Source organism: Chenopodium quinoa, unplaced genomic scaffold, assembly GCF_001683475.1.
Source record: "Chenopodium quinoa cultivar QQ74 unplaced genomic scaffold, ASM168347v1, whole genome shotgun sequence".
Lineage (NCBI taxonomy): Eukaryota > Viridiplantae > Streptophyta > Magnoliopsida > Caryophyllales > Amaranthaceae > Chenopodium > Chenopodium quinoa.
In genome coordinates this window covers 11,242,807-11,386,268 of record NW_018743292.1, presented here as the reverse complement: position 1 = coordinate 11,386,268, position 143,462 = coordinate 11,242,807, and the positions used below count along the sequence as shown (strand labels likewise).

Here is a 143,462-nt window from a genome sequence, read left to right as displayed (position 1 = left end):
ATATAATACACTTAAAAGGGGGTAAAAGGTTGTTAGGAGTATAATCAAGTGAGCCATGAGCTTTAAATAAAGGTAATAGTACAATTTTCACTATAAAACCTTCCTTTTATAGTGTGTTGCAACTATTGTGATATTTTCATTTTAGAAAAGTGTTGCAACTACAAAGAAACGGAGGAAGTATATCTAAAGTCAAACTAGTACATCGGAATGTGTGCCAAATTTGACTGTGTCAATTATTTAGGAACAGAGAGAGTTGTCAAATTAAGCAGATAAGGGATATAAAGTTCCTCCGTTAACACATTTCTGCTTTTGACACTAATACAAACTCTACTTTGACTGATTTTTGTGATTATATAGTTAAGACAAAATATAGTCATGTGAATCGTCTCAATATATATTTTTATAATATTAAATTGTATAATTTATTGAGAATTAGAGTTTTAATCGTTGAACTTGTGTGTTGACACACGTGATAAAAGAAATGTGTCAACTGAAAAAGAATTGAGTTAATATAAATTTACTTCTCAACTAACCATAGTATCTATTTAAATTATAGCCCATATACGGCTTCTTATATTGTTATTATTATGAAATGTATAGCGAATGTATCTTTAACTTCTTAGATATTTATATAGATCAAAGAAATTGCTACGAGAGTTGCGTTGAGTTAAATACAAAAATTAACATAATTGAGATCATATGAAGCATAAAGATCAGATCGAATCAAAGCTATAAAATTAAACTATAGGATATTCAAAGAAAAAAATTAGGCCAAATTTCATTCTTATGTTTCCCACTGAAATGAGTATTAGCATACAAAACAATACAAGAAAGCCATTCTTAAGATTTTCTTTTTTCGCTTAAATTTGACTTAGATTTCCTTTTTTCTTATTAGCTAAGGCCCGAAGATTAAACATCTCTTTTTGGAAATATCATTGAATTTCTTTCTCCCCTGCGTAAATGAAATGCACCGAACACTCAATTTCTTCCAAAGACTTTCTCTTTGAAGCTTCTTAAGCTTCTTTTTCATCAATTCAGTTTCCGTCAGCCTATAAATTTTCTTAATTTTCTCCATTTTCTCTTTGTCATTTTCTGTATCAAAGAAGATCATTAAAAATTGTAACCCATATAGAGTAGATAGTATATCTATTTCTTTGACGATATCGCTAATAACTTTCTTGATGGCCTTTGACATGGTTGGATTCAATTCTTTTTTATTAGAAGATTGGAAATTAAATTAGGGACCATATTAAAAAAATGAAGGTTAGGTATTTATAGACCTGGGGTCAAAGCTAAAAGTTAATGTTTTAAATTGATTTTCTTTTACAATCAACAATGTTAATGTGAAAGAAGCAAACAATAAATGAGAAAATAAATGTGATTTTTTTTTTCTTGATATTGTATATATCTTTCCTAAATTGTTCAGTATAATAATATCTATAATGATCGTTTTTTCACGAAATTCTGATAATGTGGATATCTTTCCTAAATATTTATGAAGTGTTTTTTCACTTGTTTTAATAACAAGAATAATACCAGCAAGCAAATACTAACGTGTAGATTTAATCTATATCTCATCTTTTAATCTTTGCAAATTCAATATGCAATTGTTTATGAAAATAAGGGTTTTTCCCATTGGTAGCAATATCCTTTTGTACATTCTCATTGGTAATAAAATATTTCTAAAAATCTCCTAAATAGCATTAGTTTTTTAATTGTTTTCTAGTCTAGCTTTATTCGACTAATTTTGACTTGATATAATTAATCCTACGTTACTTTCCGTAATAATTAATGTCTTAGCTTGCGTGTCCAAAAATTATCTTGACTTGTGAGCCAAGAAAATTGCTTAGCTTAGTTTAGGTTTTATGGCCACTTTGTTTCTAAATAAAAGAGTCTACTTGAGGTCAAAAATAATTATTAGAAATTCCTTAGCTTGCATGCTAAGAAACGCCTCGAGGGTTTCGTGCCTCTACTTAAAAGCATGGTAAATTGGTCAGTTGAGGTTTTTGGGATCATTTTTGTCATCAAGGTCTTAAGAGTCAAATTTGAGGTCAAAATTGGCAAAAAAAAAAAGTAATTAATGTATTGGTTTCGTGCATGAGAATCGTCTACATTTTCACGCATAAAGTGTCCGATTAATGTTTTGGAGGTTATTTTAGTGCTTTAGGGACCAATTAGAGGTCAACATTGTAAACAATAACCAAAAACGTCTTATTTTGCATTCCATAAGATGCCTCGATTTACGTGTCATGAGTTAAATCAAATATGGGTTAATTAGGGTTAATCAAGGGTTAATTAGTTAGTTAATAAGTTAGAAGTAGTCGAGTAAGCTAGATTAAAGAACATAAATAAACTAATGCTATTTAGGAAATTTTTGAAGAAAAAAATGTTACCAATGAAAATGTGTAAAAGTATATTGGTATCAAAGAATGTAAATGAATAAAGCCATGTTCTTTTGGGTCGGTTTACTCCCACACTCCGTATTATTTCACTCTGCTATGCTATGTATATTAAAAATTAATAATGGGACAATGCATGTGAGTAGTGTTGCTTGAAAGAAGAGAAAGATAGAGAAGAAGATAGAAATAAATTTGGGAGTTGTAGGTTATAAAAAAAGACTAAAAAATTGTCATAAAATGAATAATGTTTTTTTTTTCTTTTTTTGGTGAAAAAGAGGAGCAAGCCCCAAAACAAATAAGCTAAAAACAAAACCAACAAACAAAAAACAAAAACGAAACAAACAAACAAAAACAATTAAAACTAAGGCTTGTGCACAGGAATCAGACGAGCCCTAGCCACTCCACACAAATCCTCTAATAAAACAACACGAAAATTCCTCAGGACCGCTTCAAAAACGACCATCTTCTATTCGGCATGGACCCCATAGTTAGCTAACCAATCAACAACACGATTAGTTTCTCTATAGCAATGACTGATAGTCACCTTCCATCCTTGACGAGACACGATCGACTTGCATTTTCGGATAATGTGAATATAAGGAGAGGTTGAAGGGCTTTCTTCAACCAGTAAACGCACTACAATCTCCGAGTCCATAGATAATTGGACTTGTTTATGCCCTCCACTCCAAGCAAGAGCTAGCCCACGAAGCACACCAATTAACTCAGCTTTAGTATTTGAGCAACTGCCGCACTTGGTAGCAAATAAAGTATGAAGTTCCCCATCTGAACCTCTAAAACTACCTGCTCCGGCTAGCCACGGGTTGCCCTTCGAGGCGCCAGCTGTGTTAAGCGTCACCCACCCCACTCGAGGAAATTCCCATTTAATGTAAATCTCTTGCCTTTTCCTCAAGTTTTCCTCTGCATAAATTATGGAATTATCCATAGCCCTTCGAACATCTCCAATTCGAGCCATTATGAAGGTGATCTGGTCAAATGGAATATCAACATTTGTAGCAAAAGTTTTTTCACTCCTCCACCTCCATAACCACCAAATAATAACTCCAAAAGCAATCCCTTTTTCCTCCTCCATCAAGGTATCAGACTTGATGTTTTGTAGAATCCACTCCAAGCAGTCTACTGGTGAGTAAACTTCACTATCACGCCATCCAAGTTTGCGCCAAATACACCTAGTAGCAGGGCACTTTCGGAGAATATGATCAACATTCTCATCTCCTTCACCACAAATACCACACCTAGGATCATCAGTGAGTTTTCTAACAAAACAAACCTCATTAGTCATCAAGCTGTTGCGAACCGCCGTCCAAATAAACATCCTAATGCACTGTGGCACTTTCGTTCTCCATATATCACGCCACTCTTTCTTTTGATTCCCACTCTCTGCTTCATAATTGCAGATTATGTTGATGGCAGAGCTAATTGTGAAGCCACCCGAGATAGATCCATTCTAGTAAACCTCATCTATAGCCAAGTCATCTTCAAAAACCTCATGAGCCGCAATCACATCTAGCACATCTGCTTGTAGAAAATCAGCAAATAACTCATATTTCCACCCGGTCTCATTACTCCAAAATTCACGCACTGTAAGATCATGTATAGCAGCCGGAGGTAAAGGGTCAGCTAGCTCCAAAAGAGGCTTTTTGGTAGCCCACCTATGTTTCCAAAAGAGCGTCATATCTCCTTTTCCAATAGCCATACTTACCCCCTTCTTCTGGATATCAAAATTTTCAAGAATACCTTTCCACGCATTAGAAGCATCACCTTTATGCTTGAACATATCAATATCACACCGACCATCGCAATACTTGCTACGAAGAACTCTCGACCATAAAGAATTTGGTTCCGTGAGTACTCTCCATCCCAACTTTGACATAAAAGCTGCAGTCGCTTGCCGCATCGATCTAAAGCCTAAACCTCCTTCACTCTTGGGTTTGGTGACTGTTTCCCAAGACACAAGATGAATTTTGCGGTGCTCCTCATCACCACCCCACAAAAACTGCCTCGTCTTCTTGTCAATATCATCACAAGTTGACTTTGGAAGCTTGGTGGTTTGCATTGTGTAGAAAGGAATTGAATGAAGAAAGGCAAGCATGTGCTAACGTATTTCTCCCAGCCAAAGACAATGTTTTAGCCTTCCAACTAGCTAGTTTGGCATTAATCTTATCCATGAGATAAGCGTAGTCTTGCTTTGAGGTTCGACCAAAGATTGTAGGTACACCCAGGTAGCGTCCAAGATCATCAGTGCATTGCATATTCAAAGATTTACAAATAGCTCCTTTAATCTCGGGATTAGTATTATCAGAAAAGAACACACACGACTTGTCGAAGCTTACTTTGCTGCCAGACTCCTTGCAAAACTTATCAAGACAACCCTTCATACACAAAGCTTGATCAACAGAGGCTTCACAAAATAAGATTAGATCGTCCGCAAAGGCTAAGTGAGAAATTCAGGGACCATTATGACTTGCTCGAGCCGCTTTCCACGCACCAAATCTCACCTCATGCTCAATCAAATGAGCTAATCGCTCCATACAAATTACATACAAGTATGGAGACAATGGATCTCCTTGTCTAATTACCCTACTTGGGGAAAAGCTAGAAGTCGGTTCTCCATTCCATAAGATGCTCAGTTTAGTAGAAGTCACACACTTCATCACCACATCCACCATTGCTTGAGGAAGTCGAAGTTTTAGCAGCGATTTCTCGAATAAAAGACCAACGGAGTCGATCATACGCTTTTTCAAAATCAATTTTCACTGCTATAATCCCATACTTGCTTGCTTTCCTTCATTGAATGGAACATCTCTTGAACAATAATTACATTGTCCGTAAATTATCTCTTTGGCACAAAACTACATTGAGTCGGGGAGATGAGAGTAGATAAAAGCGGCTTTGTAACAATCTTATATATGATATTACACAAAACAATTGGTCGAAAGTGATTTGGTTTTTGCGGCACCTCTAATTTTGGAATAAGAACCAAGAATGCATCATTCAAACCGTCAGGAAAAGGTCTTGCCATCTAGTACATCCTTCACCAAAGAAATCAGATTCGGGGCTACTATATCCCAATAATTCTGGTAAAAGACACCGTCCGAACCAAACGCTTGATAGGATTTCATACCCTCTTACTATCACTGGCAGTAAAAGGTCTACTTACAAGGTTCCAATCTTCTGTTGTTAAGTGCCTTTCCCCTGTAGAGGTTTTAGCTTCCTCTTGAAACAAACCCTTCTAGTAATCAAGAACAAGGCCCTTGACTTGCTCCGGACATGTCAGCCACTCACCATGCGAATTTTGAAGCGTTTCAATTCTGTTAAATAAACGTATAAAAACTGAAAACAAGTAACACTTAGGATAACGGAAGAAGTAGAATATTAAAAAATACAAAACTTGCTTATACATAAAATATTTTATTATACCGTATAGCTTTAAGTTGCAACACTTTCCAAATTTATTTATCTATTTTATTTTAAAAAAGATAGAGAAACAAAATCTTTTATAAGATCAAATTTTATGCTTATTAGATTTGGAAATCATGCACGTTGGATTATTTTTAAAGCGTATATAATTTTTTTAAGAGTAATGTTATATGTAGTCCTTAACTGGGCTACAAATAAATATTTAATATCTTTCCTAATTTGGTATTAATTTAAGAATTTATGACAAAATCACATGCAAAGCCGTGTACGTAATTAATGTTTTATTTATTTATTTATTTATTTTTATGTAGCACTAAGGGTTATGTATAATATTTTCCTTTTTTCAATTGAAAAATGGTGCCTAACTAATTTGTTTTTACAGCCCACTTGAAATTCATTAGTACCTAGTCTAAGGCACGTGCCATGCACGTTTATTAATAAAACTCTATTTATTGTTAACCTAACAATATAATTATTATTTTTTGTAAAAGACATCTATCAATAAAATTAATACTTCTCCATTTTGTTAATAATTTTTTTTACAGTAAATCCAATTTATTAATAGAAAAATTTGTCAATTGCAGCCATTTAAAATTTGTATTTGCAAATTGCAGCCATTTAAGTAAAAAAAATTGCACATTGCAGCCCAAAATTACTAATAACTTGTTAATTGCCACCTAAATCAATTTTTTCTTCGATTTGCGTGATAAAAAATGTTTCATAAAAGTTTTAGGGGTCATTTTACCTCTTACGGGTCCGAATTGAGCTTGAAATTGGCAAAAAAAACGTAAGTGCCTCGTTTTGCATATAAATAATGTATCGATTTGTGTGCAACTATTTTTTGCCGTGAAAATGAGGCATTTATGTTAATTTTTTGCCAATTTCAAGCTCAATTGGTCCGTTAAGGTCTACAATGTCCCCTAAAACCTTAAGAGAATGTTTTTCGGTACCCAAATTGATGAAAAAATTGAATTGGGTTGAAATTTACAATTTATTAGTACTTTTGGGTTGCAATTTGCAATTTTTTTTAAATGACTGCAATTTACAAAATACAAACTATAAATGACTGCAATTGGCAAATTTTCTTTATTGATAAACAAAAATTGTAGGTATTAATATTTCTACTAAAAATTGAATAGAAAAGTTTGACTGAAATATATTATTATAATAACATTTAGTAAAAAATATTTAAATTAATAATAAGAATCTGTACTTGCTAATTTACATGTATATTATTGTTTATAAATATTGTCAATAAAAAAGGATATATATATATATATAGAGAAAGAAAATCAAGGAGGAATATTTTTATTTTATTTTATTGGAAAATTTTTTTTGGAGAAAAATGACAGTACCAATAAGTGACACGTGTCATTCGTGGTGTATGTCTTAATATTATGTAATTAATTGATTGATTTAAGGTTTTCATATTTAATGTTTTAAGAATATTAACGCTTTAGTACATGAAATAAAATGAATATATGTAGTACAAGTTTTAACTTGTTCGAGCATAAATTTCTCTTCTCTCCTCTTCTCTCGTCCTCTCTTCCTCTCTTCTAGGGTTTTCTAATTTTTTGGCCATTTAGGTCGGAAATAGACTAATTTTGACTATTTTCGACCCTTTTCCTTTAATTTTCTCTAGTTTTGCATTTTAGATTTCAATAAATCTAAGTGAGTAGTGTAGATCTTCGTCCGTCACCCTGTGGTGGAGTGTCTCCCTATGGTGGAGTCGTTAGTTTATGTTAGTTTAATTGTTTGTTTTTGTTTAGGGTTCTTTTGTATGTTAAGGCTTATAAAAAACGTAATCATCTTTTGCCTTATTATCAATTCGTTGGTAAAGATTTGTTCGGGATCGCAACGATTGTCGAATTTTCAGATGCGTTTAAGTGAATCACATGAAAATCATCCTTACGGCTACAACAAATCGTTAGACCGTTTCTCTGAAAAGACTGTATATTCCAGCGATGTGTGTGAAAGATGCACCACAGTGCAAGATCTATTCAACAATCGTAGCTTTGATGAAGGAAACCCCAATTTGATTCAATTTTATGTATTTGCTAATTTAGATTTCATTTGTAGATGTTGTAAGGCTTTTTATTAATGAATTGATTTGTTTCAAAAAAAAAAAAAAAATTAACTTGTTCAAAATTCAAGTCAATATTTTCACAAGTAAAAAGTTGTATTACAAGTATGTGTTTATGTCCAATTAGAATAACAAATATTTACATGAAATTGATTGAGGTACATATGAAAATTCTGATTAAGCCAAGAAAGATAACACTTGATAATAAGTTCTTAACAATAATATAATTAATAAGGAGTACATGAATATGATATAAGTTAAAAGAAGTGGGGTTAAAAATACGTCGAACCAAAATTAATTTGCATACTTGCATGAAACAAAAGTCAACTCTATTTATTATATTTTGGGTAAAAAATGTCAAAAAATTAAGTGGTTTGATAAAATCGGGTGGGTCAGATTGATTTAAGGTAGAGTTTGAGTTGGGGTGTTAGGCTTAAATCGTGTTTAGATTTAAAATTGTCAGGTCTAAATAGTTCTAGCTAAACTAGGAAGCAACTTTAGGTCGACTTTAAATTGATAATTATCTAAAATGGTTTCAGTTGAAGTTTGGATCTTATAGGTTTCTTATTTCATGTCCAGTTTAGTTTGAGATAGAATTTTTCGAGTTGGATCAATTTTTGACATATACTAGTTAGTAGTTTGATACCGAGTATAAATTTATCGAGTTGGGTCAATTTTTGACATCTATGCGGTTGACATTATACGAGTGTCATTAATCATTTTTCTTCCGATTTTCCTTTTCCTCGTTTGTAGCTTTTTCACGTTTGCGCTGTCTCGCTGCATCCTTCTCTTCTCTCTCCTCCATTGAAGCGTACTCTGAATTTCTCCATTGAAGCAGCTTCTGAGCTTTCTCTCCTCCATTGAAGCAGCTTCTGAGGTAAGGTATTTTATTTTTTTAATCATCGAATATCAATTTCACAATATAGTGTTAATCGTTGATTTATTTGTTAGTATAGTCAATTTAGGGTTCTTCCAAGGTGGATTATTGAACTATTTGTTGAAAAAAAACTGAGGTTATTAAAGATCATAACGAGCTATTTCGTTGATTGAATCATCCAATTCATATTCTAAAGCGAGAAGAATTCAACGTAATTTTGAGCCTACTTTGATAATTGAGTCAAATTTGATTGCTAATTTGTTGCAAGTTTCTGTTTACATAACCCTTTAATGTCAGGAAGAAACTATGAACAATAAACCTTTTATCCCTGGGCACATGGCGACCGCCCCGCCTGCCCTCGCCTCGCTTAGGACGGGCCTGCTTTTTGATTTGATCAACTCAGCCCCGATACGATTATAGGATAAAGTTGTTTTCCTTAAGAATTTGATTTCATCCCCAATGGAATTATAGAATAAAGTCGTTTTCTTTGATTACCATATCAAAAGTTAATTTCTTCAAGTGAGGGAAAAAATAAAACTTGGCTTTTGTGCATCATTGTTGAAGGTTTCTATTTTGCAATTGGTGTGGGTTCTATTAGTTTAGAACAATAGAAAGTTGAATAAGATGCTGATGGCCGTGAATTCGTGATTGACTTTTTTGCTATGAATTATGGTCTATGTTTGTAAGTGAAACTTTACTTTGCCTTAGAGCCGAACTTGCAACAACGTTGCATTTTAGTTTCTAGGAATTAGATGTAGAGAATATGATGCATGATGATGGGAAATTTGGAGTAAACAATGTAGGTTGAAGAGCTGGTTTTTGATAAATTCATAAGGTAGTGGTCATTGTAATTTGTGTTTGATTTATTTATTTATTTATTTTTTAATTCTGTCGTGGGGGATGGGGAAGGGGGTGGGTATTGGCAATGTGCTTTCATATACCTATTTTGATAAAGGTTAGACCAAGTTTATGAACTTATCCATGACTTTTTTTTCTTAGTAGAGAGTTTGATAAGCTTTGACATATACAAGACAGTTTTGTTCATGAGATATATATTCTAGCTCATAACTGCGAAATGTTGTTTAGGGCCTTGCGATGCATCGTGTTGGTAGTGCAGGAAATACATCTGGTTCAAATCGCCCTCGTAAGGAGAAGAGATTAACATATGTCCTCAATGCTTCTGATGACACAAAGGTGTGTACATCACTGTGACTTTTTGAAATGTATTTGTATTTTATACAAGATTTGCATTTCATTTTCGTTGAATTTTTCTATTTGTCCCTTGTTATTCTCGTGCAACTTTAATTGTGTTGGTCATGGAAATGATACTGTCTGGTATAATTGTCTGTTTGTTTACTCTTATACAAATTACATTCTGAAATCTTGTTGGCCAAAATAGTGGAATGCTTACAAGTATGAGATCCTTTGTTGAATCCATATACTAAAATGTGTTGTTCATTAATTCAATTTGCCACAAGGCTCTCTCCAACTACGTAAGATGCCACTTGATATGAATACATCTGTACATGTTCATATACAATTATACATATAAGATCACTCAACCTGACAACCTTTTGGCTGAGATTATGAATACTCAACTTGACAACCTTTTGGCTGTAATCCTTAAACGTCTACCATCAAACCAACTTTAGAGTTGATGATGTTAAGGTGATCAATCAATCAATCAAATCCTTAAGGTGATATAAAATAGAAATTGTTTAGTTTGAACTAAAAAGAATTAAAAAAAAAATGATTACCCTGAACACCATCTCTCCTCTGCCTCACCATCAGTCGTGGTGTAAACTTTTACCATCAAGTGTCTGACTGGCAAATTGGCAATGCCAACTTATTAAAACATTACCTTAGATAGAGTAGGTCTTTACATTTTTAGGATTATGCTGACAATTTATCTTCTGCCGTGCCTGATTTAAATGTGAGATTCATGGTCTTCTCCAGGGCTAAGTCTTTTTTGAATGATTCTTAAGCCTTTAATAAAAAAGGACACTATCATCGCCCAAATGAGAGATGCTCCCCTCTTCCCTGCCTATCAAAAATCCATTAATGAACCCCATATCTTCCCCTTGGTTAAAACTGCTGAATAGAACATTGTTCACCCTTTTGTGGTGGTTTGCCTCACCCATTTGCGAATGATTTGGTTGAGATAGAGCTACCAATATTTTATGACTATCTTCTACCATTGCTGGAAAGGACCTTATTCTTTTAATTATTTTTTTTAAAGCTTTTTAGGTTCATCTACGTGAGGCTTTACTGCTCTTATACCTTTCACAAGCAATATGTGATTGTTTATCATTACTTCTTTTTGCTTGAATTTATATGGACTTATGCTGTCTGTCACCCGTGTGGCCGTGTGTTCTTTTTTTTTTTCCCCCTTCAATGTAGTCTATTTTTATTTTAATAATATGGCTTTTCCCCCAATGTGGTATGTCCTGCTCATGCTTTGCATTTAGTAGAACCCTGTGAATTTTTAAGCTTATTGTATTTTATCATTCTAATTGTGTTCCATTACTTGTTGCCTTTTAGCATTCTGCTGGAGTAAATTGTTTGGCTGTGTTGAAGTCAAATGGCTCTTGTAGGAGTGAGCACCTGTTTACTGGTAGTCGTGATGGAACATTGAAGAGATGGGCTATTGATGAAGAAGCAGGCCAAGCAGCTACCTGCTCTGCTACTTTTGAATCTCATGTGGATTGGGTAATTTCTCTAACCTGTCTTGTTATAGATAATAAATTTCTTTTTGATCACAGGGTCTGTTGGTACCTCATCTCTGATTCATTATATGTTCATGTTTCATCCTGGAGTTTCTCTACACTGTTATTGTGCAAATAACTTTAAAAATGTGTCATACTAGAAAAGTAGAAATGCAAAGAATTAGGATTGTGGTGTTCTCATTTCATCATCCCTTGGGTGTGGATTTTTATAGTTATCTTCCAACATATGTCGGGCTTCCACTAGTATCTAATTCTGATATGTGCAGGTAAATGATGCTGTCCTTGTTGGTGATCATACTCTTGTGTCCTGTTCTTCTGACACTGCTCTTAAGGTTAGGCATACTAAACAAACAATTTTTTTTCTTTTCTTTTCTTTTCTTTTTTTTAATGTTTGTTTTGGTTATCCCTTTTTGAGATGAGGTTTGTGTTTTGAAATCTAATCTTGTGCTTGCAGACATGGAATTGCATGTCCAATGGTGTATGCACGAAGACTTTGCGTCAGCACTCAGACTATGTTACCTGTCTTGCTGCAGCAGGAAAAAATGTAATTTCATCCTCAATTTTTTGGAGTTAATTGAATGCAGGATTGCTTGATGCTATTCTTTTATTATCCTAGGATTCATTAATACTGAATGATGTATAATCTTGTTTGCAATTTTGGCATTAATGATTTCATATTTTAAGGCTATCATTTCCTGATTCTCTAGTAGTGTTCATGCTTTTTAGAGCAATATTGTTTCTTCCGGTGGCCTCGGTGGGGAGGTTTTTGTTTGGGATATCGAAGCTGCTCTTGCTCCAGTTTCTAAGTCAAATGACGGTACAGAGGAAGAAGCTTCGAATGGAATAAGTGGTGGCGCAAGTAATCTACCAATTACAAGTTTACGTACTATCAATTCCAGTAATTCTTTGCATTCTACTCCAAATCATGGTTACATTCCTACTGCTGCCAAAGGCCATAAAGAGTCGGTGTACGCATTAGCAATGAATGATAGTGGGACCATACTTGTTTCTGGTGGAACTGAAAAGGTAAGCTGATGCTTATGTTAGTTCCCTTATTACCATGCCTGTCTTATCAAGCATAATGAGGATAGAAGAATTGTATATGGCGAAGTAATTACCCGCTTTAAGTCTTGTTGGAAGCTTTGTTTGTATGAACATGCTGCAATCTAATGTTCCCTGTGTTGTTTTATTTAGGTATATATTTATCACATTCTCTTTTAATACTTTATTTTTGTACTCAGGTGGTGCGGGTTTGGGACCCAAGATCTGGTTCAAAGACCATGAAGCTGAGGGGACACACTGATAATGTCAGGGCTTTGCTCTTGGATTCTACGGGCAGGTCTGTTGATTGGGAGCTGTAATTTTGCTATAGATATTTCACTTTTGCTTGTAGTTGTGAATGCATTATATGCCTGATTCATTCTGGGTCATGACTCTTTGTTGAAACAAGTTTGATTGATTGCAATGAGAAGTTATGGATTGTCCCACACTTTAAGATGATGCATTTCCAGTATGCTTAGCTTGACGTCTTACCAACATTTTAATTTGATTGGCTTCTAATCTGACAGACTTTAGCTTTAGGAACTGTTCAATTTTTATCCCAATTGTAAGATGTCTCGCCTTTTAAATTTCCCCCCTTCATTAATAAATGAGACCTTTCCCCTCCTTCTGTCAGCGTTTAATTTTGGATGTTAATGCACATTTCTCATCTCAATGTTGTTCATATCATCAATTTCAAAACCTTGGTGGTCAAGTTAAGCCTTGATTTGCACCACCAAAATCTGGCTAAAGTTAGTACTTTTGATGTATATGGTTTGAAAGGTGGTAATCATCCCCTTTTCTTGAACAGGCTGTAAGTCACAGTCACTTGTTAAATATGTGGTAATTAACAAATTTTTTCAATAAGGGATGGCGTCGTTCCCTTTTCCATTAAGAAATGACATCTTTCCCCTTTGCCAAGCTTATATTGATATATTCGTTTCTTTATGCAGGTATTGTTTGTCGGGTTCTTCTGATTCTATGATCAGGTTTGCTTCCCTGCTATGTGTTTTTCCAATTTGCTTGTGTATATAACCGTGCAAGTGTTATTCTAAATGCTTTTATGCACTTAAATTGCGGCAGCTAGGATGCCAAGATTATTTCCCAAATATTGGATCCATCTTCTTTAGTAGCCCTAGCAAGAATGTCAGGACTAGTATGACACACCTTAGATAGCTCTTGCCCCTAAAAGTAAATTCTAACGGTTTCAGGTGAACTGAAATTGGTAATTGGTCACTTCGATGATCTCATAACCTCTCTCCTTATATTTGCTACCCTCCACTACCATTAGTCCATTACATTGTCATACCTTCCCCATTACCGCTATACCACCCACTGTTGCATCCCTCATCAGTCAAAAACTCAATTTTAACAAGATTAGTAACTAAAATGGGTGTATGCTTGAAATACTCTCTCTTTCTCTGTGAGTGTGTGTTGTTGGGGGCAGGCGGGGCGCGGGGGAGGAGATCTTGTATTTTTGGAGTCAAAAGGGCTTCAACATCAGTATTAGCTATCCTTTCATAATTTCTTGATTAAAGGTCTTGCATGTTTTAGAGGCATATTGTATTTTTTCATGCCCTACTATTCAACTTTATATTCAAATACTCCGTTTGTTTCTGAAAGTTTGACTCTATCGTGTATATTCTTGATTGTAGGAAAATTTGTAATAGGTGAGTGGGTGTAAGAAAAAGGTGGATAAAAGGAGTTGTAGTAAAAGGTAGGTGGCTGTAGGAAAAAGGAGATAAAGAGAGAGTGTGTGGAAATGTGTAAAAAGTGTGGGGTAAGAGGGGCAAGGAGGTATTAAAAGGGCTTTGTCAAAAATGGAATAAAATATAAGTGGGCCGAATTTTCTGAAACACGCCAAAATGGAAATTAAGTCGAACTTTCGGGAATGGAGTATCTAAAAAACAGATAAATTGTGAAAGTTGAGACTATTGAGAGTTTTTTTTTATTTTTTTTTTAATACTTGGTCTCAAATTTGGAGCAGTATATGGGGTTACTAATATCCAAGAAAGAGCTTCAAAATTTGAAATTTGTAGAAAACCTAAATGAGTATGCAATTAAATAAGAAACTATTAATAGATTTTAGGTAAATATAACATTCTAAAAATTTCTGGAAGTTAAAAAATAAAACCGCCAATTGTAGTAGGTGGAATGTCTCGTACGAGTATTACCACTATGTTACTATGCCCCTTTAGGTCTTTTACCTGTTATGCCTTCCTCTCATATGGTTTTAGCAGCCAAATTAAAACTTTGTTCGTCAAAAATTTTGCAGTATGCCTATGCCTTAAGTTGTGAACCAAAGATGTTATTTACAATTCAGAAGTTCTTTTTTAGAAATCATTGTTATTAATCTTATTATTTCCTAGTTTTTGTTGATCACTCACTGTCCATGTTGACAGACTATGGGATCTTGGTCAGCAGCGTTGTGTTCATTCATATGCTGTTCATACGGATTCTGTCTGGGCTCTTGCCAGCACAGCATCATTTAGCCATGTCTACAGTGGTGGGAGAGACCAATCTGTGAGTATTTGCTAACCGTGCCGATTGGCAAAGCTTTGGCTATCTCTACATATTCTTTGTTAGGCAGTCTTCTCATATTTTTGACGGGGTTTCTGTTTACAGTTATATTTGACGGATTTGTCCAATAGAGAAAGCATTTTGCTTTGTTCAGAAGATTACCCAATTTTGCAATTGGCACTTGATGATGAAAGCATATGGGTCGCAAGTACAGATTCTTCGGTTCATAGGTGGCCTGCAGAAGGGCACAATCCTCAGAAAATGTTCCAACGAGGAGGCTCCTTCCTGGCTGGAAACTTGTCATTTTCAAGAGCGAGGGCTTCCCTTGAAGGATCTACACCTGTATGCTTTTCGTACTTGTCTTCATTTCTCACATCTATGTTATTACGAACACATGTTTATGAAGCCTTTTACCTTTATTATCACTAGCTAGAATAATGTATTCTAGTCCATGTAAAAATGTTTATTTAATGGGTTTTGATTGACTGGGTTTGCCCGAGGCTAGAAGGATAGAGATCATTATGAGCTGAACCAATTTCACGCCATTTTACTAAGGTTGTTTAGGTAATCTTGAAAATATGAATCAGTAATTAAAGCTGATTGGTAGTTTGACTTTCTGCCTTTCTGAGTTATGATGGATTAGAATAATTAAGAATAGTTCAACCTCAACATCATTAATATGCTAACCTGTGGTAGATTTTTATTAGCTGGTCATCTGAGGTTGACCTTATCAATTAGCAAATTCATTATACCGGTAACTTGAGTAATAATTTTAATTCATTCTAGCTTCTCTGCTTATAGATTTGGTGATGTTTTTCTAGGTTATTTTTTAGAGGTGTTTGAACATATAATAACTTTTGGGTACACTCAATGTACAATAATATTACTGTACATCGCCCAGTTGTAGGGTGACTTTTGACCAATTTGTGGTAACTTTGAACTTTATTTGAGGTAACTATAATCCATTATTAATTTTTAGTATAAAATAGAAAGTAATTTTATAAAGGGTAAAATGGTTTTTTTCCTAATCAATATGCTTTTGATCCTCTTTCTAATGGAACAACCTCTTTTACTTATCTCACTGCTTATATATGCCAGATTCCAGTATATCGGGAGCCAACACTTAAGGTACCTGGAGTTCCAGCAATTGTGCAACATGAGATATTAAATAATCGTAGGCATGTGCTTACCAAGGTATATAAATATGTAATCATACCTCTTATCTTGAGATGGGCATTTACTCAATTACTCATTAAATCATGCCTCAGAGAGCAGGGTAATATCCATCTTTCTTAATGGCAGGATACATCCGGCTCTGTGAAGTTATGGGAGATCACAAGGGGCACTGTGATTGAAGATTATGGCGAGGTTATGCGAGTTAATTTTAATTATGTTATCTGTGATACTTTGATGTGCTTCCTGAGTTACTTTGGTTCTTCCTCCTTTTATTTTTCTTTCTTCTTCTCTCTTTTTTTTTTTTTTTTTTTTTTTTTTTTTTTTTTTTTTTGGCTTTTGTTTTATTGCTAATCATTCTTGGATTACCAACTGTTCTATACTTTGTTTTTGGTTGATTATTAATTCAGGTATCTTTTGACGAGAAAAAGAAGGAGCTATTTGAAATGGTAAGAAATCAAATGTTTCACTAGATCCTTATTCCATTTGTGCTTACTTCTCTCCAAATATAATGTTTTTTGGTTCCTTAGGTGAGCATTCCTGCATGGTTTACTGTGGATACCAGGCTTGGTAGTTTGTCGATTCATTTGGATACACCACAATGCTTTTCAGCAGAGATGTATTCTGCTGATTTACAGATTGCTGGGAAACCCGAGGATGATAAGGTACAGCCACACTTCTGTTTTCCACAATTGATCTGTCTGTATTATATGCTATTATATATTATGGCAAGCTTTCAAAACGTTACGCTTGAAAGTCAAAACGTTGCAACTAAAAGAGAACGGAGCAAGTCATGGAATTCACAGGGTGATTGGAGGTTTATAATTTCCGAATGATTCATTGTTCAAGTAACTGCAAACAAATAATATAAGTCTTATTTGACTCGTTTTTGGTTTATTATTGTATGATTTTTGTCTTTCGTTACTATTTTTTGGGGGTACATTGTCTAGGAATGAAATGTGATTAATATTCTGAAAGAAACAAGTCAAGGTTCCCAATTGTAGCATGATGACAATAGTAATGGCTTGTAAGAGTTGCTCTGCTAATTTACATCCTGTAATAGATGGTGCAGTGATTCAATCAATGCTATGGTGTGGCTTATGAGGAATAGTTTGAAAACACTGTATGTAGTGGCTGTTATGGGCCTATGGCTATTACAGCCAATTACGTGTCACATATTTTGTGATGCTTTAGTCAACTATAGCTACCCTGAGCACTTAGTTGCTGTTCTAACAATGGCAACAGGGTAGAAAATAGATCCTTTCTGTTCTAATAATGGCAACAGGGTAGAAAGTAGATCCTTTCTGTTCTCACAGGGGTTAGATTGTGTAGGTTCAAAACCTTTTATTTTTCTTAGAGACAGATTTTTTAGAAGCATTGAGGGATTGATGTTGTGCGTTGGAAAGCATTATTTACTGATATAAACACTGCTTGTTTGAGGGATGAATAACCAGCTGTTTCATGAAAAAAATATATGGTTACTCACTTATTTAAATATGTTCATCGTATGTCATTGGTGCCGACTACTGAGAATTGGATTTTGGCATTTTGCAGGTCAACCTTGCTCGAGAAACACTTAAGGGCCTGTTAGCTCATTGGTTGGCAAAAAGAAAACAAAGATTAGGATCACAATCGTCAGCAAATGGTGAAGTTCAATCAGTGAAAGATATCTCTGCCAGAAGTATGACCCATTCACGGATTGAGGTTGATGGTAGTGCAGAAAATGATTCAATGATATATCCTCCATTTGAGTTTTCTGCTGTTTATCCTCCATCCATTATTACTGAGGGATCTCAAGGGGGCGTATGGAGGAAAAAGATAACTGATTTGGATGGCACTGAAGATGAAAAGGATCTTCCCTGGTGGGTTATGGATTGTGTTTTGAACAATCGACTACCTCCCAGAGAGAATACCAAGTAAATTCCTGCTACCTTTTTGCTTATTAATGCATATAGTGACAGCTGAATTATTACTTAAAGGCTTAAGCTACTTGGTGATTCACCTATTACAATTTATATGCATCAGAACTCTGGTTACTTTGGCTTTCTCTTATATCAGTTTGACTTTGGCTTGATCAATCTATTGAATGAATTGTAATCACATAATCACAGAATATGACATTATATGATCCATTCTTATTATAAGCTCATCTGCTTTGATAGGTGTTTCCAACCCTAGTAATTTGTATTATAATGAAGATACTTAGAAATAGGATAGTGAGAAAATATGGATTACAATTGGCCTTCCTAGATAGTGACATGGTGTATAATTTTGGAAATCTGTTTAGAGGGATAATTCAAGAAATTTTGTTTTCTTTCTTTCTTTTTTTTTATTTTTTTTTTAAAGATGGAAGTGGTTAATCATTAATTTATTATATCTCACAAAACAGCAGATTAAGCGCTTATTTTATGGTGGAGAGGTTATTTGATATATGCCTTCTGTTAGCAGTACACTTTATTGCTATCCCTTGGATTTGTTCATTGAAATGAGATTTGATTTCCTATATAGCATCACAAAGAGATGTCTATTTACGAAACCATATTTACTATAGCTGGAAGACTACTTTTTTCTTGGTTCTCTTTGGCATTTGCTGTTTGCTTACTTGTCTGAATTAGTCAAAGTGCACTTTGGAGTATTTAGTTGCTAAATGGTTCCATTTGAGCTTACTTATGGAGAGATGGTGATACATTTGGCTATATATCTACAGATGTAGCTTTTACTTGCATCCATATGAAGGCTCTACTATCCAAATTTTGACCCAAGGGAAGTTGAGTGCTCCTCGAATTTTAAGAATACATAAGGTCAGTATTACAGCTTTTTTAGTCAATACCTTTATTGTCAATTGTAGCATGCAGTGCATGTTATGATTTTATGTATGTGTTATATTTAGTGGTAGACCTATGAGTAAGATTAGTTTCTGCTGACTTTTATATTCCGCTAACAATTGCAACTTTTCCGCTACAAATTCTGTGTAAAGGAATGTATTCACTTGTGCAGTGTTGATACTAACAATAGATTATTAGATGAATTCTGAGATTTAAGAAATTTATTTGAGCTCCTTAAATTTATCACTAAATAAAATATTATCGGTGGAGCAAGCTTCTTTTTGCCTTGTTTTGGAAGGGAATACTTTGAATTGTAAAATAGAATGTGAATCATGTATTCTTAATTGAAGTGCTCAATTTTAGTTTTGCTACTTATATTTTATTATGATAGAAGAAATATTTTTCCTCTTCTGGATTGTTTAAGTGTTTCTTCCCTCTTCCTCTCAAAGAGGAGAACAAGCGTTTTTTCCCTCCTACGCTTTCTTTTTGAGACTTCTTCCTCATCTACCATGGTATGAATGCCTTAACTTGTATTTAGGTCTCGAGAAACCACTTTTTGTTTTTCCATCCCCTACCCTTTTCATATGCCGTTTCTGGGTCTCTAAAACCATTATATTATCTATTCTACAACTCTATAATTTACCTTATTTTCTCTCATAGGTTTATAAAAAAATTTCCGTTAATGAACAAAACAGAGAGAAGTAACATTTCCATAGTTTATCATGCGCTTGTGCAATCTCTTTAACTCTCTTTAACTCTTTAGATTTTCACCTTTAAATCAAGGCCAGCTGTGGCCTGTGGTGGTTATGGACTTCACGTGCTGGAGTGATAGGCAATGAACTTTTTGACCATACCATACCCTTGCCTACAGCAGGGTTAGATAGTCGGTAGTCTTATTGTAGACAGTGTTTTCCCTTTTGCTGTGTATATCTTAGAAGATTCCCTATTTGTCCAAGGAAACAGCTGATCCACCAGCCTCGTTTATTTTTATCTTTCCATATTTAACATGTACCAGGATATGGTTTGCTGAATAGTTTTCTGGAAGGTTAAGCAATATGTCTGATGATTTGGATCTGTTTTTATCAATTTTATTTTGTAGGTTATCAATTATGTTGTTGAAAAGATGGTCCTTGACAAGTCAATGGAGGGAGGTGTGACTGGGGATGCTACATTTGCTCCGGCTGGAGGGCCCTTGCAGCATTCAACAAATGTAGTAGATGGGTCTCTCCGCTCAGGGTTGAGACCTTGGCAGCGAATAAAGCCTGCAATTGAAATCTTGTGCAATGATCAGGTATGTTACAACTGAAGTAAATTACAGCTTTACGTGACTGTCCTAAATTTAACCTGTTTCTTTGATCAATTGAACTCTTATTTTGATGTAAGGAAAAGAATCTGTAGGGGTATACTCTTGTGCTGTGTTACTTCGCCATCTACTGTGGCAGGTGTTGTGTGTTGACTCGACACACCTGGAAGTAAGTGTCGAGTTGGGTATCGGAATTGTATTGGAGATCTTTCAGATCTAGGGTTTGTAACAAAGACCTTTGATCTGCAAGAGAGAGAGAGAAAGAGAGAGATTTTCCCAACCACTATATCTCAGATCTATAAGCGTTTGGCAAAACCTGATATGCTATTTAATCTAATCACTTTTTTTATCCTGTGTGTAATTTTCAGGTGTTATCTCCTGAAATGAGTTTGGCGACTGTACGAGCTTATGTCTGGAAAAAATCTGATGATCTGGTACTTAATTATCGTGTAATGCAGGGCAGGTGACTTTACCCAAAGCCAGCCTAGGTGTGTATTTTCAGAAGATTTGCCTCCCTTAATTCAGCTACAAATAAATTGTTAGGTGTCATAGTTGGTGTTGTGTGATTCTCGCCTGTATGCTGTTGCTGCTTCAAGTTTAACGCAGTAGCGCTTGTAGTTGTAGCTGATTCCAATTTTCTTGTCATTTATGATGAGGTCATTTTAAAACATGTTTTGTGTGTTAATTACCTTAGTGTAGAATGGAGAGAATGAATGATCGTAGGTGGCTGTGCTTCCTGATTAGGCCTGAACAAATCATCTGACGAACTGTCTTTTGCTTTTGTTATTCTCAAATTTTTTGTCCTACATTGAGAAAAAAAAATGTCCACAAATTCTACAATTTGATTGCTTTAACTTTCTATTTTTCCCTCGATGTGTTTAATGTGCTTCACTGAAGTCTATTCTATTGGTTCTTTATCACTTTCCTAATCTTGATTAAAATTCAACTTGGGCAAACATTGTGAATGCCCTGAATGGGAGTAGAAAAGATTAACTGAGACTTTCCCTTCACAAGTAGTCATATGCTTGCGATTGGCTACTGTCTGCTTGACTTTCCTGTCATTTGTTATGTTACATGCAGGTTGACTTTCAGATTTAGTGGATTGCAATGGAGCTAGCTGATAGGTCATGGTTGATATTTCATGGGTTCCTTATATTGTTGGGATATATCGATTGCTTCATTGTATATCGGCGAAGGAAATTGATTGCTGATATTAGAAGCATTCTTGGAAGTTTCTTGAAAAGTTCCTGATCAACATTTTCCATTTGTCAGAAATGTTGCAGTATCTGAAGCTCATATGTTTGACATATGAGATTTTGTGAATCCTACAACTCTTATTTGTGGAGAGTTCGTGCGAAATTGAAGAAGTTCTGTTCATGTAGAGAGCCAACGCACTAGAGCTGTGAATTTCTAGAGGAATCGAATCAGGAATTTGATGTCAAAAGCCTTGTAGATTTGTAACTTATGAAGTTTCAGTCATAGGAGATAGATGTGAAGAAAAGCTATCTGTTTTACGGAAGGAAATGTCCTGGAAATAAATCAGTGTCCATTTGTCTGCACAGTTAATTGTTATATTTTATTAACTTGAGCTTTTTGTTCATCTTCCATGTACATTTTTTTTATGTTTCGGTCCACATTTGCGTGGTGCCAACAATTTTCATTGGATTATAATCTCTGTAATTAAGCTTTTTGCTTGGTGCATATGATTCGGGTTTCAGTGTGAGTATAAAAGTTCAATTTAATTGAGTGAACCACAAACTTCTTAACATGTTTGAAATCGGATGATTGAGTGGCAATATCTAAATTATAACATTTCGAACATATGGTCCAAACTTCAATTCATTAGTATGTATCAACCACCATATGCTTGAACCCCAATTACCGATGGGAATGAGCCAAAACTCATGAACAATTTGAGGTTGACTGATACGAAATTACGAAGTATTTGATTCGAACTTGAACCCAGCTTACTATATTTGGCTCGTATCCAAGATGGCTCTATTCAAAAGCCTCCTTACGATCTTACCCATATATGACTTGGAGCAAATTAATCCGGACTAAACAACTCATTTACCACCTAGTATTGTTGGCTGGTCGACCCCTAATTTGTAATTTGGCCGGCTTTGGTCTAATATATAAATTTATTTATTTATTTGTTTTTTTTTCTTCTTCTTCTTCTTTGAGACCTGTCCAATGTAAAATTAAAAATCAATTTTTGTTATTTATGAGAAAGTTTGATGGACTACAGGGAAATATCGTAAGGACGTTAATTTTTCCAAGATAAATATGAAAATTCTAAGGTGATCAAGTAATCAATGATCACCCCAGGCTATCCTATGTGGCACAATATATACCATAATAACTAGTGGTGATCAAATTATACTTATCACCTTGTAAACATCCATGATAAATATCTTCATATACCGTCTATGTAGACCTGGCAAATGGGTCGTTCGGATCGGGTTATTTCGGGTCTGTTAACGTTCGGGTCGGGTCATTCGGGTTTTAGGTATGGATCGGGTCAGGTAACGGGTCAAGTTCGGGTCAAGTCAATTTCGGGTCGGGTTATTTTTGGGTCAAGTATGTTCGGGTCATATTCAGGTCGGGTCAAAATAAGTCGGGTCATGTTCGGGTTGTTCCATTTAATTTGTGGATCTAGCTCAAATCAATAATTTTATATTTTATTTATTATTATAATAAGAACTATCAATTCGGTTTATGAGCGTGACTACAGTTGAAGATGAACAATTTAAATTATATTTGGCACCAAACATTTATATTTCAATTATAAGGTAATTTCAGTTCGGAACATTTCGAGTATTGGGTCTGTTCGGGTCAATTTCAGGTATCGGGTTTGTTCGGGTTAATTTCGGGTAGGGTCAACTTCGGGTGTCGGGTTAGGATCGGGTCAACTCTATTTTCGGGTCAGGTATGGGTCGGGTCGGGTCAATTTCGGGTCATTATATTTGGGTCAATTTCGGGTCATGGGTAGAGTCATCGGGTCTAGGTCGAGATTGTCAGGTCTACATCTATGTGGGTCCGAGAGAAAAAAATTCCGTAATTGACCCTTGTTTAGACAGGAAGAAATGAATGACTACATTTGATTGGGCAAAGACGCAAACGTATATTGTTTGTAGACCATAGTTGAAAAAACAGGGAAGGTACATGTGGGCGAGCAATGACGTTACAACAGAAGATGCAAAAGCCACAATGACTTTGCAATTTCAGTGGAAGAGAAGTATCACTCTTTCAGGCCATCCTACAGCCATGTCTCTATCTTCATTACCACAACCCAATTTTAGGTAATCAATTTCCTTCTTTTGTCTTATTATTCAAAAAAAATCAACCCTTTCTGCTCAAATTATCAATTTTTCCTTTTATATTTTTTGTTTTGTGGAGCCCACCACACTATCTGTTGAAGTATATGTCATTTTCTGTTAATGGGTTTCCTTTGAATCCTGAGTAAATGCTACATTCATAGTGTTATTCTAAAATATTTTAAGAGTTTCTAGTTTGAAGGGTAGTCCCTTTTCAGTTGGGGTGGTTCAGAGAACTTTGCTGCTATTACTGGCTTTAGATAAGCAGTTTTTGCAGTAATTCTATATTGTTATAGCAGTTGGGTAATTGAATGAAGCATGGCATCAATACTTGCTTTCAGGGTGTTTCCTAGTTTCCGCAAAAAATTAGGGCATAGACCTGGGTTTGGAGGGAGGGTTGTATGTAATTTAGGTGGTGAGAACTCAACAGTCTTGCACTCAGATAGTGTTAGTGTTAAGGGTGAGTCTGTTATAAAGGAAACTGAGAAAATTGGGTCTTCAATTGCTGGAGGAAATGGGCATGTAGGAAGCATTGGTGGAGGGAAAAAGAGGGGTAAGGAAGTTGATTCTGAAGAGTTAGAAGTGTTATGGGATGATGGGTATGGGTCTGCTAGTATGAAAGATTATCTTGATATTGCTAAAGAGATGATCAAGCCGGATGGTGGACCGCCTCGGTGGTTTAGCCCTGTTGAATGCGGGCGCCCTTTGAAGGGTTCTCCTTTGCTTCTGTTTTTGCCTGGTAATTTCAGCCTGACCCTGGCTCTGTGTGTGTTTGTATTACTTCTGATGCTAACTAGAATACTAGATAATAGAAGTTAATTTGACAGCAAGCTCGTGTTGATATATCATGCATAAATTCTGTTCATAACTGTTATATGGTTGGTTTAATTCAATTTGAGCTGAATTTTACAAATTATGGTGTGCACAGGTATGGATGGTGTTGGATTGGGTCTCATAATGCACCATAAGGCCCTGGGGAAGTAAGTCTAATTAGTTTTCTGCGATTATATTAATGCTTTGAATTCTCAGTACAAGATAAAAATCAGTTGAAAGGTAACTAAGTTTGCAAAGGCATCTGATAACTTGTTGGGTGATAATTTACCATCCTCTAGTACTTGTAGATATTATTAAGATGGACTAGTTTTGATTCCTTTTTTGGTTTGATCTGTAAACTTGTTAATACTCAATTATATTTACATCTTTGTATTAAATATGTGTAGCTCAAATTCTCCTGTTTTAATTTAATTTTTGCTATGTGGCTGCATACCTTTTTTTAATTTCCTGTGCATATTTCATTTGCTATTTATGTTCTAGCCTCAGAAATAGATCGTCAAGCATATAAACAATGTTAACAACAATTGAATTAGCTATGTAAGTCATAATGTTAAGTATGGTATGGAAATAATGGTAGAGAAACCATGCTTTGTTGCTCTGCATATATGGTGCTTCTATTCGGCTATCTTCTACCACATATCTGATTATAACTTTGTTTGTAGGGTGTTTGAGGTCCAGTGTTTGCATATTCCTGTTAACGATAGGACGCCATTTGAAGGTACATTTGCATTTTACAAGCCTTCCTTATAAGGTTGTTATACTTTGTACTAAATTGTCTACATTATACAGTTTTACTCAAATTTTTTTCCCTCATAGATTTGCTTGTGATCAATTTACATATTTCACCCTTTGACTCAGAATTATTCAATATCACCATTACTACACTTAAAAGTATTCAGTATTAGTACCTCCATAGCCCCTTATGTCCATTTTTCAAATTTCTCATAGCATTCTCGACTTCTTCCTCTCTTGTGAATATTGTGAATTTCTCATTTAGCTCCAGTCTCAATCAGTATAGTATTTCTCTCTAGAACCGGCTGTGGAATGTGAAGAGCACATAAAGCCTGAGAATAAAAAAAAAAATGAATTGAAAAATCAAATTTTACAGAAAAAAAGAAGCCAGATCTAATAAAAAGGGAACATATTATATTCTTGAAATTACCATCAACAACCGAAAGAAGCAAGTGAGAAAAAAAATGAAGAAGTGGAAGGATTAATACTTTTTTCTGCTCTAGTACTATTGCTTCTAGTTATTTTGTATCAGCTTTATTGTCTTCTTAGATCTTAGTGCATGGTCATTAGGCAACTTTTACCTGTTTTCCTGTTTCTTGGTGCTGTCAGCCTAGTAGTCTGTCAAGGTCATCCTGCTTTCTCTGTTTTGTTTGTTTGTTTTTTTTTTTTTTTTTTTTGTTTAATTTGATAACCTCTGCTTTCTCTGTTGATTAAGTATGACCTAATTTCAACACATATAGTTTATATGGCTGTGTTAACACTCTGAACTCCATCTCACTTTCTTAACGGCCTATGGAACACAACATACTAGTTTATGTGCATATAGTGTGAAGCAGTTAGTTTTTGTGGGAACACATTATCGTAAAGGGAGCTTTGACGAGGGTAATGTGTTTCTTCTCATCAGTTTGCAAGACTCATTTATTGAAGTGGAGTTGTAGTATGTTGAGCAGATCTTAGTTTCAAGTTTTGGGAAGAGGAATGGGGTGACTTGGCATTGTAGTCTGTAGAGTTCTTCTCAGTATGATGCATAGAGGCAAGTGGCCATATGTGTGCTTTTGCATTACTCATATGCATCTCATGAATATAGAAAAAGTATTTTATGTAAATGTTGGTCTTTGGTTACTGCAATCTTGTGAAACTCATTTATGATAAATATGTGGATATTTCTTGTGAGCAGGAGCATTATAATTCTTAATGTCTCCTCCTCTATGTTGTGAAGGGCTGGTGGACTTTGTTGAACGAGTAGTTCGGGAAAAGCATGCTTCATCTCCAAATAAGCCTATTTATCTGGTTGGAGATTCCTTTGGAGGTTCTCTAGCTCTTGCTGTTGCTGCTCGTAATCCAATGGTTGACTTGGTTTTGATACTTGCTAATCCTGGTCAGTCTGCAGAGATGTATGAATTTTTACTAGTCCTATCTTTGCTTGCTTCTGTTTAAACAACTTTTATTGACACTTTGATGGCTTTGCATCTGTTTTACTTGATAGCAACATCGTTGGAAAGGGGCCAGCTTAAACCATTTTTTCCTATATTGGAGGCATTGCCTGATGAGCTTCACAATACAGTTCCATATCTTCTGAGTTTTGTTATGGGTATGTACCATTATCATTGGATCCATATCATGTATTTCATTTGTTGACTGAAACTACATTGTTAGCTAGCTATATTAATCATGAATTCATGCCTCACATGCATCATGGGATCCTCAGTAACTTGGTATCTCTTTAAATGCATGCAAGCTCACAAGGGATAAGGGGGTACTATTTGTTGTCCAAACTCCCAAAGGATAACAGTTTAATACCAAACAAGTAGTTAATCTTGCAGCATGTTAGTTAATTTAACTCTTTTAAAAATTCCTGCCCCTTGCGTAAAGAAGCTAAGTATAATGTTACCTTGCATCATTAGGGCATATGGTTATCCTCTTCAACCTAGACTTCAAATTAGGTCCTTTTTTTTTTCTCTGTTTGCAATTATGATTTGAATTCTAGGTTGAAGAGGATAACCATCTTCCTTAATTAAAATAAGGTGAGAGACTGTGTGCTTCTCTTATTTGTTATATAGTGTGTACTAATTAGCAATAATGTGCACATACATTGAGCCCATATGGTTATATAGTGTGTACTGATTAACAATAAGGTGCACATACATTGAGCCCAGGTGAGCCAGTGAAGATGGCGATGGTCAATGTGGACAAGAAGCTTCCTCCTAGTCCAATGCTTCGACAATTGTCTAAGAATCTCACTGACTTGCTGCCACGTCTTTCTGTAAGATTCTTTTGCCCTGAGTTTTTCCTGTCTATTTCTGTACTCACATTCCTGTTTTTCATCTCCTATATTCTGTATGGCATTTGCTTTGATCACGGAAACTGTTACAGGAATTGCAAGTGCTGAAGCAGGAAAACACAAACACCATTTTATTCAAATATAAAACATAAAAGCACAAAATCTATAATTATGCTTGAAAAACTAAAGTAGTGACTCTAAAGATTCATGAGGGGGAATTTTTGTGCTGATCATAAGCAGAATTCCACTGAGTTTCCCTTAACTGTCAATTTACTGAGGCAGAAACAGTGACCTTCATGGGAGTTTCTGGCTTTCTGCTCATCAAGTTTAAATAGAATCTCTTTATCCAACTATCACGGAATAATGGATATGATTTGAAATAGTTAAATTCACTCTAAAATGTTATTCGTGTCTTCTTGAGACGTAGTTCAGTAATAAACTTCCATTGGCCACAGTAGGGTGTGCGGCTGGATTTGGTATTTTGAGGAGAATCATTTCTAGGATTTCTAGGGTGTAGTAAAGTTCAACCTTTTAATTTATGAGATCCTCCCATTGCACTTTTCATTAGTGTATTAGAAAAATCTTTTGTCCAAAATTATTTTTCAGACTTGATAGTCGCTTTCAATAGAGAGACATTGTATTTATGTCTTTTCATGGAATTTTCAAATAATAATATTTTTTTACTAAGAAATAATCCCTTTATTTTCATCATATAAAGCACACTTTACCACTAACTTCGCTCAAATATAATTTTATCTTTGTCAATATGTCCTGAGAGGAATTAATACTTCTTCCATTCCAAAAGTATTGCAACAATGGAGGAGTGCACAAGTTCTAAGAAATTGGGTAAAAGGTTAGAAGGGACCACAAAGCCCATATGAGTTACCCACAAAACCCTAGTAGGTAATGAATATGGGAGTTGATAATAAGGAGATATTGGATATTTACAGTGTAAAGGAAATATTGCAATATATGTAAAACTTTTTAAAATGGTAGGAGTAATATTTATGGAGCGGAACAAATATTCAAAGTACAATATCAAAATGTGTGGATGCCTAAAGCCTTTTTTATGAAAATGAGGGAGTGTGATAGATTCAGGCCTAGCACAACCAAATAACAGATAAATGCAATAAAATAGTAAAATAGAGAAGAAAGGTTGAGGCTTTAATTAACAAAAACAACGGTTTACACAATCGATAGGTTTAGCCTATCAAGCTCTACAGTGACTTGAGGTCACAACTCTCTAGGATTTACTCCAAAATTCTGCCTACCATTTTCTTTCCCCTCCCTTTCTATTTATATTAAGGACTATTAACCAAGTAAAGTAATATTACTAAAATATCCATACTACCCCTCCTTAGGTTAGTCTATTACAGGGAGTATCATAAGTGATTTCTGTACACCTAAAAGAATATATGTTTTAATAGATTAACGCATTAATTATTTTATCTTCCTAAAATGCTATTATGGTTTCTTCTTTTGGATGGAATTTTGTACTTTGTAAAGATTATATTGGATTCAGTTAAGATGTTAGAATATGGATTAGATTTGAGCTTTTTTTTTATTTTTTTTTATTTTTTATTTATTTTTTATTTTTTTTACTGTCATTTCATTCTCAGGTTATATCTGATCTCATTCCCAAGGATGCTCTTCTTTGGAAACTTAAGCTGCTAAAATCAGCTGCTGCCTACGCAAATTCTCGTCTGCATGCCGTGAAAGCTGAAGTACTTGTGCTTGCTAGGTTGGTTGGAAAACTGTTAATTAGTCAGCCATTTTGATTAATGAAAATTGTTTTGCACGTATCTGTTAGGTTTTTGGGTTACTTGGGTACTAATAATTATTGAAAGAGAAATCTTTATATCTCTGTAAAGGATTATGCATTCAACTTTTACAAGAATCATTCTGTATTGTATAAAATTTCTACATGGTTTTGTTAGAATTTGCTGCTTTTTTAGATCTTAGGCTAAGCTTATAACCCCAAAGAATCCTGATTGTAAGAACTTAAAGATGTTTAATTATTTATTTTTCCTTTTCAGTTTAAAGGATAATATGCTTCCTAGTGAAGATGAAGCAAAAAGGCTTTCTGGGTTGCTGAAGAATTGTAAAGTTCGAACCTTCAAAGAGAATGGGCACACACTTTTGCTGGTAGGTTTGGGTTAAGGACTTGGTCCATAGCTAAGGTTATATTCAATTCACCCATCAAAATTTCTCTAATATGATCCGACGTAGTTTTTTTGTGGTTTGATGTGAATTTCATCTGATGATATCTGATTTGCTAATTATGTTTGTCATTTGTCATTATTACTACCTCATTTTTTTTTTCTACTCACTTTCCGCTTATGGTTATTATTTTTTTTGTTCTACTCACTTTACTTTACTCCGTATGTGGCATACAATCTTTACCATCATCTCGTCTTACCTCACTATATTTACAACTTTTCACATTGTTGATTCTTCTAACTTTATCTAATGCCCCCTCCCCCCAACCTTTTCATACTTTACCTTACACCACATACCTTTTTACACTCTCTCTTTTCTTATACCTACGCATATTTCTCAAAAAAAAAAAAAAATGTATCTATAGTTGAACAAATATAAATGGAGGTAGTACTATTTATTAAAGTGATATTATTAATGTCATTTTTTAAATATTATTACTCCTCTGTTCCTATATGTTTGCCCAATTTGACTATTCACGGTCTTCAAGATACATTTTTAACATAAGTATCTCCAATTCTATAAACCCAAAATTTATAAAAATTTGGTATTCTTATTTCTTAACATAGAAATTGTATGAATATAACAAGATCTTACATGATTATGTTTTTTCTTATAGATTAGTGAGGATTTATGGTTTAAGATTTTACTATTTGACCCCAAAAAATACAATGGGGCCAACAATTTAACTAACAAATAGAGACGGAGAGAGTAGGTTTTAACTTGTTATATAAATTACTGCTATGAATGTTATAATGATTGTCTTCATCCTCTAATAACTCACTTATCTTCATCTTCAAGATACTATCCATATTTTACCTATAATGCCCGTCCTCGTTAGCCTGATGCATTACAAATAACATATAGCTTGATCCATTTTGCTTGGTCATGTAAAGATGAAACCCTTGACTGAATGGTTGTCTCATAGCACAATGTCATGCTGCAAGCTATACTGCAATTAGTACTAGTCATCTCTGATTATGCTCTAAAAAGGTTAATGTAGCTGGTTAAGGGTTAATAAACAGTTGTATAAATATCTAACTTCAAATAAGACTGCAATTTATCTGTTCACAGTTCACTGTCATATATTGACAAAAACACTCAACACACCTATGATATTGGATGGTACTGACGTTGTGCTGCATTGATGAAACAGGAAGATGGCATCAATCTACTCACTGTCATCAAAGCAACTGGAAAGTATCGGCGTTCAAGAAGGATGGATTATATCACTGACTTTGTGCCTCCTAGTTTTTCGGAATTCAAAACTGGATTTGATCAATATAGTGGGTATGAAAAAAGTCTACACATTTACTCTATGATAATTTTCCTTTGCTCTATACGTATACAGATCACCGTTGCTCATTCTTTATTATGCGGGTCTTTTGGTAGCTATTAGTACTTATAAGTAAGGTTGCATACTTACGTACATGTGGACCTTTAAGTATTTTAAGAGAGAGAGAGAGAGATTTAAGAGAGAGAGAGAGAGAGATTTTTAAGAGAAGTTCAGTTTTAAGTGGATCCAAAAATCCCCATATGATTAAATATTTATCCCAAAACTCAAAATTACCATGAAGTAGCTCAATATGAAGAAATTCCCAATTTGCATAAGAATCCTAAGTTTAGGTTTTGATTTTTGAATAGGATAAAAATATGTCATTTGGACTTAAAATAAATATGAATTGTGATAATGTGTAGATTCAATATGAAGTTAATTTGTTGCTCTCTGTGTTCAATTTGAAATTAATTGAATTGATGAAATTCCCCAATTTTTACATGAACCCTAACTACATAACTATAAATCATAATTAATCCATTTCTATTAGTTTGATTTGATTTAAGCCTTTAAGCGAGCACCTTTCGAATCGAAATTACTTATAAACCATTGGCCCTTAGCTATATTTTTTATTTTGTTGGAAAATTCATAGTTCCGGCAGTACTACTGAGGACATGGCCGAAAAACAAGTTACGGTAGTAAAATTTAACGAGTTAAAAATTTTAAGGTAGTATATACCAAAATAAATAAATAAAAAACTTTTATTTAATCTTGGAACTCTTTTTTTTTTTTTTTTTTTTTTTCTTTAATCCTTTATTATAAAAGAGGAGATTGGGGGTGTTATTGAGTTGGTCTTTAAATTATATTTCTACTTTTTATGCTCTTTTGTGGGCATTGTCATATGTGTATTAGTGTTTTCCTTTTCAATAAGTTTCTTTCTTGATGATGCTCTTAATACTTACTGACTGCCTACACATCATATGAACTTCAGATGGCTTAATTATTATACCAGTCCTGTGCTTTTCTCAACCTTAGAGGATGGAAAGATTGTGCAAGGTCTCAGTGGGGTGCCCAGTGAGGGTCCTGTCATATACGTTGGTTATCACATGTTGATGGGTTTGGAGATCTCAGGTCTTGCTGAAGGATTTCTGAGGGAGAAGAAAATCTTGGTCCGAGGTTTAGCTCATCCTGCATTGTTTGGTTCAAACTCCTCAAACAATGAATTATCATATTTTGATTACATAAAAGTATTTGGTGCGGTACCAGTGACTGCTAGCAACTTCTTTAAATTGCTTTCAACAAAGTCGCACATACTTCTTTATCCTGGTGGAGCTCGTGAGGCTCTACATTACAGGGTAAGTAGAGTCTATTCAACTGAATTTTCGTGGCACTTTATGTTTTCACAATTATGAATTTTACTACTTTGTAGTTTGTACTTTTTCTAATTTTGGCTGGGCTCCTTCCCGGTAAGTGAAACTCAAATAGGTTTAAAATAGCTATAATGCAATCTACTAGGTGCTTAAACCACATGTATATGTCTCTTAGATGCTCTGTAATTTGTCCTGAGACTAGTGAATATTCCTAATGGTAATGTCCTGACCTTATAATTTCCTGAATACTTAACTTATAAAAGAAAGACAAGATTGAATGATATGAGGCCATCGCATATCAGTAGCTGATGTCAGTACTAACATTCTATTGGAAATTTCTAGCATCGAAATTTTAACAAATTTATGTTATCAGGGTGAAGCATATAAGTTATTTTGGCCTGACCGACCAGAATTTGTACGAATGGCTGCAAAATTTAAGGCCAAAATTTTACCTTTTGGAGTTGTCGGAGAAGATGATATAGCAGAGGTAACCTCTCATTTTCTGTGTTTCTAACTGATTTATTTATTCACTAATTGTAGAAATTCTCAGTTGAATTGTTCAAGATTTCCATTGAACCTTTGACTTGAAATATTGGTTGGCCTACGTCACACCAGAAAAAGGTTTAAATAGGACATCATAACTAGATAATTCATCATAAAATTTCATGTATACTGTAAATATTATTAATTGTAACCATCTATGTATTGACGCAATGAGCATCATACTGTACTATTATCTCAATGTCCATGTCGCTAGCAAGGCTCCTGGCTGAGGTACAGTAGAGGTGTATGAAATATGTACGACTGTCTGTGTAAAGGCTTTTAGCCTTTTTCTTATTGGTATGTGGATGTATCCCATAAATCCTTGTTTTGAAAGGATATTGTTTGACCTACATCTTCACAACAAATAAGTAGACAATGTGGAAATGTAAGAAATGTTTGATCTAATCCATTAAAATCCGCAATGAAATATGCCTCTTCAGAGACTATTCCAACTTTGCTGAAGGTGGAAGGAATATCATCCAGTGAGAGCCAAATTGGGACTAATCTGAATTTACTGTAATTGCCCAATGTTTAAATCTAATGAGAATCCCACTTAGGGAAAGGTAGACCGTAGGGGATTATCTATGCTAATTTGACCGTAGGGAAATGTTTAAATCTAATCCTTGGATTATAAGACATTTGACTAACCTAATTTCGATAAGACTAAATAAGTCAAGGTTATTTGGTGAGGTTTATTTTTAGTCAGTTGTCACCTCAATAAGTACAAACTTGGTGGAAAAATTTGGTGAGATTTATTTTTAGTCAGTTGTCACCTCATTTTCAGTTGTCACCTCAATGAGTTCTTTCATACAACATTAAAAATAACAGAGAAACTTAGAAATGTGAAGAACTCAGTAAGAACATCCACATTTAAGTTGAGTTGTATAGAAACATGCAAGTTACTTGGGACTGGGGTAGATCATCATTGATCCAGCCTGTATATTATGTGGGTTTGAAAAGAAATTTTGGGATAAAAACCGGGCTAAAGACACTGCAAAATTGTATTTTTAAGCCAGGACTTGTTTTGGCCTGAAAAGCCTGATCTAGCCCAGCCTGAGTTTACAGAACCCTTGGATCGAAACCAATTCCATAATAACTAAAAAGTATACAGCTAAATATGGGAAACCTATTACGGAATAATATTCTTTCCTTCCATTTTACATTTACTTCCTTTCTTCCAAACAGTTGCACTAATCATTGATATATCTATTGGCAGTTGGTCCTTGACTATAATGACTTAATGAAAATCCCTGTGTTAAATGAACGTGTACGACAAAGTGCTGATGAGTCTGGAAGGGTGAGGTATGTATCTCCATTTTTTTAATTTTATATAATAGATTGATATTTCTTTTCTTTGGAGAACTATACTCTAAATTTACTTAAACTTATTCAACATTTTTACTCAAATTTTATTAATTGCCCTTAGGACCTACCTGTCCTTCAGTGAGTGTCTCATTTTGTTATAACCTATTTTTAACTCTTTTAGCTCCTTGCAATTCTACTTGAGGTACCTTTGTTGAAAAGTATGCATTATGTTTTACAAAAAACTAATATTGTCCTTCAGTGTGTGTAACTGTGTATATCAGTAAATGTATATGCATATAATATAATTTTGCAAACAGAGTTGGACAAATTTTCAGTCATCAGAAACAATTGTGATTCTTTTACTTTTCACAGTACAATGAAGATGTCATTCATGGTTAACGTTGCAACAATATTTTGTGATCACAGGAATGGTGATGAAGGGGAGGTTGCGAATGAAAACCTCTTCTTTCCTGGACTTCTTCCAAAAATTCCGGGTCGTTTTTACTATCTCTTCGGTAAGCCGATTGAAACTCAAGGGAGGGAAGAGCTACTGAGTGATAAAAAGAGTGCAGAAGAGTTGTATTCACAGATTAAATCTGAAGTTTCCTCAAATATAGATTATTTACTTAAGAAGAGAGAAGATGATCCTTACAGAAATATTATTGATAGAACCATTTATCGGTTGGCATCTACTCCTGCAAAAGATGTGCCATCGTTTACCCCATAACAAAGAGGGGACTATAAGTTACACATGATTTTAACTGTATGATATAAAGAGATCTCTATATTCATTATTTTTTGATGATATATATAGCAGTTTTTTCTGAATATTGTTATCTGTGTGGTTATCATTTAAACGTTTGAGCTTGTATTTGTATGTTTATTTTTCCATAGAAAGCATTGTGAAAAATTTAATCCAGTCAAATGACTCAGAGTAAATAAAGTACTTCATGAACTGAACTTATAGCATGAATTATCTGATCTTTTTTTTTCTTTGATGATGGTCTTGTTTGGCCTTACAGTAGAGACTTGTAGGGGTTTTGGAATTCGTTAACACGTGTAAGATTCGAGAAAATATCTCAAAAGAAGTGACTTTAATTTGACTTATGCTGCCTGAGCTTTATTCTGTGTTCTTTTCGGAGTATAGAGCGAGGTGTCTTAACAGGAACCAAATACTTTTGCTGTTAATGGGTGACAAAGTATCAGAGCTCGTGTTGGGGATACAGTTGCATTCAAGTTACAGATCTACTTTCATCTTATCTCCGAATACAAGAATCAGTGGTGAAATCCTACAAAATCCTAACTATCTGCTGACAAGTGGTATGCAGAATTTGATTCTTAGATTGCAGATTACAAACGATTAGAAAGAATCTTGAAAAATGCTGGTAAATCTCTTAGCTTCGCAGTCAGAATCATCTGTTATTTCTTCTGGTGAATATATTCCTAACCTTTTTCTATATAATGCAGGGTTGCAGACACTCAGTTCAGTATGTCAGAGAAAACACACAGAATCCTCTCTGAATAAGAAAAATCTAAACAAAATGTCTGGATATGATTATAGGCACCCTGATCATGTCCGAGGTAGGCCAATCATCAGCTATGATGTTTCTCACGGGACTCGTTCATATGTCACAAGAATCGAGTCACGTGCTGCCACTACATACAAGTACCCCACTTCTCATGCGAAGGTAGATTCCTCGATGGTCAACCATGGTCGTCCTCCAGAGGTTGAGAATTTCATCACACAAATTCTTAATGAAGTCAATGGACCACCTGGTTTGGCCACCATCCCAAATTCAGGGCCAAATTGGGGCCGGCATAGCTCTCCAGTGAGGGTGTACCCTACTAGAGACTACGGATCTGACTATTATCCTAGTAGTCCACCTGTGAAATCAAAGGTTTCATGGGACCATGGTGATCCTTATGACCATGAGGATAGATCACCGGGCCTTGTTTATGATCACCTTTCTCATAGAGGCTCGGGTATTCCTAATAAGGGATATTTGGATCAGTCTCGCACGAAAGCCAAGGCTCCCAGAGATTATGAAGCTCCTAAGCAGTGGGAGAGGTCACCGCATCCTGCTGAAGATCCTTGGGGTCATTATAAGTCTCCAACTAAGTTAGAGATCTTCGAGGATTATGCAGCTCCTAAAACTAATTGGGGCTATTCTCCAATTAAGCCTAATACTCCGGAAGATCATGAAGTGCCTAATAAACAATGGGACAAATCTAGCCCAAGTTATGGTGATCGATCTCCTAATAATCAACCTTCAAAGATGTGGAGAGATTACAAATTTGGCAATGATCGATGGGGCATTTCTGGTGGGAAGCCTCAGTCCTCTGATAGCTATGAAATTCCTGGAAACTCTTATCAACCACCACTAGATGGGAATCCTAGTGGAGCTCCAAAGACCTCTAAAGTGCCTCAGTCTGTTCACAGTTATGGAATCCACGACAATCAACAACGTAGATCGTCGAGCCCTATCCGTGATTACTCGTTACCAAATGAGACCAACACGGGTGGAGTTCCGAATAGCAGATGGGGAAGCTCTTTGATGAAGCCTCAATCTCCTAAGGGTTATGGAGTTCCTAGTAACCAATGGTATAGATCATCAAGCCCTATCGATGATCACTCTCCACCATCATCTAAGAAAAATGGGGGAGTTCTTGGTGTTCCTAGCAATCGATGGGGTATCTCGTCAATGAAGCCTCAATCTCCCACGAGTCAAGGATTTTCTGACAACCATTGGGATAGATCATTAAGCCCGGTTCATGATCACCCACCACCAACTAAGAACACTGGGGGACTTCCAAGTGTTCCAAGCAGCCGATGGGGTAACTCGTTGACAAAGCCTTTATCTCCCAAGGGTCACGGAAATCCGAACAACCAATTGAATAGATCGTTAAGCCCTAACCGTGATCTACCACCTTCAACTAAAAAAACAGGGGGAGCTTCAGATGTTCCAAGCAGTCAATGGGGAAACTCTTTGATGAAGCCTCAATATCCTGAGGTTCATAGAGTTCCCAATAACCAGTGGGATAGATCATTAAGCCCTAGCCATGATCACCGACCACCGACTAAGAATACTAAAGGAGAACCCGGTGTTCAGAGCAACCGATGGGATAACTCGTTAATAAAGCCTCAATCTCCCAGGGATAATGGAGTTTCAAACCACCAATGGGGTAAAACATTGAGCCCTGACCATGATCACCCATCACCAACAACTAAGAGCACCGAGGGAGACTATAGTGTTCCTAGGAACCGGTGGGGTGATTTGACGAATCCTCAGTCTCCTAAGGATCATGGAGTTCCCAACAAACAGTGGAATAGATCATCAAGCCCCATCCATGATCAGCCAAAAGTTTCTAGTGCTCCAAACAACCAATGGGGTAACTCTGTAATGAAGCCTCAGCCTCTCAAGGATTATGATGTTCCCAAAAACCAATGGGGTAAAACATCAAACCCTGTCCTGGATCACCCACCATCAAATAAGAACAATGGAGGAGCTCTCGGTAATCCAAGCAAGGAATGGGGTAACTCGATGAAGCCTCAATCTCCCAAAGATCATGGAGTACCCAACAAACAATGGGATAGATCATCAAGCCCTAGTTATGATCATCCATCGGCAACTGGGAAACATGGTTCTGTCAAGCCTCAACCTTTTAAGAATCACGAAAATCCAAAGTCAATGAGCCTTAATCATGATAACCAGTGGCCAAATTCTCCTGTGAAGTCTCAACCCCCTACAGATTATGGAGCTTTTAACCAGCTGGATAAGCAACCAAGCTTGGCTCATGACCACTCACCACTAAGTGGGAACGTTGGTGATCCTCCTATAAAGCTGCCCCAATCTCCTAAGGGTGGTTTCAACCAATGGAATAGGTCATCAAGCTCACCACCAACTCGAAACACCAATGGAGTTCTTAGTAGATTGGCAAACTCTTCAGTGAATCCTCAATCACCTAGAGTTAATGATAAGCAAATTGGTAATAACGACGATTTTCAGATTACTAAGACTAAGCCTGATGATTATACTTACGATCATCAACCAAAAGAGTATGGAAGCAAAGTTGGGATGAAACCAAGTGGCTATCATTCTAGTCCTCCTCGTCAAACAACCACTCCACCAAGCAAGGTAACTAATAACATAGAACCTTCGCCACACCTCAAGATTGCAACAGGCAGGTCACCTGATTTTCTCACAAACTCATAGTCCGGAAACTATGGATATTCATATCCTGCCTCGAAGGAGCCCATACGTGAGACTAAGTACAACATATATTGATAGTGGAGAAGTTGCAAGGAACTATGGTGATCAAAGTTGTCCAACTACGCTAGACTTTGAAAAGAATTACTTTAAACAATGATTTAGTTTTTGCATGGTGTATTAATAAAACTATAGTAATAGTAATGTGTATTCAAATAAGTACTTGTCATTTTGCTTGTTTACATTATGAAACTAATGAAACTACATTAATATTAAGTTGATTTTAAGGTGATGTATTTGGGTTTGAATTTAAGCTATGTGCACACTAAAGATTAATGAAACAATAACAATAAGTTAATACGAAGTACATAGCTTGTTGTCTATTCAAAATTACTTTATTGTTTTTTTGTTTACAGTAAGAAAGTGGCTCGATGTAATTAATTTAAACTATAATGTTAAGTTAACAACTTCAAAGAAATTCGTACATCATATTCATAAAACAAGCATATTCATATTAAAAATCAGACAAATCATATTCTAATCATCATTCATATTTTAAAACATCTCATTTGACCTTATATTTATTACATATAATATTTGTGTACCGCACGAGATCAAACCTAATCAATCTAAGAAAAATATCATATTTGTGCATCCCTTTGACGGGTCAATCGAGTCGGGTTTGGGTCGAGTCACTTCGGGTCACGGGTTGAGAAATGCTCAATCCTAATGTCCCAAAGTTTCGGGTCAACCCAACAGGTTTAGAACAAATTTTTATTCAACTTATTTTTAGCTAATTTTTAAAATATTTATGATTTTTCAAATTTGCTTTTCTATTATTTTTTTCAATGTTTATCGAAAATTCTCACCAATATTATTTTAAGTCATTACATGTGTATTACATAATTTAAATTGTCACCAAAGCACACTAATTTCAAATTAATAATAAATGATAATAATTTTTTTTTTTAAAAAAAAACCTCTAGCTTTAAAACATTACAAAATTAAAGAAAGAGGTCAAGCCAATAGTGATGTAAGTTATGTGAATGCAATTGGTGTGGGTCGATAGTTGATATAGGAAGTTGTTAGTGTGGATTTGAGCAACAATTATATGAAATGGATAAATGAGATAGAGAAATAAATGTTGGATGCTAAATAAATAATCAAACTCAACCAATAAACTAGATACTTGTATTAATTTTCAAATGAATGTATTTTTTCTAAATAAAGAACCATAAAAACAGATCGGCGGGACGGGTTTGGGTTGGGGTTAGGTTTGACTCACAAATTTTACGGGTTAAACGGGTTCCAGTTAGATCAGGTTACGGGTAAAAAAAAATAGTGTTTAAGACCCACTAAAGAGTGTCAAGTTTAGATCGAGTTTGCGGGTCGGGTCGTAAATTGAAAGGTCTACGTAGGAACCATTTGTCAAATACAAAGGTTCTTATTTACAGGGAAACTGAAGTAGTTTAATTAGTGAAATAAAATCATTCTCTCTTCTCTCTCCTAAAAATAAAATCAAATCAAATCAAATTCACTCTCTCCTAAAATTCAAATTAAATTAAATTCGCTCTCTCTAATTTCCTCTCTCTTCAATGGCAGATTATAAGTTTTTAAGATCGTAGATCCCAACGATTGTGATTTCTGGGCTACTTTGCCTAATCTTCCCAAGGAAACTCCTATTCTGCTCTGTTTCGAATACGGCAACTAAGGATGAGATTGTTGCTGTAAAATCGCATTTTGGTAACTTCTCGGCGGTGAAGGTTTGCTTTGCCAGGGCTAAGTCTAATGGAATTGAAAAGGCGTTTTCTGTAGGGTACAACTTCCTTAAGTTTGGTGCTACTCTGTTTCTCCTGTACAAGTTGGGAACTGAGATGAAGATCAACAAATTCTGTTATGTAGCTAAGATTAACCATTTTCTTACGTTGTTTTTTTGCCAATTCCGAGTACAAAGTGAAGTCAAAATTAAATAAATTACATTTTAATTAATTATAAATTAACAAATTACATAAAACAACGTATACCCGTTTTTCCTCACTCTCATCGAAGAGACTAGATCGTCGCTGCTCTCCCTCTCTCCCTTCAACGGCGGTCCAAATCTCTCAATCAGCCTCACGGACGCTTCACCCACTCTCACTGACACAGCTTCTTCGTCATCCTTGCCGGCGCTCGAGTCTAACGGTTGACTCAATCAACCTCACCGCCTCCCTCACTCACTGACTATCATTCTCAATGGTAACTAATGTTTATGCTCTTATTTCCATAAATGAGAATGGATTTTGCTTTGGTTGTTTATACTTGTCGCAAATTTAGGAGAATACCCTTGTTAAACGTGATTTAGGTGTTAATTCCGACATCTATTTTCTTGCTGGTTTTGATTTATTATAATATATATGGTTGTATCTGGTAATTTAAGGGGTGAAGGTGGGTTTGTCAAACAAGCAGTGAAAGGTCTTACCAGCAATACATACACATTATTCACACATATAATTATTGGTATTGATAGATTGGTCATAATTATTTTATATTACTTTTCTCATATTAAATAATTTTATGTTAAACAAATTTTATAATTATTTTTTTTAATAAAGTTAAACAACTTTATTATATCTTTATCTTTCAAATATTTGTAATAACAATTTTTTACAAAATAAGTGGGGTCAATTGACCCAATTACCTTGAACATAGATCCGTATTTGCCCTTTGTTTGCTCTATAAGGCCTGACAAGGGTATATTTCTTTTTTTTAATATTTAGTTGAAACTTGAAAGGGATTGACGAGGGGAAAAAGTGGTGAAGTTAAACGTAATAGTTGTGACTCTTGTGAGCGTAAAGCTGTAATCCCCTACAACCAAAAGTAGTATGAGACAAACTTTAAGGGACAAATTAAAAAGGAAATTGGGACAAACATTAAGGTTGTGGTTTGATGTACTACGTAAATTGTTTTCTCATTTTCCATTATTTCGTTTGTGAAAGGATGGAAAATCATTTGTGAAAAGATGGAAAATAAATTTTCTAATGGTTGAAATTACACTCTCAATAACGTTAACATTTCCCTTTACAAAACAAGGAAACCCAAAATTTCCTCTCTCCTCTTTACCTCCTTTTTATGTTCATCTCATCCATTCTCACATTTCTATACCTTTTTTCAATTTCTCTCTAACTTTTTAGAAAACAAACAGATAAAATTTACTTAGACAATATTTTACGTCAAGCTATACAGAGCCTAAGGTACACAAAGTATATTTAAACTCAAAGAACATATAGCTTAAACTCAAAAGAATATGTGCAATTTCATTTCAAAACAAAAAAGAAAAAAGAATCAGATTATGATAAATAAAAGTATAAAACATTCATCATAATCAAATGAACATCTTAACCTAATTATAACACGAAATTAGAAGAAAAATATATGTATTATACAAAATTAGAAATAAACTAGCATAGTGCCCGTGCGTTGTACGGCAAATTATTAATTTTTTTTGACAAAAGCATTATTAATCCTGTAGGAAAAAAAATCCAAAGATAATTCAATTAGTAATAATTGCCGATACGTAAACAAATTAATTATTAAAATTTTGTTCAGTTGCAATAATGGCCGATACATAAACAAATTAAAGAATGATGTGATTTGAATAGTATTTTATGTCATTTGCAATTCTTTTCTTTAATTCCCTATTATTTTTTATAATGTTATTTATTATAATTGAAAAATAAATTAATTATTTTTCCCCACATAACTATATAAGAGAAGTAGAGGAAAAACTAAATTTACTTGTCATACCATCCGCACATAACTATAGAAGAAAAGTAGAAGAAAAACTAAAATTTACTTGTCATACCATCTGCTTCAGTATTTATACAATCTAATACTTGTTTTACCCGTCGCATTCACTAAATCTACAAACATAATAATAACCTTATATCTTATTCACCACTATATTGTACAATTATCTAAGCTAAGCATTGTGTCAAAAACAATTACATAATATCCATACAACTAATCAACAACTGATGATAAAATAACAACACAAATATATAGGTATGGTAATTGATAAATTTTATATGATTAAAAATTATTTATTAAAATATAAACACAAACATAATGTATGTAATGCATTTTTTTTACGGACATGTATTCTTATACTGTAACTATGAATGTTATAAAACTCATAACATTACGTATTATATAAATTTTGAATATGAGCATTACATGAGTAAGAAAATATGAAAATTTAATGGTTATAGAAATGAGAATATTTTTCATATAAATTTCATTAGATATTATCTATGTTAAAAACTATTTTATATATGCATAATTTTTCGGCATAAGTTTTTCTATGAAAATATTGTTTAACTTTTTTTAGGAAAAAGTTACATTAGTTATATATTTTTTAATCTAAGTTAATTTAATTTTACTTTAGTTTTGTGTATTCAAATTTGAAAACTCTATATTAATCTAAAATTAAATTAGATATGTAGATAGTGATTTATGTAAAGTGTGAAAAAGATATACATGTATTCTTGAATTAAATAAACAAAAATAACACATTCATAAATATATATTCTTTTGAAACTCTATTGTGTAGACCACTGATTGAAATCATTAAACTCAGTTGATTAGTAAATAAAAACTAAATATATATATATATATATATATATATATATATATATATATATATAAGCATAATAAAATGTATAACTAATTTATTTGCTGAATTTTATTTGCTTTAGTATTAATATGTAATCTGTTTGTATCATTTGTCAAAACAAAAAAAAAATAAAAAAAAATAAAAAAAAAAATTAAAGTAAACAACCAACAATTTAAATTAATCATTTAAATTTTCATATATCAAGTAAATATAAATCATGTCATTCTTTTATTCTAGATACCATCCGATTATATTATCCAAATTTTGTTATAAGTAGTTGGAGTTTGTATTGAGTAATCACTTAATAGCTAGAATATTCCATTAGGACTTAAATATGGATGATAATGTTTTCGTAGAAACGAAATAGAATAATACCGCCCCCCACTATCTTGTAAGCCTAATAAAAAATTCTTAGCTTACTCGATTTGATTTCGACCATCTTCATCAAGAAAATAATAATTGCAATAGTATGTATATCATTAATCAACGAAAGCACGAGGGAAAGACACCTTATTAGTAATCAGTTACTAATATCGATCCTATAATTTTCTCACTTTGATTACAAAAAAATATTAGAAAATATAAATTACGTAGTCAGCTCTTATTAGAGTATAATATAGTCTGAGTCGAATAGATCGATTACACTGCACACCTATTTTGACATACATAATTTTAATTAAAAAGGTTCTTTCTAATCTAACATTGTGAGTCCATATTAAAACACATATTGTATATGATATACATCAACAATTAATAATATCAAGTATTATAGGCTGATTCGAATTCCTTACTACAAGTATTCTAGCTCAAAAAATATTAGTTGATGATTTTAGAAAAATACAAAATTTATATAAAAAGGTTGATAATCGATATGATGTATCGTACCTACTAAAATCAAATCTATGTTGAGGAAGTTGTGCATATTCATAATCCCTAACAATAATCCTAAAGTTCACTTTATAGGCATGGTTAGTAGTCAAATGTTTGCCAGTATTATTAATCACTCCGAAGCTAGAGATAATACGGGAAGTGTCCGCTTTCACCAGACCTTCAAATCGTTGAATGAGTGATTTTTGATAGTTGCTTGTATTTTAGATCCCTGCGTTTAAAAATTATCATATCAAAATCAATTTTGCATTATAACTTTTAAAGAAAACACATCTAAAAGACGAAAATTATTTTGAAACTATTATGGTGTACCTTCCCATCAACTAAAATTAACTCAAGTGAGCTAATTTTTTTGGATCGGAATATTTAGGTTGGTACCATAGCCTCACAATTCGTACTTTTATTCTCCATGATTCTTTTAAAGGGGTGAGGTCTAATCAATAACAATATATTAACATGTATGGATGATATGACCTTGAAATGAAAATTGTAAAGACTTGTATGACTAGAGAGCCTATTATGTACACCCGGGTGTACCGTACACCCGGGGTCATTTGCTCATTCAATCAACAAATGAGTAAACATATTATTTGCTCATTTGTTGATTAAATGAGTAAATGACCCCGGGTGTACGGTACACCCAGGTGTATATGACAAATTCTAGTATGACTATGACTATTATTTATATTAACCTAACGTAGTATATAGATGATAATATTAAAAAAATAAAAAAAATAAAAATTAATAAATAAATAAAATTTGTATCTTATTTTATCATTTGAATATTATGATTTGATTTTAATATGTTTACTATATTTTATTTCTGCCGTATTTTTGTACAAAATATGTGACAAAATATTATATTTGACTAATTTATGTAAATCATTATGTATATAGATGCTCGTATCATGTTACCATAATATTTCTAGACTTTACAAATAAGATATGAAATTGCATTTTACTAATTAAGGTATTAGTAATTAAGGAAGTATATATATGCAAGGCAGCACGGGTCCTATGTTACCATAATATTACTAACAGAACTAAGGAAGTGAACTTTTAACAGAATTAAGGAAATAGTTTACCATAATAAGTGGCATAGTAGTTTACTAATTAAGGAAGTACATTTATGCACGGGTGCTATGTTACCATAATATTATTAACAAAATTATGCTCTCACCATTTACCATTATCACTATGCTAGACTTTACTAATTAAATATGAAATTACATTTTTTTTTTTTTTTGCATAATATTTTACGTAATCATTTAGAATATTCTTGTTTTTATATGGAAATATAAACATTAAAAAAAAAATGTATAAGACAGCGAATCATATAGCGAAATTTGTCAGGCTCATATTGAGGCGCTTCTCTTTTAGTATAGTATATAGATAGATAGATTAATAGATGGAAAAATACCTTTCTGTGTTGTCAATTTCATCTCTTTGTAGACTATGTTATTAGATCCATTAGAACGACCTAATCGCCTCCACAATTGTTTTGGAATTCATAATTTGCTACTTCGTATTAATTAATTTATAAAAGATTTATCTTCTACTGTATTATATTTACCTACTTTAAAATTACATTTTCTTTCTTCCTGAAATTTAAATAAAAAAATAAAATAATAACTACTATTTTTTTTGTTTTTTTTTTTTTTTTTTTTTTGAGGCAATGTGCATAATATATTCCGTCATTCCATGCACCATAGTGTATAATCTAATTTGCACAATAAGAGTAGAAATTAAAGAGCCTAGCCGTCTCCTCTCTATTTTTTTCTCTCTAGGGTTCTTCAAAAAAAGTGTTTCATAGGCCGGAAATAGTCAAATTTCCGACCCTTTCCCTTTAGTTTCTTTAAGTTTTTGTTATTAAATTCAATAAATTTACACTCTTTGAAAGGTAGTAAGTACTCTTATAGTGGGTTTGAGTGTAGTAAGTGCCCTATGGTGGGCTTTGTTCTAGTTTTGTTTTTGTTTTTTGAGTTTAGTATGGTACAAATTGTTTCATGGATAAAGATTTGTGCGGGATTGAGAAAGAGGTTAATCCTTCGATTACAATCAGATGAATTAGACGAAAATATTCTTCACGACTACAACAGATCGATAGACCCCCTCGTTGAAGAAGGCTGCAAATCACAGCAATATAAAAGAGGGTATGAAGAATGTACGATTTGCAACAACAATCGTAGCTCTGCTGAAAGGATGCTTTTATTTGATTCAATTGTTATGTATTTATCAAATTTAAATTTCTTTGTAAATGTCGTATGATTTTTTATTTATCAATCAATCTTAAGTAGAAATTAAAGAAAAAAAAGAGAAAGACCCCCAAAAAATAGAAGGGCAAATAAAAGAAAAGCCCCGAAGCAATATAGATGTTGCTATCAGATAATCAAAAGTTCCAAAAGTAAGAGTGAGTGTATGCTGCTTTGTGAAATTTGATACGAAAGTGAAAAATGTGAGAGTGAACGAGTGATGGGCTTACAAATAGAATGACGTACACTTTCAACAACCTCCAGCTGAAATTTTATTTTGTTTTCTGGGTTCATCTTATTTTTATTCTATTTAGCTTAATATTGCCGGCTTTTTTATAATCCAATTCAGTCTTACTCAGGAATTTCAATAATTTGAAGGTAACCCTTCTTGTCTTTTGCTAATTTGGTTTCTGGGTTTGTTTTAGAATTCTTTGTTGATTTCTGTATTGATTGATCTGATTAATGTTGGGTTTAAAGATTGGGTTTTTTCTTTTCTTTTCTTAATAGGAACAATATGGGTGATTATTAATGTGTTTGGTTTGATTAAGAGTTTAAATGATGGTTATTTTTTATGGGTTTTAGTCTATGATTATGAAGCATTCAAGTACTGTGTTTAGATTTTGTAAGTTGATTGTCTTAAATTTGGTTTGAAAATGTTGCTGATTTTACCTGTTTAATTTAATTTTGTGGGTATTAAAATGAAGAAAGTATATGTGATTTCTTAGCTATACTTATGATGAGATTAAACTAACTCAAATAAGGGGCAGAAATGGAGAGCTGCATATGGAATGTACTGCTTATGCTGTTTGCTGGAGTCTGGAGCTGTTTCATTGCCATTATTTGGGTGGTGGTGATTGTTATTTGTGTTATTGGGATATCTGAATTGAAATGTGCAAATAAAATGCAATGAAAGCTGGTTATTTTTGATGTCGTATTAGTGGCTCGTCCTGAGTTCAGTTGTACATGGAATACGCGTGGTTGGATACTGAATGTAACCCTCCTATGGCTGGTCAAAGAAAGTGAACAAAGAAGACAGATACTTGTAGGGTCTATGGAGTATCCTATTGGAGAAGTATAAGCTGCTGTTGTTTCATTAGAATATTAGGAGTAAATGCTATATGGTTGCAAAAACTCCCAGATGTTTACATGAAATCTATCCCAGGGGTGTTTGTTGATGGCTTTGCATTAGGTATGTGTGTGAGTAATATGAGGGAATGATGTTTGGTTAATCCTTATAATTGTCAACCTCATGAGAGGGATACAGAGAAACTTTCATTAAGGAAAAAACAAATTGAGGGAAAAAAGACCATCAAATCTATATCATGTAAGGCTCTTTCTCCTCTATTTCTCAGATGAGAGTTTCCAATCCTAAGGGTTGATCAATCAATCTCTGATGGGGAAAATGCCATTACATTATGCACAGGAAATCATAAAGAATTTTGTCTCTCAAATGAAACTTTGTATTGATTTTCATAGCCCCCAGTTTTGTTGACCATTATTGTTGGGGAAATGGCATTAGGTTTAACTTTTGGGCATCTTTTACTGTTTTGGTCTTCTTAGTTGTTTGTCTGGAGCAACTGCCATGGGGGTTCGATTACCTTCTTTGAGTCCTTCCCCATTTTGGTTCATCTTTCATTCAGCTATCAGTATAGCCCATATAAGATTTTATGCCTTTAATGTGTGACATTATGCTCATTGAATAGAGATCATTTGTATTTCCACAGCTCCAGATCTAGTTATGTATAAGAACCAATTGCAAGAGTTAGCTCAGCGCAGCTGTTTCAACTTGCCATCTTATGCCTGTATCCGTGAAGGACCAGATCACGCTCCACGTTTCAAGGCTTCTGTTAACTTCAACGGGGAGATATTTGATAGCCCAGCCTTCTTCTCTACTCTGAGGCAGGCTGAGCATGCAGCTGCAGAAGTAGCTTTAAACACACTGGCAGATAGAGGTCCATCAAAAACACTTGCCGCTAAAGTTTTGGTAAGTACCCGTGTTTAATGGATTGTTACCTTGATTGACTTCAACATTTAATAAAAATAACTGATCCCTTTGATCTTTGAGACTTTGACTCCTTTCATCAGTTCATTTCTTCTTCTCCAAATATTGCATAAGAGATATATTCTTGACTTCAATATTCTTGTGAAATAGTGTCTCTCGTGTAAGATATGCATTTTCTTTTATTAGATATCTCCCTTGTAGTTTGCTGCTGATTAATTTTCTCTAATAATGCTGGTTAGCTTGGAGCAACATGACACAAACCGATGCTCTAAGAAATTATCTCCCTTGTAGTTCACCGCTGGATAATTTTCTTTTATTATAACTTTTGTAACAGCCCTTCATCTGATTTTACATATTGAAGAACAGGCTTTAATATAATTTAATGTAAAATCTAAAGGTAGAGTCAATGGCATTTCATATTCCTTGGGCACCATGTCAGATATCAGTTGCAAATTTTTCTAAAGGTCTTGCTTGTCTGTACATTTTCATGGCTCCTGCTTACAGTTATTTTGAGTTGCACTCAGTGATTTGTGCAAATATGTTGTAGACTTGAAGACACATCTTGTTATTATGTAATGCAGGATGAAACTGGAGTTTATAAGAACTTGCTTCAAGAGACAGCTCATAGAGCTGGCCTAAACCTCCCTGCCTACACCACTATTCGTTCGGGGCCAGGACATGTTCCTGTTTTCTCATGCACAGTAGAGTTGGCAGGAATGACTTTCATAGGAGAGCCAGCTAAAACCAAGAAACAAGCTCAGAAAAACGCAGCTATTGCTGCTTGGTCTGCCTTGAAACAAAGTGTGTATGAATTCCTTCCTGTTCTGTATTCCTTGCATTTGGTCATTACTGAATCACTCATTACATAAAATTCTAATGGTTTAGGTTGTCTAAATGTGCTTTTCTTTTATAATAACTTTTGCTGAGATGTGAATCACTAGCAATTACGTTACCATCCGCACTTTAATCAATGCACATATCTCCTCCACTAGTGCCCTGAGATAGGTAAAAGAGGTTGGAAGCATCAAAGTTCAAATTAATAGACAAAATGCTGCAAGAATAATGGCTTATGACCTTTGATCCATACACATTTCTGATCTTTGTACCCAAGCTAACATAGCTTGTCACCATATAAAAGAGAACAAGAAAATCATTTTGTTTGTTATAGGGATCTGTTCTGTTTTGAGAGCATTGTTATTGAGCTTGTTCTGCCATGTTGTCATTGGTAAGGATCGAAACATGTGGCACACTTGTCTCTTAGTGCAAGAAATGTGACTTTTGAAGTTGCCTAAATGCATAATTGAGAGAAGGCATAGTTGAGAGGGTTGTTTGGAAGAGATTTTCACAGCAGAAATTGATTTTGAAAACTTCTAGGTAACTATTAAAAGAGATGTATCATGTATATTGAATTTTCTGAATTATCTAGGCTACTATTAAAAGAGATGTATGCTGAATAAACTCATGAGCTCAATTAAAAGATCAAAATATTGCTGACTCCCATGCTAATGAAAGCTTATACTGAATTTTCAGTATCCCATAAAAATTGTGTAAAGCAACTCCATTTTCACACTAGTGAAAAAATTAAACTTTAAATTAAGTCATGCCCAAGTGTCCACATACGGGAAGTATCCAACAAGCACAAGGTGTATTAGACAGGGTAAACAGCTTCATGCTAGGCGAATAGCTCGGATTTAAAAAGCTTCATACTTAGGCGAGTAGCTCAGATTCTAGTAACTGTGCTTTGTATTTCAATGTAATGAATTTCGACCAAGCACAGCTAAAGAACGGAGAGTAATTGTAAGTTCGTGACTATGTTAAGGTAACCAGAATTGGGAGTTGTTGAGGCATGTGCATCCGTAATTTTGTGTATGCATTAATGTGATTCACACTTCCTGATTGATGAGATTCTCACTGTCCCTGTCTATAGCTAGAAATTTGAGGCTAGGCAACCTGAGAAAAACGATCTCAAACTTTAACGTGGGACTGGAATGCAATTTGTTAGACTAGAAATGCTTTGATCTGCAAGTTAAATTTGTCCACAAGCAACCTTTAGTATATTCTTCTTCCCTATAGTTTGCTTAATGATATATCCTATTTCTTATAGTTGAAACTATGAGAATTTCATTACTAGTTTTCTTTTATTGTGATAGTCATTCATTGGTAAGGTAAAGAGAAGGCATTCATCACTAGTTTATTTTTTTTACTGTGATAATTACTCATTGGTGAGGTAAAGAGAAGCCTCAACAGCTAAAAGTGTGGTATGAAGAACAAGTTAAGAAATATATACAGAAGTGTTACAGTCCAAAAGTGGGTTATATTCTGACTTGAAGTATAGCTAATCAACAACTTATCTTCCACAATCAAACCTGCAGTAATACTCATTTGCTGCATAACCACAACCATGAATTCATTGGTGTTTCATTAATTTTTTTTGGGAATTGAGAGAGATTGGGAGTGAGAATGATTCCCTTCTACCTTATAATTTTGTCATAGTTTGAACTTTAGAGGAAAATTAGATGGGCGTTCTATTGTTTGGAAAAGGTGGCAATCCTTACACCATTTTTATGTTTTATTCTTTTATAGATCTATGAAAGTGTATGATTTTTTTAATAATTGGATAGGCATTTATTTTACAGAACATATTGTGGATCCATTATCTATAGTCTACCCGGCCTTTATCTTGAATATATTCGTATTTGTTTATGCAGTGTCTCAATGCGGCTCAACTTCATCTACCACTATTTCTGGAGGTTATGAGGAGCAGGAACAAGTAGTTGTTGCTCAATTTCTTGCTAGCCTTAACCCAGCAGAGCCGAGTAATTCCTCTCAAAATATTCAGCAAAGAGGGCATCATAGGTCACCTGCATATACAACCTTCAGAAATCCGTTTCCATCAGCTACAACTTCTTTTGGCATTCGTTATCAGAACTGGACATCATCAAATCTCCCTCCTGAAATGGCAAGTCATCATATGTGGCTGCAAGAACAGGCAGCAGAGCAACAGCGCCGTCTTATGGCACTTCCGGTTCCTATCCAACCAGTTCCTCCACCCAGCCAAGTTGTCCCATGGATGCATTCTATGTTGCAGCCAAGTCATCATCCGTATTGCTTGACTGGGGAACAACAACCCGTTCCTCTCTCCCCTGGAATTTCAATGTGTACAGTCAGGTCACCCTTCTACTTCTCAAACCATGTAGTGCTGGATCCTATGAACGCTAGGTCAATGGTGGCTATTCAAGAGATACAAGAGGAAAAACCAGAAAATTCTTCTAAGCATTGTCCACCAGAGCCCTCAAAAGCTCCTGTTCCCAACAGTAATACTGCTGATGTGTTGAATGAAAACCTTCAAAAGGAAGCCAAACAGGACGGTTTACCGCAAGCTAATAATATCAGATCAGCTTCAGTGGATGTCCCAGAAAACGGACCACCTAAGTTTGAATCATCTAGGCTGCCTAACATTAGATTTAGCCATGCTGCAACCTCGAAGTACCCTGGATTTACTGGCAAGGCTTTGCCAACAGCCTCACAAGGTGTCCCAGTGGGACCTACCCATAGGAATGTTAGAACTCCGATTACTGCTCCACGAATGCAAAGTGGTGTGGGTTTATCTGTGAGACCTAGATTTGGAAGAATGCAAACTGGGGGTTTTCGATCACATTTTACTGCACCTGCTGTACAGATCAGATCAGTTGTGCCGGTGTGTTCTGCAGCCCCGCCTAGAAGAACGACAAGCTCCACTCAGAAGGAAGAATCAAGTGATGACACGAGGAATAATAATAGTACAGGTGATGTTTCTGTTATTAAATCAAAAATGGGAAACCTTGAAATATAGAATAGTGTCATATAACTTAGGTAGTATAGATTCATGTTAGAATTGCTATAAATTTTGCAGTTTCAAAATTGTAGGTATGTCGATGATTCACGATGAGACTGCAATGGTTCAGATAAATAAAACAAATTATTGCTCACTGTTTTTGTTTCACTGTGTTCTCCCGTTTCAATAGCTATTTTTATTCACTGTTCCTTGAGCTATCTTTGCTATGAGACCTCGCAAAACTTCTCTGTACTCGGTTACTCAAAAACCTACTCGAAATAAGACAGGTCGATATTCATTCAAATTTGCTCATTTGCACAAATAAAAATCGATTTTGCTCATTCGTGGCTTTTGCTCAATCACACAAATGAGCAAATCATATTACACGTTACTTGACAAATGAGAAGATTTCTGGATTTCTGGATAAACCAGTTGAATGATGATTGTCTTCTAACAAGTATCCAAAAATCCTCAATAACAATATTATATAGTATTATTGCATTTTCTTTGTGTACCCATCTTATCCAAATCAAATAGATCATGAATGAGTTACCATTATTAGTAGATTCACAAGAATTTATACATAGAACATCCAAAAGAGTTCATATGATTAATGGAACAAACAATATGATTTCACATGGGCAACTAGCCAATCATACAAACATACTTGTATCTTTCTAACTCCATGTGCTCCTATGATACAATTATATGTCGACAACGCATCGCCAATCTACTACGGATTATGTGTTTTACAATAATAATATTAGTATATCTTTCTATTTTAGCATTTATATTGGGATCATGGGATGCTTCATCTTCCTGTTCTCTTGCTATTTTTGAAGGGATATTTCTTTAACGTGTGCTTATGGATACACAATAATAAAAGATTATTTATTAATATAATTGTTTTAGCAAATTAAATAAAAATCTTTCCATATTTAGCTAAACTCGATAACAAAGTCATACATGCATTATGCGTGGATGCTCTTCCTCTCTCGTAATCCTAGACCTATGATTAATGTAATTTAAAAATAAGTTTAGACAATCTAATGAAAGTAAGATAAAATTCAATGTTTTATATACTCCCTCTGATTTTTTTTTAATTGCAACTTTTGCTATTTTAGTCCGATTTTAATTAAATGCAACTTTCTATTTTATTTCTATTTTGGGTAAACAAAAACCCTTAAAATTACTACTTTACCCACTACTTTACCAAGTGGTGGGCCAAACTTTCTCTCTCTACACACTTTAATCAACTTCAATTAACCCCACTTTCACACACCCCTTAACTTTTGCATCGTGAACCGCATAAGGCCCCAAAGTTGCATTTAAAAAAAAAATCGGAGGGAGTATATATATATATATACGGGGAGGTTCCGCTGAAAACAGAGCTTATGGTGAAAACAGGGCTTATGGTGAAAACAGGAAACAGAGGTCACTATATGCAAAAAAAGGGTAACTATATCAAATTTTACAACATTTACATTAAGGTCACTATGTATAAAATTATGGTAATTATATCAATTTGACAACATTTACACAAAGGTCACTATATACAAAAATAAGGTAACTATATCAATTTTTACAATATTTACTTAGAGGTTACTATTTACAAAAATAAGGTAACTATATCAATTTTGACCACATTTACATAAAGGTCACTATATACAAAAATAAGGTCACTATATACAAAAATAAGATAACTTCTCCTTCTCCTCCTTGTCATCAGATAACTTCTCCTGCTCCTCCATGTCATCAGATAACTTCTTCTGCTCCTCCTTGTCAAGCAACCAAATGCTGACAAGAAAAACGCAGAAGATATTGGTTTGGCAGATTCAAAAAAAGCATTATTGAGCAGCAGGCAAAAAGAAAATCCAGTCAGAGATGGCAACTTCATGAGCTCAGAAGATAATAGAAATAGCTCAGCGAGTTTGAGATCAGATGAAAATGGCTCTTCAAAAGATGAGCTATCTGAATCACACATGACAGAAGCTTGTGCTAGACCAAATATAGCGAAAAGTGTACCCATGATTAACACAAAAAGGTGGTAGGTGACATAAAACCACCCAAAATTAGGCCTCTGGTGAAGACAAAAGAAGATATCAGAAAGACAGTCACAATTTCAAGGTCAACAACCAGGGCTTTAAGGCCTCACAGACCAACATCATACAGACTGAAGCAAAACAAGCCTGACAAGATCAACGTTATAAGGACAGAAGCAGAGGCAAATGAAAGCATACCAGGAAATCATGATACGAGCAAGCCACCTGTATATGAGGAATCCCGACAAAATGTAGATATTGAGCAGGCAGGCACCAAAAATCATACAATCAGAGATAAATCTTCACAAAGGCTGAAGAAGGTTACTACACTAACTCCAGCTGACAAGGTAAGATCAGGAATGATAGAGCTCGCAATAACGCAAACTAGCATACTCGAGTTCTAGAAATAAATTTCTAAAGACACACTTCTACCATTTAACTAACATGTCCTTTACCCTGCATATTTCAGGATGTGAATAAAGTATCAACGGTTATTGAAGATCAAAGGGAAAAATTGATACCTGGTGAAGTACAAATCATGCATCAGATAACAGAAAAAGGTAAGCAATTACATGCCTAAAATTTTCAAGAGCAATTCTTAAAAAAAGACTCCAATTCCCCAATAAAATAATATACCATCAGAGACTAGAGGATATGTATCCTCTACGAGTTTCTGACCCAAACAAATCTATTCATTTCCTGTCCATATTCTTTTTTCCATTTGATTTTTACACATATATATTCCCATGTTCAAAACCATTTAAACCACAATTGCAAGAACAACCATCAATGCTCTTGGTTAAAGAAAGAAACAAACAAGCTTATCAAACATCCTATAGTTCATCAAATATTATCTTCCTAATATCTGATCAAGAAAAACAGATTTTCAAAACTAATTTATATGTTTTAACGAAAAAGAAATAGATACTAATCCTTCACATTTTACACTGCAGATGTCCAAGAGGAATGCGATAATAACTCCTGTAATCAACAACAGAAGCACCAGGAGCCTATAAAGATGGTAAAACAAGAGCCACTCACAGAAGATGAGTTGTTCTTGAAGCGGAAACTCATAAAGAGCTTATCAAATTCTTGAATATTCCTCAATGATTCCAGAAAAATGAAAATATCATAGCAAATCAACGCAAAAATCACAAACAAAAACCAAATCCAAACCCTAATTAACAGATCTACCAAACAAAAAAAAGGAAAAAATTAATTAACCTGAGCAGCCTTGTAGGCTGTGAGAATACTCTCAGCGGCTTCTTTCCTCTCAGCACCAGTCTTAAACTCAGCCGCAAATACCTATGATAATCTCCCATCATCTTCAAATAAAAGACCTTAGAATCACCACTACTAGCAGGAGGAATAAGCTTAGTGTCCAGAAGCTTCAAAATACCGTCACAAATATCAGAAAGGTAATTCTCAATGCGAGTGAAAAATCGTGAAAGCTGTAGATCTTCTTCTACTTAGATCTCCGTCTCATCTTTCGGCGCTTCCTCTTCAATCTCCTCATACGCTTCTTCTTCCACTGCAAAAATCAATCAAATCAACAAGTTGAACTTCAAATTAGTTAACAATGGTGGAAAAACTCGACTGAACCGAACAAATCAATGAAATTAAGGAAGAAACTAAAGTTAATCGATTAGTAAAACAGGAAATCGAACTAAATTGAACAAAATCGAACTGAAAATCGCAAAATCAAACAAAATTCGAACAAAATTGATGAAAATTTCAGATACCTTAAAACCTCAAATCATGCAAAAAATAGCGAAATTAACACAAAGAACTCACCTGATAATAGATCGTAGAGCTGAAAAATTGCTAAAAATCAAAGTAATTAAAGCTGAATTTGAAAACAGTAGCGTGAAAATTAGGGAAAAAAATGTCGAGAAATTAGTAGAGAGAAAGTAGGAGAGAGGAGGAAGAAGAGGAAGAAAATAACGGAGGAGAGAGAAATTGTTTTCCTAGGAGGAGAGAGAAAATTAGTATAAACACGTTAGATGTCATCCACTAGATGATAATCTACGGCTAGGATGAATCGTTTTCAGTTTTCACCCTAACATTTGTTTTCACATGATCCATACTTTATATATATATATATATATATAATAAAATAAAATAAAATGTAATTTGATACGGTATACAATAATATACTTGTATTAGAGTTAGGGTTTTTCCTTTTTTTTTTTGAATAGGTTCATTAGAGTAAGGTTGTGTCAAAGGTCCTTTTTTTAAAAAAAAAAAAAAAAGAAAAAAAAAAGAAAAAATACACTAATTACAACCTAAGAGAGCTAAAATAAGTAGCTTTATTTAGAAGAGAAGAGAGGAAACCATAGAGAGAAAGAGAGACATACAATTCAAGTAACTAGAAAATTTACTATCCACCAATGCAAGCCTCTGGTTCAGAAAGTGACTAGTAGAATTGATAGCTAGGCTGTCAAGCATCTGTCTTATACTGGTAGGCTTCATCTTATTAAAAGTGTGCTATTTGACATTCAAACATACTGGTCTCAGATTTTCGTGTTATCCAAAAAGATTTTGAAAGAAATCAAAGGCAGATTCAAAGCTTTCCTTTGGACCGGTTCCTCTAATCCCACTAAGAAAGCCTTGGTGTCATGGGCTAATATATGTCTCCCTAAGGTGTGTGGAGGGTGGAATAATGTGACTTCTTTAGTTGAGTGGAATTTAGCAGCAATTTGCAAAATCTTGTGGGATATTAACCACAAACCTGATTCCTTGTGGGTGAAGTGGATCCATGTCTATTATTTCAGAAACAAGGATGTGTGGTCGGCTGCTATTCCTCAGAGATTCACGTGGGTTTTAAAGAAGATCTTGAAAATCAGGGTAATTATCGATGATATTGGAGGATGGGGTCCTGTGCAAAAAGGAAGCAAAATGCAGATAAGGAAGGTTTATGATCACTTAAGAGTTCAGGCTCCTAAAGTCCCTTGGAAGAAGGTCATTTGCAATAACAAGGCTTCACCTAAAAGCATTTTCATTCTTTGGCTGGCTTGTTGGAACAGGCTACTAACAAAAGATAGACTCCTTACTTGGCATGTGAATTGTGATCCGTTATGTCTCCTTTGTCTGCAAGAGCACGAAAATGTGCAACACCTTTTCTTTCAGTGTCAGTATTCTAGGAGACTTTGGCAAAAGGCCCTTGATTTGCTTGGATGTAAAAATTGGTTCAGGGCTTCAATCAAGAAATTGATTGGGCGACTAAACATCTTAGGAAAACTTCACCTACTAAGCTAGCAGGTTGCACCTTATGTTGCTTACTGAAACAGTGTATTGTGTGTGGAATCAGAGAAACAAGACGATGTTTGAAGGGAGTTGTCTTGATGTTGAGTCGGCTTTCAAAGACATTGTGTTCAAAGTAGCCTGTAGATGCTTAGATATCGATAGACAACACCTAATATTGTCTATGTAAGGCTGATTAGTACCTCTACGCTAGTTGCGGCTTGATGCCGTTTTTGTAGTATTGCTGGGTGTTGTTGCTGCTCCAGTGTGTTGTGCTGAGTTTCCTGTTGCTGTTTTCAAGGCTTTTGGGTCTTGGACCTTAGGCTGGTGTTTGTGCCCTTTGGGCGTGTGTTTTATACTGTACTTGCCATATTTTTGGCTTGTTTTTGGTAATACAAATTTTATTTTTTTAAAAAAAAAGTAACTAGAAAACAAGTTTTGTGTCAAAAATAAAAAAAATAAAAATAAATTAGAACTAGAAAACAAGTTAGCTTTTGCTTCACGTGTGAAATATGCCAAATAAATGCAAACCCAAAAAAAAAATGCAAAATTATTTCTAGTCTTATTATCTGATGAGATCCACACTACATTATTCATACGTAATCTGTCTAATCACCTTATGAAGCAACTCTTACATAGTTACATCCAACTAGTTAATTGTTGTTTCAAGACTTCTAATTTTGGAGACATTTTTTTTTTTCATGTACTTCATCTGATTTATCATATATTAAAAAAAAAAAAAAAAAAAAAACAAACTTGATTTTTTTTTTTCACAATTCTTAACATGATCATTAAGATTCTAACAATATTGGCTTGTAAAATACTATTGAAGTCATGCATTTTCTCAAACAACACATGTATCTCACACTAATAAAAAAAACAAGTTAAACTTATAATACTAAGTTAGCACTCCTCCTATTGCCATATGATTTTGGAATATAACATCTTTTACACTCCTTTGACAACGGGTGAGGCCTAGGCACATACTTAACATACACCACATATTAATTGATAGAATTTTTATTATTTTTTTTGAAGAAATATTAACTATTGATAAAATAGTAATACATTGCTTGGCATCAAACATTTAACCTTTGAAATTAAAAGTAAGAACTTAACCACTTTTACAACAAAACATTATTGTTTAAAGTTTCAAAATAAATTATACGGATTAATAAATTCTTACAAATATAAAACTTTAAAACATCTAGTTGGACCTCCAACAAACTCATTCATAGTAATAATAACGAGTTTTATAGATGTTTTTTCTTATTTCAGTTCATTGTAAATATTATATTAATATAAGTCATTTTTCATTTACATGCTTTTAATTAAGGGTTTTTATTGTAAATATCAAGCAATTATTATATACAAGTATAATATTATGACATCAAATTTTCCTCAGTTTTTATATAATTATGAAAAGTAAGAACCCAAGACATTGCTCGATCAGAATAATCAATGGTTTGCATGGTTAAAAAAAACACACATAGTCAATCAGTCACACAAAGATAATAATAATAATAATAATAATAATAATAATAATAATAATAATAATAATAATAATAATAATAATAATAATAATAATAATAAAACACACATAGTCAGTTAGTCACACATGGCATCAGGAAGAGAGTACTTCCCGTGCTATTTGTTCTTGGAGTGCATCCGGTCGTAGTTTGCAGCTTGTGAGGGAAACTCTGGCAGAGGATTCTCCTACTTTGTTGGTTGTTGATGATGAAGACCTTGATTTGGAAGAGCGTAATATCAAGCAGTGTCGTAGGAAGATATGCGATGGTCATTACACCGCTGCAGTCCGGATTCTTTCTTCTTCAGGCGTTGCTCCTTATAATTAGGTCACTCTTGCGGATTTACAGTTAAATTAAAGCACCCTTCTTCTCCAGCTCCATCCTTGCCTAATATACCTGTTGATCACCTTTATCTCATTACTGCTTCTGCTGTAGTTTTGGATCGGATTAAGAGTTTTCCGCGTGGCACATCTTGTGGTAGGGACGGTTTACGTGCTCAGCACCTTATGGATTGTTTGAGTGTGGCTGTCTCAGATGAGCTGAGTTAGTTGACTTTATTTCCGGGGTGGTTAATCTCTTTCTAGCTGGAAGATGTCCTATGGAACTAGGAGAGTATATTGCTAGTGCTCCTCTCATACCTCTTGTCGTGGTATTCGTCCTATAGATGTGGGTACTATTTGGCGGCGTCTGGTTTCGAAGGTCGGTGCTATTATGGTTGGCCAGTAGGGGTGGGACTTCGGTTTGGCGGTTCGGTTTGACCTCGGTGTGAGTCGGTTTCGATTTGGAGCGGTTCGGGTTGAAACGGTTTGATTTAGCTGACGGGTCGGTTCGGTTTCGGTTTATTTCTTTACGGTTTAAATTCGGTTTGGGTCATAAGCGGGTCGGTTTATAAACAATTTGGATCATGCCGGTTCAGTTTGAAACGGGTCGGTTTAGGGGGCGGGTTTACCCAGGTTGATGTCGGTTTGGTTTACAAACAGTTTGGATCATGCCGGTTTGGTTTGAAACGGGTCGGTTTAGGGGCGGGTTTACCCGGGTCACTGTTGGTTCGGTTTATAAACGGTACGGATCATATCGGTTCGGTTTGAAATGGGTCGGTTTAGGGGCGGGTTTACCCAGTCCAATGTCGGTTCGGTTTATAAATGGTTCGGATCATGCCGGTTCGGTTTATAAGCGGTTTGGGTCATGAAGTCATGAATCATGATTGTTTTAAAGATCGCGTCATGACCATGATTTAATGAGTTGATACTTAGAATACAATAAATTGATAATTAAGGAAGTACAAGTACTCAATTAGATCGACCAACAAATGTTTTAAACTTTTAAGTTTTAACATATATGTTTATCGATTATACGTACATAGTTACATAGTTTCATACTTAATTACTTACATACCAATGATTCAATGAGGCAATGAGCCAATGATAGTATGATACCAATCGTACATTCGTACTTGCTGGCAGCATTTCTCAAGTTTTGTGTTAAAACAACCATTGCTCAGTGATGTAAATCTGAGAGCAATTTTAAAAAACAAAAATTAGTTTTGAAGTTGCTTGAACTTGTTTTGAGCTGTTGGTAGTGCTTTTGCCTTTTGGTTGTTGTCCCTACTGAGTTGTTTTTGCCTATATTGTTGCCTGCCTGAGCTGGTTCCTGCCTCCTGCCAGCTTGAGGTGCTGTGTTGATGCTTCAGTATTGTTGCTGCCTTTTGTGTTATGAATTTATGATAAGTTTTGTTGCTGCTGTTTCTTATGCTTGTTGTTTTAATTTTTCTTGAATCACCGTTGCCCTTGTCATTTATGTTGAGACTTCAATGTATACGTACTTGCTGGCAGCATTTTTCAAGTTTTAAGTTAAAACAACCATTGCTCAGTGATGATACGATAAACGTAAATCTGAGAGCAATTTTGAAAAACAAAAATTAGTTCCTGCTGAGTCCCTTCTGCTTATATTGTTCCTTGCTTTTGATAAGTTGCTGATCTGTTATTGCGTGAGCTGGTTCCTGCTTGTTGCTGCTATTTCCTCTGTGCTGTGCTGCTGCTTCAAGATTCTGCTGCCTTTTGTTTTTAGGAATGTTTTTTTAGGTTAAAATTTGTTATTAGGATAATTTATGATCATATGTAAAATGTAAATCCTTAACTTATTTATTTTTAATGTAAAATGTAGATGAAATGTATTTTTTTGGAATAATTAAAGTTATTTAATTTTAATTTATATTTATTGTTACCTTTGTTAAATTAAAGTATATATAATATATATTATAATACTAGTATGTTACATTTCACATTTGATATTAATTAAAATTATAAGTAATCTAAAACGACAATATTCACATTAATAATGTCGTTGGATTAGGTGATATAAACCGTTGTATAAACCTAAGTCGTTTAATTAGATCTACATTTAGTAATGTTTATTGTATATATTTTAAAATTTATATTTATTGTTACCTTTGTTAAATTAAAGTATATATATAAATATATAATAAATTAATAATACTAGTATGTTACATTTGATATTAATTAAAATAAATAAGTAATCTAAAACGACATTAATAATGCCATTGGACTAGGTCTAGGTGATATAAATCTTTGTATAAACTTAAGCCGTTTGATTAGATCTACATTTATTAACATTAATTGTATTTAGCCATTTAGGTTGTAAATAATTCAATTTGAATTAAGCAGTTTGTAATCGGATCAGTTTAAACAGGTTGCGATTCAAAAACAGTTCGATTTTAACGGTTTAACGGGTTATAGCAGTTCAGTTTAGACGGTTAGCAGATTATAACGGTTCGGTTTATACAGTTTTTCCTGCGATTTAAACGGTTTCGGTTCATAAACGGGTCGGTATAAACGGTTAGCGGGTTACAAATGGTTCGGTTTAAACGGTTTTTTTTTTACGGTTTAAACGGTTTCGGTTTATAAATGGTTCGGGTCATTAACGGGTTTATAAACCACTCGGTTCGGTTTCGTTTCGGTTCGGATTTGAGCAGTTTGGTTTGTTATTGGTTTACGGTCCGTAACGGGTTGACATTGAGCGGTTCGATTCGGTTTCGGTTTGATATTGAACGGTTCAGTTCGGTTTTCAGTTTAAATTTATCGGTTTATAAACGGATCGATCCGTGATGGTTTGGTTCGGTAATGGGCGGTTTCACGGTTCGGTTTGAAAAGTCCCACCCCTATTGGCCAGTTTTTAGGAAGTTACTTTGATGGGTCTCCAATTTGGTGTTGGGGTTTCTTCGGGAGGTGAGGCGATTCTTCCTGCTGTGAATCGGTTGATTAAGGATCGTGGTTCCGATGCTGGTCTTTCTATGTTGTTGGTGGATTTTCAAAATGCCTTCAATCTAGTTGATCGTGCTGTCATGTTACGTGAAGTTCGTCGTCGTTGTTTGGGAGTAATCCTAGTGAGGTCGCTGCCCCTAAACTCATGAAGAAATTGACAGATATATATTTCACAAAGGTTACCGATTCTGTAGAATCCACCTTCTCTTTATCTTCTCGTCAATCTGCATTGTGGAAATCGCAACAGGGAGATTACACCTCTGCTTGGCTTCGGACGGTTCCTATCTCGGGGTTGGGTCAGACGACGAACGCAAAAACTTACCGATGTGTGTTGTGCTATCGCTTGGGTGTTCCATTATTCTCTGTCTCGACGCCTTGCTCTGCTTGTTCAAGGGTTTTTACTCTGGGATTTTTTCGGTGATCACGCGGTGTCGTTTTCTAGTATAGTGGGTATTAAACATCGGCATAGTGTTGTGCGGGATACCCTTGTTGATGTTTGTTATCGATCTGGGGTTTCATCTAGAAAGGAGGTTGACATTGCATGGGTTGTCTGGAGGGAACGACGGGGCCTTCAGACCTGCAGATGTGTTACTTTATTCTTAGGATTGTGGTCGTGATGTGTGTGTTGACTTGACAAGGTCTTCTCCTTTGACTCAGTCTGGGTTATCTAACTTTGTTCCTGGACGGGTTATGGCTGATGCAGCTCATCGGAAGCGGGTCAAGTACGAATCTAGTTGTTGGACAATTGGATATGGCTTCCTTCCTTTCTCTTTCTCTACACTTGGGGAATTAGAGAAGGAGGCGGTTGCATTATTGTTGAAGCGGATCCAGAAGTTCTCGAAGACTCGAGACATTGGGACACGTGCTGCTGCTCATATCTTCACTAGAATAGGATTTGCTATAGCTAGAGGAGTAGGGGCCCAGATTGTATCTCGGCTTCCCACTAATTTTTTGTAGGTTTTATGACTTTGTCTTTTTTGAGATAATAATAATAATAATAATAATAATAATAATAATAATAATAATAATAATAATAATAATAATAATAATGCTTACTTTCCTAAATTTTTAAAATAAAATTGGCATTTTATAACACATGAAGCATGCAAAAAACACACTATAAAAGGAAAGACATGGCCCTTTTATCTAAACCAACCTGCTGAAGGAATCAAGGTCCCTTCTTTATCCTAACTTTTCTGCTTTTTTTCTCTCTCCTATTATTTTAGAGAGAGAAACTAGCTTCATTATTTCTAGCCATGGCCACTTACAAATTCATGAACACAATACTAATCTTACTTAGTATATTAATGGTGTTTAATGGTCAAGTAATTAATGCTAAGCTTCCCAAGTTTAAACATGCTACCAAACAAGATGGATCTCTTAGCTTGTTGGTTGTTGGTGATTGGGGAAGGAAAGGTGCCTATAATCAAACTCTTGTTGCTAATCAGGTAATTTACACTTTAATTACTTCTATTCATTTTTTTATTTTTCATAATTGGGTTGATTTATTAGTTTATCCATCTATTAAGAGAACATAATAGTAGTTAGCTTAGCTTGATTAGATTCGTAGCATAAACTAGAAATTAAAACGATAATGTAGACAAATCAAGTTTTATTTATAGCTTGATCTTGCTTCCATTTTAATCTTCATAAATTGAAGTGTTACTTTAGTTAATTATATAAAACAAGTACTTCGTATGTTGTAATAATTTACTACTCGTATGTATGTTACTTAAATGTAATTTAACATTCCAATTAGGTACGTATATATAAACTCATAAATTATAAAAATTTATTAATTAAATACATTGTATTTTTTAATCCATATAAATTATAATCGTGATAAAGTAAGAAAGAATGAATAGAGACAACCTTGACTTACAACTTAGAAATAATTGGCCACAATTAGCATTGTATTGTATTTGTAAAAGGTGACTTGAGTGAATTTGTGTTCTAAATATAAGCCTTTTAAGGAATCTTCCCTTCAAATTTATTTCTAACTTTTTTAAGGCCTTTTCTTTTTCTTTTCTGTACATTTATTTATTTGGTATTTTTTTAAAAAAAAATGTGTTGGACAACATTAGTGATGAAAAATGGGATAATTTGAGGATAATTGGATGAGATTCCTTGATGCTATAGATTGCTTTAGCGTAAGGGACAGCTCAAATCATAACTTAACTTATTGTCCAAATCATATAGGCATATAGCATATTCCTATCATAATTTATTAATAATAACACTACTTATTCAATTAATTAATTAATTAAACAATTTAATATGCTGAAATTAGAAGCTAGAATCATCCTCTTATGTCCAACACACGACTTGTTTAAGAGAGATAAAACAAGTGCTATTAGCTAATCATGCAATTACAGTTGTCAAGGTTGTATTTCTAGTAATACCTGAAAAAACAAAAGTAAGTTGGAGGAGTTGTTGAGCCTTGAACTTGCCTTATTTCGTGTTTCATGCGTGTGTTATTTGGTTACTAGCACTCGTGGTTTCAGACTTGGTTTTTCACATTTTCAAATTGGTTTCCACGTTAATGCTCACGTACTCCCATTATAGAGTTTTGATAGTTGTATTGAATGTTTCCGTCCCTAGAAGATTGTCCGATTATACTTTAAATTACTCTTTTGGTCCCTAATTATTTAAATTACTTACTTTAATTATATAGTCAAATAAACCTACACGTAAACCTAAACAAACATTTTTACATGATATTGTAATTTGTAACCCAATTTAAATGACGTATAATATTCCATGTGATCTGCTCCGTATTATTTTTAATAGTTCTTTTAAATGCTCCAATTTAAATGACGTATAATATTATTATGGAGTGTTGAAAAAATCAATTAAATTAATTAAAATTGTTGACAGATGGGTATAGTTGGGGAGAAATTGGACGTGGATTTCATCATATCAACAGGAGACAATTTCTACGATGATGGACTGACTGGTGTTCATGATCCTAATTTTGAAGAATCGTTTTCAAGCATCTACACTGCCCCTAGCTTACAAAAGCGTTGGTACAATGGTACAATTTTTTATTTATTTATTTTCTAATTAAACCCGTATAATTACTAATGAATTAATCAACCAATTGGTTGTTGGTATAGTGGTGATTAGGGCTACACTTGATAGGGAGGACCGCGTGTTCGATCCCCCACAACAATAATTGGGGGGGAACTAGAACCTAACCACCTAGAACTAATCCTCGAATCCGGATTAGCCCAAAGGCTGAACCGGGTAAAACACCAAAAAAAACTAACGAATTAAATCTAGGAAAGGACTAACGGGACCATTGGTTGGCCTATCCCTCTTCCCTCTCTGAAGTAGGATGAAAGGGTTCGATTCTCATTAGAAGGGTTGTGAATAGACGAATAGTCATAAGTTGTATCTATAGGCTATAGTCTTAGCTCGGACGAGAGCTTACTCTAATGTATCTTATCAGTTATCACCAATTATAAGTTTAAAGTACGAAAAAATAAAATAAAGTCGACAATTGTATTTTCTTTAGGCTAAACAACCCTGGCCTTAACAATTTTTATAGGTTTATATGTTTAATAAAATGTAATATGCTAAACATTTATTGTTGGTGGTATTGTAGTGCTTGGAAACCATGACTACAGAGGAGATGTTATAGCACATTTGAGCCCAATTCTTAGAAAAAGAGACAGCAGATGGTTTTCCTTAAGATCTTATGTTGTCAAAACAGGTGAATATATAAATTCTACTTGTATAATTTTTTTATTTATGTAATTTACTATGAAATTTAAATTAAGAAATTAATTATCTTAAATTTGTCGTTTGCTTGAGCAGAGACTGTGGATTTCTTTTTTGTGGATACAACTCCATTTCAAGACAAATACTTTGTAGAAGACAAACATACTTATGACTGGAGAGGTGTATTGCCACGAAAACGATATCTTTCTAATCTTTTGCAGGTATTTATTCTAAAAACTAGTAACGTAACAATTAAATCAAATCAGAGATACTATTCTTAATCATTACATAAAGATCTTAAAGGTAAGGGCTTTGAGATCTTCGCAATAGTTTTACATTAAGGGTTCGAGTCTAGCTCAATAAGCTCATCCTTAAAGAAGTTTAATGCTATAGTATAACATTTATAACCAATAAAATTATGTATAATGTTGCATTGTTACTATGTAACAGGATGTGGATGAGGCATTGAAGAAGTCAAGTGCCAAATGGAAGTTTGTGATTGGTCATCATCCAGTATTGAGTGCTGGACATCATGGTAACACTGAAGAGCTTGTGGCTCAGCTTCTCCCAATACTTGAGGTAATAATGTCTACTAATCTCTCTAATTTAGTGATTTAGTGGTATCGTCTTGTAATTTGGTATTGTCAAAAAAAAAAAAAAAAATCCCATAAATTTCAAACAAAGCGAATTAATACGAGTAAGCGGCACATTTTAACCTATAAGTACGGAGCAACTATAAGTATACTCGTGACATGAATACTCCGAAAATGACTAAATATCACGCTAGTTTATAATAACTTATTACGGGTCTATCTCATCGTACCTTCTTTTTTTGGGTGTAAGTGTTTTGCACACAAATTAAAATTTGATGATTAATGAATTCACAGGAAAACAACATTGATCTTTACATCAATGGACATGACCACTGCTTGGAGCACATTAGCAGCCCAGACAGGTAATTTATCTATCTTAGAGCTTTTGTTTTACTTCGTATTTTTCTTGTTGGCATATAATAATGAAATGTAGGGCCATGATTTTGACAACTATTGGGCTTCTTTCTTACAACTAATGCTAATTGATCTGTTATCAAGATAGTGGGCCCCCAACATAACGTTTTGTCCCACAAATTTGATGTTCATTAAACCTAAATAATGATGACAATAACCAACGAACCATTCCACCAATTAGCCAATGTCATCTACAAAATTATCTCAAAAATAATGATGACAATGAATGAGTTAAAATATTATAACCAAAAAAACAAAAAAATAAAAAATAAAAATAAGAATGAGTTAAAATATAACTCGTCAATCCGATTTAAAATTTTGGGCACGCTCAGTATTACTGTATCTATTTTTTTTTTTTCAAAACCATATGATATACTTTCTTTGTTCTTTTTTATTTGACCTGTTTCTTTTATCACGCTTGTCAATGCAAAACTTCAACGATTAATAACTTTAATTCTCCATAAGTAAAAATTATAAATGTTATATATTATGATAGTAGTTATTGAGACAAATTAAAATATATCCCACATGAATATGTTTTTCCTTACATATTATCCACAAAATACGATCAAGGGAGGGGTGCTGAATAGTGTAAAAATCAAAATGAGTCAAGTAAAAAAAAACGAAGGAAGTATGTCATAAAATAAATCAAAAATTGGTCAAACTCATATAAAGCATGATAATTTTAAAACTGAAAACAACGTTTTCAAGCTTCCTATTTTTAGTTTTTTGTTTTCAAAACAATAGAAAACTGGAAAAAAAAAAGAAAAAAAAAAAAAAAAAAAAAAAAAAAAAAAAGGATCACGAACAAGCCCCTCGGGTCCCTCAGTTTTTGTGATTTGGATATTTTGGATCAAAAATGGCCTAATGTACTTGTTAGGTCGAGTTTGAGTTCAAGCTTTGTTTTGCATCAACCATATTGTCCATATACTATTTTGCCAAATGAAAACTAATTAATTTAAATTGGAAACCTTATGAAAATACGTAGAATTTAACTTACAAGAGAGATTTAATGAAGTACTTATGATATTATTGGGCAATATGCAGTGAAATCCAGTTTTTGACTAGTGGAGCTGGCTCGAAGTCATGGAGGGGTGATGAAAAGGAATGGAACCCAGAGGAGTTGAAGTTGTATTATGATGGTCAAGGCTTCATGTCAATGCAAGTGACTCGAACTCGAGTTGATATAGCCTTCTTTGATATCTTTGGCAATACATTGCACAAATGGAGCAAAGCAAAACCCGGCTACTACACATATTAGCAACAAAGAACATCCCCATTTTGACTATGATTAAAAGATTAAGAAAATGTTAATGTAATTAATTGAAGATATTATTGAAGCATAGACACCAAATATGTCATATTGAGGAGAATCAGTACGTAGTTGTATCAATGATCTTCCTCATTGTTGTTGTTGTAAATGGTGTTATGAGATGTCATATTATGGTGTATAATAAAATTGATTTACATTACTAATTAGTCAATACTTTGTGGCATACTGGCGTGATCTTCGTAATTTAATTGAAGTTTTTATGACCCTTGTTATTGGGAATTGTACTTTATCTCCAATGAGTCCCAAATTTCTTTTGCCTTCTTGAAAAGAATGTATAGATAACAAAGAAGATTGGAAAGATTAAAATGTAATGTGTCCTATACACAACACCTCACCTTCCTCATACATCTTACGTTCAACCTTGGTCTTATTAGTGTTCTTGATAAGATGATAATTAATTTTCTCTTCAGTTGACTATTTTACGTTCAACCTTAGTCTTATGTTTGTGGACCAATAATATTATTATGTTTGTGGACCAATAATATTAGAGTCACTGTGTTAAAATATTGCTATTTAGGATAAAGATTGTTATTGTAAGTTAATAAAAGGTCACTATGTTAATGAAGGTTATTCCCGTCAAAAAAAAAATGAAGGTTATTACTTATTATATGTTAAAATATAAGTCATTGTGTTATAATAAAGATCATAAAAGATTAATTTATTTTGTAATGAGATTTTTATTACATTGGTCAATATAAATAATAAAGGTCACTATATTTAAATAGAGTCACTATGTGTCTATATTGAACATAACATCGACTGACACATGTGAACTTGAAATCCACAAAAATATTATTATAAATCAGGTCCACAAAATATTAAAGAAAAAATTGAAAAGAATAATCCCACTTTTCCTCGACCTGATCAAAATGAGTCAATCTTTACGTATTTTGGTAAAGAGTCAACCTTTGCCCCCTAATTTTTTCAAAACAAACCTTTTTACTAATCATTGTCGTACTAGTTTGATTGCGGGCCTTCTCTGATTCTTGGTAATTTCTTTGTATAATTGTATTCTGTTGTTGTCCAATAAACTTTGTAATTATGTAAATGACAAGATACGTTTCTATTGTATGACAAAGGCGAGTGTCATGTAACATGTGCACTTACGTACTAAGCAAAGTTTGGCCTTATGGATAGGATGTAAGGTAATGATCAATTCCCACTACCCAAGGACACTCTAGGGTGAGGATTTTCTTGACCTTTCCCCCTCACTACCAAAGAGTCTTGCTTGCTAACTCAAGTCAAGTTGATCGGCAGTCTTTAACATGTATATTTTCCTATTTAAACTATTGGCGTTAAAAGAGCCACAGGAGCGAGTGATGAAAATCAATCCCAAGATCACCTGAAATCGGGAGGGGAACTCTAACCACTTGAGTTGTCCCTCACTCTCTTTTTTTTTTTCCTTGGATGTAAACTCTTATGTTTGTTACCAACTAACTAACAACTATCTATGTCCACATGCATAAAATATTGTAGGGAAAACAATGATAAGGAACTACGGAGAACTCAACTAGTGCAATGAATTTTATGCATAGGCAATGTGAATGACTAGCTTACAACCAAGATCGATGAGCAACATGATTACACGCCTATTCAACTCGAAACGCAAAAATGGAAATAAAGCACTACAAGTTGGCTAAAAGTCTAAGACATTTATAATATTAAATTACAAGTAAACTCTTATGTAATTATAATTTCCTAATACTCGTATAAAAATGCTTGTCACCTGCATGACATCTAACAAACTGTTCGATAACCTTATCAAATATCAACTAGCATATAAACTACGAGTATTGTCTAGTTTGATTAGACGATCATGGAAAGTAATTGATAATCAATAATAAGCACAATTCCTAATGACATACGACTATACGAGTATATAGGGCTAAAAAGGATTTCGTGTTCATCATTACAATACCAAATTGGTAATAGCATTGAAAGTTGATGTGCTAAAAAATTAGACAACTACTGATATATATCGGTGTAGTATGGAGGTAAAAAAAATATTAGAAGCAGCAGCTACAGGAGATGTAGCAATCCTCAATGAAATTTCTCACCTTACTAATGCTGTTAATCTCCTCTGTAGTACAGTTGATGAGGGTGCGAACAACATCATTCACATTGCAGTGAAAAATGATAGGGAAATTTTCATTGGTAAAGCTTTACAAATGGTACCACAAATATTATTATGCAAAAAGAATAACAAAGGGAGGAACGTTTTTCACTTAGCTGCCGAGAGAGGGCATAAGCAGATTGTGGAAGCCCTTGCCGACAGTTTTCATCGTGCTGCTAAAGTTCCCCATACAGGGCAAGAAGAGGAAGTTAGGGTAGAGATTGGAAGTGATCAGCCACCATGGATCGAAAGAGATTTGAAGGGGGTGAACCCGCTCCACATAGCAATCAAGGGTGATCACCAGGAAGTAGCAATGTATTTGCTATCGCTTGATCCTTTGGAGTTAATTTGTGATGCTTGTGACGAAGATGGTGGCAGTCCTCTCTACCTTGCAATAGAGAAGGGGTGGGAAGAGGCTGCCTTGAAAATGTTGGAGGTAAAAGACATCCCATACAACCAGCCCAACTATCGAAATCCCTTAAGCGTAGCGCCCTACTGCTCAGGTAAGATTAATATGCTCGATCAATTCAGTTTACGGTTTTCACATTTGTTCTATACATACATACATTTTACACAATCTCTTTTGACCATTTTTTGTGATTTATCTAAAAGAAAAACATACTTATGTTGAATCGAGTTAGATTCATCTCAAATCTCAATATCTACTTTTCAAATATCAACTTTTTAGGTAGTATATTTTTTGCTAAATTATAATTAAATATTTTAGATCTTATCAATTGGCAAGCCGGGGCATAAAAAATATGCTCATTTCTTGGGTCGGGTCGGCCCTAGCTTCGGGCCAAAATTTCATGCCCAAAATGGCCGGGTCTTGCGGGCTTTTTGGGCCGGACCAAAAAAAAAATAAACTCAAGTAGCATAAAAATACATTCCCAAGCCCGTCCAAAAAATTTTAAAAATTGGGTTGAGTTGGGCGGAAAAAAGCTATCCAAAATCCGCCCAAATTCAGGCCGGGACAGCTGTAATCAGCTCTAAAATATATCTGTCAATCTGACAAATGTGATATCACAAATAGTGCAATTAGAAACGGAAGATGTATATTTTATGTGACTTTCTTTTTCTGATTTGACAGAAAAAGTGTTTAAAAAACTGCTGAAGGAATACCCAACCCTTGCCAAGAAAAACAATAAACGTCAAGAAATCTTCCTTCATGAATGGGTAGACGAGGTTGAAAATCATAAGCCGGACGCCTTGAAATGGTTATCACAAGACGATCCTACCTTACCAGATTGGTCCAATGTCTTGAAAAGAGTAATATGTCACAAGAACAACTTTGGTAATAATCCTCTTCACATTGCTGCTAGAGTAGGCTATGTTGAAGCCGCAGAGCTACTTGTAGGAGCATATTCACAAGGCCAAGACCAAGGTGAAGGCGAAGATCAGCCACCTTGGTTACAACAGAACAAATACGGGGCCACTCCTTTGCTTATGGCGCTCGAGCATCGTCAGGAAGCCGTGGCCTTGTGTTTATTAAAAGTTGATCCGGCTTCACAGTGTAAGATAGCTTCTAAAAGCAAGGAAAGCCCGCTTTTTCTTGCTGTCCAAAACCGGTGTGTTAAAGTAGCAAAAGAAATGATAAAATCACACAAACGATGGAATGTGCATGATGTTGCTTTACATACTGGTCCAAACAAACAAAATCCTCTTCATGTTGCTTCAAACTGCTCAGGTATCATTCATTATTCGCTCATAATAGAGTTTGTACACATTAGAGTATTAACTTGATGATCTAGATATATATATTTGCTTCCTAATAGTTGTTCTGTTCGTCGAAACAAGGCAGATATTGCAGATGTCCTGACCAGATCTTATCCTGAGTGGGCAGAAAGCCAGGATATAAATGGAAATACGCCCCTAGACAAAGCAGCAAAAGCAGGTAATATGGAACTAATTAAGTCACTAATGGAGTGTTCTGGATCAGAGAATGCACCTAAAGCTTGGATCAAAGCCTGCGAAGGTGGCCACACAAAAGCTATCCTCGAGTTTATATCAATTCAATACGGGAGATCTGGTTTCTTGGAGCTTTATGAGCAGCAAACTGATACACCTCTGCATCACATCTGCTTAAAATGTGAAAAGGAGTATGATGAATTCTTTAGTATTCCCGAAGTAGAAACACTGAAGGATAAGAAAGATAAGGATGGCGCAACACCATTGCATCGGGCCATAGAACGAAAGGACGAGTATTTGTTGAAGTATTACTACGTAAAGGTGCTGACTTGACTGTCAGAAACAACAATGGTGAAACAGCCTTGAATATGCTTGCAAGAGAATGCAAGGAATCACAGGAATGGGTACGTCCTACAAACTTTATTACCATTAACTGTTTTTAATGTTAATTAGGAATTCACTGAATATTCACGAAGCCAAACTCCTACATTGCTATACCATCTACGATTGCAAAAGCATTAGTATGCAACAGATTCGTCCTCATACTTGTAGAACAATAGCCACTTTATTCACCAGTAAAGCAAAATCAAGGAGTCTATTGCAGCGAGCCAGCAACCATATTGCTAGCCTGATTGGTGGTACTTCAGTTGGGTCAATATTATACCAACAATTAAACTATATATCTGTTTTGTAGGATTCAATGTGCAAGCGTTTGGGTTTGAATCCAAGAATAAGAACAAGCTATGTGCAACCAAAGACAAACTTGGGGGAAATGCGAGGCACAATGTCTGTAGTGGCAGCACTTCTAGCCACAATCACATTCGCAGCTGGTATACAAGTTCCTGGTGGGTATAAAAACAGTTTGGAATATGCAGCTCTTGGAAGAAAAGGAGCTTTCCTAGTGTTCTTAATATCAGATACATATGCAATGTGTTGTTCTCTGCTGGTCTTGTTCTGCCTTATCTGGGCCATGGGTTTGGATCCCGATAAATCACTACTATTAATCGACCTCAGTGTTACTATACTCCAGCACTCTCTGGTTGGCACTCTGCTAGCATTCATGACTGGAGTTTTCGTAGTAGTGTCTCATGAGACCTTGTGGGCAGCCATTGTTGTAATTTTTATGTGCTCTTTAGTCCCATTCATAGCCTACAAGAAGATTCTTTTGAAACTACTTCAGAAGTTCATCCCTACAGCACAGTGAAGTTAGGAGACTTGGAAGGTATTTAGGTTCAAAGAATTTCAAATTCGTAGGTACCAAAATGTACTCTGAAGGTCTTCTATTCATAGTATTTCTAAACTTTATCAAACATCTTCATTGAATTTCTTTTTTATAAGGCCACGGGGTGTACTAGCACCATTTCTATATTGGTAAAGCTCTAATCCTGAGTAAAATCAGATCAATTAGACATAAAGATAATGAGTCACTGAGTCAAATCAGAAAAAATCGGACTGGATCACCAGAACCTTCAAAAACCAAATCAGAATATCTTAAATACTACGTAATAGTAGTAAGTAAAAAATTAAAGAACAAAGCCTCTCAAACCAGATACAATAAGATAGGCAGCCTTTAAGGACAGACCCCTCTAACCAAGTGAACATGAAAATGTAAACTAAACGAGGCAAGTACTCATGTAGTTTTAGACTTTAGTACAATAAAAACCTTCTCAAAAAAAAAAGTACAAAAGTAAATTAATTATAAAAATAAATAAATAAATATTAGCTACTTACACTGAACAACAATCTCTACCCTAAGTTTTGCTTTTCCTAATAAGTATTACTACTCCATATACACGTTTACATCATAAATTTTCATGCACTCAAAATAGATAACAGCGGCATGGACTCCTTTCTGATACTTGCTACCCCTGCATGTCAACAGCCCTTCATCGTTGCTTGAGCATTCATACATACCCTATGTTAAATTTATCTATCTATACCAACGTTCAGACAGCAGATGCTTTGAGTTATCTCAGCAAATCAGCAGTACGTGCCACACTGATCAGGCAATTCAAATCGGCACAAATCTTCAGTATTTTCTTTGTCACTTCCATGCCCTTCCCAACAACTGACCCTGCCTCATCCATCCTCAAAAATTAATCCTGCCTGCCCATCATGAACCCCCATCCCCAGCAATTCTGCCCCTCTCAGCCACTAACCATGCCTGCTTTTTCTCTCAAGTCTTAAACGAATGAATTCCACCCAATTGATCAACTCTAAAGAATCTGTTACGTTGCTGCTACGCTACCTTGTCTATGTGCCCATAGCACTGCGCCACAAACTAAGGCCTGGTGCTGATACCCCACCCAAGCCCATGCTCAGGCACCAATATTTAACAAGGCCTCACTGTCCCTAGCCAACACAAACCAGAACCACCAGCATGCATACCCACATCAGGCCAACAAAAGTGTGTCAAGTGTATTCCATGCACCCCAACACCCAATGAGATTTCCAATCTCACACTACATTAAAATTAATATGTCATGGAACACTTCACAGAGACGAATAAAAGCCTAATACACCACTCATCACATAACAAAATCAAAGAAAATACACCCAACAGAAAGCACTCCCATCTTAACTTCAGGCAAAGCACCCACATAAGAGCCAAAAGGAAATCTAGATACAATTTTTCACCATTAGAGGAATTCATAGATTAGCCCTCAATCCAATAGACTCTATAGATTTCTAACATGCTGTCTTCCGGTGTAAGTATCCTACCAAACAAGTCCACTCCATTTCTAACTTATATTTGATCAAGAAAAACCTTCCTCCTACCCTAACCACCTACCAACGAAATCTTAATTAAGTAATGATGAAAAGGCAAGGTTGAAGTAGCAACTTTACTTTTACAGCGCACATTCAGGGAGGTGTCAGATGGAGTAGGGCTTGATGCCTTTCTTCCGCATATAGGTCAGGAACTGCTTGGGTATTTCTTCCAAACAGCACATGAATCGTTCATCAGCTGCCAATTAATAGTAGGAAATAATCACCAGATGATAAATTTGGCTCCAAATTTTATGCGGATTGCAATGGATATAACAATAAATCGTTTTCCAAAAGGAAATACTTCTAACTACGTATTTAGTTCAAGAAGGATGAGAGGCAATTAGGCATTGTTTTTATAAGTTTGAAACTATGCACAATTTTGCAAACATTCAAACAGCTATCCAAATGTAGTCAATGGGCATATGCCAATGCTTTTACAATAACATAGTGTCTGTATACTCAGTGCATAAAGGCAATCAAGAAGAGCAAACGAAATAAAGGCACACAACACCTTTACAAAAGCCTGTAAGTTTATGATAAAGAATATGTAAACACTCCACATTTTCTGTAAAGATATATGTTGTGTAATCTCTCTGATTTGGGATACTATCATTAAACAAAATATTAAGGAGTACAACCCTTCCCTGAAAATAAAACCATTATCAGGCAAAACTAAGATTAAAATTAGGAATAATAGAGTTTATTAATCCCAACTTTTACCAATTTACTTTCATTAATCCCAACTTTGGATTATTCCTCAATAATCTCAACTTTGGATTATTCCTCAATAATCCCAACTTTAAGGTGGCCTATCTTTCTTCATACCCAAACCGGTCAACAAAAGTCAATGACCTAATTTTCTAGGTCACTTGACACATGTCAAGCTGTAAGTGGTCCAAGAAATAAAAGAAAAAATCAATTAACAAAAAAAGAAAAAAAAATATCAAAACCAGCCACCACCAACCCACAACCACTGGCCCCTTCCATCCACAGCCAACCCCGAACCACTGCCTCCCTAACCCCAACACCCAAAACCTCCCCGGACGCCGCCCTAAACCCGCGAAACCAGCCCCCTCTACCTCCCCCCACCCCCTAAACCAGCCATAGCCAAACCCTTGCACCGAAACCGCCACCCATAAAACCCGAAACCACTCATAACCAAAGCCCACGTCCTTGAAACCGTCCCCATACCCTCCCCCCCACCCCCAAAACCACCTGTAAACCCTCGAATTCACCTCCCCCGCCCCTAAAACCACCTAAAAAACGCAGCCCGCTCCCTTTCTCTTTCCTCTAATTGCCGGATACCACAATCAACGGGAGTGATGGGAGGGTTTCCAGTGCAAGGAGGGTTTTCGGTAGGTCGAAAAAGTGGGGTTGGGGGATCATAGAGGGTAACGGGTGTGGGTCTTGCCGATTGAGGAAGTGTGGCCACCAGCGTTGGGTGGCTGGTGGTCTTTGGTTTTTTTTCTTTTTTTTTTCCTTTTTTTTTGTTTTTTTAATTTAAATTATTTTTTTCTTTTATATTTTTGAACCAATTAGAGTGCAAAACATGGATATAATTTGTTTAAAAAAAAAAATTGACCCTTTCTACGGGTAACCAGTAATCCGGATTAAAGAAAAAAACGTAGGTGAAAGTTGGGATTATTTAAAGTAAATTGAGCAAAGTTGGGATTATTAAAGTGTATAATTCCTTAAAATTATTATATCTCCTATAATCCTGAAAGCAACTAAGAGATCCAATTTGAATTTCCATAAAATGGACAAGAATTTGCACTTCAACTATCCTGAAAGTTATGTTCTGTTCCTTTAATACCATAACGGCCCAGCAAGCCAACAAATACCATTCCGTCATCTAAATATATACCCTTTTGCATGTTAATTCAGAATTTTCCAGGTTATAAAGCCAAACATTTCAACCAAAAGACAAATATTTTAAAGAAAAGTTAAACCAAATATTCACTTCTTATTTTCCTCCATAATTTTACTGCTATGTTTTGTCTTAGAAAATTACTTTAGTTTACCCGCTTCTTATATAATCCTGTTTTTAACTTTGGTTTACACTTCACTGCCATCACATCACCCCACCCTACTTTGGTTTACACTTCTCTGCCATCACACACACCACTCTAGACTTTCCTAACCTCCTTGGTATTTGTTGTTATAGTAATTGTGACCATCATATAGAAACAGAGGTATATATATATTCAAAATGAATTGATCATTTTCTCTTAGCTATTCTCAAAACCAAAATTGCTCTAAATTCCAACATGATACCTCTGTGATGCTCAGATTGCTATCATCACAAGGCAATAAGCTCAAAATCAAAGACAAAATGAACTATGAAGAGATTGGAAATACTTCCAACTTTAAGTGAAACTATATTTTGATGCCTTCCAATGTGTTTGAAAATAACACATACAAGGCAGTAATGAACATATTAATTATTTAGTACAAAAAACGGATACAGAAAAAGTATCACTTTAGCAGTGTTCGACTCACCAGACACATTACACTTTGGCATGAAGCGTACTATATCTCTCAGAGCCAAAACACCTTTAAAATCCTTCAGCAGATGCCCAGGACAAAGTTTCTGTTATCAAGCATGTTAGTAGTGTATATATATAATCCATCAATAATATATTCACGTAAACTGTCATCACCAAAAGAAGTTGACCCTTACCTTCATCTTCTCAAATCTTTTGTCATCACCAACCCCGACAATAAGGATTGACAATGGTAAGTTGGATGCTTTTACCAAAGAATCAATGGTATCTTGAATACCAAGCAAGTCTCCATTCTACACATATAGTAGTGTTTCAAATTATTAAGAAAAATAATATGCAGGCATTACCCAAACACAATTACAGTCATATATTGCATGCTTACCGTTACAATAAGTAATACATAGTACTTCCGACAATTACGGTCACAAGGCTCGGAGACAAAGCTAGAGGCTTTCTCAATCACCTCACTCAATGAGGTGGGGCTGTGAAACTTGACCTCTGCCAAAGCAGAGCGATAGGCTTCTAAAATACCTTCAACTCCTTTAACCTGTAAAGACAAAAAAGTTACTATCAGCATTAACCACATAGGCTCTGTGCTCTCCTCAGCTAATTATAAATAAATTTCAATCAAAGTTAAGTTTAGTTCAGCAAAATCAAGTTCGGCAAAGCAAAGCTGAGGCTAGAAATATTTTTCAACAAAAATAAGCCGGGGATAGTTGCACAATAGCTAGAGTCCTTTTCATTGATAAGTTTTGAGTGTTAGCAGTATTAATTTAAGTTCTGGGTATTCCTATTGAAAATAATTAGCTTTATAGAGATCTTAAAGAGTGCAATAAGAAAAAAGCACTGTAATCTCAAGTGATTTCAAACTTAATTGTTCCTACCACACAATTGGTTGAATCCGGTTCCAAGTTGATGCAGGACAACATTTTCCCGTTAGTTTTCCTCCAAAACACCAAGCAGGGAAACGTCGATCAGAATCGTAATGTTCAATAGCCCTACCAATATCCTTCAAAACCTGCAAATAGAATGTTGTGAAGGTGCTCTCAGAGGTACTGTTTCTTTTCTAAATGAGACTTGGAAATCAACCACACCAAAATTCAAATTTAAAAATCAAAAATAAAAAAATAAAATAAGAGCTAAAAATATCTTGACCTTTCATTTCCTTTAATGTGTGTCCATTATCCGTATATGTAACAAAAAGATTGTATTATGATTCTTCACAATTATAGGTGGTTCCATATAAAAATTAAAGTAAAAAAAAAAAAATTGACACGTGATCGTTATCATATTAAAAAAAACATCAAAGAATTCTGGTGAAGATGACTTACTTGCAGATAGGCATTCAAATTGCCAGAGGAATCGATGATGTGAAAGGGATCCAAGCCTTCTGGGTCTACATCTGTCACTAGATGAGATGAGGAACACCATTGGTGAGCATATTGAAAATGCTAAGTGTAGATGAGCTACAAGCCTCTTATATTGTACAATCAAAACTCCAAAAGATATAGCAACTACTATATGATCTAACATCAGCACCAAATATAATCAGAACTCATACAACGAAAACATACCAGCAAAATCGACAGCTACCATGAGACCAATCTCGTAACCATTGTTAATAAAGTCAAGGAAGCTATGACTTTCAAGAATATCCACAGATAGCTGACTGTTACGATTCTGTCACAATCAACATCAATCATCATTCACAAATAATGTAACATTGCAATGCATAGAATAGATAAAGGGAGGGGAAAGGTCAATGTATCATCCTTAAGGAAGCATACTGAAGCACCTTTTTAAGACCATGAGAAGACTCCTCACTGTTACGTTTTGCTAGATCGGATACTGGTGCCTGCCATGTGCTATATGAAAAATACTATCTAAATCAACTATCTACTGTAGAGGTTGCTGAAAAGCAGAGATATACTGAAAAGAATTTATTTTAAAAAAAAAAAAAAAAAAAAAAAAAAAAAAAAAAAAACATAGGGAACCAAAAAGAATATTTTTACCCAAATAAAGTATGATTGCGATTGCTGCTGAAGTTATAGCCTTCAATGATTAACTCGTCACCCTGCAAAAAATAACAGGATTTTCTTTGCTAAACGAACTATATACATCTAGTTTCTTAGCCAATCAAAAGAAGAGATATCAAGAACTAGGTATACTTGCCTTGCCACCAATTTGCTGCATATTAAGATAGACACTCCACTCAGGTTTCGGATTGTTCTTCACCAGTTCCGTGGTGCAGATTTCATTGGCTGTCCCGTTTGCATTTTTTTTAATACTTTCAGGAATTGACCCTAGAAACATAAGCAGAAGAATGAAATGAAAATTCCATCTGTAAAAAATTATTGACATGAGATTATTCACTAGGGTAGATTAGAAGATAATGAAACAACCTTTTTAGAAATTCCATTATGGGTACAAATTTTGATCAATAGACCTCTTGATGCCACAGTCTCCTCTGCTTGAACAGTCAGCGTTCCTATATGTTGTCCCATTTGTTTGTTTTCTAGACGTAGAGAACAAGTACTCTCCATACCTACAACAATCTGATGAAGTGCAAAAGAAAAACATTAGAAAAGAACAATATTCAAGCTTCAAAAATACAATCATGAGTCTCAATCTAGCACTAAATGCAAGTTGCCTCATACTTGAGACATTTGGGAAGAAGGGTATATATACCTGAGACAGAAGAACGCTGCTTTCTGCAAGAAGTTCTTCCTCATGCAACATGAGATCCTGCAAGAGATAATATGTAGTCTAAAAAACATAACCTTTTCAAATACTTTTATATAGCTTAGTAATAAATATGTCATTAAGACAGCAAACAGCCAACTAATTCACCAGAAAATTAGACAAGTTAGAAAATTCTTAAGTCGAGGTATTACCGCTACAAGTGTGCTGTGATTTTCTGGATAGACGTGATAGAGACGTAAGCTGATATGAAGCAAACATAAGGAATATGCTTTAGTCCGAATTGTGAAAGCTTTAGCAGACATAATTGTCCAAAGTTGAAAGGACACAAAGATAAAGCTTACATTAATGGCTGATTGTCCCCAAAACAATATTTGACTGGCAGTTTATTAGACCGGAAAAGATCTAACTCTGAACTGCCCTCAAAGACCTCTGTACGACCAATTTCTTTAATAATCTCCTCGTCCTTTTCCCCCTTGAATATTGCTAGCAGCAGATTGCTCTGTGTAGTGTGTAGGAGAATAACATTACTCAGAAATTTTGTGAAATGACAAACTTACAAATGCTTGAAAAAAGCAATATGGAAAGACGAGTTAAGCATACAATCAAGACCTCACTTTTCACATTTTTCACCATTAAGGACCTTCCACCTTTTTTTCTCACCGTTAGAGCTCACCGTTGACCTATGTTTACTTTTCCGACAAAAATTAACTACTGTAGTTAAAAAAAGTTAGGTCCTTGGGTTTAATATTTTACCTTTTTTAAAAAAATCAAAATAAGTATGTTATTTTTTTTATTTTTTTTGAAGAAAAATAAGTATGTTATTTATTATTTTACCATTTTCTCTCTTTCTCATGTCTTCCCCATCACCAAACTTCCTAAATCACCTTAACACCTTCTAAAACTTGCATCCATTACAAAATAAAATCCACAATTAATCGGTGGTGGAGCTGCCATGGCAGTAAAACTGGGGGTTATAGAGAAATCAACGCCAAAAATTGTGACTCAAATATTGGAACCTGGCTAAAGGTGGTTCGTTAAAAACAATATATTAAAAAAAAAAAAAATGAATCAGATCTCTCTTCTTACAAGTTTGTTTTGAAGGTTTTTTTTTTTTAATAAAGTTTTTTTAAAAGGTGATTATACACAAAAACGCAATTTTAAAGTGTGGTTTATGACAAATTATCCATTCTTATCTATTTTGATTTTCAACCGCCCTCCACCTTGTCAACTGGATCAAAAATTCCCAAAAAATAAAACTAGTTCAGCAGAAATTCATTATTTGGAAAAAAAAAAAAAAAAAAAAAAATTATAAGACCAATTTTCCTATGTAGTGGCAAAATTAATTGAAGTCACTCAAAAAAAAATTGGTCTTCCACATAGAATTTCTGATTCTTGAAGGCCACCTTGTAGAATTTCCCAAAGGAAAAAAAAAAAAAAAAAAAAAACATTTTACACTCCAAATCTCTCCAATTTTGGAGAGATTATACTTAAACAAGAGAACTTGTCCTCCTCACTCCATCTTCTCTTTATTTCCTTCCATTTCTTCTATCCAAACAAAAGGAAGATAGAATATAGTTCAAGCTCATTCAATTTCAAAAAAATAATATAATAAATAAATATATTAATTCTTGGATCATATTGAAAAGAAATAATAGATTAGAGCATAAATTCCATCCCTGCTGCTTCATTGATTTACAGGTTAAAAACAAAAAAAAAAAAAAAAAAAAAAAAAAAAAAAAGGGACTGAACCAAACTACCCGTCGGACGAAAAGACACATACCCTGGGATTTTCATTGAGCTCACCCGACTGTATTTTGAGTGAAAATGATAACTAAAAAAAAGAAGAAGAACATTACAATACTGGGTATAATCTCCACAACAAATCACGAATTACAAACTTCTAAATAAGGCGGGTTTACCTCGATATTTGAGTTATAATTGGCATAAGAAGGTGCTGGTTCCGGTGCCGGTGCTGGTGCTTTGAGGTTGTCATCTAAATCTGCTGGAGGCAGTGATTCGGGGTTGTAATTGCAAATGCGGTTATTAATCAAATTTCCCATTAAAATGAAAACTGAGTGTTTTTTTTGTTTTAAATAAATATTGAGAAAATGAAAGTTTCTTAACCAGGAGAAATAGGGAGGTTTGATAGATAGAAAAGAATAAAAGCAGAGTGCATTATATAGAACAAGGTGGTTTTTTCAGAGCATGCACATCGGTGAGGAGCAACCCTCCTCATAACTCTCTCTCTCCTCTTGTGAGTTGACTCATTACATACTCTCTGAAGCGTTACTGACAGTTGCTGTGAGTTGCTAACTTCTTTTACAAGGGAGTCTGATTTTTTTTTTTAAGTCCAATTATCACATGACACTTGGTCATGAATATTTTAAAATATGACTTTAGGCTACCCAACTATTGTAGTTGAATCACTTTTCATGAATATGACAAGTTGTATTGCTATTTGCTTGAGATGCTGTAAAATGCAACTACTCTTTATATCTTTTACACTCAATATTGCAATTATTGCTCTAACGGTAATTTTAACATATTTCGAAAAATTAATTTCACCAACGGTATACTTATAATTTTATCTATAAATAGAGCCTAATATTGATATAGTTTTTCACCCTTAAAATTTCACCCTTCTATTTTTCATTATAAAAATATTTTGTGATTATGGATCTTAATAATCCTAATTACGGAAGTGGTTCCTCTCAAAATAATCCAAATAACCAATCTTCCAATTCTCCAAATTTCCAAAGTAATTTTCATTTTAATCCAAATAACCCTACTAATCCAAATGCTCAAAGAATGTTATTTTATAACATTTCTAACCAACCAATGCATCCAAACCAACAATTTCTACAACAATTTCCAAATCAATTTCCAAACCAAAATTACACACAACAATTCTCAAACCAATTTTCAAACCAAAATTTGCAACAAATTCCCCAGAATTATCCATCTGGTTTTATGTTCCCGATGTCACAACATTATGGTGTGAACCAAATAATTCAAAATAGTCCAACAACTCCTGAGGGAGAAAGAAGCAGTAACTTAACCCCACTCGATGATCCAAGGGTTCCACAACAAGGTAATGATGATGTTGACGGTGTAGGTGATGATGATGTTATTGAAGCTCCCCACGGGAGCAACACTCATTATGGCCAAACTTTGATCTGTTGTCGGGGCAGAAAAATGGGGTGCAAAAGAAGATGATGCGCTCGTTTCGGCTTGGGTAGAATGTTCAGTTGAAGATCCAGAGACGGCAACAGATCAAAGTTTGGCCATAATGTGGAGGAACATACAATCCCTTTATGATCAAGCCAGAGAAGAAAATCCATCTACCATGCGCCCTAGAACTTTAAGATCTATGAAAAGTCGGTGGGCAAGAATAAATAAAGATGTGAGTACATGGGTTGGTTGCTATAGTGAAGCAAAAAAAAGGTATATGAGTGGTACCAACACTCATGATAAAATGACCGAAGCTCATGAAATATATAGAGGGACGTGTAATGGTTCACGCTTTGGTTTAATTGGTTGTTGGGAGATGTTGAGAGAGTTAGACAAATGGAAGCCAATAGACCTAGATTTACCTTCTAGTGATGGTGGAAATTCGAAAAGATCAGAACCAGATACTCCAACTGATGAAGATCCAAAAACTCATACTCGTCGCCGTCGTCCTGACGGGGTGAAAGCATCAAAAAGAAAAGGTAAATCTATTGTCAATTCTGGAATTCAAATAGGGGGTAGTTCTGAAATTAAAAATTTAGAGTCGTTTACCGAAGCCCTATTAGAGATGAATGTGATGAAAGGTCAACACAAAGATGTTGATGAAAGGCGAATTGATGTAGCAGAACGTATGCTAGAGTATCAAAAGGAGCGAGATGCCATCAAAGCTCGGAAGAAACAAGAAGAAAAAAGGTTCAAGCTATTTAATGTCCTTCTTGCAAAACCAATTCTATCTGAAGAAGAAAAGGAAATATATCTAAAATTAAAGCAAGAATTTGCACATCTTCTAGGCTAGTTTAAATATCAATTAAGGTAGTCAAACTACATGTGTATTATTCTAGTTTTAATTGATGTAATGTTACTTATGTTGTTTTAACAATTTCCACTACAAGAAACAGGCTGTATAGCGACGGAATTTCCACTACGAAATATGCGTAATTTAAATGCTCTTTGTTTATTACCCAATAAATTATTTCTTGTAAATAATAATAATATAAAATTAGCTCCATAATGAGAAATTTTGTAAAATATGACCGACATGCAATGCTACATTGAAATATCACATGTTGACAGAAAATCTGTAAGCAATATCAGAGAATCTCATCTTAAACTGTTATGTGTACCCATATATTGAATTGTCATACAAAAGAAATCTACAAACCTTATCAGAAATGTAATCTTTTTGAGTTGTTTATCCATTCAATGAATTACCAATGTAAAAAATCTGTAAACCTCCTCGAAAATCATATCTCTTATACTTGTGTGCCCATATATCATAATAATTACTAGTTATTTGTTTTGAATAATTTTAGAAGTTATAAATAAGGGGGCTACACTTCATATTTCAATACATAAATATAAGTATTATTTCTACATAAAAAAAGAAACCTCTCTCTTCCTCTCTACCAAAAAATATTACAAAATGAACTCTGATTCAAATTCTTCTAGTTCATCTAGTTCAGGGTTATTTGATTACATGGTGAACGACTATGTAGAGTGGCATGAATCAATTACCCAAAGGCGAAAAGAAGATGACTTGATCGAGGAAGCGATCAATATAGCTGTTGTTCCCTTTGTAACATCACCTTACCAGGTCCCCTTCACTCTTGAACCTACGTACCAAAGGTGGTATGTACCAAGAGATCGAGAATATGCTGATATTCAGTTATATAACGATTACTTTAGTCCCCAACCATTGTACCCTGATAATATGTTTCGTCGACGGTTTCGCATGCGGAAGAATGTGTTCACACGCATTGTTAATAAACTAAGCGAAAGTGATGTTTACTTTCAACAAAGGCCGGATGCCACCGGAAGACTAGGTGCATCCCCCCTCCAAAAATGCACTGCAGCAATTCGAATGTTAGCATACGGTACATCTGCCGATGCAGTTGACGGGTATCTTAAAATTGCGTCAAGTACTGCAAGAGAAGGTCTTGCTCACTTTGTTGAAGGGGTCGTAGCTCAATTTGGACCAAAGTACTTGAGGAGAGCGAGTACTATGGATGCTGAACAACTCCTCCGTGAAAGTTATGTTCGTGGATTTCCTGGTATGATGGGCAGCATTGATTGCATGCATTGGGAGTGGAAAAATTGTCCGCGTGCATGGAAAGGAATGTATCAAGGTAGAAGTAAAACAGCAACGGTGATCTTGGAGGCTGTTGCTTCGCAAGACTTGTGGATATGGCATGCTTTTTTTGGCACCCCAGGTTCTTGTAATGATATAAATGTCCTCCAACGGTCGCCGGTGTTCTCTGATATATGTGAGGGAAAAGCTCCAGAGGTTACCTTCAATGTCAACGGAAATACATACAATATGGGTTATTATCTTACAGACGGTATCTATCCGAAATGGGCAACATTTATCCCAGCAATCAAACATCCACAAACTGGTAAGCACAAATTATTTACCAAGAAGCAAGAGAGTTATCGAAAGGACGTTGAACGTGCCTTTGGAGTGTTACAAGCTCGATTTGCAATAATACGTCAACCAAGTCTAGCATGGTCGACCGAAATTTTATTGAAAATCGTAATGGCTTGTATTATCATGCACAATATGATTGTTGAAGATGAGCGAGATGGATATTTGCATTATGATGCAACTGAATTTATCAATGATCAACCGCAAAATTTAGCTGGATCACCAACTGGTAACAACAACCAACCATTTACCGTGAGAAGTGGACGATTGGATAGGCTCAATCTAAATGGTTATATGGAAAATAGAAATAATGTTCGTGATAGGGAGACCCATATTGCACTAAAAAATGACTTGGTTGAGCATATATGGGGACGTTTCGGCAACGAATGAAGAGATGACCAAAGTCGTTGTTAATGAACATTGTATTTTAATTTTTAATAGATGTCTTTGCTATATAAGCTATGTTATTTAAATTTTATATTATTTTTGTACTTTTCATTTCAAAAATTAGAAAAAAAATTGAAACAACTTACATACATAAGTGATTGTTAATATTGTTCTATTTAAAATGCTCTAATTAAAAAGAAAAAAATTAACAATGTTTAACTTTTTTTAATTAATTATGTAAGTTCAAAAATTACAAATAAATAATAGAGAGTAATACATGTTTTAAAAAATAATAAATAAAACAAGAGTGAGAAAGAATAAATGATGGGGTAGTATAAAAAAAATTAGGAGAGAGAATGGTGAGTAACCTCACCATTGTAGATAAATAAATAAGGTGACTTATACTAGTAGCTTAAGATAGTGGAAAGTGAGGTGGAAGATGATTTGGAAAAGAGATAAATAAGGTGATTTGCATAGGTGTGAGTAACCTCACCAATGCTCATGCTCTTAAAGACTTTGACTTGTTAAGCCTTGTCGGTTGAGAATGGAGTAAAAGTTTTAGGGTTTAACAGAGAATCAGAGAAATCAGAGAGTTTTGGTTCGCTGGAATAGGGAAAAGGGAATCAGAATGATTCCCTTTATTGGTGTTTGTTTTTACAATTTTGTCATTCCCATTCACCCATTTTATTTTGGGTTTCACCTAAACCCATTCCCCACCCCCCCTAACCTTTTGCATTCCCATTCCCCTTCATTACTCACGCCCCTTTCTCTCTCCTCTCAAGCCTCTCCACCGTCGTCGTCTTCTTCTTCTTCGTCGAGGAGAGAGAAAGAGGGTAAGAGTTGGTTTAAAGGTTTTGGGGGGAAATGGCGATGTCAGCCATTGATTCAAGCTCAAGAAATTGGGGTTTTGCTTTTGCAATTAGGGATTGTGATATTTGTTATGAGGCTTTTTAGGCCTGGGTTTCCGTTAACGGGTTCCGAACCAAGGCCTCCGACGACATTTGTAACTGTACCTTATAGTGAGTTCTTGAGTAAGATTAATGGTAATCAGGTTCAAAAGGTTGAGGTTGATGGAGTTCATATAATGTTTAAGTTGAAGAATGAAGGTGGAAGTGGTGTTATGGAGGGTGAAATGAGGGGCAGTGGGAGTAATTTGCAGGATTCGGAGTCGCCTCCCACCATTCTTCTACATCCTAATTCTTCATCTTCTTCACCACCTTCATTCCTACCAGTTAATCCAAACCTCCCACCACCGCCTTCATCGCCGCCTTCATGTTATTTTTTTTTTAATTTATGTAAATTTGTGGATTTGTCTTGTTTTAAACTGATATTACTCTTTAATTTGTTCATAAATGCCTTCATGGTGATTGAATTTTCTATAGAATTTGCCATTGTTGAAGTTTTTTGCTATATCACTAATGAATTTGTGTAGAATGGTTTGATTCCCTAGTTTGAACCAAACAGTCACAAAGGATATCAGTCAACATTTCATTCCGTTTCCTAGATACAACCAAACAACTAGGGCAAATCAGGGTTAATCCGTTCCTTTCTCCTTCATTCCCTTTCTGCATTCCATTCCGATTCCCCCGTGTGAACCAAACGGCCCCTTAAATTATTTTTTTCTTTTATATTTTTGAACCAATTAGAGTGCAAAACGTGTGATATAATTTGTTTTTTAAAAAAAATTGACCCTTTCTACAGGTAACCAGTAATCCGGATTAAAGAAAAAAAACGTAGGTGAAAGTTGGGATTATTTAAAGTAAATTGAGCAAAGTTGGGATTATTAAAGTGTATAATTCCTTAAAATTATTATATCTCATGTAATCCTGAAAGCAACTAAGAGATCCAATTTGAATTTCCATAAAATGGACAAGAATTTGCACTTCAACTATCCTGAAAGTTATGATCTGTTCCTTTAATACCATAACGGCCCAGCAAGCCAACAAATACCATTCCGTCATCTAAATGAAAGTCGGGAGAGAGAAAAGGTGAAAAGAGTAAATAAAAACAACTGTTTAAGTTTTAGGGTTTTTTGGTTTTCACCTTTCAATTTGGGCTTGGGCCTAATAACTTTTTTTTTTAAAAAAGACTTTTTTCGGGTTGACCCGACCTGATTTTGACCCGAAAAGAATTTCGGGTTACGTGGATCATTTTCGAGTTGAAATTTTCAACCTTAACCTAACCTATTTAATTTCGGCTCGGGTTCGTGTCAACTCATTTAAGTTTTCGTGTCGAAATTCTCAACCTTAACCCGCTATTTTCGGGTCGGGTTTTCAGGGTCGGATCAGTTTTTGTCACCCCTACTTGTCGTCGCTCTTGCTCAATCTAGGGTTTAAGAAAACCTTCTGAAATCAAAGGTACCCAGAATCTATCATCAATGGATTATGAGAAGAAGAATCTCGAAGATACAGTAGTATCCTCTTCCGTTTTGACTTATCTTGATCCACTTTACTGGTTTGTCCTCTCTCCCCTGTTTCTAATTTTAATTTCACTCTAAAAAAATTTGCTCAAATTTATTGCATCTAATTTAATTTCTAAAATTTTCTTTTAGGAACGATAGATTTGCTAAGGAAGAATATTATGAATGGCTCAAAGATTATTCCCATTTTCATCACCTAATTTTGGAGAATATTCAACCTAATTCCTTTGTATTTTCTCTGTTTCATTTTTTTTTTTTTTTTTTTTGGTAGAATGTTAATACTGAAGTTTTTTTGGGCTTGATATGAATTTGATAAGTTTCATTTGTTCAATTTTTAGGTTTTGGAATTGGGTTATGGAAATTCCCAATTAAGTGATGAAATGTATAAAAATGGGATTAAGAATATCACTTGCACTGATTTATCCCCAATTACTGTTGAGAAAGTGCAGAAAAGATTGTTGTTGAAGGAATTCAAAGGTTCGTGCATTTCTTTGTGGGATTTTCTTCCTTCAATGTTACAATCATCTTGCTTGCTGTTGTGAATTCTATGCCATTGTTGTCATTTTGCTAACACATTGTTGTTGAAAGCTTAATTCTTTAAGTTTGTCCCAGATTCGAATTTTGGAATTGGATTGAATTTATAGCCTATTGTCATTGATTATCTTGTATGATGCTATTGATTTTTGGTGTGAACAAATATATAGCCTTCCACGGACATGCTCGGATATTTTTAAGGTGTACATCATTTTGTGCTTATTCAATGTGTTGTTGTTGCTAATTGTTGCCCTTTCATTAAAATTCAATTTGAATTTAGAGAAGATTCGAGGTTTAATCACTTGTGGAAAGTATGATTGTCAAGCTGTTTGTCTTGACTGATTTTGAATGCATTTTGGTTTAGCAGTACTTATTGTTGCACTTTCTTGCCCCCTTTATCTTAACTTTGGATGATTTGTGCTGCCTTAAATGTCAGAAATAAAGGCCATGGTTGCGGACATGCTAGACTTGCCATTCGCAGATGGTTCTTTTATGTTGTTATTGAGAAAGGAACAATGGTGAGAACAATATTAGTAGCTTAGCCTTAAATATTTCTTTTGTAAGTGCACATTGGCTTTTAATTTGCCAAGTTTGGATATACTTGTCATTTAAGGATGTATTGTTCGTGGACAGTGGTGATCCGTGAAACCCAAAAGCTGAAACCATTAGCAAGGTCATGGCAATGCTCCAAGGCATCCACCGGGTATTGAAGCCAAATGGTATCTACATATCAATTTCGTTTGGGTAGGTAGTACATTCAAACTTTGGTTCACTAAATCATATAAGCTCTAGCATGGATTTTTCTCCTCTTTATTTCTTAACTTTTCTGTTGCAGCCACACTTTAGGTGTCCATTATTTGAAGCTCCTGATTTTACATGGTCAATGAAGTGGAGCACTTTTGGTGATGGATTCCATTATTTCTTCTACACTCTAAAGAAGGTTAGGTTAATTTCTTATGTTTTATGAACTAGGTAGGGTTTTAAGTGTGAGAACATAACCAACATTCATTTACTGAATGGAAAATGTTACATATTCCTATAACCCGCATTTTGAGTCTATTCTAATTTATAACACTTGAAGAAACAATTTTTTATAGACTAAGGTTATCTTGTATAAGCTCTTGGAATATATCACCTGTTATGTTACTCAGATTTATGGATATAGTGCCAAGTGTACAACACAACCATCATGAAAACTTTGCATATATTTTTGTCCAAAATGAACTTACTCATGTTTAATGTTGAGTTTCTGATTTGAGCACTTGAGGTGAAATGGAGAATCAAAGTGATATTGAACTTATAGAACACTTGTAACTAGAATATGAGGAGAATAGTAGACAAGAGGACTTGATTTGTGTGTCATAGAAACCTGTATAGAGTGTATACCACTTTACCGGTGCATGTCATTCATATTATTGGATGTATGCTACTATGCTTCACTTAAACTTGCAATAATTAGGCCAAATGATGCTATCTTTTCTTTCCAATATGCAATTTGAATCCCATGAGACTGCATCCTTTCAAAAATGATTCTTAAAAATTTGATCATGCATAATTATGTTCAGCTCTGTTATTATGCTAAATTTCTTAGTGCAAGTGAATTAAGTTTTAAGTTTCTATGCTGCAAACCACAGGACACAAGATCATTGAATAGTTATCAACCTTGTGAAAGGCTAAACCTTCCATCAATCTGCTTGTATCAAGATGAATTGGAAGGTGAAGATTTCTTATTCAGGACCAACATTGATGAACCGAAGGACAACTAAAAGGTGAAGTGGTCAAGAGGCAGTGTCATTGTAACTGGGTTTTTTGCATTCTTATTCTCTTGTTAACCTTTCTAATGGTGATCATGAATTATGTTTTTCATATCAAATCATTAGTCCTTATTTGCTCAAATGATTGGGCAAATCTTATTGGCTAGGTTTGGTAATTAGAGTTTTGACAAAAAAAATAAGCTTATTTGACCAAATTAGAGGTTTGGCTGCATAAATCATTTAATTTGGTTGTTTGGTTAAAGAGATTTTTTAATGAGCTGATTGAGGCACAACTAATTTGTGAAAAGCTAAAAAATAGAGCTTTTTAGATTAGCTTATTGAGTAATGGATGTCAAATGACAATTTCATCCTAAAAAGATACTCTAATTTACAGTTTTGCCCTCCCACTTCTTACCTTAGTGAAGTAAAAATGAATTGCTAATGTCCTATATTGTCATTTCATGTGTTCAACTAACAAACAACTACAACTAAGAATCAAATTTTACCAAATAACTACACATAATAAGCTCTTACCAATCAGCTAGTCAAAATAGCTAATGCAATCAACTCTTACCAATCAGCTAATCGTTAATTACTAAATAGGGTCATTATCTAATTGCGTGATCCATATTGCACTAGGAATTGTCTTCTGAGACGGTGTCCTAACGTTTTCTCTTTATCATACCTTATTACAAGTAAAAAAAATAAAAAATTTTGTGATCCTTACGATTGGAATTGGACATACCAAATGGGCTAAGCCCAATCAAGCCTATTTAAAAAAATACTTCGTAAAAATCAAAATGAGACACTTAAAAATAAAACAGGAAGTATGTCATATAGCACTGTCAAATTTTAAACTGAAATCGTTTAACTGCTCGAAACCAACCGACCTGAATGAGAATCGAACCGATTAAAAACCGATTATTTAAAATCGAAAATGATCCGAACCATATTTTAGTAAACCAGAAACCGAACCGATTCCAATAATGTTTAACCCTATAAGAACCGAACCCGTTAAGGAACCGAAACAGTTCTAAACCGAACTCAATGAAAACCGAACCGAAAAAGAACCGAACCATTTCTAACCCGAAACCATTCCAATCCGAAACCGTTTGAACCGCGATAAAAACTGTTTACACCGAACCGTTAACAAACCGCAACCCGTTTGCATCGAACCGTGTACAAACCGAAACATTTATGAACCGAATCGTTTATGAATCAAACCGTTTACAAACCGCTTGCTATAAAGGAAGATTAAAATCACGTTAAAATGAATTTTATATGAAATCTAATTATGCACACATGTTTACTACAGATTCGAAGTACATTATTGTTTTCATTGACTTTTTTTATGTAATTATGGATTAAGCAAAAATAATCTTTGTCTTCTCATTAAACAACATCATCAAAGTGCTACATATATATTGTGCTCAGAATTATATTAGACCAAAGCTGGCCTAATCAAATTCTTATGATGTACTCCTATTATTGTAATTCTCAAAATTTTTAGAATAGATGATTGCATCATTTGATCTTTCAAAAACAAATTAAAGTCAATACAAAAATTATAATAAAGAATATGATTAATTAATTCATCAATTGAAAAAGAAACTCGAAAAATTCTAGCTTGAAACCAACCGACCCAAATGAGAATCGAACCGATTAAAAATCGATTTTTTGAAATCGAAATCTGACTCGAACCATATTTTAGTAAACCTGAAACCGAACCGATCCAAATAATGTTAAACCGTATAAGAACCGAACCCGTTAACGAAACGAATTGAAAAAAACCGAACCAAAAAAAATCGAACCGTTTCTAACCCAAAACCGTTTGAACCGGGATAAAAACCGTCCACACCGAACCGTTAACAAACCGCAACCCGTCTGCGAAAAAAAAATGGAAAAGAGAAAGCTACAAGAGTAAAAAACCATGCAAAGAAGGCAGCTGCTGCGAAAAACACCTTTGTGTTACTGTCGACCAATGAATATATTCGTTCTGCCAGGGGAATTTAATTGAGGGATCTTGATGGTTCCATAGCATATTTTACTTCTCTAGGTACAGGACCATCTTCTGATGTGGCAACTAATTTAAGTTGCATGACTTCTATGTTGTGATTGCAGAAAACATTTGTCAAATTTGATGTTTATTTTGTACCACCTGGAACAAAGTTTGGGAGAATATGTACCACTGGGATTGTGATTTTCAGTAGTACAATTCAGAACCCGAATATAGCCGATTAGGAAATGAAGTGGTACAAATTATGACTATATTTCAATTCAAAGTTATTGTTTTCTAAACCCAAAATTATTCACATAAATTCAGATTTTAATGATCTTATTATAACCATTATTTCTCATATTATTACTGAAACTAATTAGCGTTCAATATTATGTCTTTTGTTAATTGTGCATTCCAAAAAAAAAAATGATGGCGTTACATGGATAAGGAATTGTCCAAGTTGTATTGGATGTTGTGCATTCAGCAGTGGTACAAAAGTGTATCAAAAAATAGCAGTGGTACAAAAGTGTATCATAAACCTAACCAGAAGGGTACCACTGGTTAGGCTTAGGGTACCACTACTTGAAAAGATTACCAATGAGAAATGGGATGATGTGTAACCTTGTGTTTAACTTTTTGAAAATATAACCAAATTGGATTTTTAACCATATGTTACTATTAACTTATTGATGGTGGGTTGTGTATTTCATTATAACTTAGTCCCTGCGCTTTGTATTAGAAAGATGATATAAGTCTGTGTATAAAATAGGCGAGATTCATAACCCTTGTTAGGAATAAGTCTTTGGTTTATAGATTATGAACAAGTAATACCAATATTTCATAGGACCATTAACTTTGTAACATTAATATCACATTTGACTTCAATGTGACATATATAAACAAAAACTAAACGAAACACAAAATTATGTAATTTCCCTAGACCTTCCCCTATGTCTACCTCTTTGTGTAATTGTACTATTTGCAGTATTTGTGGTACAAATAATTGGTAGGAAAACACCTTTGCGTTAGTCATGGTACAAATTAGCTGGTCAAAAGTACCACTACATGAATAATGGTACTGTAATTGTACCACTGTATCATTAACACACTCGAAAAAATTGTACCACTATACCATAATGGTATATATAGTGGTTTATATTGCTAATAGAAAGGGTTCCATTGTGTTGGGTTAGGGTACCATTGAAATACCCTACTGTCCTTATTTAATACCAAGTGTTAGTCACTTATGTGTATGTACCTAATACAAGATATTCGATGTCTTCAAATTGTTTTTGTTGCAAATTCATATTACTATCTACATATCGTTATGTAATACGAACTTTGTGTTACTGGTGGTTGTACAAAATAGAAGCTACTAATTTTCTTAAAGTGTTTTGGACATGCAAACGTGTTACTATCTATTTATCCTTATGTAATACTATGTTTTAGTTGATTTAGGTTGTTCCCCTATTAGTGTTTTTGTGTTTTGGGTTATGAATTCAATAAATAGCTACTACTTATGTGGTAACTTTAACTCTTATCCTACTTTATTCCATAAACATCAATTTGTGCATAAAATGGAACATTTGTGACAAAATAGTATTTTTGGTCATATGTAATGTACCCCTGTAATATTAACGGTATATGTGACCATGTCATTGGTATGACTGAAAACTATAGATGAGTTGATGGTATGATAATAACAAGGGTACCACTAAATAGGTTATGGAATATTTGATCATATGAAGGGTATACCTGAAAACGATGGAGCTAGATAGAGTGGTATTTGTCAATTTGTACTATCTGCGATAATAGTGGTACAATATTATGTAATGAAAATCCCGCTATTACCTAGAGGTGGTACTAAGGGTTTCATGGTGTTGGGTTAGGGTACCATTGCAATTCCCTAGCTAATAAAATTGTGTATGTTTCCTTATTTAATACATAGTTGATTTAACTCATTTGTCAAATATAAGGTACCGATATGTTTAAAGTGTTTTTGTATGCACACAAATACTATCTACCTATACTTAATTAATACTATCTCCATGTTCGAGCTCAATCCGAAGAGGTCGTATTATAAATGCCGCCAATGCGGGTTTTAAGAATGGGATGTTGACTCAGACCTCGTGAAGGATAAACCACCGAACAACATCGGTGGAGTAGTTCATAGGGTGGAGGCATTAGAGCATAAAAACGTGAACATCGTGAAATTTGGCCTCACAATTTTAATTTTAGCCATCTTGTTGTATTTCAAATGTGAATTAGTTCATGGTCCGCCTTGTTAATTAGTTCATGGTCCGCCTTGTTAATTAGTTCATGGGGGGCGAATTACTATTAGAAATTGTAGCAATTTTTGTAACCAGTGTAATTTATGCTACGGTTCAATTAAAAGACCAAGTTCGTGTCCTTATAAATCTTATAATTATGGATTAGTATATTATATAAACTATCTACACCCAGTGGTACTTAACAAAGACTACAATGTACCACTAAAACACCAATAGTACTAAAAACTAGATACAACATACGATTATAGTTCAAGTAACCACATTTAATTCAAGGGTAAAGTAAGAATCCAGTGGGAGTTTTTTTGCTCAACTGTGCAGGTAAAATAGTACAAATTAATCCCATTGGGATGATTTTTTGCTTCTATTGAAAAGACAAGTCTTTGGCCTACTTTTGCACACCTATGGGGGGTAGGTACCCTAAACTGCAATGGATCCAGTTATTGACCGTGGCAACTCGGTAAAACACTCCAAAAATTGTTCAAAATTACATTTTCCCTCTTTTTCCTTTGACTATCTACCTCAATAAGATTGTAGAGTCCCCTTCTTAGATTTCAACTCCCTCAAAGAAACATCCCCCCAAATCCAAATAATGGCTGCAGAGAAAACAAACTCCATGTTCCAACTAACCCAACCTTCAACCTCTATTCAGCTCATTTTACCCCACCTAGAATAACCCTTATTGTACTTTGAAAAAAAATGAAAGGGACACAAATGAAATTAACATAAACTTAGTGAAGTACTTTAGGAGTAACTACCAAATGTTGCTCGAGGGTGCACAAGGCCCTCCTTTGTCGATCAGTTTACAACTCTCCATCAAAAATTTAACCCCCTGTTACTAATCATACAGGAAGCTCGTAGAATTTATCTTACTTATACAATGTAAACTTTTAACAACTAAGAAAACTTTACAAATAAGGCTAGCAGCCTATTCAACAAATGAAAAGAGCAATAACATCAACTTTGGACAGCAACATATGGACTTTGCACAGTTTGATCGAATACGAACACAAGCATGCTTGATCATCTCACAAGTAGAAAAAGGCAAATAGGCACTGGCAGTTCAAAACCGACTTAGGGCACCACATAGGAACAGCAGCACAGAAGTTGCAGCAGCATCAAAGATTGAAGTAGCAATGAATAAACCACAACATATTGCCCAGCAAGTTGAGCAGTGCGTGAGATAGGAGTCATAACCTGCAATATGATGCTTTAGAGAAACTCACATGATATAAAATTTCATAGACAATAGTGGATTTAGCTTTAAGACATAAATATAGATGTAGTTTTCAAATTATTCTAACAACTAACATAGACATGAGCACAAGCCAACCTCAGAAAATTTTCCACTCTGCTAATGGCTACCCAGGAACAACATGAGTATACCAACATGAGGGACAAATGAAATATGTCATGGAACATTCAAATCTAAAAGTAATCTCTAGGATATCAAGCGATTTGAAGATTCAAAATTCAATACTACAATGCAATAACAAAAGATAAGTAGTGACAGTCATTTTGATCTACAAATCTGCCTTCTTTTGTACCTATTCTGCAGTATAATCCTGGTGTACATGTTCAATGTAACTAAGCTTCAGATTTAGATTCAAAAAAAAAAAAAAAAACACAAATATACCAGTCTTTCAGATGAAATCTAAGTTAGGCCAACTTTTAGCTCGTGACCAAGCACAAAATCATTGACAAATATACTTGCTACCAAACTTGAACACTATAAAAATAAAAACATAAAAAAAGAAGCAAGAGTAAACAGTTAAAAATATGATACTTTCAACTAGTGTCCATAACATGCAAGGACAAATCGGCCAAAAAATACAAAAATAAATAATGAAGAACTTATATGAGCATGTGAATTACTGTCTCATATGGTAATTTTTAGGCAAAATTATTGGTATACTCACAACTCCTTATAAATTGAGTACACAAACTTTAGAGTATTTCAATACTTATTATAGTTCTAATTTTTAGACAAGGTGGAAGACCATAGGTAGCAAGCAGGGAAGGGGAAAGGACAACAGCAGCCAGTAAAGGGGGAAAGTTCATCAGGGCAGCAGGCAGGGTGAGGGAAAGGTATTAGCAGCCTGCAGGAGGAAAGAAAAAGTTTTAAAAAAATATTAATTTACAGTCCAAGACTCCAAGTGAAACTAAATAAGCAGTCACAAGATTTGAAGCAGAGGTATGCATTCATCGACTCCCTCAACTGCCATGTCCCTACAGTAGCACCCTCTTGAAACTTCTCTTATTACCTTTTCAATACATCCCCTATAACCCGTATTTTTGGAAGCAATTCAGCAAGAAACAACAAAAATAGCAGCAAAATTCAACAATTTCATTAAAATTAAAGCTTAAAACACTGTAATAATAATATTCAAACCTAAAAACCCTATAACCATTAAATTAGAGCTTAAATCACAAGAAACAACAAAACTTCGACCAACGCAAACCAAACATTTTAAATTTTTCACAATTCACATACAACAACTCGATCCTTCGCCATCATTTTACCAATTTACGGGTTTTACAGACAGCAATCAAACTCTTTCCAATTAAACATCATGAACTACAAACGAAACCCTAATTCGCTAAATTCAGCAGATAACCCTAAATTACATAACCAAATACATAAAAAAAAACATCCTATTCACAAATTCAACAAGTACACATAAGTTTCTTAACTAACAATAATTAAATATCATAAACTAGAAATGAAACCCTAATTCGCTAAATTCTGCGGATACCCTTAAATTACATAACCAAATACATCAAAAAAACATCCAACATTTGCAAATACAACAAGTACACATAAATTTCTTAACTAACAAGAAGTTCGTATTAAACATAATGCTACAAGTGTTTCGCTCCCATACCTTTACTCAAACGAAGCACAACCTCGCAGCGACCTACAATTTTCTCAATTGTGCTCACGTTTCCACCGCACCAAGCTTCTGCTGTTGCTCCGGCAGGAACGGCCGTCGTTGTCTCTTCGATGGAACACAGGAAATAGAGGAGAGGAGCTACAGAGGAAATAAATAAAAAAAAACGAGGAGAGAGAATGCTATTTTGACCAAATGACAGAAGTGTTAAATTAAGTATTTGAAAATAGCCTTTTCATATTCAACAAAAGGACTCACTGTTACAATTCAAAATATAACGGGATGCCAAAGGTCAGCCTTTACCTTTTAATATTTTTTTTCCCTGCTAAATTACAATACTACCCTCCTATATGCTTTCTAAGCACATAGGTGATATGCGCTGGTAAGCACTCCATTATATATAGTGAAGGATTGCATACCTTTATTAGGGGTGTCAATTCGGGTAAACAGTTCGGGATTGGGTAGGGTTTATCAGTTTCGGGTTATAACGGGTTGGTTTATAACGGGTTGAAATAATTAGCGGGTCAGTTTGGATCGGTTTTGAAAATTATCGGGTTAGTACGGTTTAGGTTTTTTTATTGCAGTTTCTATTCGGATCGGGTCCTTATCAGATCGGATTTTAGTCGGTTCAGGTCATAATCAATTTGGGTTGAACCGGGTCGGTTTGAAAACGGGTTTAGCCAGTTTAAAGTGGATTTCGTTTCAAAACAGTTCGGGTCTTAATCGGGTCAGGTTGTAATCGGTTCGGGTCATAATCAGTTTGGGTTAAACTGGATCGGTTTGAAAATGGGTTTCGGTTCAAACAGATTGGGTGAAATCGAGTCCGGTCATTATCGGTTCAGGTTATAATCGGTTTGGATTGAACTTGGTTGGTTTGAAAACGAGTTTACCCAATTTGAAGAAGGTTTCAGTTCAAATCACATTAGGTTAATATTGGGTTACGGGTTGTAAATGACTTAGTCATAACGGGTTACGGGTTGTAAATGACTCAGTCATAATGGGTTACGGGTCGTAAACAGTTCGGTCTCAACGAGTTACGGGTTGAAAACGGTTCGGTCACAATGGGTTACGGGTTATAAATGGTTCGGTCATAACGGGTTACGGGTTGGAACGGTTTAGGTTTATCAGATTTTTGCCGGGTTTAAACGGTTTTTGATTTAAAATGAGTCGGGTTACTATCAGGTTCAGATGTAATCGGCTCGGGTTGTTTTCAGTTTTGGGTTATAAGGGTTTGGCTTGATAACAGGCTGGGTTAGTAACAGTTCACACAAACTCGGTTCAGTTCAATTTCGGGCTGGAAAAATTGGGTCGGGTCGATTTTCGGTTTCCAAAAAACGGGTTTTTAACAGTTCAGTTCCGTTTCGGATCGTTTTGAAACAATTGAGTTTAACGATTCGGGTCAGAAATTGACAGCTCTAACCTTTATATATAGTATAGTAAGCAGCGAAGGAAATTTCGAAGCCAGACCCACATGGATAAAAATTAACTAACCACAAAAGGAAAAAGTCATATTCCTAATTTACGCTGTTATTCCCTTTTCATATTTCTAATGGCCATTTGGTATCATGGAATTTTTTATTTATTTATTTATTTATTTTCTCTTCATAATAAAACAAAACAATATTTGGTAAAATAGCCTAAAAAACCAACTTTATAGCTATTTTGGAGAAATTAAAACCGTAAACCTACAACTCATTAAAGCTAGGTTTTGTTTTTAAAAAACTAATTGTTAGAGGGCGCTATCCTAATTTGGCCTAATTAATCTCAAGAAGTTCTAATCACGGTTGTTGAGTATATCATGTAATAACAATTGCAAATCAAAAGTTACTGATTTGCAGTGGCTACTAAGAACCTTTGTTGGTGTGCAAGTCTAAATGATACCATAATTCTACATCAAACAAATATAGGGAAAAAATCAACAAAATTCACCAAAAGCCAAAAAAAAAGAAAAAAAAAACTATAATTTCACGAATATCTTCCCCATGTATATCCTAAAGGATGTCAAGAAAACGATACAATAAAAGGGCATCATACTCGGTCAACTTATCATTACCAAACACTTTTTTAGACGCCAAATGCCTGTGTTGAGCGTCAATTCACGCCATTTTTTCAATGTTCCTCGGCAATTTATACTTTAAATCCAATCACTCTTTTCCTCCAAGATCCAACCTACCAAATCAAACCCAAAACTAGAAGAAATAAAAAAGAATTATAGGCATTGAGGATTCTCCTTTCTGTTCTTTTAAGATCCTTTGAAGTTAAGTCATCAACCTTCTCCCATTTAAGCACGTTTCATATTAGATGACACATTTCATTTAAGCATGTGCCAATGCATACTTTCTAATGCGAATATCCTTGATTATACATTAACAAAAAAAAAATGATATTTAAAAATTAGATGTTGAGACGAATCAAACAAGACCCCACATGACTATACTTTTCTTTACACGAAATCACAAAACAAAGTCAAAGTAAGTTATGTGAATAGTGCATATAGTCAAACTGTGTCATCTAATTTGGAACGGAGAAAGTATATGTTAATCTATCCATGTTTTGGTTAGTGAATTTGGTTGTACTCATTTTTTTTCATCAAACCTATTTATCTTTCATCTATATTTACTTGAATTTCAATAGTTAGGGTTCTTTATCATTAATTTTGATTCAATTTATTTTGGAATTTTATATTCTGGGTATTAAACTGATATAAATAGATTATCAATTATACTATTATACTATTAATTCTTTTAGTGTAAACTATATTGCATGTTGAATAATTAAATCATGTTGTAAATTGAATTGCTTGAAATGTGATGATCTTGGGTTATACTTAATGGTTTTTTTTATTTATTTTATTTATTTTTTTTATTTGTAAATTATATTGTTTTTTTTCAAAATAATAATATGTTCAACAAGGATAAAATTATAAAAAAAGATAGGGGGGGGGGGTTGTATTAGGGAACTGGGGTTTCAGGGCATTAGGGTAATCACATGGTGTCGGATAGATATTATGGTGCTTAATTTGGTGGAAATTGATGTCATTTGTATCAAGTATTTGGTGGAAATTGATGCCATTTGTATCAAGTATAATAGTTTGTTAAGCATGGAGTAGTGATAATTATTATTAGATAGAATGTGACATATAATTGTTTGGAGTGGTTAAAGTTCATGACATGTCGCTCAATCAACTCTTAACAGCATATAATATATGAATTTGTAGTTTCTGTATATAAACGTACAATTCATGGATCTCTATAACCAATAAATGAAAACAGTTTTGAAAAAATTGGAACCCAAAAACTATAATATGTTTTACTGAAAATCGAAAACAATCCCAAATGAATCCTTAGTTTTCCAATTCCATAATTGTTCATAAATCATATTTTGAAAATCAGAGAGAATTTATTCAAAAAAAAAAAGAAAATGATCGAAAGAATTTTTTAGAGAGAAATAGAATTTTTAGAAAGAAAATGATGGGTGAATTTCGTCGCAATTTTGATCATCGATTCATAGTTGATGATCACAAGAATGATGTTTTTGATAATGATGGTGATTTGAGGATTTTATCACCAAATGAAGGATATTTTATTTTAAATTTATATTTCATATTTTGGTATTGTTGTTGATGATGTTTTTTAGATTATTATATTTATTCATTGATCATTGTTAACGAATTTGTTTTTTAAAGACAATGTAATTTTCTATTATTTTAGTTTTTTCAATTTTTTTTTCCTGAATTTGTGCTATTTTCGGAGGTTGAAGATGATGTTTCTCCAAATTATGACAAATATTCTAATTGGATTGAACATGTTGAGTTTGATGAATATGATTTTGGAAAAATTGACGTCAATACCGGTTTCACATATGGACATTCTTTTTTAAACAGTTCTAACTTTGGGGGTGCCCTTCTTAAAACAATCCCTAGCTTATAATGACGTGGTAAACCATTTAAAATTGTCATCTGTTGAATTTTGAGTGCTCCTTCTTTAAAAATTAAAGTAACATGAAGATGGTGTAAAGGGAGGGGTGGGTGTTTAGAGTGGAGGAAGATTAATTTTTTAATTACACCTTACGAAAACAACACACGTGGCACTATTAATCGGTTAAAAATTAATTGGGGACCGTTTTGAGAAGAGGCCCCTTAAAGTTAGGACCACCCTTAGTTAATCAATGATTGCGACCTTTTAAAAAAGACCGGTCATAGTTGAGATTGATGGTGTCAATTTTTCCTATGTTTTTTAGGTTTAAACTATATGCTCTTTACATTACAAACAATGTCCGTTAAGGTATGTAAATTAAAATTGTTCTTTGAGTTTCAATAATACAAATTTTGTTCTTTTTATTTGAATAATATGTTCTTCTATGTTCATATTTGTTTCTATTAACCTTTACGTTCATTTGAGTATTATACTTGTTTTAACATTGTGTTCTTTTTTTATCCCTTATGTACATTCTTCAAGGTTTTTGTTCTTTTTTTGTTAAGGTTGTATATGTTTAGGGTCTACATACATTCTTTGAATTTATCTATTATATTCTTTGAATTTGACTCTTAATTTTTAATATCATTTATTTATTTTATATTTTTTTATATTAATTATATCTAATTGAATATATTAATTTTTTTGAAATCAAAATCGTGAAGATCGATGATAATGATATTCTTTTGTGACCTCCTCTATTAATGATTGATTTCCAAATCTAAAGAGCATTCGTAATATTAATAATAAAAAACATGATAATAATATGGGTTTTTTTTACTTTTACCAAAAAAAAAAAAAAAAAACAAGAAATTGTTTTTTACCTCCAAAATTTCTACGTAGTAAAACTTTTATTTTACCACCACAAAAAAAATTAAAAATTGTTTTTTACCACTTGTCGTCAAAAAAATGGTAAACCTAACGAAATTTTTTAAATTCTTCGATTTTCGTGCCAAACACGTGGTCTTTAGTGGTTTTGGGGGGCATTTTGGTCCTATGGGTCCAATTTGAAGTCGAAATTGACAAAAAATGATCGTAATTGGCTCGTTTTTCCTACTAAAAATACATCGATGTGCGTGAAACACGCTAAACGAGGCATTTTTTATCATTTTTTGTCAATTCTGACCTCAAATTGGATCTATAGGACCAAAATGCCCCCATAAACCTATGAAGAACATATTTTGCGCACGAAAATCGAAGAATTTTTTTTGTAAACCGTTAGATTTAATGGATTTCTTGATGATAGGTGGTAAAAAACAATTTTTACATTTTTTTTGTGGTAAAATAAAAGTTTTAGAAGTTTTGGTGGTAAAAAATGATTTTGTATTTTTTTTTGGTGGTAAAAGTCTAAAAATCCTAATAATATTATTTACCCTAATCAAAAGACAAGATTCATAGAATATTTCCAAATAAGTAATGAACATTATGTGACAATAGAAGTATATTACAATTACAACCAAATGACATGGACATTTAAAAATGTTTATCAACAGATCTAATAAAGATATGATGTAATAATGAACATATAAAAAGAACATAGTGTTAATAATTAATTGTACATTACAAACACAAATAAAGTACATTATTTTTTTATATAGAACATTATTAAATTAAATTATACAAAGAATATCACAAGAAGTACGAGTAACCATTATCAAGATGAATATTATAACTAAATACGGAGTATAAAAAAATATGAACAAAATGAAATATGTTGGGAACTGAAATTTAGAATTTTGAAAATGAAATCTTGAATTATTTTTGAGAGAAATTAATATTAGAGAGAGAAATATTCAGGAAAACCAAACTTTTAAAAAAATGAATTAGCATTAAATGCAGGGTAAAAACCTTTTTTTAATTTATCTTTTATCATATTAGGGTGGCAAATGCGCACATTAGTCATTTCCAGGGAGCTCTTTCAATTATTGGCTAAACTAACTAGGGCGGCTAGCATACGCGATGCGCGTGCCATAGCTAGCCTTGTTCGGGGAGCTTTTTCAGTTGTTCGTTACATTAATGAGGGAAAAATATGTAAACAACTATTTTTTAGGGGTATAAATGTCTGCACACTATTCTAAATAGTTTTTTTTTTTTTAAAAAAAAGAGCAATTAACATTAACGAAGGCAAATAAAAGAAAAGGCAATGTAGGCAAAATAAACACTTGTAAATATTAATAAAGGTAAACATGTACATGCACATTTTGAAGGGTATAATTGGCAACAAACTATTCATAAGAGTATTCTTATACTTTTTATTTACCAAAAAAAGAAGAGTATTCTTATACTTTTTATAAGGTAGGGATAAGAATATGGATTTTTGTAGGTAGGGATACATACAAGTATTCTAATATACAATAAAAACAAACAAAACAATCCAAAATAAGTTATTATTGTCATTGTATTCTAATACTTATAATAAAAAAATCAACAAGACTTTTAAAGCAGCTAACATAAAAATTGAAATAATACAAAGTATCACCCAGAGCAAAGCTCGGGTCACACACTAGTATGTATTCGTATATGCAACAAGACTTTTAGTTAGAAAGGGGGAAAGAGTTACGGGCTTACCCCAGTTTCTCAACATGTACATGAATGTTTCTCAAACATGGCAAATATATATATATACTTTAAGGGGAGTTTTTTCCCGAGTTTTTAGAGAGCCACGTAGGATTAAATTTTCTTAACGCACCATGTAGGATTATAAATTTTAGTTATAGCCAAAAGAATAAGAAATTTGTAAATTCTTTTAGAATTAAAGAATTTAAATGCCACATAAGCAAATGACATTTTAAAGTTTAAATTTATTATATATAAAATAATATCTTTTGAAATTATGAATTTTATCTAAATATATAACGAATGAGAGGAAATTCACAATTTATTATAAAATAAAAATATTAAATGATATACTACGTACAACGAATAAAATAACAAAATTTAAATACAAAAAAAAATTGTTTTAAGAAATACAAACAAACCGTGTATCGTACGGGCTTCATCTAGTTTGTAAATAAAATAAATTTTATATATTTTATATATTTATTTTACTCCCTCATCTCCTTCTTCCTCCAGTCCTTCTTCCTTAGATCTCCATCCACAATTCAATTAAGTTCATCATCTTCCTTCGATCTCATCCCGCGACCCCCCACCTTTATCTGTATCCTTCTTTGTCCTCTTCCAACCATTTTCGTTTTAAGTAGTATTACATTAAAGGTGTCGATTTTTCCTCTCGTGAACTACCATTTCCACCACCGTGTTTTTGGCGGCTTTGCCGCCAAATATAATGAAAACCCTAAGAAACAATGGAGAAATGATAAAGGTCATAATTAACCCTAAAGGGTAGATGCATCATCCTCTTCCATTAAAGCTCCTGTTCGATCTCTTCATTGAACTTCTTCGTTTATCCATGAAAGTTGTTCTCCGATCTATATTGAAGCTCCTCTATTATAGCTTGAATTAATTAATTTATCATACAAAATTACTCTCTCCGTTTTTAAATAGTTGCTCTACTTTTCATTTCCGGCCGTTTTTAAATACTTGCTTCATTTCCTTATTTGGAAAGCTTTCACAATATTGATTCCATATTTTCTCTCTTTCAATTCTCTCAACTACTTTTGCTTTTGGTAATTTTTTTATTCTTCCACTTACTCCACTACCTCCATATTTTATCACTTTCTTCAATTTCTCCTAAAACTCCACACATGGAGAAATAGAGCAAGTATTTTAAAAGCGGAGGGAGTACAATATTACCCAACTTATTGACTGAAAATGACAAACCTACCCCTTTGAGATACAATACATGTTTCTCATGTTGAGAAACTTGTATTTTCTCAAGAGTTACAATTTATAATCGTGTGTAGTAATTACAATTTTTACCATCTGAAAAAAGAAAGAAAATGTTTTTTTACAAGGTTTTTGTCACTTCAAATAGAAACAACTCTCCGCCCTTATTTAATTTACATGACCTATAGTATGTCATTTGATATTCCTTAACTTTCACATTTTGTTCTTAATCAAGTATCTTTGTCTAACATATACGAAGTACTACTTAAGTACTTAAAATCTTAATTTGCTAGCACAATTTTCATTTTTGTTTTTTTCTTAAAGAAATTATTAATTTTTTTTTAAGGTTGCAACTAAGAGCAACTCCAATGGTCGTGGGTTGGGACTTGTTTGTAATTTTAAAAAGCTACTAGCTTGACCATTGGAGTTAAGAAATACAATTAGCTTAAGAAAACATATTAGCTTTCCCAAGCTAATTTGCTTGAGAAAAAAGTTTCCAATTTTTTTAGAGATTAGTATATTAAAATAATTAAATTTATAAAGTAAAGTGAGTATGTCAAGCATATTTAATTAGCAAGCTAGTAGCTAACTATTAGGGCACAAAATAACTATAAAGAAGGTTAGCTTGAAATCATATGTGGCATGACAAGCTAATTTAACAATTAGTTTACCATTGAAGATGCTCTAAACACAATATTTTCTTTATTCCCTATCCCTATCCCTACCATATAAAAAGTTTAAGAAAACTCTTATAATAGTGCATTGACATTTATATCGATCCCTAAAACTGTTCTTTTACATATTTGCCCCCATTGAATTCAAAAACATTAAAATTGTCTTTTGAATCACCAAATTTGATTAATTATTTGTGTTTATCTATTTATCTATACTAATATATTAAAAGACATTCCTAACGAAGTCTATGTGCCACGTAGATCCTTTCACTTACGCCATGTCACCTATTCAAACTCTCATTATGATTTGAACACCCAACCTCTTCTAGGAAGTATGGTTATTTAACCATCTAAGCCAATTAACAACCATTTTATAGATATAAAAGTAAATGTATATAATTGAAAATCACAAGACCTAATTAAAAAAGGAAAAAAAAGACACCAAAAATATTAAATACATATAATCACAAAGTTTAATTAAAGTAGCAACCTGATGCAACACCCGGGCCTTACACTAGTTTCAATGTTTAAAACATCTTTTAGTCTCTCCATTTTTTTTAGTTTTTCTATTTGGATTATATACTCTATATAATACAAAGTATTCTAAATTAATTTATATATATATATATATATATATATATACATATATATATATATACACATATATATATATGCCACAATTAATCCCGGTTAAATGCGTTTTTTCTCTCTCCTCCTTCCTCTTTCACGCACAATTTTCTCTCTCCTCGTTCAAGTTTATCTTTCCTCAGAAAATCGAAAATCCCAACAAATTTGAAAGATTTTAGAGAGAGAAACAATACTATGACAGTAGAAAAGCTTGAGAAATCAATGGCGGCAACTGAGATTGAAGACTAGAGAAAAGACGATGATGATTTGGAGGAAGGCGAGATTATCGACAACAACTCAAACGCCGAAAAACCCAGCAAATCAATCGCAACAACTCATCCTCTTGAGAATGCTTGGACTTTTTGGTTTGATAATCTTATTGCTAAATCGAAACAAGCTGCTTGGGGTAGCTCTATTCGACCCATTTATACTTTCTCTACTGTTGAAGAATTTTGGAGGTTTCTCTTTTTATCTTTGTTTTTCAATTTTATTAATTTGATTGTGAATTTATTGAATTTGGTTGTTTGAATCTTTTTGTGATGTGGGTGATTGAATTAGGGTTTTGAATTAGGGTTTTGATTTCGTTTTCTTGGAGAAATGTTATGTGGGTGACTAAGGTTTTCTTGTGTGATTTTGTTTAGTTTGATTTCTTGTGTTAGTTTCTTGATTAGCGTAGCTAATTGTTGATCATTATGCTTGGATTAAGAAAACGGGAGTGTTGAATTTGTGAATCAGGGTTAATGGTTTCTGTGAACAACTTGATTTTTCGAGGCATTTGGTAGGATTAGTGAGGGTTTCTTGTGATATTTATGGGTTTAATAGTCTAATAGAGTCAATTTTTCAACTGTCATTTGGTATATTATTGACGATAATATTTAGGGGAAGAGAAGGATTTAGCTCTTTCATACAGATTAGAGCATTCGTTTCGAATATTGGAAGAACCATTTGTTATTTTCCGACCAAAGTAAGAGAGAATATGTAGGAGGCATGTCCTGTAAGAGTGGTTATGCACTGGCTTAAGGCGTTGGAAAGATGGCTTAGTTGATTGGGGTGTACTGTAAGGCCATGAACTCTTGGGAGGCTTGGGAGCGAAGAGAAGAAAGATGACCTTGAATCATAGTGGTCATGCTCAGAATCTTCATTTGAGAAAGAACTTGAATGAGATGTTGAAGTTTGCATCTTAGTGCAAACAGAAGGGATTAAGGGAGAGGTTAAGAGCAAAGATGGGATGAGTTTGTGGAACTAATAGCTGAATGTGAGAGTAATGAATGATGAATAGGTTATGATCCTTTGAGAACATAGGAGGTATATTCAGAAGGCACTGTAGCGATAGGATTTTGGCTGAAGATAGATAAATTAAAGGAACCAGACAATCCAACAATCCGAGTCTGGACTAAAATTACTGGACCATTATAGTCCAATTTGGTTTTAAACAGATAAACACCCCATCAGTTCTTGAAATGTTAGTAAGCTACAAACTTTCATTTTCCAGTCATATAATAAGATGTCAATGAAGTTACAAATCTACTTCAAAGGGCATCAACTTCATCAAATGGACAGAGAAAATCCAAAGGAATACCTTAAGAGCAGCAGTTTCTGGAATATTAGACATCTTTTTTGAAGAAGCTTAGAAGTGAATCAAGAAGGTCTTAAATGGAGTAGCTGAAAAGCCCCGTCCTAATGCTTTTACATAAGCTTCCTGAAAGTTTTAATTACACAAGTAAGGTGAGATCTAAGCATCAAATATGTTGTCAACTATCAACTACAATTTCAAAGCCAAAAAATATGCTGGATAGAAAGGGCCAATTCATGAGATTTAAGAGCTTATGGCCTGCCAGCCCTGTCTACTTCCATAGAATGAGTGTAATCTAATTAATGCCTTTTTCTTCCCTGTGTAAAATTGCGAAGTAGTTCATGTCGTAGGTTATACAGAATTATCTTATGTCTTTACTCTCGGCATGTGGCATATTAGAATGATATTGAGAAATCTGAACTTTAGTTTGAAATTTTTATTTAGTACAAGAGTTAGCAACAATTTGAATATGTTGTAGACTTTTAAAGTTTTGTTCTTTCTAATTATATGATTAAGATATATCCTAAATGCTAGTTCGCTTACTCTTTTTTTTCCCCATTTCAACAACGTACGCCATCCAAGCAAATTGGCCGTAGGGGCAGATTTTCACTGTTTCAAGAATAAAATTTAGCCTAAATGGGAGGGTCTAATCTGTGCTAATGGAGGTAAGTGGACAAACAACCTCAGACCTACATGAACTTATGTGGCGAATCTGTGAGTCGGCTTCCTATAACTCCATTGTGTTATTATTGAGATTTTTGAATGAATGTGGATGATACTCTGCTTATTACAAGAATATCATATGCTTGTTGATTGCTCATGTGGATGAAATGAGCAAAGAAATACTTGTTGATTTAATGAATGATTAAAGAATATCCAATCTTTTAGTTCCTGGTACTGTCTTAATTATCATGTTGATGCTCCTGTATTTTGATTATTTTATATGCCGTGCTGATATTCATAGCATGTAATTTGCAGGCAAAGGTCTCCCCAACATGAGTTCTATTATAAAGCAATTTAGGGATGTGTTCGATTGGGTGGATGCTAATAGTACAGGCCATATAATTCCTCTTGAAGGAGCTGATGTCGAATATGATTCTGCCAGTAAAAAGATTGAGGAGATTGAATCTGATTTGAAGAAACATATTTTGGAACAGAAAAAGTTACTTGGCATCACATCGGTAATGGACACTTTATTAATTAAAATTATAAACTTTCTCATCGTATCTTATGTGCTTCATTAATTTGTCTCCTTGTGATGTCTGTAGATTACATATGTTACCATTGGAAAGGACATATATCTGTTACAAATGAGCAACTAACTATTTTCTCATTTGCTAAATGAGCAAAAAATTGATTGTTCATTTCCCAAATGATCAAAGAAATGTTTGCTCATTTGACAAATGAGCAAACTAATGTTTGCTCATTTCACAAATGAGCAAAGAAATGTTTGCTCATTTCACAAATGAGCAAAGAAATGCTTGTTGATTTAATGAATGATTAAAGAAATGTTTGCTTATTTGACAAATGAGCAACTAACTATTTGCTCATTTGACAAATGAGCAACTAAGTTTTTGCTCAATTGTTAAATTAACAAATAAGTATTTGCTCATCTGACAAATGAGCAACTAACTATTTGCTCATTTGCTAAATGAGCAAAAAATTGATTGCCCATTTCCCAAATTAAATGATCAAAGAAATGTTTGCTTATTTTACAAATGAGTAACTAATTATTTGCTTATTTCCTTCAAAAAAAAATAAAAATTATTTGCTTATTTGACAAATGAGCAAACAAATGGTTGCTCATTTCACAAATGAGCAAAGAAATTAATTGCTTATTTGACAAATAAGCAACTAAGTTTTCGCTCATTTGTTAAATTAGCAACTAAGTATTTGCTCATTTGACAAATAAGCAACTAACTATTTGCTCATTTGCTAAAAGTTGATCTTTCTTCATTGATATTTACAAAAAATTACAGGTTATAAAATTGCAAAACAATTCTTTGCTCATTTATCAAATGAGCAAACTATTTAATGCTTATTTGTCAAATGAGCAGATAATTTTGGCTCACTTTGTCAAAAATTAATATTTATTCTTTACTAATTCGTCAAAAATGAGCAAATAATTTGTCAAAATGAGCAATTAATTTTTTGCTCATCTGTCAAATGAGCAATTAATTTTTGCTCACACTACAAGAAAACAGCTTAATTTCGACGGAAAAAATCCGTCGGAATCATTGAAAATTCCGTCGGAAAACAACTTTCCGACGAAATTCCGTCAGAAGGTTCTGTCACCAAACTTTTTGTAGGAAATTCACAATTTTCCGAGGGATTTTCCGTCGGAAGAGGTTGTTCCGACGTAATTTATTCTGTCGGAGCTGTGTTTGACTTGATTTGGGAATCCGTCGCAAATTTCCGACGAAAAAATATATGTCGGAAATATGCCTTTTCCGATGGAAAATTCCGTCGGTAGGATTCGACGGAAAATTCCGTCGGAAACCTCTCCTCTACCGACGGAATTTTCCGTCGGAAAAGGGAAAGCCTACGACGGAAAATTCCGTCGGAATAGGAGAAGGTTCCGACGGAATATTCCGTCGGAATACGAGGAGTTTTCGATGGAATTTTTCGTCGGCATTTTCCGACGGAATTTTTTTCCGCCGCTACATACCTTTTCTGACGAAGCTTATCATCACAAATTCCGTTGGAAATTGCCCTGCTAATTTACCTAATTTATCGATTTTATTTGGATTTACCACCATTCGAAACTTATACTTCCTGCACCTAATTCAAGATAAAATTGAATTCATGAATAATTACCGAAATATTTACATATATATATGTGTGTGTGTGTGTGTGCGTGCGTGTGTGTGTGTGTGTGTGTAACACACACACACACACACATATATATTAACACACACACACACACATATATATATATTTATACATTGTGTACAACCGTAAAACATAATCCTAATCAAAGTACGTGCCTAAATACATATACAAATGCCAAGCTACAGCCGGAGTACCCTGCCCTGCACCGTCACTACCCGGGTCGTCATCCCTGGGGTCTCGAGGATGAGGTTGAATGGTAGAACATGTGTCGTTGCCGGGGAATCGACGCATCATCTCATCCCACCTCTCCTGGTTTGTCCTCTCTATTGCGGCCATTCGGGCTTCAAATCGAGCTTCCATCTCGTCTTCCATATGACTCCAGATTTCCTACACCCTCTGCTCCACCTGATCCTGCATCTGGGAAACAATGGAAGGTGTGTACTGCTGTGAAGACGAGGAAACTCGACCCAACCTGTTGCCATAGTACAACTCTACACTTTGGCCAAGTCCCATCACACGACCCTTTTTGTTGCGGCCACCCACAGTTTCCCAGTTTAACTCATTCAGACTCTTCCAAATCCCTCGAGAGCTTGCTTCTTCAACTTTCATCTGGTAGATTCCTACATGATATGCATATGAAAAAGAACACAGATTTAAGTTAAATTAAGCTTTATGAACAAAATAGAACGAAGTAAGGCATAAATGACTTCTACTTTGCCCATTTTCTACATATCTTACCAAATGAACTCATTCTTTCTCATAACATGTCAATTATAGGTGGTTTTAGGCCTCCATGGCTTGAAATCACAAAAAAAAAAAAAAAAAAAAAAAAAAAAAAAAAAAAAAAAATCTCCCTAAGTTTTAGGAACCGTTTTCAACCAAATTCAATCATACACGACCTAAATGACTTCTACTTTGCCCATTTTCTTCATTTCTTAGCAAATGAACTCTTTTTTTCTCAACACATGTCAATTTTAGGTATTTTTAGGTTTCTATGACTTGAAAACACAAAAAAAAAACCAAGTAACTAAGTTCTAGGAACCATTTTCAACCAAATTCATCCATATACGGCCTAGATGACTTCTACTTTGCCCATTTTCTTCATTTCTTAGCAAATGAAACTCTTTCTTTCTCAAAACATGTCAATTACAAGTAGTTTTAGGTATCTATGACTTGAAACCACAAAAAAAAAAAACCAAGTAACTAAGTTCTAGGAACCATTTTCAACCAAATTCATCCATATACGGCCTAGATGACTTCTACTTTGCCCATTTTCTTCATTTCTTAGCAAATGAACTCTTTCTTTCTCAAAACATGTCAATTACAAGTAGTTTTAGGTATCTATGACTTGAAACCACAAAAAAAAAAACCAAGTAACTAAGTTCTAGGAACCATTTTCAACCAAATTCATCCATATACGGCCTAGGTGACTTCTTCTTTGCCCATTTTCTTCATTTCTTAGCAAATCAACTCTTTCTTTCTCAAAACATGTCAATTACAAGTAGTTTTAGGTATCTATGACTTGAAACCACAAAAAAAACCAAGTAGCTAAGTTCTAGGAACCATTTTCAACCAAATTTATCCATATACGGCCTAGGTGACTTCTACTTTGCCCATTTTCTTCATTTCTTAGCAAATGAACTCTTTCTTTCTCAAAACATGTCAATTACAAAGTAGTTTTAGGTATCTATGACTTGAAACCACAAAAAAAAAACCAAGTAACTAAGTTCTAGGAACCATTTTCAACCAAATTCATCCATATAAGGCCTAGATGACTTCTACTTTGCCCATTTTCTTCATTTCTTAGCAAATGAACTCTTTCTTTCTCAAAACATGTCAATTATAGGTGGTTTTAGGTATCCATGACTTGAAAACACAAAAAAAAATCAAGTAACTAAGTTCTAGGAAACATTTTTAACCAAATTCATCTATGTTATATTGAAGATGTTACCGCAATTTGCTTAGCTTTGGTGTTGACTGGCACTGTGCCTTTCCCAAGCACATCCTTGAAGTGCGTCTTCAGAAAAAGCTCAGGAGCTGTGGGTAGCTGACCTTTATTCTTCGCCGCCTTTGATTATACATGCAGAAAGTATCTTTATAAATGTCACACCTCCATTAGCTTGAAATAAACAAATGCTTTCTATTTTACTTGCCTATTAAACAAACTTACCATCCTTTTTGCATGTTGGACAGCTGACATAGAACCCTGATAGTGGTTTGGTTCGACCACATTTTCCATCGAACCACCCCTTCTATTCTTCCTATTCTGGGCCGACCTCTTCTTATACGTCGGATCCGAGGCAACAATGCCCATCATCTTCTTGTGGACTTCCTCAATGAGCTAGCCTGGTTTCGCGCCATTCATCTTGTGTGTGACTGTGTAGAACATGTCACGTAGGCGAGTTGCAAGCTTCTTTTCAAAATTGACCTTCACAAGCTCGTTCAATGGAGGTGCCCATGTGAATTGTTTCTGCGAATGATAAACTTTATTAGTTAGAAACTCAACTCCATCTCATACACTTCATAAAACATGTATTAACTAAGTTAAAAATAGCATACGGAGAATAAGTTCCACTAGTGTTGTTTCGTTCCTTGATCAACCTCTCCATAATTCCTCCAAGGAGCTCGATAGTACCCAGTTAGCGTCCCGTAGACCGCACTCCTCACCTTGTTATCGTCAAACCTACATTAAACGAGAAACCACAATGTTAGATGATCATCAACAAAAAGTAATATAGAACTTGTTGGAAGTAATAAATAGGTAAATTTTTCGAAATTAAGAATATAACTCCAATTCATTAAATGTATGTACATACCAGAGCATAGTAGGGTCTAACACCGGCAACTTTGAATCCTGCTGTGTCTCATCTCCTGGTTGGCTGAAAGCAGGCTCCACAGTGTCACCCAATTCATGTGCATCCGCGTCCGCCATTTCCTCGTCGGAGGAGTCGATCACCATTGCACCTTTACCTTTCACCCTCGATTTCTTCGACGATTCCCCATCGTTAGCGCCCGCCATGATCACCTAAAATAGTTCTTAGTAACATGACATGATATTATAAATTACAAGTATAGTGCAATGTAATAAATTTTCAGCGTAAACGTAATGATTTATTAAAAAGACCAAGTCATATTTTGATTTTACAATACCAAACAAATTCACCAACGAAGATTAACATATTCTCCTATTCATTACTGTCATCTCTACTATCATTACTGGAATCATCACTACTGTCATCTAATAATACATCGATGTTCTCATCCTCGTCATGATCACTAGAGTCGATGCTAGATCCATCATCTTCCTCGCTTGAGATAACAAAGCCATCGTCATCATCTTCATCATCATCATCTAGGACGTAGCCTGGAATGTCATTCGGTGGGCAAAGCGTTGCATGTACTTGTGGGGATGGTGCCTGCAAAAACTCTAAGTCCATCGGAGCATCAACCACTGACCTTGCTTGTGTTTTAAAAACAGCCCACCATTGAACTCGATCCCGTTTCAGGCTAGGGTATGATGCGTAGTACACTTGAGTCACTTGGTAAGATAATACAAAGGGATCGTACTTGGGGTATTTCTTAGTATGATTGACTTCGACAAGCTTGTATTGTTCATGTATGTTCATTCCCCTTCCACAATCCATCCAACTGCACTTAAACAAAATACTCTTGTACACTACTAGAAATAGGCTTATTTCCGAGGGAATGCTTCCGACGGAATTTAATTCCCTCGGAAAATTCAAAATTTCCGAGGGAAATTGACTTTGTAGGAATAATCCGTCGGAAAATGTCCTTACCGACGGAATATTCCCTCGGAAATTTTCTGACGGAATTTTATTCCCTCGGAATATTTGGGTTACGACGGAATATTCCCTCGAAGTGGTTTCCGACGGAAATTATTCCCTCGGAAATCACAGGTTCCGACGGATTTCCGAGGGAATAATTTCTGTCGGAAACTGCGAAAAAAATAAAAAAAAAAACGCAACCCTGTACAGAACACAGAAAGAAAAAAAACACGAGAGGAAGAGAGAGAAGGCGACACAGGAAGAGAAAGAAGAAGAGAGAGAAAGGGAGAAGGAGAAAGAGGAAGAGGGAGAAAGAACACGGTCACCACCACCACCACCCCACCGCTAGGTCGCCGCCGGTAAGTTTTGATTTTAGGTTTTTTTGTAATTTTTCTTTTGGTCTTTTTTCCTAAAAACCCTAACCACCACCACCATTTCACCTAGGTTCACCGGAAATAACCACACCCACCGCCGATTTGGGTCACAACCACCAAGAGTCAAAGTCGGCGGCGTTGAATAGTGGTAAGTGGTGTTTGTTTTGTGTTTTTTTTTTTAAAAAATTCACTGTTTTTGGGGTTTTTTTCAGTTTTTTTTTTCTTTTTTTTTTTAACGAGTTTTACTAACCTCGGATGTGAACACCAGCCTTGAACACCAGCCGGCCGCCGGTCAACAACCACAAACAACGCCCTGTTGCCGCCTACAACAGGTAGTATTCCCATTTTTTGGGCATTTTTTTTTAATTTTTGACATTTATTCATTTTAAATTGCAAGCATAAACTTAGTTACTAAGTTTTTAATTTGAATTATTTGTAGGATTTGTAGATATAATCGGTTCTTTGGCATTAACAAGGGCAGATCTACAGGTTAGAGAGCATATAAAAGCGTTTATTATTGTATTAAAAATTGTAGTTTATTATTGTTATTAGTGTAGTGTATTTATATGTTTAAATGTTTGAATGGAATGTGTTTGTGTTATGAAATGTTAGTTTAGTCTATTTTATTTAAGTTTAGTTTATAATTGTTGTATTATAACATGTTATTTTAGTTTAGTTAAGTTTAATATAATAAAGTATGTTAGTTTATTTAAGTTTAGTTTTAAATTTAGTTTAGTTTTGTTTATTTAAGTTTAGTTTTAAATTATTGTATTATAACATGTTAGTTTTTCTTTAGTTTAGTTGAATATAATAATATATGTATGTTTGTTTATATTTAGTTTAGTTTATTTAAATTTGGTTTAGTTTTGGTTAATAAAGTGTATGTTAGTGTATGTAGTTTAATTTTTATGTTTGATATAATGTTTAATACAATCTTTAATAAGCCTGCTTATTTATTTGCTTAGTTTACTTTAATTATGATATGTCTCTGTTTAGTTTAATGCATGTGTTCTTCACTTTATATATATTATAATAAATGAATCATTTGCATAATCATATGCCTAGATACCCGTTCAAGGCATACACATTAGGAGTATGTCTTGAATAGTCCCCGGTTGGGACTGTCCTTGTACGCTTATTCTCACTTAGGTGGTGAATGTAAGCCTTGTTTTTTATTCTAGGGAAAATCCTGCCTTTTCATGCATTTCTCTACCGTGTTCTCTGGGTACATATGTAGGTGTGTATAATCGCCTACATCGTGTACTTGGAGAACTGTAGGGAAATGCTGGCGGATTTTCCATAGAATTGAAAACCTGGGTTACATTCACTAGTCAGAATAAACGTACAAGGATGGGTTAGGTTGGAGTGATAAGGACCCTTTGGAAGCATTTCAAATCTCATTTGCATTTCCATAACGCTGTGGTGGATAATGACTGCGAAATACCGTTCATGACTAATGTGATTGTACATATGCGTGAGCTGTGTAGATGATAGTAGTGATGACTCTAGTAGTGAAAGTAGTGATGAGAGTACTGAATAGGAGAAAATGTTTATCTCCTTTAAACGTATGCTTCTCATTGTAAAATTCAAAATATTAATGAGGCTTATGTAAAACTTTTTAGTGTTTGTATAAAAGCCATATTATGTTGCACTGCACTCCTTATTTATAATATCTTGTCATTTTACTAACATCTGATTCAGGTAGTCATGGCGGGTGGAAAAAGTGGGCAGTCGTCGAAGAAAGCAAAGGGGAAAGAGAAAGAGACCGCCCGCGCCCTGTTCATCGACGACCAGGATGAGGAGATGTTCGATGCGGAGGCAGCCGATTTGGGTGAGGATCAGACGTCCCCATCCACTCCTGTAGAAGATGGGCCACGGGATGAGTCAGAGGACGAGCCACAGGATGAGTCACAGCTCCCGTTTTTGGACCCTACTACGCTGTGATAAGTAAATATCATGATATGGATGATCAGATACAAGGCTTATATTACATATTTCGAATTTGTTTAACATTGTTGTTTCCCGTTTGTTATAGGTTTGATGATCATAAGGTTCGGAGTGCGGTATCCGGTACGATTACTGGATACTACCGAGCCCCTTGGAGGAACTTCTCCGAAGTGCCTCCAGCTACGAAGGAACACTGGTGGAACTTGTTCAGCGTATGATATTTTTGGGTCTTGGTTAATACATGTTTTAGCTATTGTGTTGATTTAGTTTTGTGTATAACTTTTGTATTTTATCATTTGCAGGCACAATACAGATGGGCACCTCAGATGGACGAGCTAGTGAAGATCACATTTCGGAGGAGGGTAGCCACACGCCTGCGTGACATGTTCCACACCATCACGCACAAGATGAAAGGCGCCAGGCCAAGTTGGTTGAGTGCGGAGATCCACAAGGAGATGATGGACATTGTGGATAGCGACCCAACTTACAAGGAGAGGTCGGCGCAGAACAGAAGGGGCGGATCTATGGAAAATCCCGTCCGAGGGACCCACTTTCAGGGTTCGTTGGCAGCTACCCAACATGCAAAAAGGATGGTAAGTTTATTTAAAAATATCTTATATTACAAGACATATTTGTCTATTTTAATGTAACAAGGGTTTGACATGGTTAACGATTATTCCTATTTTTTTGTATCAAAGGCGGCGAAGAACAAGGGCCAGCTACCAACAGCTCCTGAGCTATTTCTGAAGACACACTTCAAGGAGCTGCCTGGGAAAGGCACAGTGCCAATAAACCCCACAGCTCAGCAAATTGCGGTAACAAATTCCCTAAACTTTTTTCCTTGGTTCATTATTCATGAATAGGTGTAGATAAAGAAATAGGTCATTTGGTCAAAAACGTAGTAAATGGGTAAATAATAGGTCATATACGTCATAGTTGGTTCAATTTGGCTACAAATGCGTCCTTAAACGTAGGGAGTTGTTGTTATTTGTGATTTCAAGTCATGAACCCCTTAGAATACCTATAATAGACATGTTATGAGAAAGAAATAGGTCATTTGGTCGAAAACGTAGTAAATGGGTAAATAATAGGTCATATACGTCATAGTTGGTTCAATTTGGCTCCAAATGCGTCCCAAAACGTAGGGACTTGTAGTTTTTTGTGATTTCAAGTCATGAACCCCTTAGAATACCTATAATAGACATGTTATGAGAAAGAAATAGGTCATTTGGTCGAAAACGTAGTAAATGGGTAAATAATAGGTCATATAGGTCATAGTTGGTTCAATTTGGCTCCAAATACGTCCCAAAACTTAGGGAGTTGTTGTTATATGTGATTTCAAGGTATGTACCCCTTAGAATACCTATGATAGACATGTTATGAGAAAGAAATAGGTCATTTGGTCGAAAACGTAGTAAATGGGTAAATAATAGGTCATATACGTTATAGTTGGTTCAATTTCGCTCCAAATGCGTCCCAAAACGTAGGGACTTGTAGTTTTTTGTGATTTCAAGTCATGAAACCCTTAGAATACCTATAATAGACATGTTATGAGAAAGAAATAGGTCATTTGGTCGAAAACGTAGAAAATGGGCAAATAATAGGTCATATAGGCCATAGTTGGCTCAATTTGGCTCCAAAATGCGTCCCAAACCTTAGGGAGTTGTATTTTTTTGGCATTTAAAGGCATGTACCCCTTAGAATACCTGTAATAGAGATGTTTAGAGAAAAAAATAGTTCATTTGGTCAAAAACATAGAAAATGGGCAAAGAATAGGTCATACAGGCCTTAGTTGGTTCATTTTGGCTCCAAAATGCGTCTCAAACCTTAGGGAGTTGTATTTTTTTGGCATTTCAAGGCATGTACCCCTTAGACTACCTGTAATAGAGATGTTTAGAGAAAAAAATAGTTCATTTGGTCAAAAACGTAGAAAATGGGCAAAGAATAGGTCATACATGCCTTAGTTGGTTCATTTTGGCTCCAAAATGCGTCCCAAACCTTAGGGAGTTGTATTTTTTTGGCATTTCAAGGCATTTACCCCTTAGACTACCTGTAATATAGATGTTTAGATAAAAAAATAGTTCATTTGGTCAAAAACATAGAAAATGGGCAAAGAATAGGTCATACAAGCCTTAGTTGGTTCATTTTGGCTCCAAAATGCGTCTCAAACCTTAGGGAGTTGTATTTTTTTGGCATTTCAAGGCATGTACCCCTTAGACTACCTGTAATAGAGATGTTTAGTGAAAAAAATTGTTCATTTGGTCAAAAACATAGAAAATGGGCAAAGAATAGGTCATACAGGCCTTAGTTGGTTCATTTTGGCTCCAAAATGCGTCTCAAACCTTAGGGAGTTGTATTTTTTTGGAATTTCAAGGCATTTACCCCTTAGACTACCTGTAATAGAGATGTTTAGTGAAAAAAATGTTCATTTGGTCAAAAACATAGAAAATGGGCAAATAATAGGTCATATAGGCCATAGTTGGCTCAATTTGGCTCCAAAATGCGTCTCAAACCTTAGGGAGTTGTATTTTTTTGGCATTTCAAGGCATGTACCCCTTAGAATACCTGTAATAGAGATGTTTAGAGAAAAAAATAGTTCATTTGGTCAAAAACATAGAAAATGGGCAAAGAATAGGTCATACAGGCCATAGTTGGCTCCATTTGGCTCAAAATGCGTCCCAAACCTTAGGGACTTGTAGTTTTTTGTGATTTCAAGGCCTGTACCCCTTACAATACCTAAAATATGCATGTTTAGAGAAATAAATTGTTCATTTGGTCAAAAACATAAAAAATGGGCAAAGAATAGGTCATACTGGCCATAGTTGGCTCAATTTGGTTTAGCTTATTTGTATAACTTACTACCTCGTTTGTTCCCTTTTATATGTTTATCTTGTAGGAGGCCTACCAGAAGAGGGTTGAGGCGGCTAGCACTCAAAGGACTCAGAAGAGTCCGAATGAGCTGTACTGGGAGATAGTGGGTGGTCGGAACAAAAAAGGACGTGTGAAGGGACTAGGCGAAAGTGCTGACATGTACTATGGCAGCCAGATAGGTCGCCGACTTTCCATACACACGCCCTCCTTTGTTTCTAAGATGCAGGATCAGATGGAATCCAGGGTCCAAGCTCTTCGGGAACAAATGGAAGACGATATGGAAGCCCGAGTTCAAGCCCAACTACAAGCCCAAATTGAAGAAATGGAGAAGAGGCTGGAAGAAAGGATGATGGGTCGTTACGCCAATGACTCATGTTCCAACGTGCGACCTCCATTTCGAGATCCCAGGGACGACGACCCGGGTTTTGGTGGAGCTGGCCAGGCCTCTCGCGCTGTTGTATAGCATTGATGAACTTAGTGTTTGTTAGTTCTAATTTTATATTAACTTAGTGATTATTGTAAACATTGGAATTAGTATCTATATATATATATATATATATATATATATATATATATATATATATATATGTTTGCACAAATTATTCAGTGAGTAATATAATATAAGAGGCAAGAATTACAGGTTTGTCCCGGAGGAAAATATATAGCCAAAATAGAGATTTATTCCGTCGCAAAGAAGAAAAGTTCCGACGGAATTGTAATCCCTCGGAAAAGGAGACCTTCCGACGGAATTGTAATCCCTCGGAAAAGGAGACCTTCCGACGGAATTGTATTCCCTCGGAAAAGGGGACCTTCCGACGGAATTATAATCCCTCGGAAAAGGGGATCTTCCGACGGAATAGTAATCCCTCGGAACCTTCCGACAGAATAAATCCCTTGTAACTTTCACCTCTTCCGACGGAAAATTCCCTCGGAAAGGTGGGGCCTTCCGACGGAAATTTTCGTCGGAACAGGGGAATATTCCGAGGGATTCTGTTCCGTCGGAAGGTTGCGACGGACCTCCAATTCTGGTCAAAATACGGTTCCGAGAAACTAAAATCCGTCGGAAATTCCGTCTGTAAGTAAGTTTCCAACGGAAAATCCCTCGGTATAACCCAAATTTCCTACAAAGGGGTCTCCGACAGCGTGTTCCGACGGATTTCCGTCGGAAACTGGACTTTCCGACGGATTTTCAAGGTTTACCGACGTAATATTTCCCTCGTAAATCAGCTGTTTTCTAGTAGTGGTACTCTTTTTTGGGACCAGTGTAGACAATTTCAATAATGTCGTCTAAAATGCCAAATTACTCTCCACCATCCTCACTTGATACACACACACCATAATTCATCGTAGATTTGTGCTTGCCATGGGCATGTGTATGGAAATTAAATCCACCGACAAAAATCTGCCTCTAAGTTCAAACACGCTTGAAAGGACGCATGCACAACACTCGCAGGACATCCGAATTTGGTTTCTCTTCTACCACCTAACAACGTTTTGAATATAAACGTCACTTTTCCCTAATTGAATAAATTGAATTGCAAGGAATAGAAAATCATAATTATGTCACGGTTAGACCGTTTATATCACCTTGTGATTAAACCAATCAGAGAATTCAGCTTCGCATTTCTCCATGACTTCTGCTCTACGCAGATAAGGTCGAGTACTAAGAATGTAGTCCTCAAACTTCCTACTAGACAAAAGACACAATGTAAATCAACAATGTAACCATTTTAGTTGTTCATAACTTTGAATACACTTCATTCCTAAACGTATTATACCTTTCGTATTCACCAAGGATGTCGGTGTTTTGTAACACAAACAAATGAGCACACTCGAATTCTTTTTCATCTAAAAAACCGAGTTTTACCCTCATTTGACACACGACCGCTATCCACTGTGAACAACTCTGGAATTTCAGTGTCGTCCACTGTGGAGTCCACGTCGGCATTCACATTTCGACCGAGATCTCGTGTTTTAGTGTCAACTTTTGCCTGAAAGTAATTAGAGCAGAAGTTTGCAATCTCTTCAGTGAGATAAGCATTGCATATGGATCCTTCAACTCGAGCCTTGTTCCCAATTTTTCGTTTCAAATGATTAAGGAACCTGCAATTACACTTATATAAATGTATGAACAAGTCACGACAGTGTGGGTCGAGATGTAAAAAATAGGATGTGCAAGGGTCTTTGATTTACCTTTCGAAAGGATACATCCATCTATATTGTACAGGACCACATAACTTCCCCTCGTATGGTAAATGAATAGGTAAATGCTCCATGGAGTTGAAGAATGTAGGAGGGAAGACCTTCTCAAGCTTGCAAAGGATCTCAGCTATGTTTTTCTCCAATCGTTCCATGTCACTAACTGATGTTGTATAGCAACACAAATCGCGGAAGAATTAGTTGATCTCTGTAACTACATTCCAAACATGACAAGGGAGCAATTCCCTCAAAGCAGTAGGCAATAACCTCTCCATGAACACGTGACAGTCATGGCTTTTCATTCCAAGTAGCTTACATGCTTGCAAATCTATGCATCTGCTCAAATTGGAGGCGTAACCATCAGGAAACCTCAGTTGTTTAACCCATTCACACAAAACTTTTCTCTGAGCCTTGTCAAGAGCGAATAGAGCCTTTGGCATGAACTCTTTTCCTCTGTCATCCTCCTGAAGATGAAGCTGCGGACGTTTACAATATTTGGCAATGTCATTTCGAGCTGATGGCGTGTCACACGTATGCTTTTCACATCCATTATAGTGTGAATTAATTTATCAAGGAAGTTCTTTTCAATGTGCATGACATCTAAGTTGTGACGAATGAGCAGATGCTTCCAATATGGAAGCTCCCACAGTGTGTTTTGCTTGAACCACCCCTTTTTTGCTTTTTTGAGGCGTTTAAGTGCCTCGGGCTCATCAGTAGCCTTCGGAAGGTCTTTCACACATTCCCACAGTTCCTCTCTTGACATGATGTGTGGAGTTGCACCTTTTTCGACTTTGTTTTTGCAGAATGAGTTCTACTATTCCGAAAAAGGTGATCCGTCGAAAAGAATTGGCGGTGGCAATCGAACCAAGAAACTTTTCCACCATGTTCGAGGCAAAATGTTTTGCTTTTCTCCATGCAATATGGACAAGCCTTCTTACCAGATGTGGCCCAACCGAACAACATACCATAAGCCGGGAAGTCACTAACAGTCCATATGATGGTTGATCGAAGATTGAAATTTTGTTTCATCGAAATATCGTAGGTATTAGCGCCAACTTCCCATAACTGTTTCAACTCCTCTATCAACGGTTGCATGTACACATCCAAGTTTCCCTTAGGGTTTTTAGGACCAGGAACGAGCCACGAAAGGAACATGAATTGTCTTTTCATACACATTGAGGGAGGCAGGTTATAAGGGGTCAAAATGACAGGCCAACAAGAATATTGTCCCCCAAACATACCATGAGGAGCAAAACCATCTATACACAAGCCTAGGCGAACATTACGAGGCTCGGAGGCAAACTCTGGAAAGCAACTATCGAGGTGTTTCCAAGCTGCACTATCACTAGTGTTTAGGGTAAAAATACCCCTAAGACACGTGGCCCTATAAAGGCTTGCCACGTGTCAAGCTTGCAACGGTCAGCAAGGGCCGAATCCCTTTGCGACACGTGTCATTGTACCCTAATTGAGGTACAGCTCTCCCCTACTATAAATAGTAAGGGCAGACCTCATTGATGGGGATCGAGAATATTCTCCAACAACCAACCAAACACAAAACCCATTGCAAAACGCTCTCCAATCGAGAAGCATTTATTGTTCTTATTTCCTCTTTAGAAAGGTTCTAACTTAATTTTCGGAGGCGAAACTCCCACCCCCCAGCCGGAGTCTCCGTTATTTGTGCAGGTACAGGCGAAGGAAGGAGCATACTAGGAAATTGTAACTCTCCCGTAGGACACATAAAAAACCCCCAAACATCTGGCGCCGTCTGTGGGGAGGGTACTTTTTAGATGACTTCAGAACCTGTACTACCGAGGAAAGGTACTCAACCTGCTGTTGAGGCTGAGGTCCATTCGAACCAAGATACAGCCGACAATTATGAGGTGGAAACTTACACAGCTGCCGACGGTTCTTTTATAACCAAGCATACTCGTTCCAAAGACAAAAGGGAACGGGCAGAGCAGCAGGCAGGCCAAAGCCATCCCACCAGGGGACCGCTTGGGTTAACTCCTGCTTCAAAAGGAGCCACCCCAGTCTCCAGGGATGAACTCATAAGTATGATGATGAGTTTTAAAGGGGAAATCAAAGGCCTTCTGGATAACTCAGCCGGCCCCCGTAAGGGTCAGGCGGAAGAGGCGGAAGAGAGGCGTCTTGGAAAAAAGACGGCCAAGACAGTGAAAGGTAGAGCGTCTACCCCACACCCGAAGTCAAAGGTGCCGGTTAGGCCCATTGATTGCTCAAAAATTCGCACTCCCATGAAGGGAGCCAGAAAACCCTTCCGGCACATACAGCCGGATGGAACGAAGAAAGTCTATTCTGATGCTCGGACGCTCATCCAAGATAAAAAGACTCAGCAGCGCTCTGAGTCGGCATCAACGTCGACCTTTCGAGACAGCTTCCATGTCACATCAAGAAGGCACTCGAGAACAAACCATGACAGCCAGTCGAGCGAGGTTTCCGCTCGATCCGGCCCTCATATCATCCAACCGGCATTACATGGGTCACCATACACGCCTTTTGGATCTCCTTACTCGCAGCCGGGTCTTTTCGGGGGTCAGCAGCAGCCGCCTGTCCAGCCTATGGATTGGCAGCTCCTGCTGTTCAACTTTGGGGAACAGCCAACGGCGTTTTCCAGGAAAATCACCGAGATGGCCCAGCCGTCAAAAATTAAAAACGTGTTGGTTGGTGCCTATGACGGTACCACCAACCCGGAAGATCAACTCATGGCATACACCAACCTGATGTATTTGCAGGGTTTGGATGATGCCTCATGGTGTCGGTGCTTCCCGGCAACATTGAAAGGGATTGCTCAACGTTGGTTTGGTAACTTACCTGCCGGATGCATCAATAACTTTAGAACGTTGGCCAACTGGTTCACGTCCAACTTCTCTATGAATATCCCTGCTAAGAAAATAAGCCTTGATCTGGGGGCAATACAGTAGGGAGATAAGGAGGGGCTCCGGTCATATGTCAGGCGGTTTAACCTGATGAGGATCCAAATCCAGGGGTTGTCTGATGATGTTGCCTATACTGACTTCTTCAAAGGCCTAAAAGACGGGTCAACTTTTAAGTTTGACCTGGTAAGGAAGAGGGTCTCTACTCTTCACGAGGCATTAATGAAGGCGGAGGCTTACATCCAAGCAATGGAACTTTGCGCTGTTAAACTTCCAACGGATTACAAAAGATCCGATAAAAGAGAGAGCCGGCCCACCCAGCCGGCCAAAAGGGAAGAAAAGAAGCGAAAAGAGGTCTGGGCGGCAGAGCCACCCGGACAACAATTCCAAAAGAGAAAGAGGTCGGATCCGTATGTTCCAAAGTACGAATTCACCAAGGATTGCGCATCCATTCTTATGGAAGTTAAAAACCGGTTGAGTCTTGAAAAACCGGCACCAATGAAGAGCCCCGTGAGCAGTCGGGATAAAAGCAAATATTACCTTTTCCATGAAGAAATAGGCCATGATACTGAGGGCTGTTTTAGCCTCAGGCGGCTCTTTGACCGCCTTGCTGATGAGGGGGCTCTAAAATCCTATCTATCCAAATCAAAGGGTGCTCCCAACCAGGCCAAAGGACCACCTCCAAAGACACCGGCTAATCAATCTGATACGGATGAGGATACCATCCTAACCATAGCCGGTGGATTTGCGGGCGGCGGACCTACCATCCGGGGCACTAAGGATAACATTAGGAAGCTGGTCAACTTAGTGGATGAGGGCCAGTCGTCTAAAAATTCATTTCCGGAGGTCCATATCTCCGAAAAGGATAGAGGAGAGGTCAGGCGGCCGCATGATGACCCAATAGTCATCGAATGTAAAATCGTCAATCAACGAGTTGGCCGGATCTTAATTGATACCGGGAGCTCATCTGACCTCATAAGCTACCGGTGCTTGGAAAAACTCAAGTATAAGCCAAGTAGCATGCATCCGGCCCCATACCCTCTTGTTGGTTTTGGGGGAGGAGTGGTACATCTGGTGGGCATGGTTGACCTACCCATCCGGTTAGGAGTGAAGGGGAAGGCCCGGCACATGGTTGTCAAGTTTCTTATTGTAGGGGATTTGACGGCCTACAACCTGATCATTGGCCGCCCAACCCTTAACATTTCAAAGGCTGTGATCATCCCGTCTCTAATGTTGATTAAATTTGAGAGGGATGATGGTACGGTCGGTTCCTTGAGTGGGAACCAAAAGACGGCGAGAGGGTGTTACCTCTCGGACGTCAAACCCACATTGGTCACAGACGGTCAAGACAAGGAAGTAGTTGAACTTGACGAGTGTGATCATGAGTTACCGGCTACTAAGGCAGCCGGTAAAAAGAGAAAGGCGGACCAACTACTGGCCCCCGTCAAAGAAAAACAATAGCAATCACTGTCAGAGGAGAGGTCAGACGACCTCCGCCCCCAGCCGGCAGGGGAAATCATTGACATTATCCTAGAAGACAGCCGGCCAAACAGAACCGTCAAAATTGGGACGGTTGCATTTGACAACTTGGGAATCGATCTTCTCCGATTGCTGAGAGAATTCAAAGATGTGTTTGCCTTTGAAGTAGAAGAAATGCCGGGAGCGTGTCCGGATCTTGCTGTTCATAAACTCGCCGTGGATCCTAAAAAGAAGCCGGTCAGGCAAAAGAAAAGGAACCATGGCGAGAAAAGGTCTCAGGCGGCAGCAGCCGAGGTTAAGAAACTTTTAGATGCCGGGTTCATTCGGCAATGCTTCTACCCGGATTGGGTAGCCAATGTTGTCCTTGTGAAAAAGCCGAATGGTACCTGGCGGATGTGTGTAGATTACACGGACTTAAACAGAGCTTGTCCAAAAGATAGTTACCCGCTTCCAAAGATCGACCATTTGGTCGACTCTACAGCCGGTCATGCTCTGATGAGTTTTATGGATGCCTATTCCGGCTTCCATCAGATACCCTTGTGGAAGAAAGATTAAGAAAAGACGGCTTTCGTCACAGATCAGGGGTTATACTGTTACACGGTGATGCCGTTTGGGTTGAAGAATGCGCCTGCTACCTTACAACGAATGATAAACTCGGTCTTTTATGACCAGATTGGGAGAAATGTAGAGGCGTACATTGATGACATGATAGTCAAATCCAAGCTGCAGGCGGATCATCTAGCTGACCTCCGAGAAACCTTCACCACCCTCAGGCGGCATAAAGTCATGCTTAACCCAAAAAAGTGCGTCTTTGGTGTTGAGTCTGGGAAGTTTCTCGGATTTTTGATTGACCAGAGGGGCATAGAGGCCAATCCGGACAAAGTACAGGCGGTGATTGACATTCAGTCGCCTCGTACCGTCAGGGAGGCTCAAAAGCTTACCTGTTGTCTGGTGGCATTGGGGAGATTCCTCAGCCGGTCAGGCGACAAGTGCCTTTATTTCTTTCAAGCAATCAAAAAGAGATCAAGGTTTGAATGGGGTGAAGAGGTTGAGGCGGCATTTCAAAGGCTGAAGCAACACTTGCATTCTTTACCAAGACTAGTGAGTCCCCTACCCCAGGAAGCTCTCTATATGTACTTAGCCGTCTCAGATCATTCCCTAAGTGCCTTTCTCCTTGCTGAGAGATACGGCAACCAGCTCCCGGTCTAGTTCATAAGCCATGTCCTCCGGAATGCTAAACTTCGCTATCCCATGATTGAAAAATTTGGTCTGGCCTTGTACAAAGTAGTCAAGCGGTTGAAACCTTATTTCTTGGCTCATCCAGTTACCATCTATACTGATCAACCACTCAAACGGCCTATGACCACTTTAGAGTCATCCGGAAGAATGATTAAATGGACTGTTGAAATTCAAAGTCTGGAAATCACTTTCGAACCTAGGCGGGCAGTGAAGGGTCAGGCGTTTGCCGACTTCATTGTTGAAATGACAAGGCCGGTACAGCCGGATAATACTGATCAAGTATGGAAAGTATATGTAGACGGGAGCTCTACTTTGAACGGTTGTGGGGCAGGCGTAATTTGTCATTCCCCGGAGGGGGACAAATACGAGTATGCTCTACGATTCAAGTTTCAAGCTTCAAATAATGAAGCTGAGTACGAGGCCCTGCTAGCCGGTATCCTCATGTGTAAGGCAGCCGGGGCAAGGAAGGTTGACGCCTGTTCTGATTCTCAACTCATCGTTAGCCAGTACCATGGTGACTATGAAGCCACCCATCCGGTCATGATTAAGTATCTTCAGGCGGTTAAGTAAGAAGCCGGGGCATTTGACGAATTCAATCTGAGTCAAGTACCCAGGTTCGAGAATAATCAGGCGGATGCATTATCAAAACTGGCGTCATCCGTCACTTGTGATACGCCTAGATCAGTCTTCTGGGAAGTCATGGAAAAGAAAAGCATTGAACATGATCCCATTGGAGTTCTAGATCGAAGCTCTACCTGGATGGATCCCATCCGGGACTATTTGATAGACGACACTTTGCCGGGTGTCTCTTCAGAAGCGGCTGCTCTCAAGAGACGAGCATTAAGTTTCGTCATGCATAAGGGTGAACTCTTCCGAAAGGGTTACCTACAGCTACTGATCTAACGGCCATCTACAGCCCTATTCCGTTTGCCAAATGGGGCATGGATATTTTGGGGCCATACACACCTGCCCTAGGCGGCAGAAGATACATTTTAGTAGCCGTTGATTACTTCACAAAGTGGGTTGAGGCAGAGGCGGTAAAAGGCATCAAAACTAAGGATGTCATCTCCTTCATCTGGAAGAATGTAATCACCCGGTTCGGTGTTCTTATGTCAATGGTTTTTGATAATGGTCCACAGTTCGAAACGCCTGTTCTCAAAACTTGGTTGCAAGACCAAGGAATTTCACATTATTTTGCATCCGTAGGCCGTCCCCAGGCAAACGGTCAGGTAGAAGCTTTTAACAAACTCATCTCAGGCGTAATCAAGAAAAAGATTGAAAAAGCAGGCGGTCTTTGGGCAGAGGAGTTGACCCATGTTCTTTGGTCTATCAGAACGACTAAGAAGGGGTCAACCGGTGAAACCCCATTTCTTATGGCATACGGCACAGAGGTGGTGCTTCCCATTGAATTGTATGAACCAACGCTTTGAATCATGCTATATGATGAAGACGCAAATTGGGAGGCCATGCGTCTGGCTTTGGATTCTCTTCCTGAAAAAAGGGGCAATGCCGCCTTGCGTCATGAAATCTACCGTCTGAGAATGACGAGAGCCTACAACAAAAGGGTGCGCAAACGACCCCTTAAAGTAGGAGATTTTGTGTTACGAAAGCTTGAGGCAACCGGTAGGGCGAATGAACAAGGGAAATTAACCCCAAACTAGGAAGGCCCCTACCGGATTTTTGAAAAAGTAAGAAACGGCACGTATCGCCTGGAAACCCCAGATGGAATGCGGCTGCCTCGTACCTGGAACGTAGATAACTTGAAAAAGTACTACTTTTAAGGAATTTGTAATTTTTGTAAATAGTATTGAAATGTGAAAGTATATAATTTCCATTCATTCAATTGTATTAGCACCTGTCTAGTGCGAAAACACAGATGGAAGAACGCTTATTAACAATCACCTGTCTTGTGCAAAAACACAGACGGAAGAACTCTTATTAAAAATCACTGCTCCAAAAAGAGCAGTCGTCCGGCGACACCCATCCGGGTGGAATCGTCGAAGAGAACAGCTCCCTTCCGGGTGGTACATTGTTCTGGCGATCATAGAACTCAAACGGCATTACTGACACATCATTGACAGTAACAAACAGCCGTTCGAAATGATCCATTGTATCTAGGATTCAGCCGGCATAGACCCAAAAGTGGTCCATGCGGCAAAAATAAAACCCTAGTAAAAATACCAACCGGCTTTTGCAGCAAAACACTACACACGGTTAGGTATTCCGGATAAACATTCATTTAAAAAAGAATGATGTTACTCCAAGTAAAAAACTCCTGTTATATTTATATGGGTTAGGGCAACCGGGCCTTATTCAAAGGATACCCAGACGGTTATACCACCCATCCGGCTGCCCATGAAACGGTTGCTTATCTACTGTTGGAGTAAACAAACAACCATTTCAGAGGCATCTTATTGTACCAGCCGACATATTGTAGGTTAATGATCATTACCTATCCGGCTGCCTATGAAACGGCTGCTTGTTTACCGTTGGTGTAAAACATTCAGCCATTTCAGGGGCATTTAATTATATCAGCCGGTATATTAAGACATCTAAGTTTATTACCCCATTCGGCTGAAAATAGAACGGCTGCTCGTTTACCGTTGGAATAAATAAACAGCCGTTCTATTTGAGTTTTGTTGTATTAGCCGGTATGAGATAGATGTATAGTTTGATACCTTATCCGGCAGAAAATAGGACGGCTGCTTGTTTACCGTTGGAATAAACAAACAGCCACTCTATTTGCGTTCTGTTGTATCAGCCGGAATGAGAACAGACAAATACTTGTAATACTTGTAAAAATAGTGCTAAAATTAAATCATGCAAGTATATGTAAAAAGCAAAACCGACTGAGTCGGTTAATAGATTAGAATTAATAAAAGTTAACCGGACCCATGTCCGGGAAAAGTAAAGATACCTACACGGCTCGCAGGCCGGTAAAAAAAAGAAGGAAGAAAAAATTGTTTATGGTTGTTGCTGTTGTTGAGGTAGTTGTTGTTGTTACGGTTGCTGCTGTTGTTGAGGTAGTTGCTGTTGTTACGGTTGCTGCTGTTGAGATTGCTGATGCTCAGGCTGCTGGGTTGGCTCAACTGGAACTTCAGCCAACTGCTCCACCATGGCTTCCGGCTGGTCTCCAACCGGCGCCCCTTGATTAGCCTCATCCGGCTGAATCTCCGCACCTCGCTCGGCCCACTCATCGAAAGGGGGAGGAGGGTCAGCGCCGAGTACCTTAGCCTCATAAACTTCAGAGGCATAAAGGTATCGAAGGTTAAAGTACTCATACTCAAAATCCGGATGAATGAGGTTCCAGGCCAGCTTCATGCGCTCCTCGTAGTCAGCCTCATTCTCTTCAATCAGGCGGAGTTGTTCTTTTTCCAGCGCCTCCTTATGCGCCGCCTGATTGGTAGCAAGTTCATCCTTCAGCCGGCTGACGTCCTTACGAAGATCAGCATTTTCTTTATCAACATTTTCCAGAGCTTTAAGATCAGCTTGAAGGTCTTTGACCTTCAACTCAAGCTCATCAACTCTCTTCAATGCTGCCTCCCCAGCCGCAACTGCTTGCCTCAGCGCTTCCTCCTGTTCCAACGCCTTTTGTTTAGTTTCCAAGTTAAATGAAAGAGCATTGAATTGGCAGACGTCAATTAGCTCAGATGCGCGTCTATGAGCGTCTCTTACCTCCTCCTGCTTTTTACGCAAGGGGACATTAAGCCCATCCACTCTCAGCAGCACCTGTGATATCAGCCGGGAAGAATGTTAGAAAAATCAGGACAAAACACTTGCATCCGGTAAATAAAGATCATTGCTCAAGCATAGGCCATCCGGTTTAAATACCTCAGCGAGGAGAGAAGTGATTCGGTCAAGATTGACCGTGTGCACAGCCGGCACAGCCTCTCTCTCAGTCCAGGTAAGGGACCGGACCATCCTCTTAGCGTATTGCTGATAATTTGGACGGCTGGAGGAAGCATCTGCAATCATAGAATTATCTGTAAGGTGTTGGGCATACGCTTTGCCTATACTTAGGCGGTATCCAGAAGAATCCCCGAATTGGCTTGCTTGGGTTTTTACTCTCATATGCCCAAGCGGCCAGGGGGGATCAAAGGCAGAGTTGTTACCTTTTTCGGACTGTGGGGTCAAGGCCCCCCCAGCCGCTTGTGAGCCGGTGCCCGTCTGAGTACGAGCAACCAGCCTCATCGACTCCGCCACCTTTTCAGAGTGGGGAGTGACTTGCAGGCTCTTTCCTGCAGTAGTAGGCCTGTCTTTATCAGGCGTTTTCCTGGTAGCAGCAGCAGCCGGGGCAGGAGCAGCCACCCTTGGCGTCTTGGAAGCTGGCTGAGAAATATTCCCAGCCAGTCTCTTGTGCATACTCGCTAAAGAGCGAGGTATGACTTGACTCCCAGCCTGAAATCAGTCAAAGATGTTACATCCGGTTAAAAAATCATCTACCAAGTACATTGCATCCGGCAAATAAAGAATAAATATGGCAAAGGAAAGAGAAACTACCCCGGCATTTTTGGCGGCTAGCGCCGCCTTCTTCTCTTCAATCTGCTTCTTCCTTAGAAGAAAAGCAGAGGTAGCCGGTGTCTTTTCTGAAGGCACCATTCCTTCGGCTACTTCTGCAAAAAGGAAAAATACGGGGTTAGAAATCTGATAAACATATGCATCCGGTAAATACTTGGTCATTCAGCAACCTACCCTTCGTAAACATTGTGCTAAGATTACAAAGGGACAAGAAGCACTCATCCTTAAACCAATCCGGATGGGGAACCCAAAATTTGGGGACTATAATTTCACTCCCATCATCCATCCGGGCGGTCGTCTTAAGAAAGAGGCCTTTTTCCATTATCTGGTCCCAGGCCTCAGCTGGCACTTTCGGGAGAGCACATTTCCTACCCAACAGAGCCGGATGCTTATTGTATCTACGCAGCCGGTGGTTAAGTTGGGGGGATGGAGAAGAGACGGCATAAAACTTGCTCTTCCAATTACTCCACTTGGACGGCTTGTCCAAGGTCATCATATATTCCGGGAGCGTTGTTAAGGTATACAACGCATTCCACCCACCCGGTGCTCTGCTGAGATAATGCATGTGCGCAAAAGCTTCCCAGCTTGGCCTAACTTCTTGCAACTCGCAGGCGGCAATGTATCCCAAAATGTTGACCCATGAGTTAGGGGTCAACTGCCATACGCCCAAGTCATACCCCCTTAGTATGGCTTTAACGCAGTGATGAAGGGGGAACCGGAGGCCGGCTGTGAATGTCGCCTCATAATAGCCGAAGTAGTAGTCGGCGTTGTCCACGTCGTCAGTCCAAACGACGCTTGCCTCTACAGGCGGTACAACCACTTCCCATTCCTCCCCAACCGGCTTCTTTTTTAAGAAAGCAGGAAGTGTGGCGTTTAAAGTGACCACATCCCTGGCGGACATAGTCATGTCGGTTGGGTCCCCCTTAGTCGGCCACTTATAGGCTTCCTCATCAATAGGGGCAGCCGCTTCAGGAGACTCTTCATCAGAGCCGGACTCTTCGTCATCTGATCCTTCGCCGGATTCCTCATCATTAGAACCAGAGCTATCCAAAATGCTATCACCCGGTGTGCTAGGTGCACCCGGGGAGTCTTGCGGAGTATCCTCATTTGGAACCCTCTCAGACGGTTCCTCTGTCTGCTCTTCATTCAAAGGGTCAGCCGGATCAACGGCTGCATTATCGGACTTGTAATCAGGATCTACTGCCGTCCATCTAGTCCGGGCCATTCTGTCCTGCACATGAACAGAAGCGGTCAGATTCGAAGTAGGTGAAGGTTGTCCCAAGCACCCCCAGACGGCAGTCCCAGTCCTAGACTCAGCCGTCCCTGGTGACCGGCTGACCACTGTCGTAGGCTGTGCCGTGTTTATGTTGGTGGAGTCCATATCCTAACTCTATATGCACAATCGGAAAATAAAGAGAAATGAAGAGTATAGGGTACAGACGGTACCTTTGAGGTATGAAGCTTGATATATGGAAGTTGGCTTGAAGTCACCTCAGGCGGAGAACTCCACAAATGTGTTTGAGCTGAAAAAGACAAAAAGTGCAAATTAGCCGGTCTGTCATAAGCTCATTCAAAAGCACCACAGACGGCATTTTACCGCCTGTGGTTGTTTAGAAGACTAGCTAGATGAATTGTAAGGTTCACTCCATGATACCCCAGACGGTATTCAGTGAGCTGGGTCAGAAGTACCCCAGACGGTGTAAGACCGGATGGGGGGTTATGACAAGCATTTGTAAAAACTAGCTAGATGAATTGTAAGGTTCACTCCATGATACCCTAGCCGGTATTCAGTGAGCTGGGTCAGAAGTACCCCAGACGGTGTAAGATCGAATGGGGGGTTATGACAAGCATTTGTAAAAACTAGCTAGATGAATTGTAAGGTTCACTCCATGATACCCCAGACGGTATCAAGGGAGTTGGGTCAGAAATACCCTAGACGGTGTTAGACCGGATGGGGGCTATGAGAAACACAAAAAAAAGAGCCTGTTCAAACACAACAACCGGTATAGATGCCGGCTGTAGGTGTAGCAAAGACTATTAAGGTCATTCAACGATATCCCAAACGGTGAAATACCGGATAAGGGTATATTAGGACCTGTTTCAAAGAATCATATTCAAGCAGGACCCAGACGATGAATCACCGGATGGGGGTGCATTGAATACAATTAGAAAATAAATTTGAAACTAAAAGGTCATGAAAAGTCAAGGATGATGACCCAAACGGTATTAAACCGGTTGGGGGTTTGAAATCATTTATTGGCAAACTCAGAAGTACCCCAGGCGGTGTTTCACCGGATGGGGGTGCTTTGAATGCCTGGTTATTTAAAGGATAAGAAGTCTATTTGGGAATGGGTCAGAGACCCCCCAGGCGGCCTTCAAACTGGATATATATATATTTTGATTGAAAGGTATCCCAACCGGAATTTACCGGTTGAGTCGGCTTTCAGAAACAGCAAATGAACAGGGCCCCCGGGCGGTGTTACACCGGATGGGGGTGTTTTGAATGCGTGATGTTTTAAGGTTGAAGACCCCTCAGACGGAGCTATGCCGGCTGAGGGAGAGAATTCAGTACTGGGATATGGGTTAAAGACCCCCCAGGCGGCATGCAACCCGGATGGAAAAATCAGTCAAAAACCCCAAAATCAGAAGTTAAAAGTAAAGAGAAAGGGACAGCCGGTACCTTGCTGGAATTAAGGAAAGTACGCTCAACCGGAAGCCGGATGTCAAGTTTCTGGAAAGCCGGATGCAAGAAAATCTTGAAAGTAGCAGCCGGTATTAGAGTTCTCTCTCAGAAATTTTTTGAAAAATATGTAAAGTATGGAGGAGAGAGAGAGTGCCTCTTATTTATAGGAGAGGAGCAGAAGGCAAAACGGTACCTTCTGCCCTAAAAACTTGAAATTTGAAAAAGGGAGGGAAGAAGACGAACCGTCTCCTCCCATGCGTCTGACACTTGTCACAGGCGACACGTGTACATGCCACGTCACACCTGTGAGGGGCAGATGTTTAGGGTAAAAATACCCCTAAGACACGTGGCCCTATAAAGGCTTGCCACGTGTCAAGCTTGCAACAGTCAGCAAGGGCCCAATCCCTTTGCGACACGTGTCATTGTACCCTAATTGAGGTACAGCTCTCCCCTACTATAAATAGTAAGGGCAGACCTCATTGATGGGGATCGAGAATATTCTCCAACAACCAACCAAACACAAAACCCATTGCAAAACACTCTCCAATCGAGAAGCATTTATTGTTCTTATTTACTCTTCAGAAAGGTTCTAACTTAATCTTCGGAGGCGGAACTCCCACCCCCCAGCCGGAGTCTCCGTTATTTGTGCAGGTACAGGCGAAGGAAGGAGCATACTAGGAAATTGTAACTCTCTCGTAGGACACATAAAAAACCCCCAAACAACTAGGGTGTGCTATTGTGCCTTGAACTCGAGGATTTTTCGAATGCCATGTCATTTCCTCCGAAATGTTCTTGGTTGCAAAGAGCCTTTGCAACCCGGGTGTGATCGGGAAATAAAACAGAACATTCAAAGGCACTAGGCTACCTTTAGTAGTCTGCTTGTGCCACACACCCTACATGTAGACAGTTGAGCATCATCCTTCCAAAACAACACACATCATTTCGGGCATGCATGAATCCTTTCATGAGGCAGTTCCAACCCCTTCATAATCTTCTTCACCTCGTAGAATGTGTCGGCCATATGGTTGTTGTTAGGAATCGCTTCACTGAGCAAAGAAGCAAACCCATCAACACATTTGTGGGGCAAATTATACTCGCACTTTAGACTAGTAATTCTAGCAGCCATCTCTAACATAGACATTGAACTCCCTTCGTATAATGGTCTTTCAGAAGCCTTCAACAAATCCAGAAAATGCTTAGCTTGTGCATTAGGCTCCTCCTCTGATGAAACACTAGCCTGCTCGGAATGCCCTTGATCTTCAGTATGACCAAAAGCATTGAAAACCATTTCACGATAGTCATTGGAGCGCCGTTCAGGAACTCCTGGAAACCCTTCCCCATGACACATCCACTCATAGTAATTGGGTAAAAAAACCCTTGCGATACAGGTGAATTTTAACCGTTTTTGCATCCCAAAGCCGTTTGTTCTTACATTTAAAACATGGACACCTAATTTCATTCAGGTTACTACTCTCGGGATGATCTTTGATGTACTCAATGAATTCATCAACCCCTTTCACGAACTCTGGATGAATACTTTGCCCAACCTTCCTTTCATACATCCAACTACGTTCTGTTCGTTTCATGATCACAACTTCTACACAACTCACACATATGTATAATCACATTAGTCACAAAGCGTATTTCCTATTGATTATCCATCACAGTGTTATGGAAATGAAAATGAGGTTTGAAATGCTTCCAAAGGGTCCTTATCACTCCAACCTAACCATCTTTGTACGTTTAATCTCACAAGTGAATGTAAGCAGGTTTTCAATTCTATGGAAAATCCGCCAGCATTTCCTACAGTTCTCCAAGTACACGATGTAGGCGAATAAACACACCTACACATGTACTCAGAGAACATTGTAGAGAAATGAGAAGGCAGGATATTCCCTAGAATCAATAACAAGTCATACATTCACCACCTAAGTGAGAATAAGCGTACAAGAACAGTCCCAACCGGGGACTATTCAAGACATACTCTTAATATGTATGCCTTGAACGAGTATCTAGGCATATGATTATGCAAATGATTCATTTACAAAATATATAAAGTAAAGGAGACATGCATTATACTAAACAAATATATCATAATTAAACTAAACTAAACAAATAAATAAATTAAACAATTAGTAGATATTATATTAAACATTATATCAAACAAAAATATTAAACTAAATAAACTAACATACACTATATTAAACTAAAGTAAACTAACATACATTATTTTATTAAACTAAATCAAATTAAACTAACATATCATAATACAACAATTAAAAACTAAACTAAACTAACGTATCATAATACAACACATTCATTTCAAATATTTCAACATATTTAAACATAAATACAACAACTTGTATACACTACACTAAAAACAATCACAAACTAACATATATCTAAATACAATTAGTCACTAATATGTCAAGTATAAACTAAACTAATAATTTTAGGGGTTATATTGGGCTAACCTGTAGATCTGCACTTGTTATTCACAATTAAACCAAGTAAATATGCAAATCCTACAAATAATTAAGATTAAAAACTTAATTAGGTTTTATGCTGTCAGTTTTTATTTAAAAAAAAAAAAAAAAAAAAAAAAAAGGGAAAAGACTTACCGGGGCTGCAGAACGGCGGGAGGCTGGTGGTGGTTCCGGTCGCAGAACGGCTGGTGGTGGTTCTGGTCGCATGCTTGAGGTCAGTTTTTAACCCAATAAAAAAAGGGGGGCAAAGCTACTTACCGAGCGGCGGCCTTGGAGTCACAAGGGGACGGTGGTCAACGACCAGTGGTTGTGGTAAAAGACTGGTGGTGGTTGTTGACATGGTGGTGATAGTTAGGGTTTCCCAAAAAATTTAAATTAAAAAAAAAATTAACTACACTTACCAATCGGCTTTTCACGGCGGCGTAGTTGCAGCGGATCGACGGTGGTCGCCACTTCCTCTTTCTCTTTCTGTTTCTCCCTTTCTCGCTGTTCCTTTTTTTCTCTCTTCCTTTTTCTCTCTCTTCCTCTTTCTCTTTTTGTTTCTAAATTTTTTTCACGAAAAAGAATCAGAAAGTTGAACTGGGGTTTTGTTGTTTTATTGTTTCCGACATAATTAATTTATGTCGAAAATTAATTTTTCCGTCGGAAGAATTAATTTCCCACATAAATTAATTCCTGTTTTTATTTAATTATTTCAGACGGAATTAATTTTCCTCGGAAAATTCAAAATTTCCGACGGAAAAGTAGGTCCGTCAGAACGTTTCCGTCGAAAATCTGCCTATTTCTAGTAGTGTCATTTATCAAATGAGCAAAAAAATTCAATGCTCCTTTGTCAAATGAGCAAATGATTCTTGCTCATTTTGTCAAATAAATGCTCATTTGTGAGTGTGTTTGAATGTTTTAAATACGTTAGCCTACTAGCTCAAGGGTAGAGCATTGTACAAATGCACAAAAGATGTCGGTTCAAATCCCACGTAGGTTTATTTATGTAATGTGGAGACACAAGTTTATATGAGAGTTTAATTGTAACAAAGTTTATATAGTTATAAATCATTTCAAACCATTTTTTTGTTCATATAATTTAGTACGAATTTGATTTTTTTTTTTTAATTAATTTTGTTTATAGAGATAACCTATGTAGGAATTAAACCTACATCCTCTATGCATTTGCATAATGCTCTACCATTTGAACTAATAGGTTTATCATGTGTTTTAAATCATTTTCTATGTTATAAATTTTTAATCAGCTCATTTGATAAATCAACAAAGAATTGTTTGCTCATTTGATAAAATGAACAAATAATTGTTGCTCATTTGATAAATGAGCAAAGATTTGTTTGCTCGTCTGATAAATGAGCAAAAATTTGTTTGCTCCACCTCTGACAATAACGATCTCCAAACAGAAAATATATGAGAAAAAGGAAGTATTGCTCCTTTTTTCTTTCTTTATCTTATTACCTGACAATAATCTTTTGATTGGAGACTAATAGAGTTTGCTATTCTGGCAGATAAAAGAGGAGAGCATAATGAACAATTCTACCAATAGAAGCATTTTTATATAATATGTTCTTTTATATACCACATTATATACCCTTTAAAAGACCCCAATCTATGAGTCGTAGCTTTCGTTGTTCATGATCAATCATGACATTATGGGGCTTCACATCACGGTGCATAATGCCTTGTGAGTGACAATAATCTAGAGCCTGCCCGTGAAAAACAAGAACAGATGAAAACCAGGAGAAAGAAGAATTAAAGAAAAGTTTTTATCATTCACTTTGGACTTGTATAAAACCAAAAAACACAGTGCTAACTCAAGCTAAAAACGCTTTAATTCATAGTATTTTAGCATTTTCAAGAAAAAGCCTCATCGGTCATATTGCATCCAATATGATCAATGCAACAAAAGATACTATCTAAAATAGCAAACATGAGACAAAAAAGGTGGTAAATTTGGCAAAATAAAATTATAAATGTCTAAGAAGAAAATAATGGTGAATCTCAAACACGCATTATCTACATTTTTAATATTAGCCCATCCAAAGAGGTTATAAACAAGAACTTTCATTCAAGCTCCCTATTTTTAAAGGTAAAGATGGTTACATTGAAGAAAATGGGATATTATCACCAAAACAGCCACATAAAAAGACATTGAACCCGCTCATAATACAAGTTATACAACACTCTAATTTCTTACCAAAACAACAAAATTTCCATACCCAACAAAAGTTGTACTATCTACAATAACTTAACATTTAACTCTACACTGAATTGACTAACAAGCATTGCTCCACAATAAAAGTTGTATCTACAGCAAGAAGAAGGGCTAGATCCACTTAACAACCTAGGAATATCCATAGCTCTGCATGCAACTAAATCTACCTTCCCACAACTTACCAATAAATTTTAAAAAAATGAAACAAAAGGTGGTGACAAAACAGGTTTATTAAAGGTCTGGATTTATTTGGTTCAAAAATCATGGTGCATACAAATAAGCGTTGGTTCACTTTCAAGATAGGTTGAATTCTAAGCTCACTGTACAATTCATTTAGAATTTTTCAAATTGCCACCAACATCAATCATCGGAGATCTCACTTATTAATTTGTAAAAAAAATATACGACTATTGGTCTAGTCAGGTCTACCTTATGCGTTGCATCATATAAGGTGAAGTCATTCAGAATGTGGCCAAGAAAGGAAGGTCTTACCAACTTAGCTCTAAATATTAAAGAATATTCTTTTGTCAAAATCTAATCAGGAATCAGATTTTCCAAGCTAAAGTTTATGTCAAGACAATATCAGAGTTAAAATTGGATCTACTAAAACATTGAATACTAGATGTATACCACACTCGGTGACAAAAAAAAAATCAAAAATTGATAGCATCATGCATGAGTTTGGAAGAGCTAGCAGGCACAAAAACAAGAGGCCTTGTCACACATCACAATTCTTCTACCACCACAATAACAGTAATATTATTTAGCTGACAAAAACAATATGCCGGAATAAACTTGCTTCACCATACTAAAAAGAATCAAGGTAATAATCTCAAAAGCAAAAAGTCAATATCTCAAATAGAGATGCTGGCTACCATGACAGGATACAAATTGCAAGGAACGAAAGACATAAGCATCCTTCAAGAATACCCATTCCCTATTCTATAAGGGATGCAAGCTTCTCATAACTTCTTCAGAAAGGCAGTATTTTTCTACAATCATCTTTCCAAATAATTTGAGGGCACAGCATCCACTTCAATTGGCCTCACTTGTATAGATAATGAATGAAGGTATCCATACAAGCCCCTATCTAAAAATCAAACAGAAATGTATAAATCTTTTCTCCCTTTAACAAGAAGCTCTACAAGGCTAATAGTGATATCAGGAAACGTGAAGCCAACATCCCTCAAACTGTTCAACATCATACACATTAGCTTATCTGGAATTTCATTCTACTGAAGACAACTTGGGAAATGTCTCTAAACTATAATTTTTATTGTATAATTCTAGTCCAACATATCGAAACAAAATAGCAACTTACATAACAGCATAAGACTTCACACAGTTAATTTAACTATATGCCTCGACACTCTATCGCTATAAAAGGTGGAAAAGGATCCTCTTGCAAGATATCGTCCCAACTGTTCTTTCTATTTTCGAGATCCTTTAGTAGAAGAAAATCAGAATTATTTGAGAACAAGCCCGTCGGATGCATTATCCATCCAGATAATCAAGAATTTCTTTTCACAGGCAACAATCAATAATACCCACATTATCCATCCAGAACCAGCAGTATGTGCGATTAATTATTCAAGAAACACTCACTAATCAAGAAAACGTACTCCAGCATACATTATTTATCATACAATTCAACTATCAACAACAAAAATAATCACACCAACTAAATTAATCACAACAAAATTATTCAATAACACCGCACAAAAAAAGGGTAAGTGACACAAAAAAAAAAATCAGACAACAATAATCTAAGAGTAGCACTGAAATTACCTAATATCGCTGAAATCGAATGTTAGAACATCAAATTAAAAAATTTACTAAATTAAATTAAGATCACTCAATTTGAAAATTTTAACGAAAATCTGAAAATAAAGAGCATGAAATCTGAAAATTACTAGCCAAAATTAAGAACATCACTTACTTGTTTATTGTTCAATGAAGCTTGTTGATTCTTGTTGTTGCTGAAATCTGACATAAATTGAACGGATTTGTGCTCAAAATCCTTGAATCTCATTGAAATTGTGATTGGAGCTCATAAGTTCTTCTGCCTAAGTTCTTCTCATGAGAAGTAAGTAGTTTTCTATAAAGGGGAAAAAGTTTGGTTTTATTACTATTTTGCCATTATAGAGGCACGTTTGATGTGAGTCGTTGATGACGTTTGATCCTAAGTCTTAGATTTGTTCTCATATATTAGTAGTGTTCTCACATAAGGACCTGTTCTCACCGGATCCTGACGCTAAAATCCTGTTCTTTCAAATATATATATATATATATATATTTGAAAGAACAGGATTGGGAAGAGCAAATCCCCTTCATTCCTGCATGGATCTCCTTCTTCGTCTTTCGTATTCGTAGTAAGGGCATCGGATGTAGTTCATGCTTTCCCGGCTTTCCAGTCTCTTTACTCTTTGCTAGCCTTCTAATCGCATCAGCCTTTACAGCAGCCTAATTCTTCTCCCCTTAAACAAGTACTGTATTGATTTTCATTTCTTTCTCAGTCTTGGATGTCTTGCTTTCTATGAGTCTTTCATTCCTTCCTTGGATGTAGTTGGTGTAATCTAAAAGCCCCAGGAGGAAACAATGCCTATGTCCGGAAGTGGCCCATTGTGCTTGTCGGTTCGGTCGTGCTTCTAGAAAGTTAAGCACTTGGTTGACATACGTAAAGCTTTGTAGCCCTCCCTGCAGTTTCCAGTTTAGTTTGTCTACTTCCCTTCCAAACGACGATGAGGCTAAGTGAACAAAGTCTAACCTGAAGAGGAGGATTGATTCCACGATAACTTTATTACCAATGTATCGAATTGTACTAATTTGCCGTTACTTACAGGTAATGAAGGAAATGGGGCCTCCCCTTAAAATAATTAATGATTTCTTGATCCAGAATCTTATTCTTCCTATTGAGGATAGTAAATATAGAAGAATCCAAGGGAAAGAAAAGATGGATTTTAGTGAAGGTAAATTATAATGATGTCTTCACTGAAGAGAATATCAATATTGCTATAAATAAGAGTATCCCGGATCACATCAAAAAAGATAAGAAGAAGCGTGAAGCATGGGAAAATAAGCGGGATAAACTAACTGAGTGTTATAAGGGATATAGTAAGAGTGTTACTGGTGGGAGTAACACATGGGAAGGCTATTTAAAAAT

The 143,462-nt window shown here is 35.7% G+C and overlaps 11 protein-coding genes and 1 pseudogene across 15 annotated transcripts; 10 read left to right on the top strand and 2 right to left on the bottom strand.

Moving 5' to 3' along the window:
* The first annotated feature begins 8,598 nt into the window (after positions 1-8,598).
* Positions 8,599-21,982, top strand: LOC110737026 (WD repeat-containing protein 48-like). Of its 2 annotated transcripts, none has more exons than XM_021917375.1 (19): positions 8,599-8,797; positions 9,884-9,991; positions 11,339-11,506; positions 11,790-11,855; positions 11,978-12,067; positions 12,250-12,549; positions 12,765-12,862; positions 13,515-13,550; positions 14,964-15,084; positions 15,187-15,423; positions 16,180-16,275; positions 16,384-16,449; positions 16,665-16,703; positions 16,785-16,919; positions 17,809-18,170; positions 18,962-19,055; positions 20,179-20,370; positions 20,751-20,870; positions 21,463-21,982. In XM_021917375.1, the coding sequence occupies exons 2-18, from the start codon at positions 9,893-9,895 to the stop codon at positions 20,847-20,849; spliced, it is 2,298 nt and encodes a 765-aa protein (XP_021773067.1). In that variant the 5' UTR covers positions 8,599-8,797; positions 9,884-9,892; the 3' UTR covers positions 20,850-20,870; positions 21,463-21,982. The 2 variants fall into 2 exon arrangements, with proteins under 2 accessions (XP_021773067.1, XP_021773068.1); XM_021917376.1 differs by having other exon boundaries at positions 8,599-8,802.
* A 1,588-nt stretch (positions 21,983-23,570) lies between these two features.
* On the top strand, positions 23,571-35,217 carry LOC110737025 (acyltransferase-like protein At1g54570, chloroplastic). Its single transcript, XM_021917374.1, has 13 exons — positions 23,571-24,438; positions 24,628-24,679; positions 25,196-25,251; positions 26,485-26,643; positions 26,752-26,856; positions 27,422-27,528; positions 29,166-29,287; positions 29,583-29,691; positions 30,920-31,053; positions 32,031-32,394; positions 32,783-32,896; positions 34,169-34,254; positions 34,684-35,217. The coding sequence occupies exons 1-13, from the start codon at positions 24,018-24,020 to the stop codon at positions 34,982-34,984; spliced, it is 2,130 nt and encodes a 709-aa protein (XP_021773066.1). The 5' UTR covers positions 23,571-24,017; the 3' UTR covers positions 34,985-35,217.
* Positions 35,218-46,332: 11,115 nt separating this feature from the next.
* LOC110737024 (double-stranded RNA-binding protein 3-like) lies at positions 46,333-52,240 on the top strand. Its single transcript, XM_021917373.1, has 4 exons — positions 46,333-46,634; positions 47,981-48,240; positions 48,840-49,059; positions 50,967-52,240. The coding sequence occupies exons 2-4, from the start codon at positions 47,995-47,997 to the stop codon at positions 52,088-52,090; spliced, it is 1,590 nt and encodes a 529-aa protein (XP_021773065.1). The 5' UTR covers positions 46,333-46,634; positions 47,981-47,994; the 3' UTR covers positions 52,091-52,240.
* Positions 52,241-63,304: 11,064 nt separating this feature from the next.
* Positions 63,305-68,393, top strand: LOC110737022 (purple acid phosphatase 8-like). Its single transcript, XM_021917370.1, has 7 exons — positions 63,305-63,615; positions 65,045-65,201; positions 65,775-65,882; positions 65,987-66,111; positions 66,341-66,469; positions 66,778-66,845; positions 67,945-68,393. The coding sequence occupies exons 1-7, from the start codon at positions 63,424-63,426 to the stop codon at positions 68,156-68,158; spliced, it is 993 nt and encodes a 330-aa protein (XP_021773062.1). The 5' UTR covers positions 63,305-63,423; the 3' UTR covers positions 68,159-68,393.
* Positions 68,394-70,132: 1,739 nt separating this feature from the next.
* LOC110735959 (ankyrin-1-like) lies at positions 70,133-75,125 on the top strand. The gene is made up of 4 exons (XM_021916130.1): positions 70,133-70,846; positions 71,434-72,030; positions 72,145-72,572; positions 72,946-75,125. The coding sequence occupies exons 1-4, from the start codon at positions 70,219-70,221 to the stop codon at positions 73,453-73,455; spliced, it is 2,163 nt and encodes a 720-aa protein (XP_021771822.1). The 5' UTR covers positions 70,133-70,218; the 3' UTR covers positions 73,456-75,125.
* A 2,808-nt stretch (positions 75,126-77,933) lies between these two features.
* On the bottom strand, positions 77,934-82,644 carry LOC110737023 (protein BONZAI 3-like). Of its 4 annotated transcripts, XR_002514320.1 has the most exons (8): positions 82,147-82,644; positions 82,008-82,058; positions 80,569-80,726; positions 80,419-80,467; positions 80,213-80,269; positions 79,927-80,079; positions 79,697-79,827; positions 79,537-79,598 (listed from the first exon to the last, which is right to left on the bottom strand). XR_002514320.1 is itself a non-coding variant. In XM_021917371.1 (7 exons), the coding sequence occupies exons 1-7, from the start codon at positions 79,883-79,885 to the stop codon at positions 78,047-78,049; spliced, it is 663 nt and encodes a 220-aa protein (XP_021773063.1). In that variant the 5' UTR covers positions 79,886-79,889; the 3' UTR covers positions 77,934-78,046. The 4 variants fall into 4 exon arrangements, 2 of the variants coding, with proteins under 2 accessions (XP_021773063.1, XP_021773064.1); XM_021917371.1 differs by lacking the exons at positions 79,927-80,079; positions 80,213-80,269; positions 80,419-80,467; ... (1 more) ...; positions 82,008-82,058; positions 82,147-82,644 and adding exons at positions 77,934-78,071; positions 78,409-78,542; positions 78,856-78,932; positions 79,099-79,204; positions 79,320-79,389 and having other exon boundaries at positions 79,697-79,889; XM_021917372.1 differs by lacking the exons at positions 79,927-80,079; positions 80,213-80,269; positions 80,419-80,467; ... (1 more) ...; positions 82,008-82,058; positions 82,147-82,644 and adding exons at positions 77,934-78,071; positions 78,409-78,542; positions 78,856-78,926; positions 79,099-79,204; positions 79,320-79,389 and having other exon boundaries at positions 79,697-79,889.
* A 562-nt stretch (positions 82,645-83,206) lies between these two features.
* On the top strand, positions 83,207-84,251 carry LOC110735958 (glutathione S-transferase T3-like). Its single transcript, XM_021916129.1, has 2 exons — positions 83,207-83,318; positions 83,419-84,251. The coding sequence occupies exons 1-2, from the start codon at positions 83,207-83,209 to the stop codon at positions 84,249-84,251; spliced, it is 945 nt and encodes a 314-aa protein (XP_021771821.1).
* A 627-nt stretch (positions 84,252-84,878) lies between these two features.
* On the top strand, positions 84,879-86,267 carry LOC110735957 (putative nuclease HARBI1). The gene has a single exon (XM_021916128.1). The coding sequence runs from the start codon at positions 84,879-84,881 to the stop codon at positions 86,265-86,267; it is 1,389 nt and encodes a 462-aa protein (XP_021771820.1).
* A 937-nt stretch (positions 86,268-87,204) lies between these two features.
* Positions 87,205-90,983, top strand: LOC110735956 (annotated as a pseudogene).
* A 16,300-nt stretch (positions 90,984-107,283) lies between these two features.
* On the top strand, positions 107,284-110,141 carry LOC110736074. The gene is made up of 2 exons (XM_021916218.1): positions 107,284-107,665; positions 109,759-110,141. Exons 1-2 carry the CDS (start codon positions 107,467-107,469, stop codon positions 110,022-110,024), a joined length of 465 nt encoding a protein of 154 aa, XP_021771910.1. The 5' UTR covers positions 107,284-107,466; the 3' UTR covers positions 110,025-110,141.
* An 821-nt stretch (positions 110,142-110,962) lies between these two features.
* On the bottom strand, positions 110,963-138,199 carry LOC110737021. Its single transcript, XM_021917369.1, has 3 exons — positions 138,073-138,199; positions 114,429-114,637; positions 110,963-114,295 (listed from the first exon to the last, which is right to left on the bottom strand). Exons 2-3 carry the CDS (start codon positions 114,629-114,631, stop codon positions 114,187-114,189), a joined length of 312 nt encoding a protein of 103 aa, XP_021773061.1. The 5' UTR covers positions 114,632-114,637; positions 138,073-138,199; the 3' UTR covers positions 110,963-114,186.
* Positions 114,633-121,119, top strand: LOC110737020. The gene is made up of 9 exons (XM_021917368.1): positions 114,633-115,756; positions 115,842-115,919; positions 116,040-116,103; positions 116,211-116,260; positions 117,473-117,718; positions 117,807-117,930; positions 118,021-118,311; positions 118,417-118,533; positions 120,615-121,119. Exons 5-9 carry the CDS (start codon positions 117,639-117,641, stop codon positions 121,050-121,052), a joined length of 1,050 nt encoding a protein of 349 aa, XP_021773060.1. The 5' UTR covers positions 114,633-115,756; positions 115,842-115,919; positions 116,040-116,103; positions 116,211-116,260; positions 117,473-117,638; the 3' UTR covers positions 121,053-121,119.
* Positions 138,200-143,462: the final 5,263 nt, after the last annotated feature.

Excerpts from the sequence above, each read along its gene's own strand:
- LOC110737026 (XM_021917375.1), top strand. The coding sequence starts at position 9,893 with ATGCATCGTGTTGGTAGTGCAGGAAATACATCTGGTTCAAATCGCCCT. Across the intron at positions 16,276-16,383 it reads GTAGGCATGTGCTTACCAAG|GATACATCCGGCTCTGTGAA; the intron begins GTATATAAATAT and ends TCTTAATGGCAG. Across the intron at positions 20,371-20,750 it reads AAATCTTGTGCAATGATCAG|GTGTTATCTCCTGAAATGAG; the intron begins GTATGTTACAAC and ends TGTAATTTTCAG.
- LOC110737025 (XM_021917374.1), top strand. The coding sequence starts at position 24,018 with ATGGCATCAATACTTGCTTTCAGGGTGTTTCCTAGTTTCCGCAAAAAA. Across the intron at positions 24,439-24,627 it reads TTTGCTTCTGTTTTTGCCTG|GTATGGATGGTGTTGGATTG; the intron begins GTAATTTCAGCC and ends TGGTGTGCACAG. Across the intron at positions 26,644-26,751 it reads TTTGATACTTGCTAATCCTG|CAACATCGTTGGAAAGGGGC; the intron begins GTCAGTCTGCAG and ends TTTACTTGATAG.
- LOC110737024 (XM_021917373.1), top strand. The coding sequence starts at position 47,995 with ATGTATAAGAACCAATTGCAAGAGTTAGCTCAGCGCAGCTGTTTCAAC. Across the intron at positions 48,241-48,839 it reads CACTTGCCGCTAAAGTTTTG|GATGAAACTGGAGTTTATAA; the intron begins GTAAGTACCCGT and ends TATGTAATGCAG. Across the intron at positions 49,060-50,966 it reads TTGGTCTGCCTTGAAACAAA|TGTCTCAATGCGGCTCAACT; the intron begins GTGTGTATGAAT and ends TTGTTTATGCAG.
- LOC110737022 (XM_021917370.1), top strand. The coding sequence starts at position 63,424 with ATGGCCACTTACAAATTCATGAACACAATACTAATCTTACTTAGTATA. Across the intron at positions 63,616-65,044 it reads AAACTCTTGTTGCTAATCAG|ATGGGTATAGTTGGGGAGAA; the intron begins GTAATTTACACT and ends AATTGTTGACAG. Across the intron at positions 65,202-65,774 it reads ACAAAAGCGTTGGTACAATG|TGCTTGGAAACCATGACTAC; the intron begins GTACAATTTTTT and ends GTGGTATTGTAG.
- LOC110735959 (XM_021916130.1), top strand. The coding sequence starts at position 70,219 with ATGGAGGTAAAAAAAATATTAGAAGCAGCAGCTACAGGAGATGTAGCA. Across the intron at positions 70,847-71,433 it reads CGTAGCGCCCTACTGCTCAG|AAAAAGTGTTTAAAAAACTG; the intron begins GTAAGATTAATA and ends CTGATTTGACAG. Across the intron at positions 72,031-72,144 it reads TGTTGCTTCAAACTGCTCAG|ATATTGCAGATGTCCTGACC; the intron begins GTATCATTCATT and ends GAAACAAGGCAG.
- LOC110737023 (XM_021917371.1), bottom strand. The coding sequence starts at position 79,885 with ATGTCAATAATTTTTTACAGATGGAATTTTCATTTCATTCTTCTGCTT. Across the intron at positions 79,390-79,536 it reads CGCAATCATACTTTATTTGG|CACATGGCAGGCACCAGTAT; the intron begins GTAAAAATATTC and ends TTTTTCATATAG. Across the intron at positions 78,072-78,408 it reads CGGATTCAACCAATTGTGTG|GTTAAAGGAGTTGAAGGTAT; the intron begins GTAGGAACAATT and ends TTGTCTTTACAG.
- LOC110735958 (XM_021916129.1), top strand. The coding sequence starts at position 83,207 with ATGTCACAACATTATGGTGTGAACCAAATAATTCAAAATAGTCCAACA. Across the intron at positions 83,319-83,418 it reads TCCAAGGGTTCCACAACAAG|AAAAATGGGGTGCAAAAGAA; the intron begins GTAATGATGATG and ends TTGTCGGGGCAG.
- LOC110735957 (XM_021916128.1), top strand. The coding sequence starts at position 84,879 with ATGAACTCTGATTCAAATTCTTCTAGTTCATCTAGTTCAGGGTTATTT.
- LOC110736074 (XM_021916218.1), top strand. The coding sequence starts at position 107,467 with ATGATGATTTGGAGGAAGGCGAGATTATCGACAACAACTCAAACGCCG. Across the intron at positions 107,666-109,758 it reads ACTGTTGAAGAATTTTGGAG|GCAAAGGTCTCCCCAACATG; the intron begins GTTTCTCTTTTT and ends TGTAATTTGCAG.
- LOC110737021 (XM_021917369.1), bottom strand. The coding sequence starts at position 114,631 with ATGGCGGGCGCTAACGATGGGGAATCGTCGAAGAAATCGAGGGTGAAA. Across the intron at positions 114,296-114,428 it reads TTAGACCCTACTATGCTCTG|GTTTGACGATAACAAGGTGA; the intron begins GTATGTACATAC and ends CGTTTAATGTAG.
- LOC110737020 (XM_021917368.1), top strand. The coding sequence starts at position 117,639 with ATGGGCCACGGGATGAGTCAGAGGACGAGCCACAGGATGAGTCACAGC. Across the intron at positions 118,312-118,416 it reads CCCAACATGCAAAAAGGATG|GCGGCGAAGAACAAGGGCCA; the intron begins GTAAGTTTATTT and ends TTTGTATCAAAG. Across the intron at positions 118,534-120,614 it reads CCACAGCTCAGCAAATTGCG|GAGGCCTACCAGAAGAGGGT; the intron begins GTAACAAATTCC and ends TTTATCTTGTAG.